General features: G+C 40.0%; 2 protein-coding genes and 1 pseudogene across 2 annotated transcripts; 1 reads left to right on the top strand and 2 right to left on the bottom strand.

Moving 5' to 3' along the window:
- Positions 1–41,963: 41,963 nt before the first annotated feature.
- On the bottom strand, positions 41,964–104,768 carry ctnna1 (catenin (cadherin-associated protein), alpha 1). The gene is made up of 18 exons (XM_088343485.1): positions 104,620–104,768; positions 99,869–99,983; positions 97,533–97,728; positions 89,473–89,639; positions 87,254–87,373; positions 85,975–86,244; positions 83,983–84,186; positions 76,104–76,184; positions 75,809–75,961; positions 73,558–73,650; positions 73,262–73,418; positions 72,974–73,174; positions 71,382–71,533; positions 70,100–70,210; positions 69,709–69,890; positions 64,336–64,441; positions 47,176–47,310; positions 41,964–43,955 (listed from the first exon to the last, which is right to left on the bottom strand). Exons 2-18 carry the CDS (start codon positions 99,971–99,973, stop codon positions 43,665–43,667), a joined length of 2,724 nt encoding a protein of 907 aa, XP_088199611.1. The 5' UTR covers positions 99,974–99,983; positions 104,620–104,768; the 3' UTR covers positions 41,964–43,664.
- Positions 78,091–83,030, top strand: lrrtm2 (leucine rich repeat transmembrane neuronal 2). The gene is made up of 2 exons (XM_088343484.1): positions 78,091–78,696; positions 79,359–83,030. The coding sequence occupies exons 1-2, from the start codon at positions 78,474–78,476 to the stop codon at positions 80,990–80,992; spliced, it is 1,857 nt and encodes a 618-aa protein (XP_088199610.1). The 5' UTR covers positions 78,091–78,473; the 3' UTR covers positions 80,993–83,030.
- Positions 85,334–85,493, bottom strand: LOC148360025 (U2 spliceosomal RNA; annotated as a pseudogene).
- Positions 104,769–144,179: the final 39,411 nt, after the last annotated feature.

Genomic DNA, 144,179 nt, shown 5'->3' with positions numbered 1-144,179 from the left:
AGATGAAGTGGTGAAGGAGGCAAGAGAGGTAGTAATGAAGTTGAGCCAATGTGTCTAGGCTAAAATGGGAATGCCTCAGGGTCTGAGCAGAAGAATAGGGTGAATTAGCTGGGGACAGGGACATCTGGGTTTTCCTGCTGAGGCTGCTTACCAGGTCCCATTTAGGGTATAAAACAAGTATTTGGTTAATAATAAATTGGATTTTTACCATCCTTAACTCCCTCTGAAGGGTTGAAATCTGGTCAATAACAGGATTTTGAAATGCTAATGCTAATCCTTTGTGTCCTGGACAATGTGTTTGCTGAAAGACCCAGCCACGTTTTATCCTCAATGCCCTTATTGATGGAAGTACGTTTTCATTCAAAATCTCACAATACATGGCCTCATTCATCCTTTCCTTCACATGGATAAAACATCGCTGTTCCTTTAAAGAAAAAAAAGCTCCAGAACTGTATAGTAGGTTAGGTGTTCTTCAGCATTTCTACTGCGATCACAAGTTGTGTTTCGACTAAAATTCTGTATTTTGGTTATATGTAACCATAGCAGTGACTTGTAGTGAGAGGACGCAAAGCATCGCCTGTCATCATGAAAATAATGAAAAAAATGTAATTCTGTTAAATGGTTATAGAGTAATGCCTCAGTTATGGGGACCACATCTCCTCGTGATAGATTTACATATAAAACAGGAGAAAAAAAGTAAAAATGTAATAAATAATTTTTTAAAAGGAATTTAGAGAGGGGCTGGCAAGCTAAACGCTAGCATTGGGTAACCTCAGGTAGAGCCAGGTCTCTGTATAATTGAAATAGAACTGTCCGGAATCTTGCAGTTTTCCACGAGTTGGAGCTCCAGGTCATCTGTTTCAAGGGTAATGGATCAGACATGGGTGAGACACAGGCTCAGCAGGGGTAGCTATTGAGAGGTGTAATGTAGCCTAGCCGTAGCAGTAGGCCAGATCTGCAGCATTGGTACTAAGCTATTCTCTCACAACGCCACGTACCTGATAATAATCCACGGAGCACCCGCTCGTGCTTACCATTTCCTTGTGCTCTTTTAACCTTTTTAGCTATTTGACTGACAGCATACACCAAAATATCACACTCGTGCACACAGGCAGTCACACCCATCCAACACACACACTTACATCCTACTGCTCTCTGCTGCAGAACACCAAGCAAGATATGTTGATATCAACGACAATAAATAGAATTTAATTCAAATCAAATTCCGCGAAGGGGTGAACCAGCGAAAACCGAAGCGTGGAGTAGCGAGTTATTACTCTATTTATTCATTGTTAACGATCTTGTTGAACTCACGATTTTCTTTTTTCAAATGACTTGATTTTCACACATAATATTACGAATATTACTAATGCAAGAAGCACAAGCAGCATGAGGCACGCAGTTCTCTTACCTCTTGCAGGGAGCGTTAGTGAGACCAAGGATTTTGATTTGGCAAACACTTCGGCCCCAGATATTAGAATGAGTCATAGTTTTAGTAAGCTAAAAGCAAGTCGAGCCATTCCTCATTGGATGGACTTTTTCATAATGGAGGAGCTATGATGCTTTTATCTAAAAGGAGCAGCGTATAAACTTTATCTATAGGGTTAAGAAGAAACCTTGTTTAGTGCAGTACATCTCTGAATAAAACACACAATAAGAGAAACAAGCGACACTAATATTTTCTCATGAGGAGATGCTTCACAGTCAGAGCATGCTATACATCTGACCAGAACTGCAAACAATTGAGTCACAGGGTCACTGGGGGAGGAGAGTTTAACATAGCCAAAGGTAATGAAGCTTTCAAAGAGAAACAATGAGAAACAACAAAAAGGCCAAAGAAAAATAAACATGACAATGCAGCAGCTTCTCTTCTTAAGCGAATGGTTGAGTGGTTCACAAGGTGATTAAACTCTTAGAAGCAAGAAAACATTAGTAGTAGGAACCCTAGATAATTGAGATAATTTTAATTCAATTTCTGGTTCTAACATATTAGTAAATAAATAATAAATTTATTTAGGGTTATCCCATTAGACCCTTTAATTGCATGTGTCGTAGGGGTACCACTTCCTGTGAACGTACACCCTCAACACTCCCCAGGCCATTTTTTGGGGTAGGAGTTTGCTCCCCAATATAAGTTAGCATATATATATATATATATATATATATATATATATATATATATATATATATATATATATATATATATATATATATATATATATATATATATATATATATATATATATATATATATATATATATATATATATATATATATATATATATATATATATATATATATATATATATATATATATATATATATATTTATATATATATATGTAACGGGTGTAGTAATAACTTTTGTTTTATTGAAATTCCTGCTGAAATATGTGTATAGTTTTTGGTAAATCTCCTGCAATGATGAGTCCAACAGTGCCATCTGCTGGTATGGGGTGGGGTTTGGTTTTGGCTTCTGACATGTGACCAGGAGGCGGGGTTTGTTGGCAGTCTTACCAGAGAGAACTGCAATGGTAAGACACATCTTTTGGCGCTCCACAAAAGAAGTTAATTTTAAACATTATAACCCCAGCTGACAAATCTCTCAGCATGCACAGTAATGTGATTGATATTGTCAAGCTGTTTAGATTTATTTTCGTTTTGATTCTGTTTTACTAAATTATGAATTCCTCTTGTAGAGATCAAAGAGATCAAAGCCAGCAGAAAAGCTAATGTTGTGACTCATCCATTTGCAGGTAACTTGTACCCGTTTTTATACTTATTATTGTTTTTATTTCTATTTTCTCATATACATTAAAAAATGATGATGTTGGTTAAAATTCAGACGAAAGAAAAATATGTTGAATCCATTGTAAACGTAAAAAAAAATCCACTATACGATCTCTATCTTGTTAAAATGTAAAGATGTAAAAATGTATTGTGATATTCTAAAATGTATTTTATGTAAAGTGAAAAGAAAGCTCTTTGATATGCTTTGTTGGCAGTCTTACCAGAGAGAACTGCAATGAGATCAAAGAGATCAAAGCCAGCAGAAAAGCTAATGTTGTGACCCATCCATTTGCAGAAACTGTAATAATAAAAACCTCATCATCCAGTCCAGCGTGAATGTGGATCTTTGGTGGGACACGTACACCGCGGTTACATATATATATGAAAAAGCTTGACTTGGTTGCATGTGGCCCACGTGCCGTGGTTTGCCCACCCCTGCTTTACAGCATCAACAAAAATGGTTTAAGGGCTACAGTTTATATGTTGCTCTGTTGCTCTGCCAATTAAATCATTAATAAAATGTAGGTTGATTTATTTGTAAATCCGACTGTGCCTCAGCAGACACTGCACCGCACATCACTACTCTTCTGAATCATCCCTGCGCTCTCTAGCAAACTTCTCAGTACTGATGGAATATGACACAAATACCTGTAGACATTTTCTCCGTCACGCTACCGACACATTTCTCATTTTGCTTTTTTTAAACCCATAGAGCTGCAAATCTCCTATTCGGTTTTCCAGACTAAGCTATTGAATATTTTTTCGCCTCTGTGGGAAAAAATACTTTTGCAATTATATAGGAACATTCTGTCACTGACTACGAAGTATCACGCCTGGCGCTGTAAACAGCATGTTCCTTTTTCTTCGACACCGACTCTACTCTCTTGCCTCTCGACAGTCGTGCTGCAACGTACCGCTCCCCCCGCCCTCCCCAGATTCCCACACACAGATATTTGACAGTTTGAGCCTTGACATACGCAGTTCTATAAAGAGGAGATACTAGGCTTTCACAACTCCTCTCAAAGATGGACTTGCAATGATACCATAAGGAATATTCAATTCCACCCTTCATTTTTTTTTCTTTTATTTCAAGCACATGTGTCAAACTCGAGGCCCGCTGGCCAAGTGTGGACCGCCGCAATGTCAGGGTGTCTGAAAATAAGCGGGTTAAAAGAGTGCTTTGAAAAAAAAAATACATTTCCCACAATGCCCGGTGACTTCATGCCACTATAACCATATCAGTGGAATTCAGACATGAATGTTTCTAAAAATGTCCAAAAATATTTTGTTGTTTTAATACACAGAAATACTTCTACTTATGAGAATAAATTGTTTCCAGATCGTGCTTGTATATATATATATATATATATATATATATATATATATATATATATATATATATATATATATATATATATATATAGAGAGAGAGAGAGAGAGAGAGAGAGAGAGAGAGAGAGAGAGAGAGAGAGAGAGAGAGAGAGATGTACATATATAGATATACACAGAAAGAGAGCGAGAGAGAGTTGTACATATATAGATATACACAGAGAGAGAGAGAGAGATGTTCATATGTAGATATACGGAGAGACAGAGAGAGAGAGAGAGAGAGAGAGAGAGAGAGAGAGAGAGAGAGAGAGATGTACATATATAGATATACAGAGAGAGAGAGAGTGAGAGAGAGAGAGAGAGAGAGAGAGAGAGAGAGATGTACATATATAGATATACAGAGAGAGAGAGAGAGAGAGAGAGAGAGAGATGTTCATATGTAGATATACAGAGAGAGAGAGAGGGAGAGAGAGAGAGATGTACATATATAGATATACACAGAAAGAGAGAGAGAGAGTTGTACATATATAGATGTACACACAGAGAGAGAGAGAGAGAGAGAGAGAGAGAGAGAGAGAGAGATGTTCATATGTAGATATACACAGAGAGAGAGATAGAGAGAGAGAGAGAGAGAGAGAGAGAGAGAGAGAGAGAGAGAGAGAGAGATGTACATATTTAGACATACAGAGAGAGAGAGGGAGAGAGAGAGATGTACATATATAGCTATACAGAGAGAGAGAGAGAGAGAGAGAGAGAGAGAGAGAGAGAGAGAGAGAGAGAGAGAGAGAAGAGAGAGAGAGAGAGAGAGAGAGAGAGAGAGAGAGAGAGAGAGAGATGTACATATATAGATATACAGAGAGAGAGAGGGAGAGAGAGAGAGAGAGACGTACATATATAGATATACAGAGAGAGAGAGAGAGAGATGTACATATATAGATATACACAGAGAGAGCGAGAGAGGGAGAGAGAGAGAGAGAGAAAGAAGAAAGAGAGGGATTAAACAAAAACGAGATTATACAAAATATTAAAGATTAGGTACATGTAATATACAATCTTCAAATTCAAATGAAATTGTGTTTATCTTAGTGTGACTTGACTTGAGCTGGTACACTGTTGTTAACGGATGGATGCAAATGGATTTCTTAATCAATGAAAGCTTCATTTCCATGGTTATCATGTTTTTGCTTTGCCCTTTAATGTAAGTCTTAAAACCCATAGCTAAGAAATACAGTACAACAATATTGTATTGCACTAACTCACGACATCTTTGCAAAAAAAAAAGATTCTATATAGAAAAGAGAAAAAAGGCATCATGGGAAGTAGATTAGCCAATAGCATATCTGAATCTTCATGATGCCATGTGGCAAACCAAAAGCAGACCAACATTTTAAATAACGTCGCCCAATACCAAACAGGAATCTTTAAAAAAAAAGTAACTTCTCCAGTCATACACAGGAATACCGTAAAGTTTGAATTTTAAGTTCAGCCAATAGCATATCGCCAATCTTCCTCATGCTGTGATGCAAACCAATAGTAGAGCATCTTATAAGACCTCAACCAATAGCAGCCAGGAATCTCAGAGACGTAGCTTGTCATTCGCACTGAAACTGCAGATTTTTTCGTTTTTGGGTATGTGAAGAAAATTCTTGTTTGTCCTGTATAGTGGGGGAAATAGTGTAACGAGGGGCCAAAATGAACATCTTATTTCCCTCCGTAACACAGAAATATCGTAAAGTACAGATGCTGTAACCCGGGGGTCTAGTGTTTGCTAGCCGCCGTGTATTTCATCCTTCCCAGCTGTATCCTTATAAGCAATTTCATTGTTTAGACTATTTTCACGAACAGAATCCATCTCCTGAGAATATCTGAATGACAAATTAGTTCAGTCTTTAGCTAAATATGTTTTTTTTCACAACGGGCTTTCTTCTTGCCACTCTTTCGCAAGAGAACGACTAATAGTTTTCTTATGCACAGATTGTCCCACCTCAGCTGTGTATGCCTGCAGGTCATACAATGTTATAATAGGCCTCTTGGTCGCTTCTGTGATTAGTTTCCTCCTTGTTTAGGACCAAAGTTTAGAGCAGGGGTGTCAAACTCATTTTAACTCGGGGGCCACACGATAGAACAAACATTCTGCCGGGGGCCGGACGAGTAGATTAAAGAGAAAGAAAAAGAGAGATAAAGAAATAAGAGAAAGAGGGAGGGAAAAGGAGAGAGGGCGGGACAAAGAAAGAAAAAGAGAGAGGGAGAGAGCGTCATGAGAGGGGGGGGAAAGAAAGGAAGGGGAAGAAAGAAATCCAAAGAGAAATAGAAAGACAGAAGGAGAGAAAAGAGAAAAGAAAGCGCAGAGGGTATGAAGAGAGAAAGAGAAAAGAGAGAAAAGGAAAAAAGGAAGTTAGAGCAAAAGAGGTCAAAAAGACAGAGAGAGACAAAGAAACAAAGAGCAACAAAGGAAGAGAAAAAGAGAGACAGAGAGTGGGAGAAAAGGGGTGGAAAAGAGAGAGAGAGTGAGAGAGAGAGAAAAATAAATACAAGTACAGTGTCTTTGTGAGAGGAACCTTTCTTTGGCAACATCAAGTTGACATATTTCAACCTGCAGCTTGTTTTTCTCTTGCACTTCTCTGAGTGTTGTCTCGCGGGCCGGATTCAATCCCTTAGCGGGCCTGATCTGGCCCGCGGGCAGCCTGTGGTTTAGAGGGTCAGCCACATCTTGGTAGGTTTTCTTAAATGTGCTCCCTCCATTTTGATATTATTGCTCATACGGTGCTCTACGACAGTTTTAAATGTTGCAAAATCTTCTTGTATCCCAATCCTGCTTTGAACATTTCCACAACTTTATTACGAACCGGCCTGGTGTGTTTTTGGTCTTCAAAAGACTTTCTGTTCTACAGTGTCACCTTTTAGAGCCAGTGTATTTCAACTGACACACAGTTGGACTCTGGTTGTCATTGTTAATCATTTAGGTCAACATTGGATCATTCAGGGAACTTCTAGAGTTAATTGGCTGATTGGCCAATATTTTTGCTTCACCTACTTTTCCATTTTTTGTTGTAAATGTGATATAAACTGTTGAAATAATTTGGTTTTACCTCATGATTGTGTCTCAAATGTGTCATGTCCTGCACGGTTGTCATGGCGCCCAGCTGGCCCCGCCCCTTGACACTGGCTGACCTGCATTTTCCTGATTACTCCTATGGGTACTTAAAGGCGCTTGTTGGACTTTGTTGGACTTTGTTGATATTCTGAGAGATTCCTGCAAGTTCTGTTTTATCCCGTTAAATGCCTAGTCTGTAGTTTTGCCTGCATTTGAGCCTGCTTTGTTTTGTTTTTGGTCCGTTTGTGTGTTGGACAACTTTTCTTTCTCAATTAAAGTGACAGATCGTCTACGCCAGGGGTGTCAAACAGGCGGCCCGCGGGTCGGATCAGGCCCGCTAAGGGATTGAATCCGGCCCGCGAGACAACGCTGAGAGAAGCGCAAGGGAAAAATGAGTTGCAGGTGGAAATATGTCCTGTTTATGTTGCCAAAGCCAGGTGGCTCTTACAAAGACGCTGTCCTTTTATTTCTATCTCTCTCTCTCTTTCTCTTCCTCCCTTTTTCACTCACTCTGTCTCTCTCTCTTTCACTCCCTCTGTCTCTGTTTTTCTCTTTGTCTTTTTACATTATTTTGCTCTCTCTTCCTTTTTTCCTCTTTTCTCTTTTTTCACTTTCTCTCTCTCCTTTGCTTTCCCTTTCTCGTTCTCTTTTTTCTCCTCTCTATTCCTCTTTGGATTTTTTTTGTTTCTCCCTCTTTCCCCCCTCCCTCACTATTTCTCTTTTTATCTCTTTTTTCACACATTCTTTCTCTCTCTGTTTTTCTCCCCTTCTCTCTTTCCTTGCCCCACCTCTCCTTCTTTTATTTATTTTTCTTTTTTTCTTTCTCTCTAATCTACTAGTCCGGCCCCCGGGAGAATGTTTTGTCTATCGTGTGCCCCCCGAAGTAAAATGGGTTTGACACCCCTGGTCTACGCCAATGAGTTCCAACTTCCTGCTTCCCGGTCCGTTTCGTGACAAAATGTTGTTGATTCTTAAAATTATCCGTTTTTTAGGTTTAGGGTCGAAGGCTGAAATGTAGAAATATGCCAAAAGGTTTTTGGGAGGGGGGCAATCCTTTCGCTAGGCACTGTAATGAGGCTGAATCACGTCATAACGAGCAATTTCAGGGTTAAGCCTATTTTTTTCTGACAGAATCCATCCGGTTGTCCATTATCTGCACGAAAACAGGATAGAATGACACGCCTGCGTCATATCCGAATGACATATTCGTTCAGCCTTTAGCTAAATTTAATAGGGAATCTCGGCTCACGCTGAAGCGGCGGCCATTTCTTCGAGGAACATTGAGCAATCAAGACAAAAAACAGCAGACACCCTTGGGACTCAAATCTCATTTTTGGCCTGTCCTGCGCCCTTATTTCATAAAGCCATTCAATCCTCTAAAAGACGGGTTACTTTTGAACTCGCTGAGGAATATTGGGAGGAATTCGATCAAATATTAACGTGTCCTCTCAGCCACGTACCTGTCGGCGTCACATGAGAGTTGAAAAGTGCCGCCAGGAAGGTTTCACGCTGAGCGTTTGAAGAAAGTTATTCATCAAACTTGTCCGAATGTGAAAAGTTTGCTGCATTCAGAAAAATCACGTTTCATTTTTCTTTTTCAGTGCCGTGCTGAACGTAAAAAATGTGTTAGCATGCAATTTTTCAAAAAATAAGTAGCATTTTTCATTTTATTTAACAGATAGACGACCCTTTAAATTTTCATATATGGGTCACGAAGTGAAAGGGGTGACCGGACCAGAACGGAGGCAGGAGGCAGGAAGGGAGAACTCAATTGCGTACGATCAAAGCTTTTATTTACCAAAATAAAAGTTGTCCAAAAACTCCGGGACAAAACAGAACAAAAACATTCTTACACTCAGAATGGTCAGGTACAGGTTTCCTCCGACTTCAACTAAACAGGACAAGGCATAACAGAACAGAAAAGGTGTAATGAGCCAACCCCCGCAATACCCATCACCCAACCTTAAATAGCAGCCACGCAATTAGCTGATCTGCTTCAGCTGGTGCCCAGGGGGCGGGGCAGACCGGTCGCCACGGCGACCATCACAATATGATACAATAGAAGGGTCAGATGTTTCTCTGGGGATAATCTTAGCCTGTCGCGGTTGCCATGGCGCCCAATTGGCCCCGCCCGTCTTTTTGAGCTCAGTGTTCTCACTCTCCATTTGTCAGTCCGTCAACGAACCTCTTCCCCGCAAGACGTGGGTTCTGACTCTGTCCGGTTTTCCTGTTGGTATTTCCTGTATGGTATTGTTCCCGTTTATTTTGTCCCGTTTAATATCGGTTTCCAGTTTATTTCCAATCTATTTTTGTCCTGTTTAATTTCGATATCCTGTTTTGTAATCAAATTTTGTCTGTCTTGTCCTGTCCGGTATCAACCCCATCTGTCCGATATCTGCTCGGGCAATTGGCTTCCCTTCACTCCACGCCAGACTGCTGCCTAACGTGCATGACTCTCCATTTCCCGTTAAATAAAAGGCTTGTGTGAGAAACGTCACACATTTGGGTCCTGATCCTGTTCCGGGTCATGACAGTCCCAATGAGTTTTGACTTCTAATGTGGCTTTTGCAGACCAGGGTATTGTCTAATACCGATCATATGCTATGCAGTATCTGTAGGCTTTAAATATGCTTGTGTTCAATGTGTTTTTTTAAAGTAAAAAAAATATTTAATTTAGACACATTTCTGAGGCAGGTGTGCTCGAAAAAAAACCTAGGTAAAAAGTAACAAACGGTCTGAACGAAACAACTAGCAAATGAGAGTTGAAAAGTGCCGCCAGGAAGGTTTCACGCTGAGAGTTTGAAGAAAGTTATTCATCAAACTTGCCCAAATGTGAAAAGTTTGCTGTGTAGCATCATTCAGAAAAATCACGTTTAATTTTTCTTTTTCAAGGTCGTGCTGAACGTAAAAATGTGTTAGCATGGAATTTTTCAAAAAATAGGTATAATATTTCTTTTTATTTAACAGATAGACTACCCTTTAAATGTTCATATATGATACAGTAGAAGGGGCAGATGTTTCTCCGGGGATAATCTTAGCCTGTCACGGTTGCCATGGCGCCCAATTGGCCCCGCCCGTCTTTTTAAGCTCAGGGTTCTCACTCTCCGTTTGTCAGTCCGTCAACGAACCTCTGCCCCGCAAGACGTGGGTTCTGAATCGGTCCTGTTTCCTGTTGGTATTTCCTGTATGGTATTGTTCCCGTTTATTTTGTCCTGTTTAATATCGGTTTCCAGTTTCGTTCCCGTCTATTTTTGCCCTGTTTATTATTTTCTCCAGTTTTCGTTCTCGTCAATTAGGTCGTGTTTAATTTCGATATCCTCTTTCATTTTCATTCCTGTCTGTCCCATCCATTCCGGTAACGACCCCATCTGTCCGATATCTGCTCAGGCATTGGAATCAATCTCGTCGGTCTCTGGCTTCCTGTCTTTCCAGCTGCCTAACGTGCATGACTCCCCATTTCCCGTAAAATAAAAGCTTGTGTAAGAAACGTCACGCATTTGGGTCCTGATCCTGTTCCGGTTCATGACATAGCCTAGTTGTAGTGAATCAACTCAGTAACCAAACCACGGGCGTAACAAGCCTGTTTGAACTCAAGCACCCCCAAAATTACAGCATTTTTAAAACTCTCTTTTCTGTACTTAAGGACAGATTACGCTTAAATATGGTGAAAATGTGTTTATGTATGTACCGGAAGTCTGTACTCCTCACAGGAGGTGGCTGAAATCAAGAACACACTCACACTGGAAGACAGATCACCACTTGTGTGGCCTCTTCTCAAGGGTTCTTATTTTCCTCATGTTAAGGTTTTGGAATTTTTCCTTTCCCGCATGTTGGTTTAAGATCGGGGGGTGGTGTAATCGTAACCTGTGCAATCCTTTAAGACATTCTGTGATTAGGGGTTATACTAATAACTGTGACTTCACCTGACTCACCTTGACTCCTTCTGGAAGATTGATTCAGAGGAGAGGATTCCCAACCCCTTCACTCAACTCAACCGGTGATGAAAAACGCTAGATAAAAGATTTCAGAAAAGTAAAGCAAAAAAAAAAAAAAACAACGATTCTTCCACCAGATACCCTGATTTTGTTATCATCAACAGATATGTGTCAAGGTTGCCATGGCGCCCAATTGGGCCCTGCCGTGTGGCGCCAGGTGCTGTCATGGTTGCCACGGCGCCCAATTGGCCCCGCCCATGGACACCAGCTAAAACACATTGACGGATTGCTGCCTGACTACTTAAATGCTATCTTGTGAGTGTCGGAGCGTCTGCGAAACTCCTGCTAAACTCTGTTGTGATATGCCAAGCCTGTGAATCCCCATTATTGCCAGTGTTTTTTGCTCTTGTTTGCCAAGCCCTGTGAAACTCTGTTTTTTGCCTGCGTTTTGCTCCCGTTTTGTTCTCGCCCTGACCTGTTTGATTTTGACCACTTCCTCGTTCCGATCAATCCACTTCCGCGACCAACGATCCCCGGATCGAGTGTGCGCTCATTCCTCTTCTCCCCAATAAACTGTGAGTGACGTTACGCGATTGGGTTCTGCTTCCTGTTTCCCTGTTTTGCTTCGTGACAATATGAGTCTTCATTTTAGCTGCATTGAATCAAATGCAGGCTGCATTCAACACTGGATGCCTAGCACCCCTAAAACTCTGAACCTAAAATCAACTTAACAGAATTTTTCTTGCTAGCGATTTGAAGCTAAATTCAAGCAGAGTAAGGATTAGGAGGTTAGGGTAGGTTTAAGTCAATCATTTAGAGTCATGTTTATTTATTTCTTATTTATTTTTAGGGTTAGGGCTGGGCTTAGGGTAAGAGGGTTGGGGTTAGGATTAGGGATAGGAGTTTAGGATTAGGGGGTTGGGGTTAGGGTTAGTGGTTTAGGGGTAGGGTTTTGAATAGGTTAAGATGGTTAATATAAGGGATAGGGGTTTGGGGTTAGGTTTAGGATAAGGCGTTTAGGGTTAGGAGTAGGGGTAAGGGATTGGGGTTAGGGGTTTGGTGTTTGGGGTAAAATGTTAGGGGTTTAGAGTTATGGTTATACTCCATGTGCCTATCAAATTTTTGGGGGTTATACAGTTTACCTGAACATATCTCCATCACTCCTTTCTCAGGTTTTCAACCACCATTTTTCTTCCCGAGTATCGATCCGATCCACGTAATCGCTCCGTATCGACAATATGGATATTTGGATCGATCTGCCCACCACGACTCACCTGCTCCCACGCGATACCCGGGAAACAATGTCAATGGCGGACAATCAAGCGCATGTCACGACTTTCGGTATAAAAGCAATTTCAAAAGTGACAGACGAAGAAAAAAAAAAACAAAAGAGGAAAGAAACGAGCGCGATCCCCACAATGCGAGAATGTCAGAATGACACGAGAGGAAGCAAAAAAAAAAGGGCTGCTGCCTTGCAATTTAAGTGCGCCCTTTACAAAGTTGACTCACGCTTAAAATGTCTCCAAATGGCATTCCGAAGACACCAAGGGGAAGATATTTGCAGGTTATATTCGGAAGTCACCGTTTTAAAAGGCAAAGGCTGTATGCTCATTTAGGACCCAAAATTACATTCACATTTTTATTAATGTATTCTAAAGGATTCGCAAGTACAGCCGCTGCCCTACTTACGAACAAGATAGGTTCCGGACGATCGTTCGTAAGTTACATTTATTCAAAAGTTGCTTAAGTGCTAAATTTTGTATGTCTAAGGTTTATACAAGTATGTTTAAGGCTTGTATACGTAACCTGTATTGTTTTATACTAAAAAAAAACATTTCATGAAATAATATCCACTATAAAGATATATGAAGTTAAGTTCGACTTACTTTTGGAAGATAGGCTTCAAGAGTTAGTCTACTTTCTCCTCCGTTGTAAAAAGTGGCCAAAAATAAGCAATCCGACAATTTTCTCAGCCGCATCAAGCTTTCTTTGTCATGAACAGGACGGACTCTCGGACCCAATTGCGTTTATGTCAAAGGAATCTTTATTAGAAAGAGTTGTCGGAACTGGCTTTGGACGCCGGCGTCTGTCGGTCATCAGCCGCTTCGGACGGAATGGCAGGTGGAATCTGTACAGCTTAGCGGGCAGGTCGATGGCCAGGGCGGGAGAGCAGGTCAAAAACGCGGAACGGAAACAGGTCAAAATCAGAAGGCAGGTAGGAATCAAGCAAGAGTAGTCTTTGGTACTTGGTAATCTGGCAAAACACACAGGAATACAGAAGTACGCTCTGACGTCCTCCTCTGGACGCCTACCGCTTAAGAGGAGAACGTCAGCCAATCAGAGAGCGCGTCAAACGATTGCCCCCAGGTGACTTCACTTTGGCAATCATGACATTCCTATTCCGCTTTTATTCGAAAGAAACGACTTGCCTCTTCTTTACACTTTACACCAACTATATTGAATGGATGCGCGAGGTATTAAACAATAAAAATGTCAAAGTTGTTAGCGCGCTGGAGATACATAATAGAATGTTTACACACAAACTGGGAATAGAATTTCTTCTTTGGGGTGGATGCTGGGTGAACCATCACAGCGCCACACCCCGGTAGCGGCAGAAAGAAGCACTACAGTACTGTCTTGAACACACAATACAAAATCTAACTTACAGCAATATCCCGATATTTTTCAACAACCCGAAACCCCGAACCCATCGCTTGCCACTTAACATCCACTTCCGCGTTCAGAGCGACCTGTTTCCTGCGTCCAGCAATCACCGGATCGTGGGCGCAACTCTTTCTCTTTCTTCCAATAAAACTTGTGAGAAACGCAACGCAAGTGGGTCCTGTCTCCGTTCTGGTTCTGACAGGGCTTCTTTGTTTTCCTGTTCCCCGCTGCCAATTAGCTTTAATAGCTAATAGCATTGAAGTTTACAATATTAGGAGTCCTGGACTCTTAAATGTCAGTTCCAATTTTCGGTTGCCTCGAATTGTATGTCATACAAAACTATACTGAATACTTTAACTAGGTCTAGAAATGTATTTAACACCACCCAATGTCCTAAAGAGAAAGAAAAGCAGCAAAAAACTGCTGTTGCTAACAGCTGCGCAGCCCGATTCATTGAACATATGCTTTCCCCCGCACCCATTCCTGTGTAATTATATTTTAATCACGTTCCCAGGAGTTATTACGAAATCCTGGAGCGCATATGGCTCGTTTCTTACAGGGAACTTGAACGCCGGAAACCTCGTCGGAAAAGCGAGCCGCTAGCAAGCTACCGAGAATGTCGGCCATTGAGTAAGAAAAACGCGATAAACAGTGTTCCTCTCCTGAAGAGCAAGACAAAGCCCTTATGTCCTTGTCCACCTATTTTGCGTCGTTTATGAAGGATGCTCATTTTTGCCGTTCCATGTATTCCGTTCCTCCCCGAGCCTGCACAAAATTTAGTCATTTTATTCATTTTTAGTTTCTTTTGTCTTTTATTAGCATATTTGGTATTGGAGTAATCCAAAAGTAATTGAAAGTAATCAAGTTAAAGTAACCCTACCCAACCCTGAGCACCGCCATCCGAGGCAGCTAGCAAAAGTGAAGCCCTTTCTCACATTTCTAGATGGTGAGATGGTGATTCATGCTTTCATCTCATCTCAGCTGGACCACTGCGATGCATTGTCTTAGAAAATCAGACAGGCTTCCATTTTATGCCTACAGCTGGTCCAAAATACTGCTACTTGACTTTAAACTGGCAAACGTAAGTAACTGTTACTTAAAAGAGAAAAAAAAAGCACCCAGTTTGATATGCATTTCTAAAATAACATTTTATGCGGTTATAACCATGTCGATACTAAATTATTACCAGGTTATTATTGAAAGTAGGTTTAAATAGACTCAGGCACCCGCTATATTAATTTCCACCTATGTTCCTGTCTGGAGCTTTCGCTCTGAAAATGCTGGTCTGCTTGGGATCCCAAGAGCCAAGAAGAAATCCATAGGTTCGAGAAAGTTCTCTATTCGGGCCCCGGTATTGTGGAATGCTCTGCCCCCTGAATTGTGGCAACTTCAGTGGAACTGTTTAAATCTAGGCTTAAAACACACTTCTATTCCATAGCCTTTGAATGACCTATATTTTTTGTTGAAAATATCGGTGTATTATTTGTTATTGCAACATCCGCTGCCGTCTAGTCATCATGGGAAGGGGGATTTCCTCATGTGCAGTTTTTGAATTTTTCCTTGCCCTCATGTAGGTGTTAGATCAGGGGATGGTGTCATAATAGTCCGTGGTTTGCAATAATCTGTGGTCTGTGCAGCCCTTTGAGACTTCTTGTGATTAAGGGCTTCACAAATAAACTATAAAAGCAATCTTACTAGAAAATCACGATGATGCCACACTATTGAGTTATTTTCAGGACAGCTCCACGAGCACCTCAACTGTCCTTAGGGGGCGCCCTGGTGCCCACGGGCACTATGTTGGAGAGCCCTGGGATAGAGCCTTTTCTGTTGTTGCTTACAATTTGCCCTAGCACACCAAACAAGCTTATTTTCATTCCTTAGCTTTTGATACAGCTTGCGACTTTGTTCCTTTTTTGCTAATTTATTATTTTTACACTTTGAAAAACTTTTTCTATCTGTTTTTTTTGCATGATCTATTTGAGTTTTACGCTTTATTTGTGTTCAGTGATTTGTCTTCAGCTGTGGCTGTTTTAAAAGGCTTTATAAATAAAGTTGAATTGAGTTGAAAAATATGTTTTTTTTTTCATGGATCTTGAGGTAAATAAACACCAAAAAAAAAAAAAAAAGACCCCAAAAACAAATAATTACTATGGCAAATCAAACCGCAGAAATTAACAAAAAAAAAAAAAAAAGAAACTGCAAACCGAAACCCAAAGACCATTACAAAATGTATATAAGACTAAACCACGAGCGGCTGCCTTTTCCAGCAGCTGCCCTATTGTTTTATTGTCTGCTCCTATCTTCGGTGTTTTTTCTTCCCGTTTTGACAACTACACTATGGATTACTTCTATCCTATGGGACATGGGTTTTAGCGCACAAAAAATGCGTGTATTCAAGGAATTTCAACTCCTTGCCCTGAAGAATTATAAGTCTTCGGTACCATCCGTAATCATGGTAAATGCGAACTCACGACCAAATAAGATCATGGAGTGCTGGTGGAAAACATCGAAGCGCACAGGGAGCGCAGTTGCTGTGTTTTGCGGAAACGTGGCTCACGTTTAGCATTCCGGACGCTAACGTGTAGCCACCCGAAGCTACCCGGTGCTATCCGGCTTCAACGCCGCTAAACAGAGACACGAAAGCCGGGGGGAATCGGAGAGGAGGCGGACTTGCTAACACGAGGTGGTGTATCCCTGGATTTTCACAAAGAAAAGTTTTCCATCTGCCGCAGGGATGTCGAACTTTTGGACTGGCGTGACGTTATCCACTTCACTACAAGCACCCCTAGGGCATCATGTTAATCTGTAAATAAACAACGGGGTAGACTGCTGGAAGTGTGAATTTCCCTACGGGGATGAATAAAGTATCTCTCTATCTATCTATCATCATAACGAAACCAAAACAAATCACCAAATAAAACAAAAAAATATGTCAATGGGATGCAAATAATGCTCATATTATGATAATAAATCATTAAACTCTCACGAGTCTAAACACAAGGTCAGCATAGTTTCCATAGTATAAAAAGCAATTATTTTAACGTCGGTTTCTATATAGAGCAAGGCCATTCAGCATCGCAGCGAGGCTAATTAGCCGGCACGCTTTTTAACAAGGGTTAAATGCAACGCTGATAGGTTATCATTAGTATTGTTGATAACAATATACACACAATGCAGTTCAACAATCAGTTAATTCCCCCCCGCCCTTACATCATGTTTTGCGTATTTTCACACTTGAAAAATCACACTTAGATGCACATTTATTGCAGCGGTTATCAAATGGGAAAATCCTTGGGCGTACGCGGAGGGACCTCGTTTGGTCGTTTGTGGCTTTTTAGTCAGGCACGGCACAAAACACGACATCGACCACTCATTAACAAAAGTAAACAATTAAGTATTCGTGCAAAATGAAAGAAAAAACAGTGGTACGAAACAATAACTGTCACGAGAGCGGACCAGAACGGAGGCAGGAGGCAGGGAGGGAGAACTCATTTGCGTTAACGATTCGTACTTTTATTTAGCTAAATAAAAGTCGTCCAACACTCATGAGACAAAACGAAACAAGGCTTACAGACAATCAGAAACTTAGACTAGGAATACTAACAAAACAGGCTTTTACTCAAAACGTGCAAACACAGGTTTCCTCCGACTCAAACAAAACAGGACAGAGCAAAACAGAACAGAAAATGCAATGAGCCAGCACCCGCAAAACCCAAAACCCCCCTTAAGAAGCAAACGCGCAAATTAGGCAATCTGCTTCAGCTGGTGCCCAGGGGGCGGGGCCAGCCGGTCGCCACGGCGACCATGCTGGACACGACAATAACATGATATATCAACACGTGCCTAAAGAGAGTATGCTGAAGCCGAAGCTCTGGCGCTAAGAAATTTCAAAATAAAGGGAGTACACCCAAGACATTTCTGTAGGGATTGTGATATTTAATAGAACACTCAAGAAACATCACTTGGACACAGTGAAAAGAAGTCTGTGCAGTGCTTATATATCAGCGTTAATTTAATTCACCCTTAAAAAAAAAAATTTCATTATAGAAATTGTTAGGAAATAAAATATTAAAATGTAGCGTTTACCAAATTGTTCGAATTAGTTATCTGACTCCATTAACCAAACACAACCTACGTTCTCCTAATAATGCGTGCTCGTTTCTTGATGGAAAAATGAACAAGAGACAGGCATTTCAACACAGGGGCAGATTTCATTTCTTAAATAATTTAGCTAAGTGAACTCCATCGAATATATGGCCGAATTAGCCGAATTAGTGTCGCTCGAGGGTCTATCAAGGCTCCTCTCTCTATCTTCTGTTTACTCTTCAGCTCACGTTTTCTCCGCAAGCTGGTGTGCCGGCTCCTCCCATGGGCGTGCCAATGAAAGCCCCCATGTGGAGTCCATCCCCTCGCCTCGATGTCTGGAGAAACTCAAACCAGGAGAGTGTTTCTACCTCATCAGGGTCTTGTTCTCCAAACATCGCCTGCCGTCCCCCCGTCAGAGTCCTGTATTTAAAATTCCCCAGCCAAAACATTCCGAATTTGGAACAGCGTGACCTGCCTGAAGCCCACTCAGGGAAAATCTTCATTGCACTCAATAAATGTAACTTGTATTTAATCGTATAAAATCCTTCAATATCAATACCTGGACATCCAGCAACAAAAGTGAGCACATCCCTAAAGGTCCGAACAAAGTACTGTCTGTCATTTTCCCTCAAGAATACCATGTGACTTATTACTCTTACTAGGACTCAGGTGTAAATAGGGAGCAGGTGTGTTCGATTTGGAGTACAGCTCATACACTCGGTCATACCGGTCACTGAAACTCCCAAGATGACACACCATGGCAAGAAACTCTCTGAAGACCTTAAAAGAAGTGGTGGCACTAGATATCCTGGGCAAGGCTACAAAAAGATTGCCAACACACTGAAGTTGAGCTGCAGTACAGTGGCCATGATCCTCCAGCATCTTAAAAAAAATCAAGATGCACTCACAACAGACTCGTGTCCAAAGAAGCTGAGTGAATGTGCAGAGGGTCACATCTGAATGCTATTTAGGAAAGATAGGAGCAGGAGTGCTGTCCCAATTGCTGCAGCGATTGATGAGGTGGGAGGCGTCAGACCAGGGATGTCAAACTCAATTGCACAAGGGGCCAAAATTCAAAACACACTTAAGGTCGCGGGCCAACCAGGATAAACATTTATTGAACACACTTAAACTGAATGTTTTTGGAACACAAATGTGAATAAAAACAGACAAGAAAATTAAATTTAAACCTTAAATCACTTATACAGTATTTATTATTTTGCTGTAAATAAAAATATCTTGTTAAATTATACAACTTAGAACTTAAACAACTTAACATTAATATAACATTCAAACTCCTTTGCTCCTATGTCAATGTATATATTTAAAAAAACTTAAATATCCCAAAAGATTTTGCTCTTCATAATATATCTCCTGTCAAAAGTAGAAATATGAAAATGCTACACAAATTATTTTGTAAAAACGTCACAACATTCTGAGAACAGGGAGCCTGATGTGCTTACCTTTGGCGCAGACGGAGTAGGGCGAGGGATGGGAGGGAGTGCTTGCACTTTTTGCATAACTCCACCCGTGCCTCCCACTCACCCAATCAAATAACTTTAAATTCTCTTCCGGTGTTTTGGCGTATTTACAATTTGTTCCATGGATTCATCAAAAAGTATCTGAACACTGAACACAGATTATATAGTGAGCTTTTATATAAAGGATTCTTTAGCGTTGCACAGCCAAAACGAGTTTTTTTGTGTGACACCTTGACTGTGAATTGTAGTGAAAGGTATTGTTTTGTGATTCAGCTTTAGTTTGGCTTTGCGTGTATCTGAACAGGATCAATTGCTCAAGTTTTGAACAAGATGGAGAAAATTTGCATGCAATTCAATTAGTCTCTGAGCCATAGGTACTCATAGAAAGAGCCATATATGGCTCGCCAGCCATAGGTTCCTGACCCCAGGTATATAGTATAGTATACGTCATATATGAAGGAATAGGTCCAGTGACTAAAACGTCAGAATATGATGTCCAGGGATGAGACGGCGTTGTTCATATTGACGGGCCATTAATAACAATAATGTCAAATGGTCTTGCGGGCCGGATATGATAACACGGCGGGCCGGACGTGGCCCGCGGGCCGGGAGTTTGACACATGTGGCTTAGACCATACGCTGCAACCTTCATCAAACTGGCTGTCCACAAGAAAGCCTGCCAAATGTTTGCTGAGGATATGTCAACATTAGGCTACATTGAACTCGTTAGGTAAGTAGGCGAGTGCCTCCCCTTGTTTTCATCTTCTCCTCAGTTAGTAAGGGGTACTTACTGAGAGTGCTTCCCTAGCCCCGCCCCTTTAAAAAGAGTCACTGTAAGGTGAATTTCCCCCCCAAAATTGGTATCTATAAAACAGATGGTATCATGTCTCATCTCATCTCATTAGCCGTACCGCTTATCCTCATTAGGGTCGCGGGGGGGCTGGAGCCCGTCCCAGCCATCTCGGGGCAGTGGGCAGGGGACACCCTGAACTGGTTGCCAGCTAATCGCAGGGCACACAGGTACAGACCACTCATTTGCTCATTCACACCTAGGGACAATTTGGACCGGCCAATTCACCTGAAATGCATGTTTTTGGAACGTGGGAGGAAACCGGAGTGCCCGGAGGAAACCCACGCAAGCACGGGGAGAACATACAAACTCCGCACAGGAAGCCTGGAGCTGGATTTGAACCCACGACAGGTTCCTGTGCCGCACAAGCGCTAACCACTGCGCTGCCGTGCTGCCCATGGTATCATGTGTCTGTTTTAAATATTGGTACCGCCTAAAGGGGCGTTTCTTGCCTTCTCTGTCTTTGTTCTATCTAAATAAATGCAGTTTGGGTGGGAGGGGCCCCTCAGGGGTGGGAGGGGCCCCTCAGAGTTAAGGAGCACAGCCGAAGAGGAGGTCAGGCCCTTCTCTCTCCAACTGCAGTTGTAAAATAAGACAAAATGGTGGGTGTATTTTTTTAGTGATCAGCCAACTTTAAAATAGCTTTCCCACTACATGAGATCGACATAGATAGGTAGCAAACTGGCGTGTGGGTGTGTAGCCGCCATAGACCCCAAAATTGAAAAGACAAAAATAACTGTATTCATGTGATTTGATTTGATTTGGTTTAAGTTGGCTGGATTGGGTTTTGGGATTGTTCATTGTTCTTGTATCAGGAACCAGGAACGGAGACGGGAACCCAATTGCGTTAGTTTCTTAGTTTTATTTGAAAAGAGACGTAAGCTGGCACCCACGATCCAGTGATCGTTGATTGTAGGGAGCAGGTCGCTAGTGACGCGGACGTGGCACTTCTCTGGCGAGCGATAGCGGTGTCGAAGAGGGAAAAGCAGGTCGGGTTACCGGGGCGCAGGGGCAGAGACGTGATCAAACGGAAACAGGTCGAAGCCGGGAAACGTACGGGAGTCAAAAACAGGGAGTCAGGTCCGGAAGGCTTGCCTTAGCCGGAGCTGAAGCTTGGCAACGATCGGACGCCGGTAACAGGGAGCCGGGGGGTTTTAAAAAGTGGCAAGGAGCCAATCAGCGACCAGGGCTGTTGGCGAATCAGCAATCATGGCATCTTGTTTTTTCTTGTTTTGGTTTTAAGGGGTTTGTTTTTAGTTGTTTTTGTGGCGTTTGGTTTTGGTTTTATATTTTGATTTTTTTTTTCTTTGTTTTGTTTTATTTGGTGATTCGTTTTGGTTTCGTTATGATGTTTGGGTTTAGTCTTGAATAAATTTTGTAATGGTCTTTGGGTTTGCTGGTAATTATTTGTTTTTGTCATGATTACCTAAGTGGAGCCACCTGGGGTAATCATCTGACGCGCTGGAATGCGCTTCCTGATTGGTTTATGTTCCGTTTTTAAGCACGCTACGCCGAGACCTCTTCGTCTGAGGATTACTTCTGTACCCCGTATGACTCTCATGATTACCTGTGCCTTCTTGTTTACCTGATTCTGCCTGCCTGCCTCCGATCCGACCTGCTTCCGTCCCACGCTACGATCTTCTCTCCAGTCCCGGTAAACTCGACCTGCTTCCGTCCCACGCTACGATTGGCTACGTGTTCCGAAGTTGTCTTCACGGCTTTGCTGCTGACGTCCGACGGTCATCGCGTCTCCCGCAACCCTGTACGCTTCCTCAAATAAAAGAATTGTACGAACGCTCTGGGGTCTCCTGCTCTGTTCTGGTAATCCACCTGACAGTTTTTAGGTTTTTTTTTTTTTTTTTGCTGTTTATTTACCTCAAGATCCATGAAAAAAACCTTTTTGTGGTTAGGTGTGCCTGTTAAAAATATTTCAAAGGACGTACATGATTGAAAAAGGTTGCAAATAGCGGTTTTAAGCTATGTACAATTCAAAGAACTACAGTTATATATAAAGCTCTTAGTTATTGTTTCTCATTTGACCAGTGGCCTCGAAAAAAATCCCCAAGTGACAGTAGGCTACTTTTACAATGAAAACAAGCTGTATTGTGCAAGATGCTCTAAAATCCCTCTCTTGTCTTGTTTAATACTCATCAAACGTTATCATTCCTCCACCTTTCCTGGCTCAGTGACCAAAAAGGCTTTTGTGGGCCCCTCGTGTATCACGGGGCCTTCTTTTTACAACGCAGCTGCCACTCAGTAAACAGGCGTTTTCTTTTCTTTTTTTTTCTTTAGGTTTTTTGTGGGCCAACAAACGCTGGCCCTAATCGGCGATCGATCATGAGTGCGGTTGAAAATCCTTGCTTACCTCACCTAAGCACATTTTTGACTTATATATTAGAAAAACCAGCATGAAAGGGTACATTAGGTGATTGGAGTGGATTTTTGGAGGCTGTTTCAAAGAAAGGGAAAGTTAAACCTGTCACAGGACCGGACCAGATCGGAGGCAGGAAGGGTGAACTCATTCGCGTTAACGATCAGTTACTTTTATCAAGGAAATAAAAGTCGTCCAACACTCGGGGACAAAAACATAAACAGGCTTACAGGCAAACAGGAACTCAGACTAGGAATACTCACAAAACAGGCTTTTACTCAGAACGGGCAAGTACAGGTTTCCTCAAGTCAAACAGAACAGAATAATGCAAAGTAATGCAATGAACCCGCAACTGGCAATCCCCAACCCGCCCTTAAGAAGCACACACGCAAATTAGAAAATCTGCTAAAGCCGGTGCCAAAGGGGCGGGGCCAGCCGTTCGCCACGGCGACCATGCTGGACCTGACAAAACCAAACAATAGACTGCAACCACTGAGTATACGGTCTTCATTTTTTGGTTTCTTTAGTTCTGCCATATTTAACATATTGTGCAGAAGTCTGGGGCAATAATTACAAAAGTTCACTACAGCCCCTTTTTATCCTCAAACGTGCAATTAGAACCATACACAGGGTAGGATATCGGGATCATACTCATATTTTATTCATGCAGCCCAAATTATTAATATTGGATGATTTAATAAAATGTTTCACTTCACAACGGTTATTTAAGGTCAACAAAAACACAGTGCCAGTAAACATCCAAAAATGATTCACTCGGAAAGAGGGAAGTTATAACTTAAGGGGCTGTAGTAAATTCAAAATCCCAAAGGTGAGAACCACCAGGAAAAGTATGTGTGTGTCTGTGTGTGGAGTCAAACTTTGGAATAATTTACAAGATGAGATCAAACAATGTCCAACTATACATGTGTTCAAATTTGAATACAAAATACCATTACGGGCAAAATACAGGGATGAAGAAAATGGGATATGAGTGAGATTGGAAATACTGCGTTTAAAACTATGGTTAACTTGTTGTTATTGTTAACTGTTATTATAAATATAATGTTTATTTTTATTGTTGTTTTTATCAATGGTGCCGCAGTGACATTTGGTAACTAGGCGCATTATGATGTTGAGGGATGGGTATTACGAAGATTAGTGTATAAATATGTGATTATTGTAATTATTATAAGTATTGATTTTGGAAGAAGTAGTAAGTAACTATTTCTATTTACTATGTCAGAGTATAGTGACCAACACTGGTGATGGGTCATAGTGATTTTCGAGGAAATTTGTTTTCTAACTGGCATAAGAAAACTTTAACGTGATTACTGTTGTCTTTACTTATTCTAACCCTACCTCTATATGATAATTGAAACATGGTAATAACATTATAATAACACAATTGTAACTACATATTAATATTACATTTTGCTTTTCTAGAAATGCATTTCACACTAGTAGCTCTTTAGTTCGAATCAGTAACAAAAAAATGAACTCTCAGGTTTTAAAACGTTGGCGACATAAGTATAGACCACTAAAAATGAAAAAAAATCAAATCAAAAGTTTGTTTTGTCTATGAGAGAATGTGGTTTTCGTGCATTTAGCTTACAAGGTTGTTCAAACAAACTGTACTAACAAATGTGTTTAATCGGTGTTACCTCCAATGTTCCCTTCAAGCTGCGCCCCCACATTCTCAGCGCACAAGAAAATCTATCCAACGCAATGTTCCCTCTAATTGCGCACTACTCAGAGCTTTTCCGCACACAAGAAAATCTAGCCAGCTCACAAAAATCAGGGCTCGAAATTGCTAATTCAGAAGCGAATTAAGTCAAAGTTACAGTGCATGAAGGTAAAAATACACGGGTTTCCCTCACGCTGTGTTCTAAATGCGGTATTTTGAAGTCACAAAGTTGAGTAAAGTCAGTAGAGTTTTTCGAGAACCGGCTTCTTCGGCTCGGCTCATTAAAAAGAACCGGCTCTTTCGGGTCCCAAACGGCTCATCGGGTTGTTTTTGCTTCTTTAATCCCTACACAACCAAATATGTAAAATTGTGCGCAAAATGACTTAAAGGAAGGGGGGGAAATAGAACAAAAAAGAAAAAAAAATACCAAAATGAAAAAGTAGTGAAAAGCTGAGAAAAAAAGAAACAAAGGAAGAGAAAAAAATGGGAAAATTTCAGAAAAAAGCCAGAAAAAAAGAAAAGAAAGAAACAAAGGAAAAAAGTAAATAGAGATCAAAAAGAAAAAAGTAACAGCTAGGAAAAAATAAACACAATGAGATTTTTTAAAAAGAATTAAAAAAAAATAATAGAACAGGGAAAAAGAAGAAAAAGTTTGTGTTGCATTCAAATAATTTCCAATTATACCAAGTCAATGTTGTTGCCAACATTGTAGTTACACTAAAAATGTGATTAAGTACAGTTGCGTATTGTGCAACCGACCAAATAAGCCCCCCAAAATGTTGGTATTATGCGACAAAAATACCATGAAGAAAAATAAATGGAAAACTTGTGAAATAATTGTTGTAAAAACAAATGATGTTTGTAGGCCGTACAACCTTTGCAATAATACATGAGTCAATTCATTCAAAAGAGAAAAAAAGAATTTTGCATTGCCGCAAAATGTAACGTGATGTCAAGTTTTGGACATGTTTGATAATGATTTACTTGCCACACTTGGGATTGCTGTTGCTCACTGTTGTTTCAAGCGTTGCTCACCGACTTTGTGTGAACGCTCAGGCCCGTAAGGAAAATTACAGGGAACATTGATTACCTCAACTTCCCAATTTAAGAAAAATTTGCAAGGAACAGAAATTTGGGTGGAACCAAAAAACACCTAAAATGAAATCTATATAAAAGCCCCCCGCCCAAAGGTGAAATACTAATAAATGTCTTCACGTGAAAGGGTTTTACCCATAATGCATTTGTAGAGCGATGTCAGGACACATTCTCAAGATACTTAATCACACGACACAAAGCAAAGCGAAATGTCAAGGCGTGATAGATACGAGCAATATTTGATCTTGCTACTGCGTAGGTCAAGCCGGCCGCGTATCAAAACAACCTTCGCCTGAGTTCCTTTCTCCAACGCTCCGTCCTAACAGTCGGTTACTGCTGAGGAAGGCGTGGAATACCCACGATCCCTCGCTACGTTGCGCCGTTCGATTAATGCCGTGACTGGGAGCGAGCTCTAATTGCGAAAACGGGATGAACGCCGTTCGAATCCTGGCGTTCCCCCCGAGCGTTGTTGAAGGAAATTACTTTGCGGATGAGACACAGACTCGTGTATCGATAGAAAGGGACTATCGGCAGTTTATGGAGAAATAAAGGTATCGTGTGTAGAGCATTCAACGTTTGGTCGGGATTCCGTTTTGCAATGTCAGAAAATCGGGTCGCGGGGGGGCTGGAGCCCATCCCAGCAATCATCAGGCAGTGGGCAGGGGACACCCTGAACTGGTTGCCAGCCAATCGCAGGGCACACAGGGACAGACAACTCGCTCGCTCATTCACACCTAGGGACAATTTGGACCGGCCAATCCACCTGAAATACTTGTCTTTGGAATGTGGGAGGAAACCGGAGTGCCCGGAGGAAACCCATGCAAGCACGGGGAGAACATACAAACTCCGCACAGGAAGTCCGGTAGCTGGATTTGAACCCACACAGGAGGTTCCCGAGACCTTAGAACCGTGCCGCACACGTACTAACCACTGCGCCGCCGACTGATACTGGTGGAATGTGAGGTTAGGGAGGGGGGGCGTAAGCTTGCATTTGTGCATCAAAGGTTGCAGTGACAACGCCACCACAGGGGGTCCGCCCCTCCCAGGAGACCAGAACAGAGAGTTAGTACATGTCTCACCTTGCAAGGGCAGTCTGAATTTGGCCAGCAAGACGGCATATTCTAACAAGAAGAACTGGACCAAAAACCTGGCCAGTCCTGACCACGTCTCAGCTCAACAAGCAGCCAGAGGACCTTACCAAGTCAGCATCCAAGCTTGAGCAAGCTAGTGGCCAAACTGGTGGGACAAAGCCAGAGACCTCAGAGAAGCCTCAAGTCACCAGCAGTCAAAACCCCGTGATCCTAGTCCCTAGCAGGGTCTCAAGCCGACCAGGATTCCTCATGGCTCTAAAGCAGGGGACATAAAGACTGGGCCGTCATCACCATTAAAGCATAACATCTCGTTGCTGCTAGGTTTTGGTATTGGTAAAACGTAAAACAGGGAACTCTATCAAAATACAATAACGTAATAATGAAGCCAACGTCTATACAAATGGTGCAAGTTTAAGTTCTCAACTTCTAGTTTTGTTTTATTTACTTATTATTGTTTCGTGTTCTATTCAAGCTTCTGGAATGAAAAGTCCATAAATCCAAGAGTGTGTGTGTCTTGATTAAAGTATATTGAACTATCAAAAACGGAAAAAGAATTCACCAAAAGTGTGTGTAGCAGCCCTTCAGAATAACTAAACAAGGTTTTTCATCCGTTTTCCTGACATAATCATCTAAGAACATACGTAGTACTCCAAAAAGGCGAGACGAGTTATGCAAAGAATAAACTCGGCTCTTTGATTCAATTGGTTAAGAACTTTAACTGGATTACTTTCAATTACTTTTGGATTACTCCAACTCCAAATATGCTAATAAAAGACAAAAGAAACTCAACATGAATAAAATGACTAAATTTGGTGCAGGCTTGGGGAGTAACGGAATACATGGAACGGCAAAAATGATGTTAGCAAGCTTTCATTTTGTTTCTGTCGCATTTTATGTTAGTTTTGCCGGAGATCAAAGAGATCAAAGCCAGGAGAGAAAGCTTACCACGTGTTGTGAGTCATCATTTTATTCACATTTAGTTTCTTTTGTCTTTTATTAGCATATATGGTATTGGAGTAATCCAAAAGTAATTGAAAGTAATCAAGTTAAAGTAACCCTACTCAACCCTGTTCGCTACACATAAATACCTACCAATATATCCCATACAAAAAAATTAACATATAAATATATATATATGACATATATGGCCTTGAAATTTTCCAACCCATACATTTTTCAAAAAAATCCGCCAATGATGGAAAATTCTTCGTTGATGAAACCTCTGCAGACACAGAAATATAAAAGATGTAAATGTTTATAATTTCTTGTTAAACTACGTTTTCGTTAATTTGCTGTCATTAATAACCTCTCCTCCAAAGTCCTTATGGATAAAACATAATATTTTGGATTTGCTTCGATTCCGGTCTCGCAAATCTACCGTAAATTACGGACTATAGAGCGCACCTGATTATAAGCCGCACCCACCACATTTTAAAAGGAAAATCCTTTTTTTACATACACAAGCCGCACCTGTATATAAGCCGCATGCGCCCACAATTAAACATGTAACACAAACACAAAATTAACTCGAACCCGACTTCAAGTCCCGCGATTGAAACTAAATGTCCTTCATCAAAGTCCACAGTCCAAAAATCATAGCCGGCGAAATGAACTCAAAATGATACCGGTACTTAAGGTTTAATGCAGACCCGCAGAGTCCGGGTCCCGTTGAAAGTAATCCAAGGAAAAAAGTGTATATTTCCAAAGGTAAGGGTGGGAAAAATATATCAGATGAACACATTTACTCACGCAACTCCTTTTTCTTTAACCAACTTTTTACCCCCTCTTCTTTGTCCCTCACCTTTAGCGGACCCCATTCAAACTCGGCACCCCGCGTTTGTTCCGCCCCTTATTTTTCGTTCACCCGCAAAACATATCAGAATAAGTTTCTAAAATAAATACAAATAAATACATTACAAAAATATACAGTTGCAAATACATATTATACATGGGTTACACATATTTACAAAGAAAGATGGTACACTGAGAGAGTTTTTAAAGCTTTAATAATAATAATAATATAGCTTTGACAGGGCAGTTAATGGTAGCAGCACTCGAGCGCCGCTGGCGGCCGTTATAAAAATACATAAATTGGCCGCATCACTGAATAAGCCGCAGGGTTGAAAGTTAGGGAAAAAAGTAGCGGCTTATAGTCCGGAATTTACGGTAGTTAGTTGGACCGGCTCGGGCTCGGTCGGGCATTCACACTCGCGGGCCCGGGTTGGGTCGGGCTGGATTTTTTTAGGCCTGTTCTTAACTATATACTGAATTACCTATTGGTCAAGGCGTTATTAATGGTCTTTATGAATACTACCCAGATTTAAACGTAAAGTTTACAAACGAGAGACGGTCATTTGTTTTCCTAACGATGGCGTAATTACGTAATAATAGGATTTTTGTGTACCACGCGACGTCCACCACACCGCACAAACGAACCGAGGCGGCTACATTGATCTACGTAAAGTAAATCGAAGTCGCAGTCGATGCTACGGTAATTACCGCTCTCAGGGGCAAAGACCGCTAAACCCGAGTCTGGAATGATTCAAGACGACAGAACGTCAGACGAGAAATATTGATTCGGGAACATCTCGTGAGACTCAGGTGTGTCTCGCTCCGTCTCGGATGTTCCGCCGATATTAGCTCCGTTCGTTCACTGCTGTGAACAAGCACACGTTTTAGTTTTTTGTTTTTTTTAATTAGCATATATCTCAAGCATGCACTTGGCGCTGAAGTGCAAATAAAACATCAGTCGGGCATGTTTGTGGGCACGCGCCAACCTCTAATAAATGGACGCCTCCCAAAGTGTCTGGACTCATGCATCTTTCCCGACGCTAATGATGTCCTCCCGTGACTGCTGCTTCCTTTGCCATCGGACGTGTCGGCTCACATTCGCGTTGGACTAAAAACAACGCTAGGTCGGAGTCAATGTTCCCTGTAATTTTCCACGGGTCTGAGCGTTTACACAAAGTCGGGGAGCAGCGCTTGAAACAACAGTGAGCAACCATAATCCCAAGTGTGGCAACTGAGTCATTATCAAATGTGTCCAAAACTTGACATCAAGTTACATTTTGCCGAGTTTCCGGCAATGCAAAATGATTATTCTCTTTTGAATGAATTGACTCATGTACTATTGCAAAGGTTGTACGGCCTACAAACGTCGTTTGTTCTTACAATTCTTTCACAAGATATCCATTTCTGTTTATTTCCTGATATCTTTTGTCGCATAATATTAACATTTTGGGGGGCTTATTTAGTCGGTTGTAAGATACAGAACTGTACTTAATCACATTTTTTAGTGGAAGTACAATGTTGGCAACAAGATTCACTTGATATAATTGGAAATTATTTGAATGCAACACAAACTTTTTCTTCTTTTTTCCGTGTTTTTTTCTACTTTTTTTTAAATTCCTTTAGAAAAATCTCATTGTGTTTATTTTTTCCGAGCTGTTACTTTTTTCTTTTTGTTCTCTGTTTACTTTTTTCCTACATTTCTTTCTTTTCTTCTTTTCTGGCTTTTTCAAAAATTTTCCTTCCTTTTTCTCTTCCTCAGCTTTTCACTACTTTTTCATTTTGGTATTTTTTTCTTTTTTGTTCTATTCCCCCCTTCCTTTAAGTCATTTTGTGCATAATTTTACATAATATTTGGTCATGTTGGGATTAAAGAAGCAAAAACAACCCGAAGAGCCGTTTAGGACCCGAAAGAGCCGTTTCCTTTTAGTGAGCCGTGCCGAAGAAGCCGGTTCCCCGACAAACTCTACTAACTTTACTCAACTTCGTTCTCCTTCGACTTGACTTCAAAATAAGACACAACATCAGGGGAACCCATGTATTTTTACCTTCATGCACTGTAACTTTGACTTGAGTCCCTTCTTAATGAGTAATTTTGAGCCCTCATTTTTGTGCGCTGGCTAGATTTTCTTGTGCGCTGAGAATGTGCGAGCAGTGCGCGATTGCGCACGCGCACAGCTTAGAGGGAACACTGGTCGGACTCCAGCTCGGGAAAAACAAAACGTGCAATTAACTTGGCTTGACACTTTCAAGACACGCCCACATACCGCTCTAAGCCCCTTTGATTATTAAAAAACAAAAAAAACAAAGAAAACAATTCATTTGTAGGAGTAGGGGTAACTAACAAGACTCAAATAGACAAACTATTACAAAAACAAGATTAAATGTGCTAGAGGTTTCCCCAAGTGTCACGGTTGAAACTTGAGATTGTATTGGGATGAAGAAAGGAACATGTTCTGAGTCTGAGATTTAGGTTTTTGATAGCCCTTCCACCGGCTCAGGAAGGAACCACACTCCGCCTATGTCTAGAGACCAGTGTTCCCTCTAAGCTGCAATTGCGCACTGCTCGCACGATCTCAGCGCACAAGAAAATCTAGCCAGCGCACAAAAATGAGGGCTCAAAATTACTAATTAAGAAGCGACTTAAGTCAAAGTTACAGTGCATGAAGGTAAAAATACACGGGTTCCCCTGACGTTGTGTCCTAAATGCCGTATTTGGAAGTCGAGTCGAAGGAGAACGAAGTTGAGTAAAGTTAGTAGAGTTTGTCGAGAACCGGCTTCTTCGGCTCGGCTCACTAAAAGGAACTCTTTCGGGTCCTAAATGGCTCTTCAGGTTGTTTTTGCTTCTTTAATCACAACATGACCAAATATTATTTAAAATAATACACAAAATGACTCAAAGGAAGGGGGGAATAGAACAAAAAAGAAAAAAATACCAAAATGAAAAAGTAGTGAAAAGGAAGAGAAAAAAAGAAGGAAAAATTTAGAAAAAAGCCAGAAAAAAAGAAAAGAAAGAAACGTATGAAAAAAGTAAATAGAGAACAAAAAGAAAAAAGTAACAGCTCGGAACAAAATAAACACAATGAGACTTTTTAAAAAATAATTTTTAAAAAAAGTAGAAAAAAGAACACGGAAAAAAGAAGAAAAAGTTTGTGTTGCATTCAAATAATTTCCAATTATATCAAGTGAATCTTGTTGCCAACATTGTACTTCCACTAAAAATTGTGATTAAGTACAGTTCTGTATTTTACAACCGACTAAATAAGCCCCCCAAAATTTTAATATTTTGCGCCAAAATATATCAGGGAATAAAAAGAAATGGATATCTTGTGAAAGAATTGTAAGAACAAACGACGTTTGTCAATTCATTCAAAAGAGAAAAATAATTTTGCATCGCCGGAAACTCAGCAAATTGTAACGTCAAGTTTTGGACATGTTTGATAATGAATTATCTTGCCACACTTGGGATTATGGTTGCTCACTGTTGTTTCAAGTGTTGCTCACCTTCTTTGTGTGAACGCTCAGACCCGTAAGGAAAATTAGAGGGAACATTGCTAGAGACTCATTTATTGGAAAAAACAAGAATGAAACAACACTGATTGGTTTAAACGAGATTGCATGAACCCAGGAAACTAATCTGATTGGCTTAGACAGGAACCACATGTTTAAATGCAGTGTATAATGTTGATCGCTATATGGCGTGCGAGTATGATAAATGAGCGATAAAGATAGTGAAACCTTGTAACACAATACGTCTCTGTAAGAAGAAAGGAATGCAGATATCTCAGATATCTGAGACCACGCCCAGAGGCATGATCTGGTCAAGCATCCCATGTCCATAAAAAGAGGCAGTGGCTCAGGAGGTAGAGCGCTCGTCTTGGGATCAAGAGATCGCAGTTCGAATTCCGGCTCCTCCGTGTTACATGTCGAAGTGTCCTTGGGTAAGACACTGAACCTCTAATGCCCCCAATAAGCAGGTTACATGGCTGCACGGCTATTGGGAAATGTGAAGCACACTGTAAAGCGCTTTGGGAAGTCTTGACTTTAAAAGTGCTATATAAATGCAGATCAATTCATAAAAAGAGGAGCTGATCGTTAGCTCGTCCTCATCGAGGCCTTGAGTTCAGCACATGGGCCATACGTTGCGACCATCCGCAGCACGAGACCTCCGCCGATTTCAGATTTGACACCCACCATGTTTCTTCTTCTTTCTGGTTCTTGGGAATGAGCTTTTTTTTCTGTACAAGGGAATCGCACCAAATCGACTAGCATTAAAGCTGGAAATGTTCTTTTTGTGCTAGTAACTACCAAACAGATTGAAAACGCCCATATTCTCCGGCGCCTTCCCCTCCCTTTTTCCCCCCCTATCATTAATTATCTGTGTTCATAAATTGTGTGTACTATTTCTATCTGCCTGGTTCATTGAATCCATTTTCTTGGGATTAGCAGTTCATATAAGAACTCAAAGAACTTAAAGTAATAACGTATTTTTTTTTTATCAGTGTAGGAAATTCTAGCAACCTTCAGAGAAAAAAAGATTTATGATGGAGCACCAGCAATACCTAGAGGCAAATTCATTTACTGATGGCAGTAAAGAATAATTCGTTTCAATTCTAACGATTTTCAAAATTAAAGCTAGAAAAATCCCTACACGATTTTCTGTTGATAGCTAAGTAGAGTTCAGAAATATTTTTGAAAAGATAAGAAAGTTCAGAATCCTTTTACAATAAAAAGTGTATTTGGCATCTGGTGTAGGTTTGTCTAAGTGTTATTTTAAAATGGTTTCATGTTACTTTTAAAGGGGTATCAGTAAATCAGCAACTAAATTACCTTATTGTGGCAACTCTTCTATATGCTAATACCATACAGCAACATAAAGCATAATACAGCAATTAAAAAAATATATATTTTATACTAGGATTGTAGTCGGCAAGCTTCAAAAAAGGCATTAGGAGGACCCGGTGGATTAAAACCTCCCTCGCACGAAATGTCGTTTTACACGACAATGGCAATTCAAACAAGTGCATTGTGTACTTTTTTTCAAAACGCTATTCATAAAATGTGAATACAAAAATAAGCTCTTATGTTAGCGGTGTGTGGCGAGCAAGGTGAAGTGAAGAGTGAACACGCTCCAGACACAAAAGTGAGCCATCTTTACAAGCGACGAGCCTTTCTGGACAAAAAGGCGTTATCACGTCGCTGAGTATGATTGCTGGTGCGAAAACATATCCCTTGACGTACCTTGGATGCTAAAAAGGAAAAAAAAGAAAGAAGAAAGCTGTGTAGTGAGCCGATACTGCCATCTCTAATCTGGTCAAAACAGTGAAAACTGCTTTAAAATAGCTACACATATCGTCACTAACTTCCCTGGCATCCATTGTTATCGGCAAAGAAAAGGCAATGGAACATAATAGATCAAAATGAAATGAGATGTGATCCCTCTTAAACACAAGGTGGAAACATTTGTTGGCCGGGAATGGGTACCACCAGCCTGTACTTGCCCAAGACACACCACAGGAAATGGTGCCCCTATGACCCTAGTGGTTGAGGGATCCAGTCAGACAGACAGACAGATAATGCGTAAAACCATTTGACGATGAATCAATATTTAACTTAAATAGTTACGTAAACGTAAATACTTTGTTTTCTAGTTAGCCAATCACATTTTGAGAAACCGGACTACACACTCAAAGTTGTTAAGTTGCAAGATACATACCCGCAGATAAGCCTACTTTGCATATATGCCAACGCCAGGGTTGGGTAGGGTTACTTTGACTGGATTACTTTCAATTACTTTTGGATTACTCCAATACCAAATATGCTAATAAAAGACAAAATAAACTAAATATGAATAAAATGATGACTCACAACACGTGGTAAGCTTTCTCTCCTGGCTTTGATCTCCGGCAAAACGAACATAAAATGCGACAGAAAGAAAATGAAAATAAATCCAAACAGTCATTTTATACATATTTAGTTTCTTTTGTCTTTTATTAGCATATTTGGTATTGGAGTAATCCAAAAGTAATTGAAAGTAATCAAGTTAAAGTAACCCTACTCAACCCTGGCCAACCCCCTAAAACTGCTTTAAAACAGCCAAATACAAAAACCTAAACAATAATAATTATTGAAATGTGTAAAGGATAAATGTCAATATACCAGTAAAGATCAAAAGAAAAAAAATTAAACAATTTACTGTACCTTTAAGCAGTGCTTCGATGGCAGACACTTGTACACCGTTTTCGTATTTCGCGAGAATTTCCTTTTTTGACTCGATCTTTCACTGTTTTCCACTTTCCCTTATCAGTACCTTTCTTGGGACTCATTTTTGACAGAAAAAGGCAATAGAACACATTAAATTATGATGAAAGGAGATGTTGTCCCTCTCAAACACCATCAGGGTGAACAGGAAGATTAGATTGGCATAGCAGGGACATGAGGACATGTCTGTTTTACACCCTCCTTGTGTTCATTTTGTTTCATGGGCATATAAGCTAATTCTTCGTCCTTGATCTGGAAATAAATTGCGCAGTTATGGCCACGATCCATTATCCCCAATCAAATACTGCTGGGAGCAGACGCCAAAAGAGAGCATCAAGCTTTTTTTTTTTAAGTGGTCACATAATATTGGTGGGGACAAAACAAAGATAGCTTGATATTGATGGTAACAAGTCCATGCCAAATCTAAGCGGCATTAGCTCAGGAGGTAGAGCGCTCGGCTTGGGATCAAGAGATTGCAGGTTCGATTCCCGGCTCCTCCATGTTATATGTCGAAGTGACCTTGGGCAAGACACTGAATCCCTAATGCCCCCAATAAGCAGGTCGGCGCCTTGCATGGCCGCTATTGGTGTGTGAGTGCGTGTGTGAATGGGTAAGTGTGAAGCACATTGTAAAGCGCTTTGGGAGGTCATTGACTTGAAAAGCGCTATATAAATGCAGGCACATTTTTGCCGAATAACAACGTAAGTGTCTCATCATCGCGATTGGGTTGTGATGTGTTTAAGTGACAGCTTAATCATTTGGCTACATGCTGTCCGCTGCCAACATTTTTACCATAGCAAGCACACCCGTCCTTGCTCTTCTCCCTCCAAGGTCACAGTGAAGTGTTACGGAAGGAGACTTTTGTTTTTCTCCTTACCCCGTCTCACTTCTTCTGTCTCCGCATCCCTGTTAAATATTTTTTTCATGGGGTCTCTTGAGGGCCTAATATACTTCGAGTCTACACTTTATACTTAATGAATAGCATGGATGCTAAATGTAAATCATAAGACTGCCACTGAGCATGCTCTTTCCCCCTACTGTAGCCCACGCCAATAGTCTAGAGCAGCTTGTGAAACTTTAAATTGCGCGGACGTAAGATAGGTTTGTCAAGTGATTTTACGTACGTTTGGACTGCAATGTTGTTGACGTACAGGCAGACATAGGCAGAAAAGGGTTGGGATGACTGTTTATCCAATCAGAATACATGACAGAATAATCGATGAAACCCACAAATTAGCAGTAAGAGTACAGGAAATTGATTCAGGACTTTGTCCAATGGAGCGACGCTAACCACCTGCACTGAACACCACCAAGACCGGGGAGATGGTGGTGGACTTCAGGAGAACTAGAACTCACCCGGTTCCTGTAACAATCAAAGGAGAATGTGTAGAATGTGTCGGACCTACAAATACCTGGGTGTGCAGCTGGACAATAAACTGGACTGGACTGCCAACACAGAAGCTCTATGCAGGAAAGGTCAAAGTCCACTGTACTTCCTCAGAAGGCTGGCGTCCTTCAACATCTGCAAAAAGCTCCTACAAATGTTCTATGAGACTGTTGTTGCAGGTGCCCTCTTCTATGCGGCAGCATGTTGGGGAGGCAGCGCCAAGAAGAAGGATGCCTCTCGTCTTAATAAACTAGGAAGAAAGCAGGCTCTGATGTGGGCACAAAGCTGGACAGCCTGACCACTGTAGCTGAGAGACGGGCACTGAAAAAGCTGCGGTCAATCATGGACAATACATCACATCCACTACACAGCATTATATCCAGACAGAAGAGCAGCTTCAGCGACAGACTGTCTTGTTCCACGGACAGACTGAGGAGATAATTTCTTCCTTATGCCATGAGGCTCTTTAACTCCACCCGGGGGAGTAAAAGCCCACATTAAACCGCAACCCCACATTGCATATTACCCCATTTCTATTACAGTGTGTATTTTATGTAGCACGATTTAAATACTCTATATCAACACGTTACATTGGGTGTTTATGTATTACAATGGAACCTCGGTTCTCGACCATAATCCGTTCCAGAACCCTGTTCGAAAACCGATTTGTTCGATCACCGAAATCATTTTCCCCATTAAAAATAATGTAAATCGTTTTAATCCGTTCCAACACCCTGAATGTTTAATGTAAACATGAAGCTAACCCAGGCTAATCGTACGTTCACGTTATTGTAATCTTCCATACGAAAGATTACGCTAACATGAACGTGTAAAAATAAAAAAAGCAGGTCGTTTACAAGTCATTTAGCACCCGGGTCTCCACAACAAGTGGTGAGCGGTTCATTGGAAAGGGGGCTGCGTTCCAACACCCTGAATGTTGGGCTCCATTCCAACACCCTGAATGTTTACCTTGAATGTTTAACGTAAACATGAAGCTAACCCAGGCTAATCGTACGTTCGCGTTATTGTAATCTTCCGTACGAAAGATTACACTAACATGAGCGTGTAAAAATTAAAAAAAAGGATAAAGAAAAGAATTATGAATAGGATTTCTTACCTGATCGTACATTTAGCCATGCTGTATTCCCTAGCAAGATCAGACACTCGCTAACCTCCTTCATATTTTGCTATTATTTCTTTCTTAAATGCAATAGTTGTACGCACTACTTTTCTTTTTTCACCTGTAGCAACTTTGCTGCTTGCACTGACTTTTTTCGGAGGCATAATAAGGGGCTAAAACACCCGTACGCCGCTCAGCATCGCACCCTAGCGTACGCACTCACGCATTACCGGCGTTCGAACTCCGATTTTTTGACCGAACAGCGAAGCAAGAATTTCTCCAAATGTTTGATCGGACTGCGATTTGTTCGAACTGAGAGGCGTTCGAAAACCGAGGTTCCACTGTATATTCCTTTTACTTTATTATTGTTTTATTTTCAACACAAGGATACTGCTGGAAGTGTGAATTTCCCTACGGGGATGACTAAAGTATCTATCTACCTAGCAAAACCTGGAAAAGTAAACTGCGATACAGAGAGATCACTACCTTATACGGGAAAAAGGTACTCAAACACCGACAAATTTTGGATGAATACAGAGGGATCACTAAATTACACATTTCTAAATCAACCAATGTAGATTTCCACATAAATGCCGGCTACGATAGGAAAGCGCTCTTAAACACGCCCTCGGCATGCTAATTAGCTCTACCCCGCCGAATTAAGTCAGCCTTACGCCAACACGTAGCAAATCTCTTCATGTTCGAGAGTCTTAAAGGTGTCAGGATCCGGATTAGTTTGGAAAAATCATTTGGCATGAATAGCATCACTCCTACAAAATTGTTGGATTGGAGGAACCGCTTTCAATCAGTCCAACTCAGCAGCGCAATCAAGCGGCTCTCGCTTGATTATGGCCTGGGTTGTTGATATTCCAGGAAACTTTGCTCAGGTGAATTCTCAAAGAAGTTGGGGATGTCGAGAAAAAAGGGGCAGTTTGCGACACATCTGATTTAAGAAGTAGGACTGCACTAGGGATGAAAAATGGTCGGACCAAACTACATCGACAACGTGGTAATAAGCTAACAATGACTAGGTAACAACGTAACACAATAACTTGTGAATTGAAGGTGTGGAATAATGTGCTCTGGTCATATGAAACCAAGTTCAAACTTTTTGGGCTAAATGCAAATAGTTCAAAGTGGCGGTGTTCAAAAAATAGTGGCTACTCAAAACTATTTTATATTTTCAAAAAAGGCTGGATTTAGTCCAGTTTATTTGTATAGCCCTTAATCACCAAGAGTCTCAAAGGGCTGCACAGATCAAAGACTATTGCAAGCTGCAGACTATTATGACACCATCCCCTCATCTAAAACCTACATGAGGGGAAATAATACAATATAGGTTATTCATATGCTATAGAGTAGAAGTGTGTTTTAAGGTTCGATGTAAACATTTCCACTGAGGTTGCAGATTGAATCTCAGGGGAAGAGAATTAGAATAAAATAGAATATGCCTTTATTGTCATTGTTACAACATGGGATATGCTGTGACAACAAAATTGGACGACTCCAGTTCCACATTTACAGTGAGGATAAGGAAACAAAGAGATAAAGGTACAAAGAACTGTCTTTGTTATAAGTAGGCTGTTTTCCTTCGGAGGGGAGGGGTGATGAGGGGAGGTGAGGGACAAACAGAGTTGGTGGATACAACCGGAATGTTTGATGTTTGATCTTACATTACACATAGTCCAGTGTTTCCCGAATTGCTTAGTCCACATATTGAATGGATTTGGGAGTACAGTCCATAAACATGCCTGATTAAAGTCGCCGTCGACGATTAAAGTTTCGTTGGGGTGTGCAAGCTGCTGTTTATTGATAGCAGCGGGCAGGAGATTTAGCGCTATGCTAACGTTAGCATCCGGTGAACAGTGAATTCCACAGCACCAGGGCCCGAATGGAGAACGCTCTCGAACCTGCAGATTTCTTCTTGGCTCTTGGGATCACTAGTAGACCAGCGTTTTCAGAGCAAAGGCTCCAGACCGGAACATAGGGGGAGATTAAATCTGAAAGATATGAGGGAGCAAGTCCATGCATGATTTTGTATACTACCAATAGAACCTTAAAATCACATCTTAAGCTAACGGGGAGCCAATACAGGTTAGCTAAAATTGGGGTAATGTGATCAAACTTTCTTGTCCAAAGAAAAATGGAGTAACATTTTGTGGACTGAACAAGCAAAGTAAAATTGACCTTTTTGGGTCCAGGGGTCACGGACTGCGTGAGACGACCCCTCCCAAACACTGAATTCAAACCTCAGTACACAGTACAAGACAGTGAAGCATGGTGGTGCAAGTATCATGGTCTGGGCATGCTTCTCATACTCTGGTGTTGGGTCCATTTATCGCATACCAGGGATAATGGATCAGTTTGTGTGTGTCAAGATACTTGAAGAGGTTATGTTGCCTTATGCTGAAGAGAACATGCCCTTGAAATGGATGTTTGAACAAGACAATGACCCCAAACACACCAGTAGACGACCAAACCAATAAAATTCATGTTACGGAGTGGTCAGCCCAATCCCCAGATTTTAATCGAATCCTTAACTTGTGGGGTAAAATAGAAAATGATGTTTGTGAAGCAAACCAATAAATGCAAATGAATTGTGGAATGTTGTTGAGCAATCACCTGGCTTGCTAGCAACGGGACAAGTCTGGGGGATGAAAGTTGACTTGGGGAAGCAACTAAAGTTCCAGAATCCCTTGCCACCACAACACAGCAGGCCAACATCCTGCTTATCTCTCAGGTCTCCAAGCAAATCGTACTCCCGGAACTCACGGTACGATTGTAGGACAGTATTGAGGAGGCCAATGAGAGAACAGGGGAAAAAACGAGTGGAAAGCACGATGTGATGCTATCGAGGTGGGATGCATAAGGTTCACAGCCAGTCCCTCTGCAGGGCTTACAACATCTTGGGTATCACAGGGGCCAACAAGCGAAGGGTCATTAAGGACGTCACAGAGGGAGCAGAAGTTGCCTCAATGTGGCTCTGGTTGAGAAGTACACCGTGGGTTAGGTACCTGGAGACAAGTTGGGGTCTGATCAACCCCAGCTGGATCGCCTGGATGAGGGTGTCTGATGTTTGAAAGACCCGAAACACCCTGTGACCAATGTTCCCTGTAATTTTCCACTGGTCTGAGTGTTCACACAAAGTCGGTGTGCAGCGCTTGAAACAACAGTGAGCAACCATAATCCCAAGTGTGGCAAGATAATTCATTATCAAACATGTCCAAATCTTGACATCAAGTTACATTTTGCTGAGTTTCCGGCAATGCAAAAAACGTCGTTTGTTCTTACAATTCTTTCACAAGATATCCATTTTTTTTTATTTCCTGATATATTTTGCCGCATATTAACTTCTGGGGGGGCTTATTTAGTCTGTTGTAAGATACAGAACTGTACTTAATCACATTTTTTAGTGGAAGTACAATGTTGGCAACAAGATTCACTTCATATAATTGGAAATTATTTGAATGCAACAAACTTTTTTTCGTTTTTTCTGTTTTTTTTCTACTTTTTTTTTTAAATTCCTTTAAAAAAATCTCATTGTTTATTTTTTCCGATCTGTTACTTTTTTTCTACATTTTTCTTTTTTTCTGTCTTTTTTTTTCTCTTCCTTTTGTTTCTTTTTTTCTCACCTTTTCACTACTTTTTCATTTTGGTATTTTTTTCTTTTTTATTCTATTCCCCCCTTCCTTTAAGTCATTTTGTGCATAATTTGACATCATATTTGGTCATGTTGGGATTAAAGAAGCAAAGAACAACCCGGAGAGCCGTTTAGGACCCGAAAGAGCCGGTTCCTTTTAGTGAGCCGAGCCGAAGAAGCCGGTTCTCGACCAACTCTACTAACTTTACTCAACTTCGTTCTCCTTCGACTCAACTTCAAAATACCGCATTTAGGACACAACGTCAGGGGAACCCGTGTATTTTTACCTTCATGCACTGTAACTTTGACTTAGGTCGCTTCTTAATTAGTCATTTTAAGCCCTCATTTTTGTGCGCTGGCTAGATTTTCTTATGCGCTGAGAATGTGCGAGCAGTGCGCAATTGCGCACGCGCGCAGCTTAGAGGGAACACTGCCTGTGACCCCAGGTAACATTACTGATGACGTGTCCAGGTTGCATCAGTCAATGTATGTTCAAAGCACCTGCTGGTAACTTGTTTAGCAGATAAAAATGTACTAAAACCTAAGATATTCTGGTTAGTCATTTTGCACTACTATTATTATGAACAGTACTGTAAGTTTGAAGCCTGACATATGGCAGTGTTTGAAATAACGTCTGGTGACAACTTTTTGCTTTATTCCGATTTCGAAATCTTCGTTCGGTTTGGAAATTTCGGAATATCAGTTCGTTTGGCAATTTGCATACTCGGCAGCCAATCAGAAGCCTGCATCGAATAACTTCGTGCTTCCAGACTTTCCTGAGCGTTATAAGGTCGTGCATTTGCATCATTTTCCAAAGTCGACGCACAGAGAACACAAGAAAAATAGATAAGTGGGCCATTGGGTGCGATGCCATATACATGCAATGAATGTCATAAGTAGATTTAAAATAAACCTAATATTAAAGTTTTCTGTTATATATTCTGATCATCAATCCTTAATACTTTGCAACAATGTTTTTTTTTTGCGATGAGTCGTCTTATTGTGTTTAAAGTTGTGAAAAATGGGGCAGGGAACTTTTCAGAGTTTTCTGCCTTGGTGTCCGATAACTTTTTGTCGTGAATTTCAGACACTGCATATGACAATATATCAAAAACATCTTGGTTAGGGGAAATACTTTTGCCAGGTACTGTATTTCTAATTTTTTCTTTCATCTGTCATTTTTGGCAGAAAATTCGGTGCTGAAAATCCAGTGCACCTGATATTTTTTTTAAACACGCCTTCTTTTCTTCAAAATTGTCAACCTTTTAAAAAAAACTATCAGGAAATAAAGGCTTAGTAAACATTTTAGATAGAATGGTTTTATTCACTGGTTTATCAAAAAAGAGCAGGCACGGGAATTCAATATAGTGTGTGGTTACCGACAAATCAGCTATAAAGAATAACATCAAAATAAAGTAAGACACGGCAAAGTTAACTTGTATCTTTTTCCAAAAAATCAAATACAACAAACCGCAAACCCAAGGGAAAATCAAAACATTTGAGATTGCTTGTGCATGGGAGAGAAAAATAGCTCCGAGTGTGCGCATGCCCATTTGGGATTAGCTCACTGATGCTAAACGGGGAAAAATAGAATCGGAATTAGAAACAGAACCGGAACTCGAGACTTCAAGACGCTAGTTTGCAGTTTCGAATCTGGACCGAAACTCAAGAGAAAAACAAAAAACGAAAAAAAAACGCAGATTTCTTTCCTAACCCGAGTGGAACTAAGTATTAATACCTCAATTTCGATCCGTTCTACCAATTCTAGGGCTCACTGAAAGAAAACGAAGCCGGGCAGATTGCTTGGCTTTTACCAGCCCGTCAATAAGTTCGCGGCATGTCTCGGTTACCCAATAAAAAATCTTGATTGATGACAAATACTATCAAAAAAACAGGTACAAATATATAAATCTAACTTTGGCTTGGTCTCGTTTATGTATTTCATGATCGCCTCACATGCTCTGCAAAAATATATATATTTGCCATCGCCGGCGCGGTAAATACACAACCTGATCACGCCTTTTGTGGAGCTGAAAGTAGAAAATCCCTCCGATTGATCCCTTTACTAGTCGGTATACAGCAGTCTTCTGGAATTGAGATGAGGCAGACGCACATATATGGAAAGATTATATTAAAACAAGTCGAAAAATTAAAATCTCTGTAAAATAAAATGCCAAGCTGGATCTCTATTGTCGGACAAATCCTGCCATATGTAGAAATAGATGTATAGAGAAAGGGTGATGAGTATTTGCCGTATGAGAAATAAATTAAGCAATACCTAAATATACGTCACAAATCCAATTTAATGATAAATTTATTCATTTTGTTATCTATTTTAGTGTGTATTTTGTCATGTATTTTTTCTCAAAAAAGTTTTGAGATGAGGGGGCGGGTCAAATGGGCGGAGCTTTTCACCTATTGGTTGATCAGCGATTAACAAATCAGCTACTATTAAAAAGCTAAGCAAGTTTGACCCGCCCCTAACATTAGAACACTTGATCGTGACAAAAGACACGAAAAATACAAAACAAAATAAATACCGGAATGATGAACATTTTTGACATGAACAAACATTTCGGTATTTATTTCGTCGTTGCCGATTTGGCCGTAGTTTCTTTTGCCGTTGTTTATTTTGTCACAAAAAATGTTATTCAAATGAGGGGGCAGGTCAAACTGGCTTTTAACCTATAGCCGATTGGCTCACTGCTGGTCGACCAATAGGTGAAAAGTTCAACCAGTTTGACCAGTCATCTCATTTGAGTAACAATTTTTTGTGACAAAATACGAAACCGAATACAAGAAAAAATAATAACAAATACTTCGTTCATGAAAAATATAAATGACAAAACGCATAAACAAATCATTAAAATGCATTCATATCAATCATAAGTATTAAGCGATAATTTACGTGTTCATTTTTTTTTACTTGTATTTGTAAATATGTATTCACTTTTTTCTACATATGGCAGAAAAGGTCCTCCCTACTCTATACACGAATCTAAATACTATCCATGGCTTTGAACTCGCTGAGGGCCTGCACGGGGTTGATGTGTTTTTTGTGCGAAGATCTCTTCACTCGGTTGGTTTGGCCGTCGTCCTGCTTCTCGCGCTTCACCAGAGGCTTCTTCTCGGGCGCTTTCATCCTCCAGGAGATTGCCGGCATGTTGAGGGCCTCCATACCTTTGTTCTTCTGGTACTTGGTGGAGGCCACGTATGAAGCCTTCACCGTGGACACCACCGTGTTCATCAGATTCTTTGCTGCCTGAATCAGGGACATGGCGCTATCCAACTGTTTGGGAACAAAAATCGGGGTTCATACACCTTTTTCATGGCCAAATTCAAGCACTTTTCAAGGACGTTTAAAGCTAATGCTCCAGCAATTTCTCGAGTAGCATTTCAAGAAGAAATATTGTTTTGAACCATGTATTTTGCAGAGCCACAAATAAATCGGCAATTTACATATGCAACTTATTAATCTTGCGTATGCATTTATTAAAACCTGCGATTTTTAGATCATGAGTATATTGCGAACATATGTTTATTGAGACAAATATCTCCTAATGTTGGTGTTAGGTAAAAATGAATATTTAATAGTAATATGTAGCTTACATTTTTAGTTGCAGGAAGTTTTCCCATTAGAATTTACCACTGGCAAATGCTACCTTCATTTTTTTACACGATTCATAATAAATGTCCATAATTGATACTGTATGTAATTATTGCATTAATACACAAGTCATCCATCCATCCATTATCTGCACCGCTTATCCTCAGTAGGGTCGCGGGGGTGCTGGAGCCCATCCCAGCCATCCTCGAGCAGTGGGCATGGGACACCCTGAACTAGTTGCCAGCCAGTCGCAGGGCACACAGAGACAGACAACTCACTTGCTCATTCACACCTAGGGACAATTCGGACCGGCCAATTAACCTGACATGATTTTTTTGGGGGGGAATGTGGGAGGAGTGCCCGGAAGAAACCCACACAAGCACGGAGAGAGCATGCAAACTCCACACAGGAGCTTCGATCTCATGATCTCAGAACTGTATGCTAATCACTGCGCCGCCATGCTGCCTACACAAGTCATAGTGCCTTTTATCTATTTTTTTTACTTGTTGTGAAACATGGCATCAATTGTAAACATGAATAAGCACTTCACCCAATATGTAGACATTTTTCAATCCCTGAAAACAAGAGATTCAAATTCAAGCATTTCTAAGTATTTCAAGCACCAGTGCGAACCCTGAAAAATCAAACCTTATCCTCTGAAATGTTTCAAAACAAAAGTCTGTTGTTTCGGAGGCGAGAATCAACAACCCCGCCACGTTTTGACATACAAACATATGCGAAAGGGTTGGAGAATGGAAAAAAAGGTCAGACCAATTTAATCTCCACAATTTAAAAGCCTTTGAGACGTCGGTGACACTTATGCTAAGTGTTGGAAACGCCGTGGCCTGTCAGCCTCGCCGAAGGGCCAAACGGGATTCGTTATTTTGCGCGCTGGGGCTCGCTATTAAATTCAGGTTGAATGGCAAGTGGCTAATTAATGCTTTAACAAGCCTGTAAACATTGCTCGTTTTGACAACACTGCACGAGAGTTTTTCATCAAACATGGCCTTACCTTTTTTTTTTTTTAACGAGTCATTGTGAGCTAGTTCGAATTCAACAAAAACATGCAAATGAGTTCAAAAGCATCGTCAGGGAGGGATACGGCACAAAAGGTCAGAAAATATGCCAGTAGTGTTTAATAATAGTAGTCCAAAGCGCTGAATCCCCTTTTAGGAGCTTTTAACCATTCAAAAATGACAATTTCCAGTTCACTAGGTATTTTGCTCCAATAACAAGTCTTGATACTTCCAACACAGGGGTCAACAAACTTTGAAGTTGTGAGGTACTTTTATTTACCTATTAGCTCCACAGGCTACCAGTTTGATAGGTGTTTTTAAAGTAACAACATATCAAGTGAGTTACTATGTTAGTACCAGGTTGTAATTATTAGAAGTAGTGTCAAAATTGCCTCAGTAAACCAGGAAAGTGTCTGCCTTGTATAACAGCACGTAGTGATTTCATATTCTCTGATCCTTTGGTCGTCGGGCTACCACTTCCTGTGGTGTGTCTTGGGCAAGGATGGACAACCGGCGCCCATCCCTCTACTGACTGTTTTAATGGGGTAAGGTTTGCCCCCTCCATATGGAACAGATGGTAATAGTTTCCAAAGTAACCAGTACCAGGAGAGACCTCCTGATCTGTCTTTGATACAGCGCAAACAATCCTCTCGCTCTTCAGAAATAAACCCCAACGCCTTCTTTCTTGAGTATGATGATGCTGATAAACAGAAAATAAATCACTGGAGAAAACGATTGTGATTGAGTTTGATTTGCTTTCTAAAATGTTGGTCTTCGTGGATTAGTTACATGTAAAGCTCTTCTTAAACGAAATCTAAGTTAAAGAAGACTGTATAAACATTTACATCGTTTACATATTATGTTTTAAGCAGAGGTTACATTAACTGACAATTTTCCGTATTTGACGGAGTTCTTTAAGAGTTGACGGAAAACTTTTAAGGCCCGCTGTCATTTTGACGGGTTGAGGGTTAGGCTAGCAGCAGTACGTCTTTAAGGAGGTACAGTCCTTTAAGGGAAAAACGTGGAGAGACAAAATCAATGACGGGTGGCTTTAAAAAAATAAAATAATAATAAGTCAGCGAGAGAAAAGCCTGGCCCAAACGAAATGACTGACATTTTAGGCCCAGGCTTAAGATCTTACCTCTACCAGGAAGCCCACTAAGAGTAGTCTGTGGATTGGTTTGGAAAATAGTTAACCAATAATGGTAATCCTTATTTGTTTGTTTTCTGACATGCAAAATCGACATTCCAAAATTCTTTTTAAAAATTAGCCTATAATTTTTATAAGTAAAACCTTTACAAAATGTTGATGTTGGAGTAGTTGACTGGACCAATTTCAACCCACCTTTTAAGAAAACCATGATAATAACATAATAGTAACAAAGTAACAACGCATAACATAATGGTCCTTACATACTCGTGATAATCAGTAACAAAAAGTAGCTTTATGCTTCCATAGGTTTGGTGGCCGCTGGTGAGAATGGTAAAATTTAGCAGCATGAATAAAAAGAGTGTTACTTTTTTCAAAGACATCTAAAGCTTTGCAATCGCAAAAGCAAGCGATTTCCATGCGACAGGAGCCGAAGCGGCCGAGTGTTGCTCTCTCAAGCTGTTGTTTTGTTTGAGTTCGAGAGACGAGTGGCGCTCGAAAACCTCTTTCAAAGAATTGATTTCCACCTTCATCCTCCTTCCCAGAATTCAGCCACCTTTGAGACTCCCTCACTGGCGGGCCTTGTCACAACATGTCACCAACAGTTGGGCTTATTTCCTATGTCATGTAACATCGCTTTTAAACCGCTCAAGTGACTTTGGTGGATGAGCGCGTTGAATACGCTGAATTATAAATGGTTCCCCGGTGTTCGAGATTAAGAGGACAGCGAGCTCACCCCGGAGACGACCAGTTCTCCTCCAAGATTCTGAACCTCGGCCTTGACTTTGCTGCAGATGTTGAGCTGGTGGCAGTACAGGGCGATTCTCTGCAGGTAGGCCAGCAAGTCTTGCTTACAGGTTGAGTCCGGGCACTGAGAAACACAAACACATGGTGTTACCAAGTCTGCTGCGTTCGTTGCTATTGAACAGATGTCAAAATCGAATTTGTCATTTCAAGACTGGTACAATGCTACCTCTTTAAACGAGCACCTCAAAACACCAGGATTTCGGTATACTCTTGCTCGCTCTACAAGGGAAAATTCAAGTTCACAAGCCGTCACAGAGGCTACCACTAGAGACCCCTCACCGCCCGTGACTGCTTACAGCCCGAATCAACTTGTCCAGTTTGCCCGTGCAAACTGAAGCAGGCAAAAAAAGTGCTGTAAATATTTTTATGTGTACGTTAGAAGTAACCTCAGGCATAAAACCAGTCCAGCCCTACCCCAAGGGGATTAAAGCCTGACAAAGCCCGAGCTCGACCAATCAACTTGATCTGAGGGAAACACATTTTCACGTTTTAGTTTGTGAGTGATCGGGAGAAAGAGGGTTGGTTTTGGTAAGAAGTTGGGCATTGTTAACACTTAAAGAGAAAATCTACTTTCAGCTTTAAGGACATCTCAAACACAGACTCCGCCTTTAAATTTACAGTCCCTTTAATTTTAGGTGTAAGTATTCTCAACAGTCTCCCGAACTCATACCTGTCAACATCTGCCAATTGCTCCCCTTAATAATGATTGCAAATCCTCCCTTTTAAGCGATAAAAAACCTTACAAACACAAAAGGCAATCTACGAAGAATACCGCGACAATATTGGTGCGTTATGATGACGACGTCATCCGCTACCAAGAAGAGACTATTTGGATTATAGAGCCAAATCGGGAAGGACGATATCGGTCCTTTGTCCAGCCATTTCTTCCAGGAGAAAAATCATGATGTGGCTTACACAATGTGAATTGATCAAAATATGGGAAAAACTTACAAGTTGGGGTCTCTGTGACTCCTCCTTGCAACTGCCCCTCCCTTTGTTGATTGCATTTTATTTCCTTATCATCATCATCCTATTTTTCTTATTCTTGCATCTTTTTGTCCTTAATTACTATTTGAATGTGTTTTAATGATAAGGAAGATGTGTTTTAGAGCTGTTCACTTGGATGCTTTTGGGAGGAGGGTAGCAGACCAATTGGTTTTTGATTTTGCGCCGGGAAAACTCATTTATTACACCGGCAATTTGAGCTACGAGCATGATCCTAGGACAAATTGAGCCCGTATAGGTCTCCCTCTGTTTGTTATTTGACACAGCATCGTCATGATGCTGCACTTTGGTGGCGTTATGACAAGAAAGGAAGACACCCCCGTGGGATAACAAGCCAAAATGACAAGCTCAAAACACCCACAGGTATAAATCGCTTAGTTAAAGGTGGCTGCCTTAGCAAAATGTAAATGTTATTAGAAATGATTTGGATGTTAAAAAAACCTGGTGTTAAACGGATTTGCATTTGAAACTACGATTACAATTTCAAATGTGGGCATGTTGATTGGCATTCGTGCCAACTATCATTTTTTGATGAATTAAACCTCTTCTGCCTTTTAGCAATTGGGAACACGTAATCTAATTGTCCATAGAGACTTGTTCACCAAGACTGAATTTTACTTCTGACCATAAATGTGTTATAGAGTACCCAGAGATTAATTCACTCCACAAAGTAACACTAGGCCCAAAAAATGTTTACACGAGATTATAAATTTCAGTAATGCAGCTTCTGTAACGATACAGCTAAATTATTAAAAAAAGATGCTTCTTTTCAGGGTAGAAGTGTATATTGATACTTCCCAGAGAGAAGAAAATGGCGCCTTTTTCATTGTGTTTAAAGAACAATTATCCCAACACATGTAGGCATGAGTCACTAAGATTATATCCAATTTTTTTTTATGTAAACCTTTCCAAAAAAAGTGATCTATGTCAAGAAAATTGCATGTGTTCCATGACAATTTGTTCATTTTCCTGTCACTGAGCAGAATATTTATGCCAAAATTCTTTCAAGCAATACAGACAATTTAATTCAAAACACAAACATGAACTCACTTAGTGTCAACAAATATAAATTAGTAAGAATCAAGCCTCTGGAAATGATTTCAGTATGATTAATCACCATTATATGACAGGAGTGGCTTTGATCAGATAGTTGTCCATACATTGAGGGAGCCCCCACTTCCTAGTATTGCTTCTTGAGTCCAACAATGTAATGTGTAGGCAGACCCGTATGGTGAGTATAGACGTAGAGAAGCAGAGTAGCAAAGATACCGATGAGTACAGTTAGCGCTTCCAAACCATTTTCTTTCTAAAAAGTCCCTTCGTCATTGTCAGGGCAGGAGGATGACATTTTGCCATGCTGACCAAAATTGTGTAATCACATCACTGGAAATGTCAGGCACTGAAAAGTTTTAGCAAAGTTCTTGCATCGTTCATGCATAAGTTCAGTGTTCTGGCAAAAAAAAAAAATATATATTTTGCAAGGAAAGTGCCCTTGCTTTAATGGAAAGCTTTGTTTAGATATTGGAGGCAAAACAAATGCAAAAAAATGTACTGAAGTTAAAGTACTCCCTTGAAAATGCTTGAAATGCTGATAGAAAGCTGATTTTCTCAAAGGTTTTCTTGCAAATGAGTATTTTCATGAAACTATTTTGATAAGTATTGTGTCTCCATACAGGGCAGCACGGCGGCACAGCGGTTAGCGCATGTGCGGCACAGTTCTGAGGTCATGAGATCGAACCTCCTGTGTGGAATTTACATGCTCTCCCCGTGCTAGCGTGGGTTTCCTCTGGGCACTCTGGTTTCCTCCCACATTCCAAAAACATGTATGTCAGGTTAATCGCCCGGTCCAAATTGTCCCTAGGTGTGAATGAGCAAGTGAGTCATCTGTCTCTGTGTGCCATGCGACTGGCTGGCAACCAGTTGAGGGTGTCCTCTGCCCACTGCCCGAAGATAGCTGGGATGGGCTCCAGCACCCCCGCGACCCTACTGAGGATAAGGAGTGCAGATAATGGATGGATGTGTCTGTATAGCCACAAAACTAAATTTTTGTAGGTCTTCAAAAATGAATCAAAATGGCACCGGATCTTCCTCTTTGAGAGAAATGTCTGGCATTGAACGAGTTATAAAAAACGATAGTTTGGTTCAGCTGGCACAACTCAGGGCAAAGGAGTAGACATGTATCACTACGATTAAATATATTTCTCTTATGTAAAAGTTACTCCTGAGTACAAGCGTAATATTGAAAAAAGTGATTTGTGGTAAAGAAAATTTGGTAATATTGTTACATAATATGCGTTTTTTATAGAAAGTATCCTGCAAGTGATTAGTTTTTTATTGTATTTGTATGACTAATAATTTCGGCAAATTGATACAATGTCAAGTCGTAAAACCTTCAACTTTTCACTCTGTCCGCTGTTATTGACTGAAACACAGATAGTTTTTCGGCTTTTAAATGCTACCGCTGGAAGGTACTAGAGCAGACATTTTGTGTATTGTGGGGAGGAGTTTTTGTTACTTATAGTGATTAAACAGGCTTAACCTACTATAAAGTGCTCAGGGGGGAAAAAAACTGAATCTGATGCCAGAGCCATGGTAGAGAGCATAGTGGCATACGACATCACAATGTCATATGCTTGGTGCACAGCAGCAGACAAAAAAACTTCACAGGGACTCAACACAGGCCAGAAAATCATCGACTGATCTCTCCCAAGTCAGGAGGACATCCCGGGCTTTCCAAGCAGAGTCAACAACATTATAGTGGACCCTATACTTCTCCCAACAGGGTTCGTACATCTTTTTAATGGCCAAATTCAAGCATTTTTTAAGAACTTTTAAATGCAATTTTACAATTTTTCTAGTATTACAAGAAACAAATCTGGTGTGAATCAAGTATTTTGCAGAGCTACAAATATATCTGATTTAAATATGCAATTTTTAATCGCGCATATGCATTTATCAAGAGTAAATCAAGAATATATTTGCTTTTGAGACAAATAGCTCCCTTTATACAGTAGGTGTTGGGTACAAATGACGATGAATATATATCATAGATTTTCGGTTGCAGGAACAATTTACAAATTTTTGCATGGTCCTTAATAAATGTTCATAATTGATACGTAATCCTTGCGCCACAATGGCAAAGCGAAGCCACCAGAAAGCAGTGTCTGCTTCATTTTAACGCAGACGTGTTGAGCAACAATTTTAAAGATTTAAAAATAATTCACCAAGATTCAAGCAATTTTCAACCCTTGAAAACACAACATTAAAATACAAGGGTTTTCAAGGACTGTACAAACCCTGCCAAGAACACCACCTCATTGACCGGCCGCTACAAGTCCATTAAAACAACGCTCAACCAGCTCAGAAAGTATATGTGTTGGTGCCATTCATCTCCTTAAAACAAGCACACAAAACTGAGCAAAGAAAATCTGTCCCGTGTTTTAAAAAATGTTTACTCTGATTTTGTTTCTTCATTACTGTATTTGCACTATGTTGCTTCTTATGTCATTGTGCTAGTTTCGTCTCAGTAGCCTAGATGGTAAGGCGCCCGCTTTGAGACTGGGAGGTCGGTGGTTCGCGCCCCGGCCGAGTCATTCCTAAGACTTAAAAAGTGGTCGGCGGCGCCCTCTGTTGGCTGCGGCTGCATCGGCTCGCTACAACGGGTCAGGTGCAATCGACATTTCGTTCTGTGTACATTGTTACACAGAATGACAATACAAGGAAATTATTATTATATTATTGCACTACAACCTAGCCCAGTCAACAAAAGCTCTACCGCACAAAAATACAATATTTGATTTTAAGTCTTATTATACGTTTAGTCTCACCTTTACACCTTGTTGTACTCAATTATAAATTTTTGTCTTTTTTGTATTCTATCAAATAAAATAAAAAAAAATCTGTATTAAAATTGTATTTTATACTATTTCCATTACCTGTTCATGTATACTTCTAGAGGTCTTATAAAACTGCTTGGAAATTTCAAGATGTAACCGCAGAGTAAAAAAAGAATGACACATGCAATCCGTACAACAAGTTTCAGCAAAATCTCAAAGCCGCTAACGACCCGGCGCTCCAACCTGCAGACCCCAGAGGCAACCTACTTCATCCTGCCGGGGTTATTAGCATAATCTCGAAAATTAAGTCTTTGCACATCAATGTACATGCGACTGGCTCATTAAATCAATGGTTCCTTTGATCGCTCCGCGGTTACACGGCTAGCTGTGGCAATTCTACTGCCATGACACAAGACTTCATTATTAAAAAATAGCCTTTCTTGCTTTTTAAAATGAATTAGGCTATAGTGCGAAGTGCTTTCATTGTTCTCCAGATTTTTAAACTAAAATGCCGTGTGTGCAGACAAGGGCTGGAAATTGTCGACAATCTAATTTTCAAGTTTTTCCAACAGAGTAAGGCAGCTCACATGATTATAATCTCTGTTGAGTCGCTTATGAGCAAACGGGTCTCTGTCGCGAGCAGTAGCATGCAAAAATGATGGCGCCAGCATCAAATACCTGTAGCAAAAGTTTTAAAGGAAGGGAGCATTTTAGCCTTAAGATAGGACATTTTTTAAAGAAACTACTTGCAAAGTTTGCCAAGCAGAACTAGTGTTTTATTACAGTACCTCTGGAAAGAACAGCCTTCAAAATAAACAGTCGAGCAGTTGAACGAACCCTACTCTGGCTTGCCTCTGTAAGATTTAAGGCAATATCCTTCTGATGAAATGCTCTGTACATTTTATACACGTGTTTGTTGCTATAAAAGAGCTTGAGCGCAATGCCATACTGTTCCCAAAAAATATATTAGGAATTAAAGGCATGCAGTCCAAAGAACAAACGTTAGTTGTTAAAAGGTTTCAACTACAAAATATTGAGAAGCGTTAAGTTGCAGTTGACCACTGAATGTACTTTACAAAATGCACATAATATTCATTTTATTTTCTGTTCTACTGCTGTTAATGGGCCTGGGCTTAGTTTACATGGATTAAAGTGAAAACTTGATTTATTATTTTATTTGCCTTGCCCTAAAAAATGGACGGAGGTTTATTTATCTATTTATGTTAACTGACCGAGCTGTGACTAAATGGCATTTTGTACCAAATTTACCTGTGTTTATTATCATTTGCCACATGATTTAATTAATTACACACTAATTTTAAGAAAAATGTAATCCTTAATCGGATTTTCCAAATAATTGTTTCCATAGTTTGAGACTAGTTGACTATTAAACGAGTCATTCGTTGCAGTCCTAGTGCAGACTGCAAAATAAATGTGGCAGATGGCTAAAAACATTGCTAAAGCATTATTTTATTCTTTAGTGTGCTAATAAAATGGAGCACCACAGCCTTTGATGGATCAGAGATCATTTGTTCCACGATGGCATAACCTGATATATTGTATTTCATGTTTTTGTTTGACAAAGCAGGTAGCGTCACTCGAAAATACCAAAGCCAATGTTCTCATCATAGAGACTCATGTCGAGAGCTTATATAAACCCCGACTGTTAATAGATTCCTTTTTGGCCTTTAGCGTGCACCTTCTAAATACCTTGTAACAATACCATTTGGAATTGACTGCTTCGCTTTCATCTCCTGATTAGAAATTTAGGCCAAATGGAGAGAAGAGACACAGAGGAGATGGAGTTCTGTTAAAGGAAAAATGGGCGGGAGAGGGATGATCATTTCAAAGAAGAACACTAATAGAGATGGTGGGGGGATGAAACACGAAGATGAAGGTTAAAAAGCGGAGGCAGAAACAAAAACATGTAACCCAAAACAAGCACTTGGAGAAAGCAGGAGGATGAAGAGTGAGCCAGAGGCAAAAAGCGTATGGAGAAGTAAATAAGAGCGATCCCCAACTGGGGTGAGGAGGATTCAAATGCGGCTTGCACGAACATTTGTGCGAGTGTGTGCGTACTTGCACGGAAAGACCTGCAATGAGGCTGAATGCAGCAGCCATGCTAATAAGGGCTTGGGGAAGAATTCCGACGGCTGAGCGCAGAGTGCTGTGAAAGCATCGCTTGTGCTCGTGCTCGGCTCAGCTGCTGGCTTCACTCTGCGAGGCTTCCCGCACTCTGACAAGTGCATACCGAAGTTGCGCGCTAGCGACAAGATCCTCCAAGATTGAGTGGATCGTGATCATTCAAAACCGGTGTGTTTTACCTGTGAGGCTGCGTTTCCTGTTTGGATGGCAGCCTGTTGATTTGTCTGGTTGTGGGTCTTTTTAATAAAACATTAGATTTTTATATTAGATTTTAATAACCTTGTTTTTATGGGGTTCGAGTTCCAAAGTTGAATTCAATACTTAAAGACTTTTGATATCAAATTTAAGACCATGTTGACAAAAAGACAGAATTTAAAAAAAATAATATATATATATTATTATATATATATATATAAAATATACACATATACATACACATTCAGACACTGCGCGACCTATGAACGAGTTAGGTTCCGGACAATCGTTCTTAAGTTGAATTTGTTTGTAACTTGCCTCAGTGTTATATTTTGTATGTTTATGGTTTATATAAGTATGTTTAAGGCTTGCATAAGCAAACCCTATCGTTTTGTACGAATAAAAAACATGTATCAAAATAAAATGCTCTATAAAGATAAATAAAATTAAGTTTAACTTACTTTTGGAAGATGAGCTTCAAAAGTTATGCGACTTCCTCCTTTGTGGTAGAGTGTGGCCGAAAAAAAGTGATCCAACCACTTTCTCAACCACATCAAGCTTTCTTATTCCACTTTTGTTTCAAAAGTAACAGCTCCCCTCCTCTTGACACTTTACACCAACCATATTCCATAGATGCACGGGATATTAAACAATAAAAATGTCAAAGTTCTTAGAGCGCTGGAGATACAATATACAGTATGTTTACACATGAACTAGGAAGAGGAATTTGATTTCTTCTTCGGGTGTATGCTGGGTGATATCTCACAGCGCCAAATGTCGGTTGCGGCGGAAAGAAGCACTACATTAAAATCTAACTTACAGCAATGTCCGGATATTTTTCGACAACCTGAAAAAAATGTTCTTATCTACCGTCAAATGGTCGTAATTACGCTCCGTCTGTATACTTTTAGAAAAATATATATATTTAACCAAGGTTCCTACAGCTTTATATTTCTTGCACACAACTCAAGGTCTCTGTCTGATGTTTCTATGTGTACTGTGGGTAAACCTCGGACATGCGTCTGCTCTGAAAGGCCCCACCGAAACTACCATTTTGATAGTTGTTTTTGTGGCCAAGTGATGTTGCCACTAAAGTGAATAGGTGAATTATTTACAAAAAAAAAAACAATTGATAAATGTTAAATTTATTTGAATTAAAAAAAAGTCTTATTAATGTGTTCACATTTTAAGACTTTCTAAAATTGGAGCCAAGACATGTTCATACCTTATTTTTAGAATAATAAATTCAATGCCTTTTAAGACTTTAAGGATCCGTAAGAATCCTGTTCCTGTATTTGGAAAAAGACAGCATTCATTTATCACCAAAAAGAATGCTTCTACTTCCTTTCTTTCATTTCTAACAGCTCAACTGCTGTTGGAAAATTCCTCAAAGCTTATTCCAATTTACACATCAATATGGTCAGAATGATTAAACCAAGCAAGCCTTAAGATACAGCACACGGCTCCATACAGTGAAACTGCAAATGGCTTATTAAATCAATGGTTCTTTTGATTGCTGCGATTATGGATTTGATAACTGTGCAAATGAAAAAGAAACTACTGCTGACTTAATAAAAACAGTCTAGAAAGAGAAAAACGAAGATAAGTTATGAATGATAATTTAAATGGGGTAGCAGAGGATTTCATTAAACCAAAATAGTAGTCATTTAATAATCACATGGACTCAATAGTCCGATTGACATCAGAAATCATGACATCATGTAAATCCATGTAAACACCTAAGTCCAACTGTGTTTTCCTATTCCAATGGTTGGGTTAGTGATTTGGTTTTCCGATTACTCTTGCAAGTACAGTGAAACTTCCAAAAAGAACCTCTGGTAGATGAAATTCATTAAGCAGATACCTTTATTTGTTTTTTTTTACAATAATTATTCCATTTAATAGTTTTGGCGGTGCAAAAACATTGTCAGCACACAACACATTATACCAATCGGTAAGGAAGAGACACTTTGAAAAGTTACCACGTTATAGCAAGTCTTCAGTGTATTTTTCCATTTTTTTCATTCCAGATACTCATTTTGCCTCTGAGACTTGTAGTAAAGCAACAAATGATACAGGCAAACTTAGTCGCAATAAAAACCTCATGTGTATTGATTTCTCGAAAAAAAATTCCATTTTATTTTCTTGCTCACGGCGAAAATGACAGAATCTATATATAGTGGATGCCACAGATATACACATCCATATATAGTGTAAGTCTGCTTTTGGGCGGGCACGTATGAGCTCACCTTTTTAAAAGCAGGATGGAGTAATGCAGTTCGCTATTTGAGGGCAGGGGAAACAAACATAGTGCTTTGAATTTGGTAAGTAAGTTGTACTGTTGCAAGGTGAAGTTTGGTTCGCATACAGTACCTGTGAACTTGTTTTCCCCATATTTCATATGTTTTTGATCATTTTAAATTGTGCCGTATAACTATTTTTATAAAGGAAAATGTTCTTTCTTTTGCCTATTTTGGCTCTAATCCAGATCGTCTTGATCAATGGTGGCAGACAACGTCATGATTGTTTGCTAAAGATTGTCGTGGTATTCTACTCAGTATGTCTTCCTGATTAGTAGGTGCCACGTTATGCTTATAAGGGTTATTATCGCTTAATAAGGATTTGCAATTATTAATAAGGGGACCAATTGGCAGAGGTTGACAGGTATGAGATCAAGAGATTGTTGATGGGATGTAAGAACAGTGTAGACTTAAAGTTTATATAAACCTTAAATGAACGTGAAAGGGGTTTATAGTACAATTTTTTTATTTGCCTGTAGTAGTTTGTATGTGCTGATGTTGACAGTGAGCATTCACAAGTGGTGAGGGGTCTCTAGTGGTAACCTTTGGGACTGCTCATGAATTGGATTTTTCTTGTTGCAAATAAAACTTGTAGACTATAATTCTCGTGTTTATGGTTCCTCGTATAAAGAGGAACCACTGTAAAAAAATGCTGTACATACAGGTTTGGCTCAAGAAATGCAAACGATTCATTCGGATTGCTAAAGAAATCGAATTCTGGTTCCAGTCGGACTATTCCTTGCAAGTAAACGTTGGCGGAGTAAATTGTTTAGGAACCAATTACTCAACAGTAAAACAACAAATGACATTATGCAATAAAAAAATTGTTCGAGCAACATGTTGAACAAAAGGAGTCTCTGTACCACACGCTAGCTAATGTCCATGATAGAAACGATGATCAGGAAGGTCAGCTCCAATCACTGGTAATGCCACGCCGTTTGCGGAATTCTATTATGCAGCGCAGAGAGAGGCAGAGCTGCTGACCTTTAAGATGCTTCACCCAGAGGAAATGCCAATTTACAATATTTACTGACACAGCAGCATTCTAATGAGCCACTGCCAACAACCTGTTGTTGAGAGCCACACATGAGTAAACCGGGGGTGGCATCTTATAAAATAGCCGGGTTCCTTCAAAAACTATCCGAGCATATCAGAGTAAAGCAAATTGAGCTAACAACATTACAGTCTGGTCTATGTTAAAGCATTGTTTCCAAAAACAAGTCAAAGCTTTCTACCACAGGTCTTTCATAGATGTTTAAGTCTAACAATGGAATGTGACAGGACAAAAACAAAGAACGAACTCAACCATTGAAGTACATAAAACAGGAGGATTGACGTCTATTTGTGTCAAGCACTGAAAGGTGTTACAGCGTTTGCACACCCTCCCATGGCCAAATTCAAGGAACTTTTAAAATACTTTCAAAGCCTATTTTCCAACTTCTGAAATAACATTAAAATAAAAATTCTGGTGTGAATTTGCAGAAGCACAAATGTATGCAAATTACGTATGCTATTTTCAGTCTTGAGCATGCATTTATCAAGACATGTGATTTTTAGATGCTGAGGAGCTCGTGAATACATTTTTTCCTCGGACAAATGTCTCTCCATATTGGTGTTGGGTAGCTTACATTTTCAGTAGCAGGGAGTTCTTCCCATTACATTTATGACCTATAGTAAATGTCCATGATTGATATGTAATTCTTGCACTGATACAAATTGCACAGTGCCCTGTTTAGGAGTGATGCACCTGTCTTGTAGGGGTGATGACACTTCATAGGTCAATGTCATACAAACTAACGCCAGCTGCCGTTAATCATGAGGGAAGAAGTATTGCAATGGCCAGGTGATGCCACCGGACAGCAGTTTCGGAGTTGTATAGACACATGGCAAGTTTGAAGCATTTACAAGCGCTTCACCCAAACTTTTTGGACTTTACAATAATTGAAGGACTTCAAGCATCCGTACGAACTCTAGTGTTAAGTTACTTGTTAACAGGTCTGGGTAATAGATAAAATAGCTAAAAGGACATTCATGTTATAATAATCCGGAAATGTTATATGATTTATTGTGTTATGCTTCTTTCAAAATATTTTTTTTTGAAAACAAGGACTCATAGGATTTTCTTTCTTCTTACTATCATCAGTTTGCTTTGTTTGCCATGTGCTAACAATAAAAATTAAATTCATGTTTGACGTGCAACTATTTATTTAGAAGCAAAACTATTCTATACCTTAAAGGCTGCTTCTGGACCATCATTTGTCTGAGTGATAACACATTTACAGGCTCATATTTTTCTACAGGGCCTTTTTTACTGTTGTATTTTTGAAGATGAAGAGGTTTCTCGCGAGGCTCATTTGAATTTACAAGCACATTACCACTTTAATTTAAACACTAAAATTTGTTGAAATATGTTTGTTCCCCAAACTAATTAACATTTGTTTTGAGATTAGATTTTCTCATATCATATTATGAACTGATTTACAATCTATAATTTCATTTCCTAGAATCAACTGTAGATATACCAGAAATATGTTGATTGGATTTGATGATCTTTTGTGACCCATTAAAGTAATTTGGGGGAGGAGTAAAGTATGCAGAGTTTACGGCGGCCAACAGGAGAACTTTAAAGAGGTTCATCCACAACCTAGAAAATCAGCAGCTTCCCTCTGCCCAGTATGAAGGACATTGCGTCCTTAGCAGAACCAACATTGTTAAGGACTCTCCTTTTCCTGGGACCCATCTTTGTGGCAGACACTACAAGTCTCTAAAAATAAACACTAACAGGCTCAGAGATGGGTTCTTTCCCAAAGCCATCACTGCCCTAAACAGCAACAAAAGACTGAAAAGAAAATCTTCCCTGTGTATACAAAAATTTAGACCCCCTCTTATTCTTTTGTTCTTATTTTTCAACAATGATGCTTCTAAATGTCATTGCACTATTTAATGATGCACTCACAATCTAGGCCAGTCTGCAAGGAATACCTTGTAGATTACCTCTCTGTCCAAATATTCAAATTTTATCGTATTATTTTCTCTTTTAGGTCTTTTATTACAGGTTTATCCTGAGGTGCAACGTATAATGAGACCATGTTGTAAACCACGGCAATAATTACAATTGTAATCACAAAAAAAGATTCTATTTTCATGCGTGAACACCTACCAAAACAATCAATCAATCGACAAACAAATCTGGTAAGCTCTGAGTTGTAACTAATTGGCTGGAAGATGACCCTCGAACTGCATATCGGAGAATTTATGGGACTCACTAGCTAAATTTGCTTGCGGTGGGTAATTTACAACCCTGCCTGCTGCTGAGCATCTGAAGCCACAGCCAAGATTAGACCGCGTCCAGCAACATAAATTGGCACAGATGTTTTCTAAAAATGTTTGATCTTACACAAATTGGAAAACCACATAATGAAATGTTAGCATTCATTTGGAATATATTATCGTGTCGCCCGCACATTCTTGTTCAAGTGTCAAACGGGCTGAAAACGGCCATGATAGGTACATTGTAACAAACATATTGGGTGACTTTCAACACCACTACTTTTTGTTTACCAGCAGAATTTGATAAAAGTCCAAGTCTCCCTGCATAGGAGGGTCAAATATTTTAATAAACTGCAGTCCGGCCCCCTTACACACGCCACTGACCAAAATCTCAACACCTATTGTATCTCTGCACATCTGACTTATGTTCATGTTGATCTGGTTCCATTACACATCGGGTTACTCCAAATCAGTGGTTCTCAACCTTTTACCCCTGCTTAGATAGGTTTTCATGTAACCAGCTATTCGTTGAAGGTATTTGACATTTCACTTCACTGGCAATAGTACTTAAATTAGGTATCACATTTTTCGAAGTACAAGTCATAGATTTCATAGTTTGGCCGGGGATGCGACTTATACTCTTATACACATTATTAAATCATTGAGGTTTAAATTTGTATTACTGGTATATAATTTCACGTTTTATTTTCACACTAAAAGGCAAGAGGGTGCTCTAGGCCTGTGCTGATAATTTCACCCTTGCCATGTTGTGTCGAAAAATATGGAATTTGTGTGATTTTAGTCATAGTCGCAAAGGGGCAATAGAAAAGATGAGTGGTAATCTTCGGCGTGTTACTTTAGTGGGATACGGGTATACAACAACGTTTGCAGACAGTTTTGGTCATGTCTAGCTCTGTCCTTCTAGCAATTGTATAAAAACCCAAATGGCTCCTTACTTTGGATTTTAAATTTATAGGCAACAGCCTTAGTTCTCGTTACTCGCTTTCTTTCTCCAAGTTCCACTTCCATTTACTTTCTTGCATTTTTACGTACCGGATAGGACGTCACAAGAATCGATTCCGGGGAGAAACTTAAATACTTCAAAATAAAATCACAATATCTACATTAATAATTTTTGGGGGGCCCGCCCCTAAATATAACATGAATATAACAATGTTTGTCACTTACAATACGTAGTTGGAGCTGAGCAAAACAAACCAGATTCAGATTCAGATCTACTTTATTGTCATTCTAGTACACGTGTATACAGAACGAAATGTCGATGCATCTGACCCCCACAGTTTCCTTGAATGTACAGATATAAATAAAGTTGTATTGTATTTTGGCATAGTATTTTACCATAGTGCCGATAGTGCAAGAAGAGTAGCTAACCAGATGTGCAAAATGGGCAGTCAGGTTAACAAGTCAGGTACACAGTAACATTAACACTGTAACAATAACGCTGTAATTACAATAGTGCAGAGAGCAATGTGCAAGGAGTGGCAAGCTATAAAAAAAAACTGCCAGTAGTGCAAAAAGTCAGATTAGCAGCCGTTTCGATTTAAGTTAACTATATGTTAGATTGACCATTTAACAGTCTAATGGCCAGGGGGACTAGACTATTGATTTTTAATCTAAAATTAGGGGCGGGCGTTGTTCACGAGTGCGCAATATACACAAATAAATAGAGAGTATAGTAAAATTTCAAGTACACCTGGAAATTCTCTTCAAGTACCTCATTACCCGATTTGAGAACCAATCCCGCTTTCTACCAAAATATGACCAAGGCCAAGCCCTCCTAACCCCCTCCGGCCTGATCAATGCAACCACATGAGTACATACAGCGCAACAAAGTCTTGTGAAGGAGAATGAGAGGAGAGATGCTGTGCCATCAAAGCGGGACCATCTGCTGATGTTTTATAAGAGGAGGAAAATCTCATTGGCCTCCTCCGCCAGAAGCACACAGTGCATGTGATTAATATGCCTAGGTTAATGAGAAGGCCCGGCATCGCCTTTGCTCTGCTGTCAGTATGTATGCATCTTGGTGGTTATTCACTTAACTATTGCTGCTGGAGTCTGCAGACATCATACACGGCCGAGCCTTTAGCTATTAGCAGGCCCTCAGCAGCACTGTGCTTAGCTGTCCTAAATATACATACACTGTGTGAGTAAATGCATGCAGTTTAGAAAAGCGCCACCTGGCAATTATACTGCTAATTAAAAGGCCAAAGCACACTTAATGGATTCATCTCTCAAGAGGGACGTTCCTCTCTCCACAGAAACGCACCGTCCACTCTCTGCACCTTCCCAATGCAATCGCCTTTTCATGCATTTTATTCTGCAAAACGACTGGCTGTGTTATGAGAGAGTGTCTCACAGCTAGACGGGCAAGCCTGGGGGCTCTGCACCAAGTGGTTACATTTGTTCAAACTGCACACAGAGAACCAATTGCGTCCCCGTAAATGTGCTGCAAAAATAGATTGTTGGAAGAATAAGACAGCCAATCAAATCCAACACGTGGGATGTACAGATAAGCTCACACTAACACAGTCACCCATCTGTTTTCTTTGGGGGATAGCGTTTTTTTTTTTCATTAAGGTGAATAGGCATCTCAAACAGTCAGTGATGCATATGAGAATACAAAGGATATGTAGAACTTTCACATTTAAACGAAGTCCAAAACTGGCCATTAATATGATCGAGATGAACATGTAACTGGGAATGCCATACACAGACAGGCAAAGGCAATAGTTACGTATTTATTCATTTACACTTTTAAAAGACACACCCCATCTTTAAAATAAAAAGTAAAATAATATTATCATACAGAAGACCGTGCCCATCGTACCAAAAGTGGAAAAAAGTCAAACCTCAGTTTGCCTTTTAGTAGGTTGGCAATGAACGTGTTCAAAGACCCAACCACATGAGAGCCACTAATAATGTAGAAAAGTCCTGATAAAGAATTTAAACTACAAGATGCATCTTTTCAGCCATTATGGTTTCAGTAGTGCAGAGGTCAACGTGTTCCATATTGTCAAACCAGAAATGCAGCGGCAACCTTTTTGCACCACTCTATTTCCCTAAGTGGTACCATGTTCTTGTAAAGAGACACTGGGAACCCAGCGGGTGCATCTTAACCACTCAAACAGTCTCAGAAGATCTTCATCAGATAAGTAGGACATGTGCCAAACAGCAAAACTGTGATTTTACAATTAATGCATGTATGTGTATAGGAGAAAGAGAGAACATGAATTATTCAGTGATGTAAATCATGTACAGTGAAGTATTTCATGTTCCCTATGTCAAGGGCCACCATTTCACAGAGAAGGAACAAGTTGACAAACGAGGGAATTGGGCGGTGAGTGGAATACAGGATTTGTCCACCTTTTTCATTGCCAAATTCAAGCACGTATTTATGACTTTCAAAGCCAATTATCTAATTTTTCCCAGTATGACTAAAAGAAGAAATCTGGTGTCAATTGTGTATTTCGCAGAGCCATTAATGTATCTGATTTACATATGTGATTTTTAATCTTGCGTGCACATTTAGATCTTGACGAAATTGTGATCATATATATATATATATATATATATATATACACGATATATATAAAATCTTTGTAGATCGGAACAATCGGTGTGTAAATATTTTGGGGTAAAATGACAGTAATATGTGGTTAAATTTTCAGTTGCAGGAAGTTTTTCCGATTACCATTTACCACCGGGAATCCCGACCGTAGTATTTTGCAGGTTCCAAAATAAATCTTCGTAATGAAAACAATACTTGAATTAAATATAAATTTTATAGTGCAGTTTGGGTGTTGCATGCACCTCATCTTGGGCGCGACCCATAGGGGGCAAAGGCGCTTCTCATAGCCAAATGCCATACAAACGAATGAAAGCTGCTGTTAATCACGAGGGAAGAAATGCAATGGCAATGTGAATCCAAAGAGAGCAACATTTTTAAGCAGATTTTAAACATTTACAAGCACGTAACCCAAAATTCCTTTTCAACCTTGAAAACACAACCTTTAAGCATTTTCAAGGATTTCAAGCACCCGTAAAAACCCTGTGAGTAGGAAGGCAAGAGGAAAATGGAACAGAACCCCCTGGAAAAATTGCTTAATGGAGGGTGACTTCATGAAACACAAATGAGAGTAACTGTTAAAATCAGCAGGACTCCCCATCGTGATCCCTGCTGAGATCAAGAGGGACGGCCAAACCGGGCAAAATTAATCAGTGAACATTCTGCTTCTGCATAAGCCCATGTTAAACATGTCACTAGCCAGAAAGCTGCAAATGACATGAAAGCAGCGATATAGAGCAAAAGTGACTTACATTGTCAGCAATGGTGCGACCCAACTTGTCCATTCTTGATCCCGCCTCTGCAATTTTCTTGGCGGCGCTGATGACATCAGATGTATTCTTTAATGGTCCTTTCCCCCTATAGGGGAACATTTGAAAGATCAGTCAGTTCGGTGGTTTTTTTTTGTACATGTGGTGTGTTATTGTTGGTTTGGAACATGGGTGTCAAATCATTTTAGCTCGGGGCCACATGGTAGAAACCAGACGAGTAAATTAAGGGTATAAGAAGTGTGATCTAGGGTTGGGGAGCTTTTAAAGGCTCACAATCAAAATATGATCAAGGGGTGTAATGTTGGAATCTAAAATTATTATTGAGGGTTTTTTTTCCTTCACTAATATTTTATCTTTGTGTTTATCAAATGTGCATTTGCAAATTAAAATGCAAAACAACAACTGAATTCATTTCCACTACACTTTATTTAACTCAGGGAACGTCACGCATACGAAAAAGAACAAAATCATTAAATCCAATATTTCAATTTGTGTTTGTGTGCTACTTTTTGTCAGTCTTTCTGCTTAGGAATTTCACAGTTAAATTGCATACCTTTTATAGAAATTAGTTAAAGATGCTTTAAACTTCTGCAAGACACCGGGATGCTATTTCTTTAAATTTTGCATTTTTTGCATTGCCTTTAACAGCGCCTGCGTGATTTTAATTATAGGTAAAATAACATTGAGATAGGTTTCCTCAATGTGCTCTGGTTGATTAATGGTAGTCAGCAAATAAGGCTACTGTAGGTGCTTTGCGAGTGGCGTATGGCTTTGGCGACATATTAAATCTGCTGATCTTTGGCTCAATTTTTTGTGCTTCTCTCAGCATCGTCTCGGAGGCCACATCAAATTACGTGGGAGGCCATGAGTTTGACAAATATTTTCACTCAAACAGATTTAACACCATTACAAATTTCAGCATCAAAACAAAAACATCCTTGTTGTACTGTAAACGACCAAACGTGCGAAAGCTAATGCTATGCGTGTCTTTATGCAATACTTCATCCATTAATTATAAGGTTTAATCTGCAGGAGACCATGAAATCAGCTGACTAACAAGAGCATGTCACTTCAAAGAACAACAAGCATAGCGAGTTTCAATCACAGCCCATGGAGTTCTTCAATGCAACATTGTTCTGACCCTACCCAGGTCAACAAAGTCTTGTGAACAAATTTGACATACCGTTTAGCCATTTCATTTCCCCAAGCCCTTCCTTCATCACAAGGGACTACAGAACACATTTGGCATAAGACAGGAATTTATGTCAACACAACCCTCGCTTTTAAGGGAGGGGAAAAAGAAAAGAAAAAAAAAAACTCAAACCAGGACAGATGGATAGGGAAGTTTGCAACATGTTCATGTCCCTTACCCTCTGCTGCCCTTCTGTAAAATAAATCGTGTCCCAGTGTGGCTATCGAGCTAAGTGGACTGTTGAACGCAATGGTTTGTAATTTCTCCTGTAAATACGGCTCCAAAATTATTCCAAAAACAGACACAGAATACTGACTGTTGCAGTAATGACTGGCGTAGATTATATCAGACAGCAAATCAAGTCATATTTATCTGTTTAGGCCTTAATCACAAAAAGTCTCTTAGGGACGCAAAGACCACTATTACCAGATCCTGTGATCTGAAATCTACAGGAGAGCAAGGAACAAAATTGAAAATCTCTGCATGAGAAACAATAAGCATGGAGAAGTGCCGCACATGAAGTAATCTCCCTTCCTGGATCATAATCTTAAATAGTCATCAACATAGCCTAGAAAATAATTTGCAGTTCTATACGCAGTCTGGAGGACATTGCCGGCTTGCGTACTGTGGCAAAAATCATCATTTTTAAGGAACGCCATCATCCTGGCCATCACATCTTTGACCTGCTGCGCTATGGCAAACACTACAGGTTGGTAAAAAGGACTAACAGGCTCAGAGAAAGTTTTTACCCCAGAGCCATCACTGCCCTAAACAAGCGTAAAAGACAAAAAATAAAACCTCTTGCCTACGTATAGAGAAATCTATATTCATTTATTTTATGTTTATTTAACATTTCTGCTAATGGTATTGCTATTTTTCTTAGATGCTTTTTACTTGTGCATCTCGGCCAGTCTTCAAGCACCACTTTTTGAATATTATCTTGTGTCTTTTATTACAGGTTTATCCTGGGGTGCCACGTAAAATTTAGTTCAGAATAAAGAAAATTCTATTTATATTATTAGCAGTATTGGTGTAGGGCGGGGCTGTCAAACACAAGACTTTTTGTTCTCAGGTTGGCAGGATCAGTAGACAAATGGCAACTCCAAATTTTTAGCTTTGTTTTCCAGTATTATGCGTCGTCATTCAGCCTACCTAATAACCTACCCTACAAATAATCATCACAGATGACAAGGGATCTTTTCTAAACACGACAGTCAATAGGGAAAACTATTTTAATTTTTGGCATTGAAAGTGTTAACTGGTTTGTATTTAAAGTGGTGTGTACAGAGTTTTACAGCTAAACCAAGTCACCACGGTAAACGAACGCAACACTTCCTTCTAGCGGCCCTAGGGAGCATTTAATTTGCATTTGCTTAAAAAATATCACTTGATAAAAATGACCAACTCGCTTCTTTTTTGGGTAAATACTCAAATATATGCTGTGCCTGATTAAATCATCCAATGTATGTATGTATGTTGGACATATGTGATATGATATGTGGTAATATAAAAGGCATCAACAAATTTTATACTGCATCCTTATTTTAGATTTTCTTTTTAGCTTGCCTGCGGGACCCCTTTTGATCTGTTGCTAAATATTAATTAACTTAAATTCAGTGGTTCCCCACTCTTGCCCAATCAAAACTTGAGGCCTTGGGGACAGCAGGACTTCTTAGAACGGGAGGGGACCATGCCGCATTACACTGCACAGCAAGGAGCTCCACCAGCTGGGACTTCTTGTCCCTGATCAATTGTGAAGTAACGCTCAGACAAGTGTGGCCAAGGGAGGGGATCAGGAGCAGTACGCTGCATTCCAAGTGTTGCTCATCAACGTATCCTGCACTTTGTGTTTGTTCTCCTAGCTACCGTCAATCGTACTCAAAGCACGAGCCGAGTGATCTAAGGCTAAGGATGATCACGACTTAGTCGGGTTGGGAAAGGGACCTTCTGATCTCAATAGTCAGGCAAGATGGTGTATTTCTTTCTTTAAATTTGAATGTGGGGTGCGTAGTTTGAAGTGTCGTTAAAAAGTTTAAAGTGGAATATTTTCTCTGTTAGTGTGTGTTAATGCCCAATTGTGTTCAAAGAGCCTTTATAAATGTTTTCCCATTGCGGCTATCTGCTTTTACCAACGCTGTACTGGGACTCGCAACATATTAGGTAAGAGGGGATGTTGGAGATTGACATTATGCTCGGCATTTTAGGCTAAGGTTAAGAGTGTAGCGAGAAAATGGTAAAAGTAAGAAAAGTCCCGTTTCAAATACGATGTAAACGCCATAACAAACCCCAAAGAAGATTAAAAAATAATTTACTCAAGCGCGTATAAGGCTAGGTTCACACTGTAGACCTTAGTGCTCAATTCCCATTTTCGGGTGAAATTGTTCACATTTCCAGCTAAATCCGACTTTACCTCCAGTGTGAACGCCGCAAGTATCCTGCATGCGCAGAAGACGACGCGAGATGTCACACAAAATGTGCTCAGTATTTGCGCTAGTAAGTACTCATGGATGTTAACAGTGGCGCGGATCTAGCAATTTTAAAGTTGTCGTGCTACCGGAGGCTGATCAGAGATGTCAACCCAAATATTAATTAAATCCAAAAGCTTGTTAGATAAAACACGGGAAGCATTCAATGGATTCTGCTTCCTCAAGCATTGTTGAACCCACAATAGTGACGTCTGTCACCTATCGATGACGTGCAGCTCACATGAATGTGTCTCGACCGTTCACACAGCAGTCGCATTCCAACAGATCAGATAAGTTTGAGATTTAAAAGCACATATAAGAGTGGCCTGGGTCTGGTGTGAAAATAAAAATTTAAAAATTGCGTACGTGCCGTATAAACTGACTTTACCCGATCAGGACAATTCGGGTCCGTGAAAAAAATAATTGCTTTTCCTGCAGTGTGAACCTAGCCCAAGATATGCATGTAATCATGGATTATCTGACTGAGGCTAAGATCACGACATTAGGCCAAGAGATGGCTGCACAGAGCAAAAGTATTTTAAATTCCGTACAGCATATTGTTGAGGGTTGGGGAAAAAAAACTTTCATAGCAAGAAGACTAACCTGTCTTTCTAAATGATTAATACTAGAAGCTATTCATTTTATTACATTTCTTAAAAACTGGCCGAGGTCCGACATACTTTGAATGCCAATTAACTGTCTGCAGTTTATCTGCTTTCTTTTACAGGAATTTGGAGAAATCCACTGGCACTTAAAAAGCATATCAACATCAAGTGATAATTCGCTGTAGCGTTGAAAGCTCTTTTAGCCCGACTCAAAACGGATCATGCTTTTTTTTTTTTTTTTTTTTTTTTAAATTGTTCATTGGCTGTAATGTACTTTATAAACAGCATGCATTTTGCACGACATTCCATTCATATTAAAGACGATAGCTTGTTTCAATCAGCATTAAAAGCGACGCTCAGTCCATAAAAATTCCAGGGGTAGTTGTAAACAAAAAAACTAGTGACAAATTCCACAGTGCAGGGTTTTTCATCTCAAGTGCTAGTAGGGCCATTCGAAAACAGACAAGACAGACAAGAAAACAGTGGAGAGAGTTCTGTAGAGGGCAGAAAAAGCTGAGAACTTAAGTTGTAGGCACAGCTTCAGGCACTAGGCTGTTTGTCAATCTCATAGGAACAAACTATGCCCGGCTACCCAAAACTCTACATCAGGTGGCCCCCAAATATATTGGATGTCTCCAAGCCACAAATGCTTTATTCATAAGGGCCAGCATACAGCTATAAGCAATGCAGGAAGTCAACAAGGATCACTCTCACTCTGCAGATTTGTCATGGGAGGTCGTGATCAATTACCTCACAGAGCATTAACCTTGGCAAGGCATTGTGCAAGCTCAAGGTTGAAGGGGCAATCATTTGGGCGACGGTGGATTTAGCCAGCTACTGACCTTCTGTGTGCTACTATACAATGGCAGTGTGACAGAACATTTTGAACATATATATAAAACACCAATCCTTCATCAACTCCTGCATGCCATGAGGTTTCACTCTTTATATTATTATCAGACATGAATCCCTAAGGATTTGTAGTTTAGTGTTGATGGCTTAATACACAACTTAAGTTTGATCTCCCTAGTCAAACTCTGACTTTTCTACTTGTTTTGCACATTAAACAGTGGTTCAAATGCATCAAACTAACCTGGTGAAGTCAGTCATCTCCATCATGATCATACACATCTGTTTGGCCAAAACAATGATGTCATTGCCACTGTCATCCCACTTGGATACCTCAGCATCCAGCTTGCTTTTCTCCTCCTGGAAGCTAGCGACTTGTTCTGCTATCTTTGCCTTCTGTTCCTGTGGCAACTGAGCCATAATAGCCTAAAATGGTGAACAGTTGAAGAATAACAGGTTAGAAAAGTACACTGCTGGCCATTTTGTGCAAAGGTTTTAAAATACATTATCAAAGTGCTATGGGAGTCCACAGTTTGGATGCAGCAAGTCAAGATGATTTACAACAATGAAGAGTTATTTTATTTTGCTAAACTTTTAACCGGAGAATAAAAACTGCAAAGACACTTCAGACTCACTCTTGCACTTTGACCAGCAATGAGCTGGTCATCCTCTGTCTGAACGCTGGTCCTACTGCGGACATCAAAGTCTTCAGTTTCAAAGTCAGAGTCGTCCAACTCTTCTGGAGTCTGTAAGGACACCCAAAAGGTAGATTTATTTTTTAGAAACAAAAAAAATATACATAAACATAAAACAACCGCAGTATTTGGCAGATGATGACAAGACAAAAAATGCAGTCCATTGTACAAAAAAAGTCCTTACACTTAGGTAAGAACAAGGCAAATTTTTACTGAATCCCATCTGGTATCACTAAAAAAAGAGGAAGATTTAGGAGCTTGTGTAGTTTTTTTTTTCATTTAATCTTCAGCTATCTCAATATAAAACAGACCATATGCTTCTGCTTTTACCCAGAAAAAAAACAGTGCACACCAATGACTCCTGTACTTTTGGGAATATAAGGTACGATGCAGAAAATAAATTGGAGGGGGGAAAAAAAGCGGATGGGGGGTGGGTGGAAACTACATTGTTTTTAGTAAGTTGTGCATTTTAATGATAAAATAATACCTCCTAGGATTTTTTTTAATTCTTCAAATCGTTCCAGGTAAAAAATAGGGTCTATTTTTTATTGCAGAGATGTCGTTGCTGTTCACTGAATCAGGGCATATCCCCAAGTGTAAATCAGTTATTACTCGTGGGCATCTCTGTCAGACAATGGTGTTCGGCGGGGTGCAGAGATCACCAGCCGTGTTCTTAGAAACAGATGAACGTGGGAAGCCCACAAATTGGAGCTTAAGTTCGCGAGTGACAGGTGCCTTTTCTGTAATCTCTGAACACTTCCGTGCATTATGAGCATCGTTTTATCGTTGTACCATATAAAGCAACTGCTAAAACTAAGCATTTAAAAACCTTGGATGAGCTCATGTTCAACAGTACATGAAAGACTAAAAAGACCCCCCATGCACTTTTATGACGGTCTTCTTGAAAAGTACATTTTTCACTCTGATGCTCTTTCCAACATAATGAACTAGACAACAGGGGGGAGCAAATGCTGAGTGGTGGTCAGAGGGGCCCTGAACTCACATTTTGCCTTGAACTGCCATTTGCTGTCAACGTAAATGACATCACAGTGCCTGTGGGCTCAGGTCGTGAACAACATGGGAGATTTTCAGACATCCTTAGGCAGAGTGATGACATTTTGGGTTGCGAGCAAATTAGAAGTATAAGGTTTCAAATGGATGTTTTCATATTTTGGCAATTAACAAAACTGTAGAAAAGAGACAAGCAATGTATGCAGCTTACCCTAATCATGAGGACAGCCTTGCGAATGTCTCGAATGCCGTCATACACAAGGCGCGAAGCATCAATGAACTCATTCTCATCAACCGGCTGTGAGGGGTTGGCGCTCAAGGCCTCCACTGCAGACTCAATTTGCTCCGTGAACCGTGGCATCACTGAAGCAAGGCGAGATGAAAGGTAGGGAAAGAAAACAATATTGAGGAATATTTCTTTCAAGAACAACAATGAGTACAGGCCAATGTAACTGCAGTGTAACCACAGACAAATAAAATTTGCCTGTTAGAGCAATGTGACAGTCCAGACAGCTAATAAATGGATTGTAATGAGAGAAACAGTTTGTTATTAAGTTTATCAAATGAGATTATTAAATTAAATAAAATAGTGAAGTCAATCATTGACGAAAACAAATTTATTCTAACCCCTTAACGTTTCTGTAAATTTTCCTCAAATCCCAATGCAAAACAAACCCCAAATAAATTGAAAGCTGTTGTTGAACTGTTCGGAGAATATGGACAGTTTTGGTTTCTTTTGAAAGGTAAAGGTTTGAAGGTGTGTCCCATACTGGAATAATCACGGCTATTAACATTTAGTATTCTGGGTTATAAACAGAAATAGAAGGTATTTACTCTCGACCGATTTCTTGTTTGCAATAAAACCCCTGACCACTCACTATTGGCTAATAATTTTTAAGTCGAAGTAAGTCCTGCCTTTTTTTTCCCCCAAGATAGGCCCTCATAGGTTGTCAAAGGCTAAGGTCCGCGAAAAAAGCTTGCAATTGGCCAAAAGTAGTGTGAATCAAAAAGTCAGAGGCTAATGGCTATATGGGAAATCATCAGGCGGGTCTGTTTATTTTTAAATGGGGAGTCAAGAAGCAAAACAGACTGATTACAACACAGATCTTCATATGATGCATGTATGTTTTTAGGCAGCTTTTTTTTATCTGTCGGCAGTATCATGTGTTTTGGAGTAAATATTTTACACAGTTGGATCAACTGGACTCCCGCGAATGTAACCACACCATATTTGTGGGGAATCGTGTCATCAGAATAGTTTCACAGCACTTTTGGGTGAGTCATACTTATAGTTTTCTGGTATTAAGTTTCAGACGAATTCCGATGTTTATGTGACGAGTGCATTTTGAAAATTGTAAAGACCCGACTTTATCAAAAGTCGGAACGTTAAGGGGTTAAGTAATTAACCTTTTAAAGTAAGTGTTTTCAGAAGTTTATTCTACCAAATGCATAAAGTATCCAAGTTGTTTTTATAGTCCATCACCGCCAACAAAGGAAGCCACATCATGTTTTTTCTACAAGCATTTGTTTTGAATGTTTGCACAGCAAAGTAAATGTTTCGGCCGATTTGATTACATGTTCCAATTATGTAATTACTATGGCTTTTATGGAATTATGCTTGAAATTATGAGCCCACTCTATAAGAAAATACTGTGAGCACATAGAATAAAAATGCTGACAATTGTACTGATAATTATATTTTTCAATGAGTAAAGAAGAATGCTTAGTGTTTTTGTCATGTTTTTGTCTCTATTAATTAAAACATAATCATCATTCAATTGTAATGTTGTATTTGAGTTGCACCTGTGTCAGTCAGGAGCTTTGTGGCTTCCAACACCTTCTCTGTGTAGATTCCAGGTTCATAATTGTCCATCTCAGAAGTGACCACATGAACTACTCGTGCAGCACGGCCTCGAATAGCACCAGCAGTGCGATCCAAACCGTCCACATCTTTCTCTTGCAGAGCGATAACACACTTATTCACGTCCTCCAGGATGTGATTCTCTAGAGAGCGAAATACTTGTCCTTAGCGGGATTCCATGGTTTGCCTCATGATATTTTTGTATTTGGGTCATTGTAAGTACCACTTACCTGAGACGCAAAGGAAGTCATCGATAGATGTTATGTCATCAACAGCATCAGTTAGGACTCTGACCTGTTTTTCCCATTGCTCCTTGAACAAATCCATGTTGTCTTGTGCCACTTTACTGTTGGGCTTTGCAGCAAGGGCCAAAGCCGCATTAATCACCTGTGAATGCCAAATTAAAAAAAATCAGATATCGACTTATCATAAAAGCATTTAAATGCATACAGTTACATCGAAAGGAATAACAGCCATCATATTTAAAAATGACATCAATTAAAAGGCCTGGTGGAAGTGTTTGTACCTGAGGGCAAAGAGTTTCCAATTGAGATGCTGCCATTCTGACCAGCTTCACTCCCTCCTCATTGTTAGAGATGGAGCAGGCCAAATTGGCCACCTGAAAGATGAATGTGATAAAGAATAAAAAATACAATAGAAGTAATTTGAATGCATATTGAAGAATAAACTAATGAAATAACCAGACAACTTGAAAACATGTGCTTCTGCCTTCCGGACAAATACTTTGCTTCTCCAGAAAAATGTAGGTCATGGAATGTATGACGGCAACAATGCAGAGAAAGACTGCCGGGGAAGAGAGGAATTGCACCAAAGCGGGATTATCCCGACAATGGGAGCGTAATCTATTGCATGGCTAAACTATGGAAGGGGGAAAAGTGTCAGGAATGTGGTCATTTACGTTTTGAAACATTCACTAGTTCCATTAACTTAGCCTTACTAAAATCCACATATTGGTCAAACGTAATGGATCTGTTTAGATGGCATCCAAAGATAAATGTGGGTCAGACTCGATGTCGTCAAGGTTTCGGACAAATGTGTATGAACTAATGGATCATTTGCCTTTAGGCTACAAACTGGTTGTGCTCATATCATGTCAACAGAATAGACCAACACTGATACTAATTTGGAGAAGGCCAGAATTTAAAAACACAGATTTGAGGGTTTGGATGTAACAGAGTCATTATATTTCCTACACTTGAACCATATCATTTGTAACTCTTATAAAAGAAAAGCCTACAATTGTCACTGAAAATAGCCCCCGATGTTCTGTTACTTTCAGAACTGCCGTTTACCAAAATCATCATGATTATGCACCTTCATAACATAAAAATCTGACAGCCAGTGAGAAAAACAAAAGGAGGCAGGCTCAGTAGAAAACAAAAACTCCAAATCAATAACTTGTTGAAATTATTTCTTGATGATTGTTTTCAATTGTGGAACCAACAGGCGAATCTTGGCCGCCCTATCACAATTGGGAACCAAATAAAAAAAGGTTTAATTGATAATTCCATGTTGCAATGAAGAAAGCATGAGCCTATCTCAAAACACCATTTGACATCTGAAAAAAGATCAAACACTGTACAATCCTGCCTAATGCGAACATGGCGAGAAAATTACACAAAATTGCATAACTCAACTAGCGTGCCAGATGTAGTGCACTTTGCTAAAGTAACAACTTGAAAGATAATGGTCAACTAAGAAAGCGCATCGCAAACGTTTTATGAGTCCATTTCCTTTAAACAAAACAACCTACTTCTAGTGTTACAGAAAAAAAACAAATATTTATTTAGCAACCCTTCCATTATCCAGGCCTATTAGAATCAGTAATTAAGCATTTTTTCAGTTCTGAATTGTCATATTACATAAACTCTAAAACTACAAACTAAGATTGAGGATATCACTTCATACTTCAAATATCTCCCCCTCCATTTCAAAGGCTACCATTATCCGAATGCCAGACAAATATTTTGTTTTTCCAAAGTACAGGAAAACAAAATTTTGATGCAGGATTTTTTTAAAACTGATGAATATTCGCCCGGAAACGAGGTTACATTATTGGGGTACATTCAGATTTTCAAAGTATTTTAGATTTCATGTTACACGCTACAATACACAGCATTTAAACTAGAGTAAGTCTGACAATGTCCTGAGGTTTGACAGTGAAGTTTTCCTTCGAAATTTAAAGGTCTCCTCCCCAAAAGACTGGCCAATTCTGCCCAATTCGCTTGTAGTGTTTGGCAAAAGCTTATGCTGCTCTATTCTCACTGTACCAGCCAATACAGTGGATTTGTAGTCAGGCGCCTATAGGGAGATGTCCCATTTCAAATGTCAGCATTTGACGCTGAGACACGGGCATTCAAGGAATTGAGTGAAAGTACACTAATGAGGTCAGCTTCTCTGGCCTCTGGCTTGTTGCTTTTCTAAAGTTATCACGTCGTGTACTTATCTCCTGTCTTGTCCTTAAGAAAATGTACATATTAGAGTAAGAGGTATGGAGGAAAGGTATGGAACTGCAGCAGGCAAACTAACGAGTTTGTGCAACTGGCTAAAATTCATCATGAACAGACTGAAGCTGGTTAGGTCAGTACATTATATAAATACTATCAGCAACAGAATTAAAAAAAAAAATCGCATTGGAGTTTACAGTTCATGTCAAAGTCAACAGACGGAAACATTTGAAAAGTAAATACATTGAAAAAGTATTCGATTAATATCAAGGTTGCATTTTGACAATTAAAATGAATGTTGTACATTACCTCGATAAGCTTGTTGGCGTGCTCACGGAAAACCTGTGCATATTCTTTGACTTCTTTCTCATTTCCGTTCTTAGCAGCTTCAATCAAAACCAGGAGGGGAACATTGGTTTCCAAAAATGAGTCAGACACATGGTCCATTACAGCTTTACGCAGCTGTAAAGGCAAGAAATGGAACACAGTGGCAATGTTTTACTTTTTCCAGTTAAGTATATTCTTGTATTACATTACTGGCTGTACTGAAAGGAGGTGGGGAAAAAAAAAAGATCTCAAAAGGGAACTAGAAATAATACTTTACCTGTCTGCGGAGGTCTCTAGTTTTTTTTGTCATTCTATCAATGGCTGTGTTCAGAGCATCACTCCTGTCTTTTCTGCCAGCCTGTAGAGAAAATGTGGGATCATTGAGTACACGCAATGAATGGTGAACTATATGACAACCAACTATAAACACCCCCTACATTAAAGACATCAAGATTGGAAATTATTTTTTCATACGCTAAGTGACAAAACCCAACGCACAGAAAACAGGAGTGATGTACTTGGCTTGTGCATGAGTCCTAATTACTTTTCCATTAAAAACCTTTAGAAAGCATGTTGCTTTGGTGGTAAGGGAAAATACTTTGACTGTGAAGGAAATTCAGAAAATGTTCAAGTGAAACATTCATGTTAGTGTTAAGGACGCCCATCTATACATAAAGACAGAGGAAAAAAAACAATTGTATGGACATTGGTAATATACGTACGTTTTAATATATTTGCATGAATCGTGTATAAGAAACATTCAAACTCTTTTTGAAAGAAGTTAACACTAAGTGCGACAGCTCCTATCTACACAGGCAGTTGTATTTCAGTCAGGCTTATGATTTAATTCTACAGCAGAGGATTCCAAGGCACTACTTCGAGGGGTTAATTATGCAAACAGTTTCTCTATGGCAGCTTTAATGGTTTTAACATAAGTCTATCATCACTCTTCTACTTTAATTGTCCACAGGGATCAAAACAGGTGGCTATCACAGTCATTCTCTGCATTCTGCTAGAGAACAAAAAATGACAAGTAGATTAATGTGGGACGGATTAATAACTTATTGAAATGTAAATAAAGAAGAGGATTGAAGAGAAGAAATAGTGCATCCTTGATTGACACATAGCAAAAGTTATTTTAGTCTTGTTGTGCTGAACCCATCCAGGCCATACTGCCCAGAGGAAAACAAATCTCAGAGGACTTGAGGTAGAGTGTTACAAGACACCGGTGTTTAGGGGAAATTTTAAAAACCCTTTAAAAAGTATCTTTCCAACGAGAGAGATCACATCCAAATGGAGGACAGTGAACATTCATGTGTAAAAAGGACCAATATTACTTCCAAATAAAAAGAAAATTAGAAAATAAACACGGTTTGATGCAGGTATAATGAAATATATGTAAATGAACAAGATTACTGATAATGCAAAGTGTAACCCAGATACATAAGTCAAGCTTTTAATAAATTTGGTTTTAGAACATGTAACATGGCCTTACCAAAACCTAAATATTACCAATATAAAAATATGTATATTGCAAACATTTGTGGTCACCCTAAATGCGGGTTTCGTAATTGTATTTTTTTTTTGTTTATTGTTTCTTTTCAATCATGTTGCAACAAATATCACATCACCCCCCCAAAAAAAATCACCTGAAATAGAAAAAGGGATGACAGGTAGAAGCCAGAGGCTTACAAGTGATCCGTCCCTAAAATAACTTGAAGTTTTTGCTATTAATCATTTTAAAAAGTCATTATATATCTTAAATTATTATAACAAACATTTGTTAGTCAATTTAGAAATTATAGCATTCTTTGAATCACAACAGATTTTACAGTTTGTGTTTTTTTCTTTTCCCATCCTTCTCAAAAAGGGAAAGTGTGAGAAGCGTCCTTTCTCATTAAGTTCACTTTCTTTTTATAGTTTAGTATAGACACGCAAATGCACAACTATTTTTTTCTATAAACAATGTAAATTAAAGAGATAAATAAGTAGCGACAAAGCAAGACTTCAATTTACAGATGTATTTAATTTCAAAAGCAGACTCCCCCAGCCCGTTCAAAATATCAATATTCCGATCGTGACAAGGCAGTTGCAAGAAGTGGGGGTGGAAGACTGGAGGTGCAGGAGCAGTGGTATGAAGCAGAGAGCAAGTGAGAGAATGAGCGAGAGGCTTGCTGAGTGAGTGGGAGAGAAAAAGAGAGAGAGAAAGCGCAGAGATGGTCGACGCCAGGCTGCCACCACTCTGTAGCAGTGAGTGGCTGCAAGAAAAAGCACAGAATAACATCCCTGGCTCCCTGCTCGGATTTTTTTTCTCTCTCCTTGCGTCTCAGCAAGCAGATGAGGGCTCCGCTCACGGCTCTGCGGAGGAAATGGTGAGACTCAGCCGCCGTTGGAAACAGATTCTCTGGATGCCATCAACAAGTTAGAGGTGGAGGACAGGAGCCATGAAAGGCGATAAGCTTGTTTTTAAAAATATTGCCTGATCAGACATCATTGCAGAGGAGAGGAGGAAAAAAGAAAAAAGGGAGGAGAACAAGCTCAACCAGAATTGCAGGGACTGCAACTGCTCAACTTAGAAATAGTAATATCAGCAAGACCTCTATCATTTGTTGGATAAAAGACAAAACAAAAAAAACAGTTGGATTTTATGGGACAGCAAAGAAAAACTGGAATTAACAACCCGGGACATGGAAATTTGTATTTTTTCTCCTTTGCGTGGGCTCTGTATTGCTTCATTTCTAAAGAAACAGTTTTATTTTGTGCTCATCCCAAAAGGTTATTTTCCTTTGGATTTTTCTTCCATGTGGTTGCCGAAAAAGTCTGCAGAGAAGGACAGTTGAATGCAGCTTCCAATGTGCACAAAAGAATGGGTAAGTTCGCGTCTTTTTTTTATCAACGATCTGAATATGAATAGGGTAGAGACAGAACCAAGTGAATCTTCTATAGTAACGTTTGTCTACCTGTTCCTTCACCAGTTGACCAAGACCCAGACTAATTTGTCAATGTATTGCATGAACAACTGTATAATACAACTGCACCACATCATGTGCATCCTCCATGAAGCAAGGTTAACAGTTAATCTTGACAGAGGCTATTAAAATTGTATATTCGGTTATTGGAACCGAAGTCATTGATTTGATGAGTGGTCCATAGGTTGCATTTAACAGCACTCCTAATTGATTGTGATTGATGTTTCTGTATTAATTAAAGCAGGGTTGAAAACCAGCATTGAGTGGCAACCTCTCAAACGAAAAATGGTCTGCATTAAAACAGCTTTAATAAAGGGGCTTGCGTATTAGTTAATATGACGTAGTTTATATATTTCATCTTACTCTTGGTAATTAATTCTATGTGAAAGCACATTGGTCAAAATCACCATGGTAGATCATATCTGTAATGATGCAATAACAAAGTTCAAATTTATGTTAAAAATAAGTACATTTTGAATACTCCTCAACTCTTATTCACTTGGATGAGCTTTCTTTTCACCTATAGCCCTCACGCTTATTTCCTTATCTTCAAATCCGTTCAGGTTTTCATTCAAGGTGGCCATTGGTGGGACCTGCACCAGCGGCTCTTTGTCTGTATATGATCAGCATGCTCCTTGTGTGCCTGCTGCCTTCTGCATCATGCACAACCTGCCCTCAAAAATGCCGCTGCGAAGACCTGCAGTTCTACTGCGACACCCAGGGACTTCAGGCACCCCCAGATGGTGTGGACAAAGGGGCCCTGGGGCTTTCGCTACGGCACAACAGCATCACTGAACTCAGCCCTGATCAATTCTATGGCTTCAGTCATCTCACCTGGTTACACCTTGACCACAACCAGATTACTACAGTTCAAGAAGATGCCTTCCAAGGGCTTTACAAGCTGAAGGACCTCAACCTGAGCTCCAATCGTATCACCAAGTTGCCCAATACAACCTTCATCCACCTCATTAATCTGCAAATTTTAGACCTGTCCTTCAATCAGATGACCGCGCTTGAACCAGAACTATTTCATGGATTAAGAAAGCTCCAAATTCTCCACCTGCGTTCCAATTTACTACGTACGACACCTGTCAGGGCATTTTGGGACTGCCGTAGCCTGGAGTACCTTGGCCTAAGCAGCAACCGTCTGCGGAGTCTAGCTCGAAATGGTTTTGCTGGGCTGATTAAACTCAAAGAACTCCACTTGGAGCATAATCAGTTGACAAAGATTAATTTAGCTCATTTTCCACGCCTCGTGGGTCTCCAGTTTCTGTATCTGCAGTGGAATAAGATCAACAACATAACATGTGGCATGGAGTGGACCTGGACCACGTTGGAGAAGTTGGACCTTACCGGAAATGAGATCCGTGTCTTGACGGCAGATGTCTTTCAAACATTGCCAAATCTCAAGATTTTACTGTTGGATAATAACAAATTAAGCAGCCTGGATAGCCAAGTAATGGATATGTGGCAGTCCCTGAGTACCGTTGGATTGTCTAGCAATCTCTGGGAATGTACCAAAAGGATTTGTTCGCTAGCCACTTGGCTAAGCACCTTCAAGGGAAGGTGGGAGCACTCGATTCTCTGCCATAACCCCGAATATGCCCAAGGTGAGGAAATACTTGATGCCGTGTATGGATTCCAACTTTGCCAGAATTTTTCAGCACCCGTTATTCAACCCACAAGTACAACCACAGACGCTACCACAGCTGCAGAGATGACAAGCTCTTATTTTGGAATTATGCAGCCCACCCCCACGCAGGACTACGCAGAGGATAATTGGTGCTGCTCCACATTCACAACCACAACACAAACACCTATCATTTCTCAAGCGACCACAACTGCATTCGAAGAGGCAGCTGTAACAGAAGACTTCTCTATCATGGACAACACCATTATGACTCATAGGGTTATCATGGGTACTATGGCTCTTCTGTTTTCATTTTTTTTCATTATTTTTGTTGTATATATCTCACGGAAGTGCTGCCCCCCAACCCTGCGCCGGATACGCCACTGCACTGCTATTCAGAACCGTCGACAGATGAGGACCCAGCAGCGGCAGCCTATGGCAGATCTAGCTACGCAGGTGCCCTATAATGAGTATGAGCCCAGCCACGAAGAAGGCGCACTTGTGATCATTAACGGCTATGGGCAGTGCAAGTGTCAGCAACTGCCTTACAAAGAGTGTGAAGTATGAACTCTTATTTATTTGTAAGACATGTGGTTTGCCATTTGATGATACAGGGTTTGCTTTTTGGATTGCTTTTCCAAATTCATGTAAAAAGAATTTCTACTTTCTGGAATTTGAGAAAAGATGGCAAATGCTCATTGATCCAATGAAAGACATGGCAGTGTTAGGGAGATGTAGAAATAGGCATACATTTATTTTTCTATGACTGGTGGTTGTACGTAAAAGGCAGGGGCAATCAGCAAACGTGTCAACTGTGAGACTTGTCTCTAATGTCAATATTCCGCCACACAGATAAAATAGTCAAATAACCCACTGTAAACTACATCAAATGAAAACAATGCAACCTGCTATTTAGAATATTCGAAATTACTTCTTATCCACGCCACAGGCAGGTTCGTAACCAAACCAACTAGCACAAACTACAAACTCTAAATTGGATGAATCAAGATAAGTTTTCTGAGAAGTGAAACATACGGGTTACCCGTCCTGTGGGGAATCTATTTGCCAGCTGAATGAGCCTGCTTTTCAATGTTTCATGTTTGTAGTGCTGATGATGTGCACCTCCAACTCAAACGGCAACGTTTGTTCCTATAACACAATGAGTTGATTTAATTTGAGAAGACAAATCATGTTTCAAAATGCCCCAGACACTTTTCTACATTGTTATTACACTACCAGGGTGGTTGGGAAGGAAATGTTAAAAACGAGCGTACATGGGAAGCAGAAGATATTTAATTGTGAAAAAAAAAAAATCAAACCTTTTCGTACCCCAGGCTCTTTACTGCTAACACACTAATAAGGACTGACAACCACAAGATTAAACCAATTACGGCAGGCAAAAGAATCAAATGTGCCGTCACCCACACCAATGATCCGGCAACATTTGACTTGTTCAGAAGCAAATATAGTTCTTTCTGCACTCAATCTTTATGTAAAAGAAGAGTATACAGTTATTTTTAATTAAATAGTTTTTATTCACAGATGATTTGTGGATTTCTATATGACAGTTATATGACAGACTGTATCAAACTCCACTAGGGAACATTACCGTTTAAACTAATGGAGATCAAGTGATGTGTGACCAGCTAGCCTGGGTCAGGAGAGATTTGTATGCAGGAAGGATAGGATGTGCATTAGCATCAGACGAAAGCTGCTGCCGCAGCTCCGCACTTCTTTGTACTCAGTTTGGTGGTGGGGGGCAGGGTGAAGGAGAGACCCATAGAGGGTACAATGCTGAGCGCGAAGGGAGAAACTTGGTTTAAAGTTTGTCTATTTAAAGTAGCGGGCATATTTCTGACATTTTGAAATATGTGGATTTTTAAATCATGGGTGAGGTGTTTGCATTGAAAATTCTACTATTTGCTGCAATGTTTTTTACCAAATATGGCCAACCTCTGAAAATGTAAACTGATGTTACAAAACACAAAGGCATAATTTACACTGAAGACAACCAGCAGGTGTCTCATCTGTTTGGTTTAAAAGTTTTCTTTTAGGTGTGTTTACATACATCAAAATGTGTTCTCCTGAAACTGATTTTTTTTTTTAAATCAAGCAGGTCTGCAGTGTTTTCCAGATTTGATTTTCTTCAGCTTCGCACTGCAACAATTAAACCTGTTCTGCATGTGTTCAAGTGCCATCAGGTAGATAGAGACATTGAGTGGTGGTACCGCGAAAGTGAGAATTTACATAGCATTCCAATCTACTATTTGACATGTCACTGTTAAAACTATGGTTGTGCCATGTAATGGAAAAGCCACAGCATTTGTAGAAATATACATCCCTCTGCACTTTGGCTATTTGTAAAATGTTTTGTTTCCTCATGTCATCCTCAAGTTCCCTACCCAGATGAAAAAGAATAAAACAAAAAACCAAGAAAACAGATCCCTCCCTCTGTTATACAGCATTTTCATGCAAAATGAATGCTTTGCATATTTTGTATTGTAAATGTACTATTTCATATCTGTATAATGCATAAGATGTGCCATCATGATAAAAAAGTATCCACCAAACATAGCAGTATATTTTTTAAATAAAATGTTCAAATGACGGTGTACATTTTGATGCTAAAATGTAATTTATTAAAATGATAGGAACTCATTTTTTTACTTCTTGCTAGGCCTCAAAAACGCAAGTCATGAAGAGAAAATTGTGATACTGTGGAACAGGAAAACAATACTGAGGGTCAAGGAGGCACTCAAATCCAGACATACATGTTTGTTTCACAACAATATGGATGGCAAAGGCTTAAAGTATGTGCCTCGTTTTGTGTACAGCAATATTTACATCAGCTCTATATCCACTTGCCTAGTTTAGATTTTGGGAAGAAACACACTTAATAATTCCCCTAGAGTCAACCCACTTATTCACCCTGTTGAGTGGAAAAAGCTCAGGAAAAAGGGAATTACTATCACCCAAAATCCTTTTTCGTTATGCGTTTTAAGGAAGTTTGGACCAATAAAATCATCTTTCGTTTTCACCAAGCGTAGCAGAAATAGTTAATAGCTCATTGATTTTGTCCGTACTCAAGAAGACAAAAAACATGTATGAAATGTTCAATAGCTCCACTGTTTAAAACTGAAAGGCTGCCAATAAATAGAAGCCAATTTCACATCTAAAGAAGACAACAATACAACAGAGGTAAATAGATTACAGTGCCAAAAGACAATCAAGAAATTTAGAATCACAGCCAAACTAATTGTTGTTGGAAGCCATGTTTGTTGCTTACATTTCATTTATGCAGCGCTAAGGTGTGTTGTGTGAGAAAGGTGCTGCAAGCTAATTCATTCTCTGGAGTTAATATACACTGTTTCAGATGATGTCAAAAGGTTCAGAAGCCCACCAAAATTCTATTCAGTTGTTCCTTTTTGTGATGAAATAGGAAATGTATAGAATTTTAAATGTCATTTTAAACAATTCTGAAAACGTATCTATTGCTGATAAGTGTACTAATGTGACTAGTACTTAAACAATAAGAAAAATAGGCAACATTGACTTACATTGCCCATGTACTCGGACAGCAGGTCCTGAAGAGCTTGACGTACTGAATTGCATTCAGCCACAATTCGCTCCCTGCGATCATCTCGAGTGCATGAGGAGTCAGCCATGAGGGCAGCACCACTGATGATGCTCTCGAGACGTTCCTCCAGGGATGGACGAAAGCGCTCCTCACTAAATGCGAGGGGGTCCACAATGATTTGTTTCTGAGGGTAAAGAGGATTCAAAAGTGACATTATTTATTTTTTAGGTGACAGGGATTAAGTTTATTAGACACCTTCAATTTGAATGGTACTTAGCCACCCGAATTCAATTGAATATGACATTCCCTAGCTAAGTGTGACATCGCCATGACAACAATTGCATAACAGGCTAAACTGATTTATTCATTTGAATTGGGGTGCAATGGTATGGCAGACTGGTGTAATAAACACGGCTTTGCATATTTTATCACCCTCTTCAACAGAAATCGTAATTCTTATACCATTTTCAAATCAGACAGGAAGTTCAGTGTTAATAGCTCAAGTTATAATATAACTTCAATACATTTTCACTGCAGTGCATCACTCAATCAGCAACTAAGCAATGTGTTATATAGCCATGGGTATGCAATTTACAGCCAGACAGTGGGCAGCAATCAAATAGGTAAACAATATCCCATTGAGAGCAACACAGGAAACCGTGCACACTGCACGGCAACATTGAGAAACTTGGCTTATTGACACAATAACAGGTTCTTGTAATGAAAATGTATTTTAAGAATACAGTGTGGATCAGCTCATTATCCGAATAGGATAAATATGAAAAACTATTTTGTAATCAAAATCAGGTCTCCTGATGGTTTAATTAGCTGCATTTATCACCCCATAGAGCATTATGATGATTGGCTTATTCTAATATCCCGCAGGTTTTTGTTCTTAGTTTTAATATATTTACTTCTGAATATGATGCCAGGTATGAATTGTATTAAACGGTTTCCCCTCACTAAAACGCACACTAGATTACAAATTGCACCCCCAAAAGTTATTATTTTGTCTTATATTTTGCATATATAAGGGGCATGAAATTCAAACTACAGTAAGAACTTCCGTGTGTACAGGTACATATTAAAGCATTGCAATAGTATTTGCCACTGACTAAAACCGCTAAACTTTGTATGCAATGGGAATTGAACCCTAGTGGCGGCGGGGGGTTTTGGGGTTTTTAAGGGTTATTGTTCTATCTTCGTTATTCATTATCCATTATCCGTTATCGGTCAGTTCATAATACGCTACAAAGCCTAGGAGCCGGGACACTTACTCTCAGCCAAAAGGCCAAGCTAAGGTCCTAGCCCTAAAGCCTTGCTGCGATCATTGCGAATGCACCGTTCCCGGAGGTACTGCAATACCGGGCCGATGCGTGGAGTGGACAGAGCAAGCTCATATTCCATCTCCGAAATGCAAAAATCAAAGAGGCCAAGCTAAGGACCTAGCATCAAAAGGCCAAGCAAGGCCAAGAAGGCCAAGCTAAGGACCTAGCATCAAGGCCAAGCTAAGGACTTGAATAAAAATGGATTGAGACGAGAGCGGCGACATTTCACCACTAGACCAAAAGTGATAAAGGTGACATAATAAATGGCATTAGAAGTTATCCAAATATAACACCGTTTTTATTCACAGTGCCTCAACCCTGATTTGCATAATGCAGTCAGATTTTTTTGATTATTCACCAGTCATTGTTCTTTTTTATTTTCATCTTTTTTTTAAAGAGGATCCTGGCAGTTAAATAGTGTGATAATGAGACAAAATCTAATAAACTTTCACATGTTACCCATGGTGCCCCTTATAGTCAGGAAAATACAGTACTTCTGCTTATTATGCCCGGTATGGATCGTATCAAATTACCTTGGAAAATTTATCTTCCGATATTATTCTCTACACTAAAAAGTAATTTATGGTCTGTTTTTCCACATTGCACTGCCCCACGATTACACATGTATTACAGTAAATACTTACGTCAAAATTGTTGAGGGCGTATGCCAGCTCCCCGCCACCGGCTGGTTGATTGAGTGCAGAGTCTTCAGTGGCAGTGGCCTGAGCGGCGTTGGAGATGCCAGAAACTGCGTGCTGCAGTTGTTTATAGATTAGGTCCCGGTTAGCCTTGTAGGCTGCAACATCAGGGTGCTGCAGGCAGGCGCGGGATGCAGTGTACAGCATCGGGATGTTCCTCTGGAGCACACCACGGGCAGCAGCCATTTGGTCCTTGTGTTGAGCATCTTTTAACTCCTAAATGAGTCATTCAAAGATTTACATACAGAAGGGTTGGAGTGTTATATACGGTTAAGGCACTTATAATATTAGCACATAAAGAAACATGCCATGCCCTTGGATCAAGCGTGATGTAGTTTGTCCTTTGTGACCTACATTTATTTTTGTCCTTGGCTGTAACAACACACAATCCAAATGTCTTTGTAATGTAATGCGTTTCAGTTCTATTGCATTTACACAAAAGATTGCGGTGCTAAGAAATCACTGACATTGCTTCATTGATATTCAGGCACATGGAGAGAATGTACATCCATTACAGTAACACATTTGTCAAATCCTGGATCAGCAATCCTCTAACTTTTTCCTGTTAGGGCCACATCACTTTCCTTCTTTTGAGAGGGCGGGGTCAGTTTGTAACAGAAAAACCGTGACAATTACAGGATTGCCTGAATATTAAAAAAAATATTGTTTTCAGAAATCCACCAATAACCTACTTTGGATTATTCACAGAAGTCAGAAAATAAATCATAACAATGAAATGAATAATAACCGAAACACGTTCTGTGGATTCTTCACAGAACTTAAGTCAGAAAATAAATAATACGATGAAAAAAAACGACCAAAAACACTCCTTGTTGTGCAGTCCCCACGAGTGGTATAGATGACTTGCGAAAAGGCAGTAGATCCCATCATCACACTATTTTCAGTCGCAGTACCAAAGAGTAAAATTAATTTAGTTGTGCGTATCACTTGATACAATGACAATCTATTATCATTCTATTCTTCTGATAAGAGCATCGTAAATGACAAATTGATTGTCATTGTAAGATGTGAAATGCACAACGAAAATAAAATTCGTCACGTGAGAAAAAAATAGTGTTATAATGGTACAAATCCCATTGTCTTTTCATTTGTGTTCTGTGTCACTGGTCATCCAGTGGTAAGCATTTGGCGTATATTGAACATTGGCTAATCAAAAAACAAAGACTGCTATTGTGTATATATATATATTGTTATCATACTGCACCTGTTGTCTCTTGGCTGCCATAATATTCAGCTTGTCAACCTCAGGCTTCAAGGCCTTATATTGGATCCCCAGATCCTGTTCTGTCCCGGCATTACGAACTTTGACAAGGCTGTCCTCCACCTAGATTTTGCACAAACATAAAACCATAATTAGTCTCTTCTAACAAGTAAAATGGGTTTAGAAAACATTCTGACCAATCTTAAATTGTTAGATTTATCATCATCATTTATTCATCAAAATCTAAACAACGTAGATTCTGTACCCGATCTTGACAGGAATGTCAAAATAATGTAAACATTTCATTACTTTCAAAAAGAAATCATAAGTGTGATATACAAAATGCATTTCACACAGTGCCAATTTCCTCCGATACTCTTAAATATGGTTACAGTCTTTCTTCAGAGTCTAGCTAATTTCAATTAAACAGATCTGTACATGAACTTGTAGTGCACACTATCCACAAATCTAGTTTGAAAAGCGTGTTGCATCATTTCCAAGTAGACTCACGGCTTTCCTAGTTTCAAAGGGTGCTTCTGCTCAAGACCGAGCAAAGAGTCTGACTACTTATGACTTGGGGGATTTCAGTCAGTTTTTTTTACTCTCTCCAAAAAAGAAATAAACCCGATCCCATTTCTACATTTCTGTTTGTCCTTTCAGAATGGTTGGGTGAATGCACATTAGTTTAAAATGAGACTGACTTCCATGACACTAAGTAGGAAATCAAAGAGTCTGAAAGCTTGATGTACACAGTCACAGGAAAAGTAAACCTTTCCAGCATGAAAACAACTTGATTGTAATTTTCATGCAAAGTACTTCCTTTATTCAGACACCAATAATGCAATATAAATGTATCGCATTTTAGGGACTTTAAGGCGCACTTAAAAACACCAATTTTGCCAGAATTTTGAAAGTGTGCCATAAAATCCAGTGCTTTATATCCAGTACACTGCAGAATACAGTGGATAAGATCGGAAATGCATGAAGTATTTATAGGTGAGAGTTATTACAGTATGCTTCCATAATCGACCAATAATTGATCGATCAATAATGATCGCTGGCCCAAATCATAATACATTGTTTGCAACACGATTCAAACCCAGGCGGTGAAATCGTCCACACTTTACCTCTAGACCACCAGTGATATGGGTAACATGTGAAAGGGTATTGGATTTTATCTCATTAGCACACTATTTAACTCACAGTGCCAGGATCCTCTTAAAAAAACAAACAAAATGAAACAAAAAGAACAATGACTGGTGAATAAAAAAAAAAAAAAAAAAAAAAAAAGTCGTTGAGAGAGAAGGCCGATCTAGTCGAAACCCAAACATAATGATTGATGCTTTCGAACTGACCCAAATTTGAGTGGGGGTTGGGATTAAGATTTTACCTCTAACCATTAGTGGTCTAGTGCTCAGGTTTCAGCACCCCCAATTGTCTCAACCTGGGTTCGAAAATGAGCAGGCCAACCGTTATTCATAAATAAACACGCTAGCTCTTACTGAAGTTTCAACCTTATGTGCTTTAAAGCGACTTTAAAGCTAAGGAAACAACTCTATGGTATCTGATGATAAATTAAACTTTATGTTGGTGTTTGTTTCACAGTTGTCAATAAATTATTTGAATCACGGCTGCATGTATTCAACGTTTGCCACTTTCGATGCTTAGTTTGAGCTGAGAAAAATTTCATACTGATTTTAAATCAAACATTAAATTGTGTTATACACAAATAAACACAGTATTTCCTCCACACCCTTTTCACCGTTTTGAGCACTGACCCATTTTCATGCCTTTTTAAAGCTAATACAACTCAAGAGTTAAAATGGCTTTAAAGAAAGCAGCTTCAGTCGGTGCATGGCAGCGGACGTGCTAAGTGTTAATCTGAATCTGAATCTGAATTTATATTCCGGTGTGTATCTGAAAAATGTATGAGAAAGTCATTTTTTTGGAATGCGCCTAATAGTGCTGGAAGTATGGTAAAGAACAGTTCAAAAATAAACTGCAAAAAATCATCTAAGTACACAATCCAACTTTTCCCAAAATATTTTTTTTTTGCACAATGTGAAAAAAATGATATATTTGATGACTTGGCTTTTCATCAAATAAACCTAATCTGCTCACACTCCAAATTATAATCCTATTATGTATTTATCTGCTTCTATACATAAACTAAACCCATAATGTGTGAAAATGGAAAATGTATGTCATGGAATCCACCTCACCAGTTTAAGTTGGAGCAGAAGTTTGTAGACGTCTGACATGTCTGCCAGGACCAACAGATGTGTGACAGCTGACAGGAGGGCTCTGGCAGCACGAACCATATTGCCCCTCTTCACAGAAGAGCAGGGGTCTTCTGCAAATTCTCCAGAAGCCTGCCTCATTGAATCACCTGGGAAGGAAAAATATCAGTGAGCATGTCGACTCTGGTAACGTTTTAATTATAACCTCCTTGGCAATCTTGTAGAAGTAATCCCTCACTATTTGGCGCTTTGGTTATTGCTGGTTCACTGCTTCGTGGATTTTAAATTAAATCGTCTCTAAATGTATCGCGCATAGTGTTCTGCAGCAGACAGCAAATCCTATCACAGGGGCAAGTTGGACTTGTGTGTGTTGGGTGGGCGTGTCTGCACGTGTGCCCGACAGTAAGCAGGGCGGGCGCACAAGTCAATCAGTCCACCCTAAAAAAACTGACAGATAGCTTTTAGCGGCTCGTTTTATTGAAAAGAAATTCATCAATTCAACTAAAGTTGAAGAAGCACATATAAATGGTGATCAACAGCGGGTGCTCTGTGGATTATTATCGGGTTTGGGAAGCAACTGAGGTGGCGTTGGGAGAGAAGGTAATAGCGGTGCTGCAGGTCTGGTCTACTGCTAAGGCTCGGCTACGTAACAACTCTCACAAGCTGCCCCTACCAAGCCTGTATCTCACCAAGGCCAGATCCATTACCCATGAAACAGATGACCTGGAGCTACACCATGTGGGAAACCGTTACATTTGGGACGGTTGTAATTTAATCATCGGGGAGATCTGTCTCAATTCGAGGATACCCAATACTACCGTGCAGCCACCCAGGCGCTCTCTAAATCTCTTGCTTACAGTAAAAGGAGAAGCCCTATAAATTTGTTGTATTTTGTAATATGACAATCAAGACTAATAATTCAACTGGAGTGTTGTGTTTAGTGTTTTTATTTGTAAATGAATTGTTGTTATTTTGTCACAATTGTTTACTATCAGTCAGTAAGGACTTCATCTCAAGGTAAGTTTGACTTTTGTGGGCTATTAATGATACTTTGCGGATTTTCCCTTTTTTGCAAAGGGTTCTGGTCCATATTAACTATGCTAACTGAGGGATTACTGCATACCATCTTGGAATGCATTGAATTCATTCCAGATAAACAAGCAAAGCCAGACTTCATAAATACCATATCTCCCAGACTGAGATGGACACAAAACACCCAAGTTGGCCTCAAATTGGAATGTGTGCCTAATAACCAGGCGAGCCTTAAATGTGGACGAAATCGAAAATACGTCACGATTTGTGCAATTTTTGATCAGACGATAACATTAATCGCTGAACACAATTACATATCAATGGTGGCAATGTGATTCACACCAATAGAACTGAATCCTAACTACTAGGGACATGGGTGGTTGTTCACAATTGCATAACTCAGGATGCAACGGAAATCGAACCCAGATTGAATAACACAGACAACACATAAAAACACATTAATTCTTATCTCATTATAACACTATTTTTGGTCACGGTACCAGATATGTCGGAGAAGAAGTGATTTAAAATCCGTATAAAATTGTGTTTCACATTTTCTCAGCTCAAACTAAGCATTGTAAGAGAAATGATTTGAATACATTTGGGCATGTGGTTTTTTTTTTTATAACTATCAGGGCGACAAAATTCTTCCCACAATAACTCTCTTAAGTTCAGAATTATATGCGCTCCGTGAAGACTTTGAGACTCGGAGATAAAATCCTGGATTTCAGTGGTCCCCAACCTTTTTTGTACCAAAGACTGGTTTCATGTCTGACAATATTGTCGCAGCCCAACCCTATAATAACATCAGAAACGTGGTACCGTGACTATAAATGGTCTGATGACATAAAACCGCTTTTTTATGTGTTGTCTATATTCCTACTTGAGCCAGGGCATGTTTTCTACATTGGAAATTTTTTTGGTGGAACACCACTAACAGAAAATGCTATGAAATGACATTGATCAGCATGTTTAATTACAATATAATGTATAATACCCCCAGTTTTTACAGCACAGACACTTGACAATGACATATTTGCAGAAAATGATTCATAAATGTATTATAAAATTTTCCACTTTAAAGTGACATTGGATAATTTCTCACGGCACACCTGATGATCTCTCACGGCACACTAGTGTGTCGCGGCACAGTGGTTGAAAATCCCTGGTCTACTGGATAGGATCCAGCAATTAACGTAATGCAATCAAGGTTCGATACCAGTCCTTTCTAAATTTTGCAATTGTGATCAGTGTAATATTGATCAATCAATGCACAAATATTATACTTATTTTTAGTTCAACCTTACACCTTACTGTACTTTTAATTCTATGCTGCTTATAGCCTTGTATATAAGAGAAATATCATAAAAGACTTATTTTTAGCGGTGTGCCCTATAATATGGTTACAGTGCGAAAAATACGGTCATTTTGAATTGATGAATTTGTATGCCGGATTTAGTTAGTATTTTGTATGCTTCTTATATTTAAGTGGTACCTTTGAGAAATCATGTTATTATGCAAACAAAATTAACAACGGAGAACAACTCCATTCTCCACACAATCCATCTTGGACCTAACCTTTCCATTTTTCTATGGCAATTTTCATACATGTCAAAGTCCCAACAAAAAAGCCGCTATCTCATTTGTCCAGCACTATGATTTGTCCTACATTGGCCTATTCAGTTGACTGAGCGCATATTGACTTTGTCGGCTCACATTATGAACATCAGCACATTTGTCAATAGTTAATGGGGAAAACATGCAAATTCAAAGGATACAAAAGTATGCGCCGCAAGTACCTTGAAGTTAGAATACATTTAACTATATTGATGCTTTTTGAAAGACTGCTTTTGCAAAGATTTACAGATTATACACTCGTTTTGAGACGTTTAAGCAGAGATGAAACAAAAACTAAGATAAATGTTAACAAGATTGTAAAAATTGTGACATGTTTAGAGATCAGTTCTCTCGCTACAACCCTAACCCAAAACTATTCAGAATAACTTATCTTTCTGTCATTTCAAAAAAGTGTTTCAGTCAAATTTGAAGTAAGCACCAGTCAAAAACGACAGAGTAAGTATCCCTTTAATAAATCTAAAACCATATATCCTCTTTTGAGTTTATGGGATTTTAAAGAATGACAAGATTCTGAAAATAGTGCGTGCTTTTAACCGGAGACCCTTTCTCTTTCACAGATTTCAACGATTTTATGTACATAATAAAAAGTTATATTGATGGCTGTGAACTTCAGGCATCAACCCGTATAAACAAAATCAATGAGGGTATTTTCAGAGAAGATGGATATCAAGTGTTCTTTCATGAACTTTTGGCTCCTGTAGCACTCACCTGCAGCCTGTGGAAATGTACGCATATATCACTCAGTAAGACACAAGAAGGAAGCATGGAGAGTAAAGGGCTAGATAAATTGAGTAAAGATCAACAGGCGAGCAGTTTTGGGTGCTTCTAAAAAAGTAAAAAATGTAATTCATGTACATCAACTTTTAAGGTAATTCCAAATTCGTAAACATGAAAAATGTAAGGAAATGGTACATGGTTTTTGCATGAAATCTAGATATATTTAATAGGTATATTCCAATTATTTTCCGAGATAATGCATTTTGAAGATAGTGATTCATGTCATCCTAAGCCGAGACGTCATTGGAGGGATTCCAGGGTTGTGATGCAGGTAGATCCAGTAATGATACAACAAAGGATGAGCAGCCAAAAAGGGTCTCACTGGCAGAAAACAAACCCCACTGAAACCCACCAAAGGGGGCTAACTGGCACTGATCAATTAACGCAGCCAAGCATCGGGGCGGAATAACGCCGGGCTGACCGCCATAAAAAAAGACAAAAAAAAAACAGGCAGTGAGCAGCAAGGCCAACCAGGAAACACCAACTAAACATGACGGTGACGAAAGCGAAGCCGGCTGGGAATTAAACCAAGAAACACGACAAAACTGACGCTAAGACCAGGCTAGCTGATCAAAAAACACACCGTAGGCAGCCAAACTAACCGGGAACGAAAAGCCGCAAAAGCGATTAACACAAAGCCAGCCAGGAATAAACCAAGGGACATGGCATAACTGGTGCAAACGCCAGTCTAGTCAGCAAAACAACACTCAATAGGCAGCCAACGAGCACCAACCAGGGGCAAACTAAACAGGGAAGCCTTCGTCAGCCCTGTCTTTAACAGGGAGCCGGCCAGACAAAATCATCCCAACCGCGAAACATGCCGCGAAAAAACAAAATTGAAAAGCCTCAATCGCCTACCTAAAAGGAGACAAAAACAATGTAAGCAAAGTTTCACTTTCTCCAAGCAGAAATGAACAGTAACCAATCGCTCATCTTAGATCGTTGTGTTTCGGAGCTGTCCTCACATGTTGTGTTAATGGAATTTGCCATTTTTAAAGTGATAAGTTCCTTCAACGACATCGCAACTCCAAACCGGGTTACTAATGGTCTTTCATGTCCAAATTCAAGAAAATTTTAAGGACAGATTTTCCTATTACTATTTACCACAGGAAAACGCTACCTTAATGTTTTGCATGGCCCATAATAAATGTCCATAATTGGTATGTTAACCTTGCACTAAAACACATTCTGTTCTGCCCTGTTTGGATGTAGCATGCACCTATACTCTTGGGTGTGACCCGCAGGGGTCAATGAGACTTCATAAGACAATGCCATACAGACTAATGTGAACTGCAGTTAATAACTAGGGGAAGAATGCAATTCGAAATCGGAACCACCAGAGAGCAGTCAGTGTCATTTCTAAGCAGACTCGGTGTAAAACATGGCCACCATTTCAAGCATTTACAAGCACTTCTCCCAGAATTCAAGCACTTTTCAATCTTTGCAAACATATTTAATAAAATCCAACCTTTTTTAAGAAATTCAAGCCCCCGTAAGCCCCCTATCTACAGCAAATAAGCCAGATGGGTCAACTTTGAGACTTACATTCTCGAGCACCCTTAAACATAGAATATTTTGCCTAATTTGCCTTATTGTGGGGAGGAACACTAACCATTCTGGGCCAAGTTGGGGGAAAAAAAACAGTTTGGGAATACCTTTAAATCTGTGGGGGGGAAAAAAGCCCCTGGAACATGCAAATTTTACAGATGCACAGCCATCCTTGATAATGTCATCGAAGTTTTCTTACATTTTAACAGCTGACAGGTCACAGTTGGGTGGAAAAGGTTACATGAATCTAGGGGATGAAGACGACGTGAGCCTTCTCAATGGTCACATTATCAGTCCAGTCACGCTCCACTGAGCAGCATAGCCTAGCTGACAGCTAGCACGAGGCACCAGCCCAGCGCTTGCATTCCGCCCTTGTGACAGCTTACTGCAACTACAGTAGAGACACTGGGGAAGTGTGTGTCACAAAGGCTAACTGGCCGCATGTCAGCAACCTCCAAAGTATTGTGGGGAGAGCTACATCAGGGCCACACAAAAATTGCAGAGTGATGTGATGGTAAAAAGACACCAGTGCAGCTGTCATCTCCAATGGAGGTAACCCTTTTTAAGTGGTCTGGGAAAGGGAGCATGTATATCCAATTGAATAGAAACATGGAGGCTTCAACTAAATTTTCGTATGAAGCCCATCAGACGTGTATTTTTTTGATAAAATAAAAAGATTCCAGCCCTCCATTCTGTATATACCTGTATTTACTCATTTTCATTCATGCAATGTTTGCGTTGCGTCGTCTGCTGCAAGCCACGTCACCTCTTCTTTCCACAATGCTTTTAATGTACTTTTACTTTTAGTAGCGTCATCAATTTTGTTAGCTTCTTTTGAATATTTCTTCTGGGGCTAAGGTTTTAGCTTGATCCCTAACCACTTGTAAATTATTCTTGTGTTCTCTGTGCGCCTACTTTGGAAAAGTATATGCAAATGCGCCCTTATAAGGCTCTGGAAAGTCCGGAAGTACAGAGTTATTCGATGCAAGCTTCCGATTGGCTCCCGGGTTTGCAAATTGCCAAACGAACTGAAATTCCAAAATTTCCAAACCAAACGAATATTTCGAAATCGGAATAAACCAAACGTTTGTTTTGATGAAACAAAATGTTTTGAAAAAGTTGTCGTTTTGTAAGTTGTACGCCCGACGGAAAAGATGCACGCCGTTATTTTAGACACTGCTTCAAGTAATAATGTTACTTTTATTGCTCGATAGTAATAAATGATAAATTCAAATGCTTCAGTTTAACTTTCAAGATAAAAAAATCCATACAGTATTCATGTTGGCCTGAGGAGGGATGGGAACCACCAGACTTTAATTCCCCAAGTCACACCACACAAAATAGTGCCTCTACGAACCTAGCAGTAAGGGATCCAACCAACCAACCATCCAAGGTATCTGCTCAACATGTGTTAAACTCGATCAGTCTTTTTCTGTGGTGTGGCACAACTTGCATTTTCAGGGCATATTGGGATCCGCAACCCACTTTTGGGTCAACATCCACCAGTTGAGGAGCACAGATATAAAGAAACCCTTAAGTGAAAATTGAAAAATGTATAAATCATTTTTCATATACCAGTTTTTGAAGAACAGCAATAGTACACCCTATGTTAATGTCATTGATTTCATAAGCCGATTACCACTCACAATAGAATTTAAAACTAAACAATGAAAGCAAAGTAACAAAGGCAGATATCCTGATGCCAACATAATGCAAAACGCAACGCCAAACACACGCCGTTTTCTTTCAGCATATTGGTCCACAACTACATTGTGAATTTTAGCCATGTTAAATTTGGATCAAATGTGCTGACATTTTATTGATAATGGCAAACCTATAGTTCACAAAAAAACCTGCTTATCGTGTTTATGTGCTAAATAATCCGCATGCAATTATTTGGAGAATTATCAAGACATGGCAGATTTTATCAGGTCATCAAAACATGACTATCACACAGTCCGATAAATTATTTCTTACACAGTCTTCCACTTGCTGGCGCCATCTCCTAATCACAGAGTAATTCAAAATTATTTGAGAAGTAGATATTCTACTTTGCGCATATTTCTTTTTATGGGGTTTATGCTTCACGAAAACTGAAGATGTATATGTGTTGTATTTTCCTTCTGAAAGTCAAAATCCAATGACTCACTCGCTGTGTGCAGTGCGAGAATTTTGCCAAAGGCAGAAATTCAGGTGCCAAATGAAAACATCCTTTTTACACGGTTTTGAGAAAGCAAGCCCAGTTAGAACGCCAGCGAAGCCTTGTCGATAAATAAGAAATAACATTTTATCTGTGTTTTTTATTTCAATGATGAAAGAATTCCAGTCTTGGGTGATATTTATCAATGTATTTTCTGTATGCAAGTCATCGGTTAAATAAAGGATGCATTTTAATTAAAAACCTTACTTTCTCTACTTTTGACTTTTTCGTTTCACGTGGCAAGAAAAAAGAAACTAAAAATGAGTCTTAAAGCATTGGGTTGAAAGTGAAGGAAATGGAAAAATGTTCTCACACAAATCTATTATTTTTCAATCTTGGATTTTGCTCTGTTTGAATTAAGGTGAATGATCTTATATCTCAAAGCCTTTGCTGTTCCTAGTATATTAAACCCAAAGCTAAAAGCAAGTAGGGAACAAATACCAGTGATCAGTTTTATTTTCAGACTCGAGATTATCAATAACATCTTGAATTTAAAGCGATTGTGATCTCTAAAATCCCAAGTTTTTTTGCTCTTTGGATAGCAACATATGACCAAAAGCCATGTGCACAAAAAATGGCTGCTGAACTAGATGTTTAAGAAGAAGTGACCCGAATACTGCACATGAGGTTCATCCCCTCTTTACACAACACTAAGGTCATCTGAAAAAATGAAGACCGTGCCAAGTATCAACAAAGGTGTTAACACTACAGTCGCCTTTTTTATGTCACTTGTACTTTTGAAGTATTGCACTGCGGAGTAATTCACTTCCAGGTTAACTAAATAAACACAAAGCAGAAGCATGGAAATATCAGAGAGCAGAGTGGTTTGAGTATTTATGTACTGCACCTTGCTTGCGGACATCTTCTACTGCAGCAGTCAGCTCATCCTTAAGAAACTGGCTCTCCTTTGCAATCTTCTCTCCCTTTTCCAGGAAGTTCTGGGTGGCTGTCTCCACAGAAGCTGCCAGAACATGCGCCTTCTTAGAACGTCCCTTCTTCTTGTTAGAGGGGCCTTTGTTACTTGAGTTTACCAGAGTGGTGACCTATCAATGGGTATACAAAAAGGGTATGAAAAAAAAATTATATTGTTCAGGAGCTGTACACCTTTTTCATGGCCAAATTTCGGGCACTTTCTTAGGGCTTTCACAGCCAATTTTCAAATTTCTTCCAATACCATTAAATGAAGAAATCCGGTGTAAATATTGTGTAAATATGTTATCTGTGATTTACATAATTGATTTGTAATCTTGCCTGTGCATTATCAAGACATGATTCTTAGATCTTGAGTAATTCACGAATATATTTGTGGATTTGAACAATGCGTGTGGGAATATTTTTGAGACAAATCTCTTCCAATTTAAGTGTTGGGTAAAAATGATATGTAGCTTACATTTACATTTGCACAAAATTCTTCCCATGACAATTTACCACAGGGAAATGCTACCTTTTTTTGCATGGCCCGTATGAATGCTCATAATACTTAAACTTGGCACCAATACATATTTCATAGGGCCCGTTTAGGTCTAGCATGCATCAGTTCTATTGGGCGCGGCCCGTGGGGGGCGATGACGCTTTATTGGACAGTGCCATACTAACTAATACCAGTTGCCGTTAATCTAAAGGGAAGAAGAAATGCAGTGTTGGTGTGATTTTCAAAAATACTTGCTGAGAAACATGGCAACACTAGAGCATTTACAAACACTTCACCCAATATTCAAGCACTTTTCAATCCCTGACAACACCGCATTAAAATTCAAGAATTATAAGAACTCATATGAACACATAATCGTTTCTCCAAAGCAAACGTACAACAACTAAAATTTCGAATCAATCCAGATGTTCAAAAGCTTAAAAATATTTGACAGTTTTCGGTTGGCAATGCATCACACAGAGGTAACTGCTGCCTCAGCAATTCCTGACGCTTTGAATGTCTTTAGGCTGAGCAACATGCGCTTGTTTTCCACACTAGCTCTGCTCCCACAAAGCATACAGCCAGTTGGCACAAGCACACATTGTCGAGCAAGCCGGAAGGACACAGCCAAAAGATTCAGCCTGCTGGTTGTTAATCTACTGTGTGTTCGGATAGCCATCGGTCCAGCAGTTTAGGGGAGACATTTGTAAGGGGGTGGGGCATACAACTGGTGCAATCAATTTTCAAGTTTAGATCCTAGTGATGGAAATTTCATCCAATTTCTTCCATCTTCAACAATAAATCTTTTTGTGTACTTTGCAAGCTCAAGGACAAGATTTATTCGGCGCTGTGGAGGGTCACTGATAGACTAAATATGGCTATCAAAAATGCCAAAACCAACTTCACATTAATAAAAATAAGCCAGATTAGAAAGGTGGAGTCTGAATTTATTCATACCACGGATTTCTGTACCCAAAAAAAAGAACGCAAAATCTAAGTGCGCATTATACATGCGGTTTTACGGTAGGACATTACCATATTTGTGTTTAAACCCAGATCGCGGCAATGAAAGCGCCTAATTTTACCCATTAAACCACTAGGAATATAGATAAAATAGGAAAAGGCTTTAGAATGTATCTCATCACATCATTTAACCTCACGTGCCACATTGTACAATGCTGTAGTGGAGCATTATGGGGAAAAAGTTCAGCCAAAACTAAGTCGTACAACGTGGTACCGTGAGTAAAATTGATGTTACAATGAAATAAAATCTAAAGCCTTTTTTGTGTCATCTATGGTCTATTTGTTAAGAACCAGTGCTTACACTGCCATAATCTGGGTTCGAATCCCGTTGCATCCAATGTTGTGCAAATGTTGACGACGATATTATTCGACTGATAAAATATGCTAATGTATTATCCGAATTCCCAACACATTTGTGACGTGCGATCCGTAATATGAGCTAAGAAAAAAATGAAACAAAATGTTAACATCTCATCTCATTATCCGTACCGCTTATCCTCATTAGGGTCGCGGGGGGGCTGGAGCCCATCCCAGCCATCTCCGGGCAGTGGGCAGGGGACACCCTGAACTGGTTGCCAGCCAATCGCAGGGCAAAATGTTAAATGTTAACATTATTATTTTTAATCAAAAATTATAGATGTGCATTACACACAAATTAATTGAGTAAACAAACATGACATAGAAAAGAGTCAGATAATCTTTTACACAGAAATGATTAACAACAAAATGAGCACAGACGCTTTTATTACCTGTGTGACCAGAGGCTCTAGCAGCCTTTCCACTGCCAGAGTCCTGATCTCCAGACTCTTCGGGTCCCATTTGAAATTGATGTTTGCTGTGTTGATGCTTGTCATGTCTGGATGTCTAAGACAGGAGACAAATGTCACAATCAAAGATCATCAATGGAATATAATCTTGACCCCTCTGTGAACTATCTTTTAAGTTTGTGTGCGCAGCAAAACCTTTGGCAGAATGTTGACAAAAAAAAAATAAACTCAAGTTTAAAAACAAAACTATCCTTATTACTTTCAATAAAAGCCGCTGCCTTCATTAGTTTTCTTAAACTGACAGCGGGAACAATCAGTGACGTCCTGTCGCAAATTAGAGGAGAGATAAAAAGGTTTTCATTTATAGTTTGAAAACAATCTCACTGATATGAGCCTCAAAGGAAAACTTTGAATCACTATCTGCAGTTAGGTTTCATTGTTAATTATTGGAAGCTCATGATGTTGTTGAAATAATGTCAATATAAAATCGTAAACTTTCAAAAAGAGCACATATCGCACAGCTGCAGTTTAATGTTGAGGTCAACCAGTCCTAAATAGATGAGTGTTTCACAAAATCATATTTCCCCTCTATTTGTCTGTGCTTTGAGTCTGAAAATCACATATTACGCATTAATAGGATCTCAACAGGATTGGAAGTTACACCCGTTTCCTGAATGATTACAATTATTGTGTTTCGTTGTTTCGTGTTAAACTAAGGGGATGCTATTAAAAACTAAATCAGTTTTTTTATGTAATTAGAGAGTTTTTTTTAGAAATTTTGTGTAATTTGATGAGTAGGCAATTAAAACATGTCCCTTTCACTTGATATGGAATTACGATTTGACTTGAGTATATTCACCTAAATAGAATGGAATTGTCCTAGTTGCTGTAGTGTTCATTGTTTACAACGAGATAAGACGTGCACTCCTAGATAAACATGTACGAAGGGACTTGAAGATTTTTTCTTTTAAAGAATATTAGAATAGGCCATTCTTACAAGGTAGTGCGTGTAGAATTGAATTCTAGGAGCGTCAGAAAATACAACAACGAGAAATAGTCCAATGACATTGGCAGCATCATTGTGCAAAAATAAGAAAATATGGATGTACGTATTTCCATACATAGGCACAATTTTTACCTTTCTCAGTTGTGTGTGCTTATTTAGGGTGACGATGGCTCTTGTAAAGATAAAATTATTCAACTTTATAATTGTACACACATTAGATCTATTTTCAAGCCAATACTCACAAACTGGCGATCAAGTAAATCAATTTATTTCACCACAATTGGCAATAGTAATAAAAGTAGAGAACTTATACATAGCAAATTTCATGCCTAATATTTAGAAATGTATAATTGTTTTTATTTCCCTACTTGTATAATTGCACTAGTATTTAGATTGGCGGTCTCCAACGTGGTACCCGTGGGCGCCAGGTAGTTCCCAAAAGAAAAAAAAATAGTAGCATGCAGACCGGTTCTGAAAAACCCCACCAGTGCTAGTACATTGTTTTTTAGTGGTTGACTCAGTCTATTTAACCCAGCTTCCAGCAATTCACCTGGTGATAACATCGTAACAACATATAACATGATATTTATTTTAGAAATGCATATCAAACTGGTAGCTCTTTGCATTAATTAGTAAAATAGGAAAATACAAATATTTCTCATTCTGTTAAGCCACATCAATCTGCATAGCCCTTAATCACAAAAAGTCTCAAGAGGACTGCACAGACCACAATTATAATGAACCCTATCTGGAACCTACATTCGGGCAAGGAAAAACTCAAAAACATCCGCATGAGGAAAATAAGAAGGGCCACATAAGAAGGTATAGAGGTAAGATCGGGCCCAAAAAAAGCACCCGAGCCCGACGCAGGCCCGAGGGGTATTAAACCCGACCCGGACCGAGCCCGACTAATTAACTGGATTTGCTGGCCCGGCCCGAGGGGGCCCGAAATTACATATTTTATTTATAAGGAGGGGTGATTTATGATAACAAATTAAACTCTGCCTTTTGTTACAACATCTAGGCCTAAGTTAAATAAAACTGTATAAACATTTACATCTTTTATATTTCTGTGTCTGCACTGCAGATGTTACATTAAGCGACAATCTGTCATTGACGGGTTTTTTTTTTGAGGTAGCGAAAACATTTAAGGGCGTCCGTCATTTTGACGACTTGATCATTGGGCCATAATCCACAGCAGCAGTAGTAGTACGTCCTTAAGATTTTAGCGCAGGGGGTGTTGACGTGTTGTGCCCTTTTCCGACTCCTATGCAAATTCCCCCCTCCCCCGATCGTATTCTATATAAAACGCTTATTAAAACAATAAAGCGAGCTAATTATAATAATTGGGAGATCCTAGTCTATATAACGCGTTTATTTAAACAATAAAGCGTGATTTTATTCTGCAAATTGCGTTTTTTAACGCGGATGAAAATGTCACCAACGTCAATGTACGCTTCCGACAAAAGCGATCGTATTCTATATAAAACGCTTATTAAAACAATAAAGCGAGCTAATTATAACAATTGGGAGATCCTAGTCTATATAACGCGTTTATTTAAACAATAAAGCGCGATCGTATTCTACAAATTGCGTTTTTTAACGCGGATGAAAATGTCACCAACGTCAATGTACGCTTCCGACAAAAGCGATCGTATTCTATATAATACGCTTTAAAACAAAATAAAGCGAGCTAATTAAAAATAATTGGGAGATTCTAGTCTATGTAACGCGTTTATTTAAACAATAAAGCGCGATCGTATTTTACAAAATGCGTTTGTTAATGCGGATGGAAAAGTCACCAACGTCACTGTACGCTATGATTTCCGCAATCACAACTAATTGTACACAAATAATATTTATTTGATTTACTATATTCCTTGGTCTAGTATCCATACATAGTTTAAGTATATATTTTTAATGAACATATATTTATAATTATTAATTAATTTAAAAAAAAAAAAAAAAAAAAAAAAAAAAGCAGGACCGAACCCGACCCGACCGTATGACTGACATTTCCGGCCCGACCCGGCCCGAAATTGCCTCGGGTTCGGGCCATAAATCTTAGGTCTAAGAAGGTAATCCTCCTTCCAGGTTGACAAGGCTGCAATAGACTGAATTGAATTATCTCTATACAAAATCATTCATGGACTTTCTCGCTCATGTCTTTCAGATTTAATTTCCTCCTATGTTCCGGTCTGGAACCTTAGTTCTGAAAATACTGGTCTACTAGTGATCCAAAGAGCCAAGAAGAGATCCGCAGGTTCGAGAGTGTTTTCCATTCAGCCCCCGTGCTGTGGAATGCTAGAATCGATCTGCAACCTCAGTGGAAAATCTAAATCTAAGCTTAAAACACACTTCTATTCTATGGCATATGAATAATCTATATTTTACGTTGACAATATCGGTGTATTATTTGTTATTGCAACATCCATTCCAGCCTCGTCATCTTGGAAGGAGGATTACCTCATGTGCAGTCCCTTTCTCAAGGTTTCTTAATTTTCCTCATGTTAAGGTTTTCGAGTTTTTCCTTGCCCTCGTGTAGATTTTAGATCAGGGAATGGTGTAATAACAGTCTGTGGTTTTCAATCATCTGTCGTCTGTGCAGCCCTTTGAGACTCTACAGCTATACAAATAAACATGACTTGAATTGATAACAACATTGTATACAACAGGATTAGACATGGCACTCCAGGGTAAACATGTAATAAGACTTTGAAGATGGGAAAAAGGATAAAAGGCAAAACACATTTGCAACTAATGCTTACAGACTGCCCAAGGTTATAATAATAGTGCAATCTTTGTGAATGTAAAAAAGTGTGCATCCTGATAACAGTGCAATGAATATACGTAAAATAACGCCAACAGCAACAGAATCCCTCAGATAAATCACATAGTATATATTTTCAATTTCCTGCCATAACATATAGCAGCACCATAAAAGAAAAAATAACAAATAAGTCGACAGATATGTCTTGAGTTTTGTGCGCTCATTTAGGGTGGTGATGACCCTGGGGAAAGATGATGCTTATTGAATCGCACTTGCGACTTGGGCCTGTCTGCAAGCATTGGGTTTTACAATAATAACTTGACTAATAATATTTTTCATTCATTTACAATAGTTTTAATGAATGTTTCTTCTTGTAAACAATGTTCACTACCTTGTTATCAATGAGAAGAAAGACAATTCTAAATAATCGTCGATGAGCTAACAATTAGCTTAACGCACACCTGTTTGTTAAAAAGAGAAGTAAACAGAACTTATTTCGAATCATTAAAATGTATTAAGATCGGGGAACTCAATAACGAGATACGGATCATAGTTCGAAAAATGACAGGTAAATGTCATCGTAGCTCATGTTGCTTACCTGCTAGCGTCCTTTAACCAGAGCCGACACCTTGCTAAAGCTAATGCTAGTTGACAAACAAACGCGAAACACAAAAGTTGGCCGCGCTTCGATTTCTCAACTCAAATTACTTTCAAAGTAACTCGATTGATCCGTTTTCGATTCTTTTAACTCGAACAAGTGACTTGAAAGAACCACTTTGAACTCTTTGATCACAATTCGTTGGGAAAGTTTCAAGATGGAGGAATGACAACGCTTCCAACTTTTCCTTCCTATTCCCTTCCTCTACGGTTCTTCTCTTCAGACTTCAGACGCAATTTTTGCAACAAAGACTGTCAACCGAAGCAAAAAATTCCGAGGGATTTGAAGTCAAACGTTACCTTGGAAGTTTCGACGAAGCTTGTTTCGCTGGCGGACGTTTTTACCCGACAATAGCCGAAACCGAGATGTGGGGGCGGGCGTTGGTGCGAGGGAGGCGGGGGGGACTTAGGGCGGTGACCGAGTTCCTGAACTAACTTCCTGGCAGACGGACCAGAGAGGCCCACGATGACGTCACGTTCAGGGCGTGGCGCTTGTGAGAGCCTGTCCATATATGGATCCATGATTGCTTCCAGTTTCTAAGCGGGTTTGCGCAATCTGCTAGTTTGGATTTGTTTACGTTTAAAAGTGGTCATATTTGATGAGCAGTGTTGGGTAGGGTTACTTTAACTTGATTACTTTCAATTACTTTTGGATTACTCCAATACCAAATATGCTAATAAAAGACAAAAGAAACTAAATATGAATACAATTATGACTCACAACACGTGGTAAGCTATCTCTCCTAGCTTTGATCTCTTTGATCTCCGGCAAAACTAACATAAAATGCGACAGAAACAAAATGAAAATAAACCCAAACAGCTTGCCAACATCATTTTTGCCGTTCCATGTATTCCGTTACTCCCCAAGCCTGCATAAAATTTAGTCATTTTATTCATATTTAGTTTCTTTTGTCTTTTATTAGCATATTTGGCATTGGAGTAATCCAAAAGTAATTGAAAGTAATCAAGTTAAAGTAACCCTACCCAACCCTGTATTTGATAAGCTACGGAGGAATCTCAAAATATGTTAATGAGACCTTAACGTGAGATTTAGAAATTAAAATACACTCCCGTTCAAACGTTTGGGGTCACTTAGAAAATACCTTATTTTTGAAGGACAAGCACTGCCTTTTTCAATGACGATAGACGGTGGGGTGCGTAATTTGAAGCGGTCTTAAAAAGTTTCAAAAGCATACCTGTCAAGCTCCAGGGCTCCATGCCCTTAGAAACTGCCGTATTTTCCCCTTAAAAAATACAACATAATCTTGCACCATATTTTTTTTCAAACGTGTTCATTTATGTAGTTTAACATGTTATATTGTACATGTGTTTCGTTATATCATATATGGTTAATGAACATTTTGTTGTGAGGTACTGAGTTGCTCGGCATGAATTAGGTTTGTTATAAAAAAAGTTCAAAAATTAAGTAACATGGACGTTCACAGTAGACGGAAAAAATACATGCAAATATAATTAAGTAAAATGTTCTTATTCAAATTATTAATTCATTTTCTGCATTAAATTATTGTTGGTAATAAACTGATTAAAGGGATAACCACAAACCTGTCTTTTTTCATTTTCTCCTTTTAAACGTAATTTTTTTTCTTAACTTCTTTATACAACATCATAATTGGTAATATAATGCATCAAAGCAAGTGAGCCATTTGAGAGCCGGCTCTCTTTAATGAGTTGAGCCGAAAAAGCCGGTTCGCTAAAAGGAGCTCATACATACACAACTACCACTGAATGATGCATGATGGGAAATCCCCAGGCGGCAGACGCATGCGCACAGTAGCATCAAACCGCTCGCTTCGTTTGCAACAAAAAAACGATACCGAAATAGAGGCTACCGCGGCGAACTTGTTTGACTTGATGTCGTGCACGTCTTAAAATGCATAATAAACGTACTTTGTACGGCAAAAACGTACAGGTTGACAGGTATGAAATAGATTAAGTATGTTTAAACAATGCTGGGCATGTTTGTTTTTTTTTAAATAGAAAGTGGTTGTAGTTACTACTTCTTGCAAAAAGCTACCAGGGAAATTAACTATTTTCGTTACTTAAGAAATAATTGGAAATTTTCTGAGCAAATACAAAACTCTGTGATGACAGGAGATTGATACTAATAAGAACAATTATATTAATGATAACAATAATAACATTAATGATAATAATAATAAGCCCAAGAGCCAAGAAGAGATTTGCATGTTCGAGAGCGTTCTCCATTCGGGACCCGGTGCTGTGGAATGCTCTGCCTACCGAGATTCGATCTGCAACCTCAGTGGAACTGTTTACATCTAGGCTTAAAACACAATGGGCTGTACAAATAAACATGACTTGACTTGACTACATTCCATTTCAAAGCACCTTTTAGGACACCCAAGGTCGCTGTGCATTGAGTACCAAACAACAATAAAGCAATAATAAAACAAGCAAGTAATAAATAGCGAATAAAAACACAATAGTTTTAAAAGGGGGCAGCCCGGCGGCGCAGTGGTTCGCGCGTGAGGTCATGAGATCGAACCAGTTCAGTGTGTCCCCTGCCCACTGCCCGAAGATTGCTGGGATGGGCTCCAGCATCCCCGCAACCCGACTGAGGATAAGCGGTGCAGATAATGGATGGATGGATTCTTGTTTGTTCATGCTAAATCCATTACAACCTAGTCATCCTTTTGATTTGATTTTATAATATACTTTAATCATTTATATTTTATTTTGGCGGCAGTGACTCAGGAGGTAGAGCGCTCGTCTTGGGATCAAGAGATCGCAGTTCGAATCCCGGCTCCCCCGTGTTACATGTCGAAGTGTCCTTGGGTAAGACACTGAACCCTTAATGCCCCCAATAAGCAGGTTGGCGCCTTGCATGGCTGCACGGCCGGTATTGGTGTGTGAGTGTGTGTGTAAAGCACATTGTAAAGCGCTTTGGGAAGTCTTCATTGACTTGAAAAGCGCTATATAAATGCAGATCGTTTCATTTCATTTTTCATTTTATTATTTGTTAATGCAACATTTGTTTTGGCTTGGTCACTCTTGATGAGGGATTACCTCATGTGCGGTCCCTTCTAGAGGTTTCTTCATTTTCATGATGAGGTTTTTGAGTTTTCCCATGCCCTCATGTAGGTTTAGATCAGGGGATGGTGTAGCTCAGGAGGTAGAGCGCTCGTCTTGGGATCAAGGGATCCCGGTTCGAATCCCGGCTCATCCGTGTTACATGTCGAAGTGTCCTTGGGTAAGACACTGAACCCCTAATACCCCCAATAAGCAGGTTAGCGCCTTACATGGCTGCAAGGCCGCTATTGGGAAATGTGGAGCACATTGTAAAGCGCTTTGGGAAGTCATTGACTTGAAAAGCGCTATAGAAATGCAGATCATTTCATTTCATTTCATTTCATAATAGTATGTAGTTTGCAATAGTCTGTGGTCTGTGAAGCCCTTTGAGAGTCTCTGTGATTATGGGCTATACAAATAAACATGATTTGACTTGAAAAGAAATAAACATCCTTAACAAGATGAGTAGTTTAAAGTATTAGTAAAATATGTGAATTCATACTAAAAATGGCCACAAAAAGACCGCTGGATTGACGCAAGACAACAACGTTTCTATGAATCATTTTTGTAGCACCAGTTTGTCGTACAAGGATGTTACGCATGCATGGTTAATCTTCTGTTTCTCTCTCTCTATGAGTCATTTTCTCATCTGCAGAGGTTAGAAAAAGTCAAAAGTAAAAAAAAAAGAAGAAAATTCTGGTCTACTGATAATCTAAGAATGACTTCTACTTGAGTAATCTTTCTGCACATTTGGATATCCGCAGATGACCTCCAAATCTCTGCCTATAAGTCGTAAAAGTCTATAAAACAACCAGTGTTTTCCTTTTAACAATCTGACCCTTCTTGTCCTCAAAAATGGAAGCTGAAAAGCAGCAGACGTTTTCCCGGAGGTGGCCATCTTGATATCTGGTCCTGTCAGCTTCTTTTTTATTCATCAATTTAACCGAAACACTTACCATTCTGTTGTTGTAATGCACAACTAAATAGACGCCAAAAGGCTTAATGTTATTTATGACATAAAAGTAGCTGCTCATATCATTTTTTATTTGACTTTCATTTGATTTGGTAATTTTACTGTCGCCACAGATTCCTTTGCCCATAATTTCTTTTCTTTTTTTGGGGGCGACTGTGACCGATAGCGCGAGGACATGAGATAAACGTGTTCTAAAATGCTTTTGAAGGGATGGATGAAGTGTGAAAGCTTAATATAGGCTATCTCGAGAGGCTGAGTGCATGTGCATTTTTATCGTTCTCTCTCACAAACACGTACGTCAAAGTCAAGGCTCGGGGGCCGGTTGTGGCCCGGAAGAAGGTTTTTACGGGCCCTCAGATGATCTTGATACAATATTGTATCATACACCAGGAATTGTTGTGTATTTTTAATGCTCTCCGGTGTGCCGGATTAGTAAAAAAATGTCAACGCCAAACAGTGTTGGAACATAGAGGGAAACTAAATCTGAAAGATATGAGGGAGCAAGTCCATGCATGATTTTGTATACTACCAGAAGAAATCATTGCTTCAATTATCTGTTTATATTGCAATATATAAGTTTTCTGCTTCACTAGACTGTGACATTTGAGAAATTGTATTGTATCGAATTAAATTCTAGTCAAATCTTTGTTTTGGTCCACCATTCATTTAACTTTGACACCCCTGACATGCAGGAAGTCATTTTAAGAGCGAGAGAAACAGAGAGAGAGAGAGAAATTGCTTAACAAGGAGAAGGGCCCAGCAATCAGCAATCACAGCAAAAGGCCAAAATGCAAATATGTGTTTGTTGTGCGACCCACACAACTCACCCACATTTTGTTGGCTGCCGTCATTGTTAATCCAAAAGTGCCAGCAGTGCGGCAAGAATTAGTGTATTGGGAAGAAAATGCATGCATTACTGCGTGCCAGGGGCGATCAGTGCATTTCACACCTAGGCCTTCAGTAATGGCCTTTAGTGATGCGACGTTTGAGCGTGAACAGGCTTTTGGAAGTCTTCTAAACTCTTTTGTTCCCCTTTGTGATTGGTCAATATGTATGTTTTGTTTTCGGGGATTCTGTCACCTCCCCACTGCCCACTGATGAAGCGACTTTAGTCAAAGTTACAGTGCGTGAAGGTAAAAATACACGGGTTCCCCTGATGTTGTGTCCTAAATGCGGTATTTTGAAGTCGAGTCGAAGTGGAACGAAGTTCAGTAAAGTTAGTAGAGAACCGGCTTCTTCGGCTCGGCTCACTAAAAGGAACGGCTCATTCGGGTCCTAAACGGCTCTTCGGGTTGTTTTGCTTCTTTAATCCCAACATGACCAAATATTATGTAAAATTATGCAAAACATGACTTAAAGGAAGGGGGGATAGAACAAAAAAGAAAAAAAAAAACCAAAATGAAAAAGTAGTGAAAAGCTGAGAAAATAGAAACAAAAGGAAGAGAAAAAAAGAAGGAAACTTTAGAAAAAAAGCCCGAAAAAAAGAAAAGAAATGTAGGAAAAAAGTAAACAGAGAACAAAAAGAAAAAGTAACAAAGAAGTAGAAAAAAACACGGAAAAAAGAAGAAAAAGTTTGTGTTGCATTCAAATCATTTCCAATTATATCAAGTGAATCTTGTTGCCAACATTGTACTTCCACTAAAAAATGTGATTAAGTACAGTTCTGTATTTTACAACAGACTAAATAAGCCCCCCCAGAAGTTAATATGCGACAAAATATATCAGGAAATAAAAAGAAATGGATATCTTGTGAAAGAATTGTGAGAACAAACGACGTTTGTAGGCCGTACAACCTTTGCAATAGTACATGAGTCAATTCAATCAAAAGAGAAAAATAATTTTGCATTGCCGGAAACTCAGCAAAATGCAACGTGATGTCAAGTTTTGGACATGTTTGATAATGAATTATCTTGCCACACTTGGGATTATGGTTGCTCACTGTTGTTTCAAGCGTTGCTCACCTTCTTTGTGTGAACGCTCAGACCCGTGGAAAATTACAGGGAACATTGCCTGCGACCCTATTGAGGATAAGCAGTGCAGATAATGGATGGATGGTTATTGTTGAGTTTTTTTTTTTTGCATGACATTAAAGTTGATTCGGGTAAAAAGTTTAAGGTTTAAATGAGTTAAAAGTTCACTGTGGAGTAAAACAATAAAAAATGTAGTAGAACAATAGATTTTAGACGTTTTATTATTTCTATAAACATCAGAATGATTTTGACATTTGGATACGAAGATAAGAAGACTCTGATGCATGTCTGATTACTTTCTGGTTTTCGCAGACACGTGTACCTAGGGCGCGCACATGCTCATATCAAATAAGGCACGTTCAATGAAACATCACTTTCCATGACAGACTTTCGAGCATTACTGTCCCCTAGCTGACATTTGCTGAGGCCTTCTATAAGGCCCTGGCTTCTCCAAGTCTAAATCTGATTGGCTAAACCCACAGCTTTATTGAGGACCAATGTTATATGTCTCACGACCCTACTGAGGATAAGCGTTGCGGATGATGGATGGATAATTAATTTCAACTTCTTTTATCAGCAATCTGGGGTAACTGAATTACATTTTAAACCAAGTAATGAGTAACTAATTACTTTTTTCAGTAATGTGCCCAACACTGGCTCTGAGTGTATTTTGAAAATGGGGGAGTGCTACTTCCCATTAATCGCAACAAAAGCACAACAGTTCCTCTACTTACAAATTTAATTCTAGTAGTAGCTTTGTAACCTGAAATATTCGCAAGTAGAGACGCCTTTTGAATGTAGATGTGCTAATCGATTCCAAGCCCCGAAAAAGTGTGATTTTTAAAAAACATGAAACAAGAGGCACATAATGTAAACTAACAAAGAATAAAAAAAATAATAAAAATATTGATTTTCCTTTTAACTGGCCACTTTGTTTACTGGTCCTCAGTGTTTCTTGAAAAACTGATCTAATGACGTCTGCTTTTGCACAAGCCGTCGGAAATGCGCCTGGCAAATGTCATCATAATTAGTGATAGCCCGACCTGTGAACTTTTTTATCTGGGTGTTTCCTTTCCACAAATTATTCCAATATTTCGTTAATTTGTGTTGATTGACCATGGCCGCATCCTCCTCCTTGTCGTCTCTGAAATCTTCCTGCACAGTGGGGTGTATTTTAATACCTTTGAATTATGTCTTAAAATGTTTGAAGGCCAGCAGAAGTCACTTCCTTTTCTTTTGTCCTTGTCCATGCTTTTGCATGTCTTTCATGGGGTTCATTGTGAACGATAGCTTTCTGTAGCAGTACCATACAGTAGACTGTTTACAGAGGGGGAAGGGGACACGAAGAGCATGCCGGGATTCACGAGCATGCACTGGTTTGCTAGGTAGAACTCTAGGTGTGACGAATGGTATTTTTGACTTTGTATCCTGAAACCTTTGTAACTAGAAGCAATATTTGTCATGATTACTGATGTGACTCAGCTGTGCCCGCTCATTTGGCGCCACCCACTGCGGGTTCTGATTGGCTCCCTGTCACTATTTAAACCCACTACAGTCAATCCCCTGATGTCAGTCCATCTGTGAACCTCTGTTTTTCAAGGGAAGCCTTTTTCGACTCCTGACTCCCGCCTGTCCCGTTTTTGCTCCCGTTTTGATCCCGACCACGTCTGCTTTCCCGTCTCGACTTACGACCCGTTTTTTGACCCCGACCACGTTTTTGCTGTGCTGTCCCGGCAATCGGCCGCTTTTCTGTCCCTCACTCCGTCATCGCTCGCTACGGAAGATCCACTTCCGTGTTCGGATTCGAGTACAAGAGCGATTTTCTTCCCGCCTCGAGCAAGCACCAGATCGCAGGCGCAGCCCTTCCTCTGCGTGGTAAACATCACGCAAGTGGGTCCTGTTTACGTTCAGGTCTTGACAATATTTTCCCTTTCAAGTACTCTGTAACCTGAATTTTTTTATGTAGATATATATGTAGAGCACAGGTGTCAAATGGCGGCCCGCGGGCCACCTCAGGCCCGCTAAGGGATTGAATCCGGCCCGCGAGACAACACTCAGAGAAGCGCAAGAGAAAAACAAGCTGTAGGTTGAAATATGTCAACATGATGTTGCCAAAGCCAAGTGCCTCTCACAAAGACACTGTACTTGTATTTATCCCTCTCTCTCTCTTTCTTTTCCACCCCTTTTCTCCCACTCTGTCTCTATCTTTTTCACTCTCTGTGTCTCTCTTTTCTCTTCCTTTGTTACTCTTTGTCTCTTTGTCTCTCTGTGTCTTTTAACCTCTTTTGCTCTAACTTCCTTTTTTCCTTTTCTCTCTTTTCTCTTTCTCTCTTCATACCCTTTGTTGCTCTTTGTCTCTTCCTCTCTCTGTGTCTTTTAATCTCTTTTGCTCTAACTTCCTTTTTTCCTTTTCTCTCTTTTCTCTTTCTCTCTTCATACCCTTCGCGCTTTATTTTCTCTTTTCTCTCCTTCTGTCTTTCTATTTCTCTTTGGATTTCTTTCTTCCTCTCCCTTTCTTTCCCCCCCTCTCTCACGCCTTTTTATCTTTTGTTTCTCACGCTCTCTCCCTCTCTCTCTTTTTCTTTCTTTTTCCCGCCCTCTCTCCTTTCCCCCCTCTTTCTTTTATTTCTTTATTTCTTTTTCTTTCTCTTTAATCTACTAGTCCGGCCCCCGATAGAATCCGAGTTAAAAGGAGGTTGACACCCCTGCAGGCACCACTGTATTTGGTAGGTTGCTATATTGAAATGCATTACATGTATACCTGAATTAATTATGTAGAGTTACAGTACATACAGTAGAGATATGTTCCAATATTCTTCCCTCAGTTTGCATAATGCATCCATTTAAAACATTTGCGGATCTGCAAAGCTAAACACGGCAGGGAGAATCTTAAACGGACTTGTGCCTGTCACCGTGATGCAAAGATTGCTCGCCGGACGCGTTTGGGGATTAGTGGAGGTGCGATTGTATGCTTAAATGATGAATGTTTGCCCAAGTTTGGGCGAGACGCCAGACAAGTCGAGGTGTCCTTGAACTCGGCTTTTTTCTACCTGCAGGATTCAACAAATGTCGGGGAGCGCGGCGTGATATAAATAATTCCTTGTAATTATGAGGAAGCGCACATGTTTGTCACACACTGCATGTATAATTAAACGTATGCAAATGAGTGAGTAGTGATGGGGGGAGGATCAAAACAATTAAAAAAATGATGAATATCTGCTGTGTATTTCGTTTTTTACAGCAATTATAATAGGGGCTTGATTGACAAAATCACAAGGCTTTTTTTTACCGTATTTACGGGACTAGAAGGTGCACCTAAAAAATAAAATGGTTAGAAATTTGAAAGTGCGCCTTGTATACCGGAAAATATGGTGGATACAATTGAAAATGCATAGTTAGAAACAGGGTTGGGTACTACTTACTTTAACTGGATTACTTTCAATTACTTTTGGATTACTCCAATACCAAATATGATAATACAAGACAAAAGAAACTAAATATGAATAAAATTACTAAATTTTGTGCAGGCTTGGGGAGTAACGGAATACATGGAACAGCAAAAATGATGTTGGCAAGCTGTTTGGATTTATTTTCATTTATTTCTGTCGCATTTTATGTTAGTTTTGCCGGAGATCAGAGAGATCAAAGCCAGGAGGGAAAGCTTACCACGTGTTGTGAGTCATCATTTTATTCATATTTAGTTTCTTTTGTTTTTTATTAGCATATTTGGTATTGGAGTAATCCAAAAGTAATTGAAAGTAATCCAGTTAAAGTAACCGTACCCAACCCTGACTAGAATAGGGGCTTGATCGCCAAAATCACGAGGCTTTATTTACCGTATTTACTCGACTATAAGGTTCACCTAAAAAATAAAATGACTAGGAATTTGAAAGTGCGCCTTCTATACCGGAAAATATGGTGGATAAGATTGAAAATGCATAGTTAGAAACAGGGTTGGGTAGGGTTACTTGAACTGGATTACTTTCAATTACTTTTGGATTACTCCAATACCAAATATGCTAATTAAAGACAAAAGAAACTAAATATGAATAAAATGACTACATTTTGTGCAGGCTTGGGGAGTAACGGAATACATGGAACGGCAAAAATGATGTTGGCAAGCTGTTTGGATTGATTTTCATTTATTTCTGTCGCATTTTATGTTAGTTTTGCCGGAGATCAGAGAGATCAAAGCCAGGAGGGAAAGCTTACCACTGTTGTGAGTCATAATTTTATTCATATTTAGTTTATTTTGTCTTTTATTAGCATATTTGGGATTGGAGTAATCCAAAAGTGATTGAAAGTAATCAAGTTAAATTAACCCTACCCAACCCTGGTTAGAAATAAACAATATTGCTTACAAGAAGTGTTCTGCCGTAGAGATACATATAGAGCAGGGGTGTCAAACAGGCGGCCCGCGGGCCGGATCGGGCCGCTAAGGGATTGAATCCAGCCCGCGAGACTCAAACATACATTCAATTCAAAATATAGCACTTAAGCAACTTATGAACAAGTTCGTAAGTAGGACAGTGTCTGTATCACAAAAAACATGTACGGTAAACAGTGTTCATTTTACCTGTGAAAAGTGATGGGTCCCGGGGACTCGCATGCTCAAAAATCTATGGGTCCCAACAGAGATCTATGGGTCCCCAAAATTTAGTGTTATCGAGGTTGACATTGTAAATCGGCGACAAACATATAATATATATCTATATATTCATTCAGTTTTAATCATCACAGTTAATTGGTAATACAAAGCAAGTTATCACTTCAGATTTTCCAATTCATATATTCTTTGTGGTTTGCTGTCCCGCCACAATTCTCAAGGTCCAATCCATTATCATCCTCCCAATAGCGTAAGCAGGAATATAAGTCCATTTTGGCAGAAAAAGTCCTTGCTAGGAGTATTCTTTTGTTTGTTTTCTTTCGTCGAATCGTTGGCTTCAACACACATGTTTTCCTTGCCTTCGCGATCTTCCGAAGAATTTCTCCGCCGTTTTTTCGTGCCGGAATTATTGCCGTTGTTATCACTTTCTGCATTAAGTTTCAACTTATTACTGACATTGAAGAAATTACCAATTTTGTGTTGATTTTCACCTAGTACTAACTTTTTTCGGAGGCATACTTAGCCTTCACCTTCCCTCGACGACTACCACCACAACAATGACGTAATCTCGAAACATCGAGATCTTGTTTGCCGAGATCGGCGTGCAGACGAAAACTCGAACCGTGAGACCAAAACAACAATGAAAGTATTTTATCAAAAAGTTTGACATGAGAAAAAAATATGGATTGTTCAGTGTTCATTTTACCTCTGAAAAGTAATGGGTCCCTGGTAACTTTACGGGCAGCACGGCGGCGCAGTGGTTAGCACTTGTGCGGCACAGTTCATGTCATGGGAACCTGTCACGGGTTCAAATCCAGCTCCAGACTTCCTGTGCGGAGTTTGTATGTTCTCCCCGTGCTTGCGTAGGTTTCCTCCGGATCTGCCTGACGAAAATTTTGGAGTGCGGTAAATCTTTGTTTAAAAAAAAATGTAATTGGGTAAAAATTACAATTTTGTGTCAAAAAAGACTCGTCCCGGGGACGCAAGTTGACTTGACACTATGCGTCCCCAGCAAAAATGATGCGTCTAGGACGCAGGGACGCAAGCAAACGAGAACACTGGGTAAATATAATACACTAATAGTTTTAGTATTGACAGTCTCACATAAACACAGCAACAAATAACAAGCATTGTTTTCTCTCCGCTTCGCATCACATCATTACGCAGTATTTTGTACTGAAAGTTGAGCTACAGTATCGCAGTCGATTCCCGAATCAAAGGCAACCACATCTAAAGCCTACGGCTGCAAAAGGAAGCCGAGCTGCACATCCTCCCACTTTACCTCATAACAAAAGACAACAAGTGATCGGTATAATAATATGGCAGATTGCAAGAGAGAGAGGAAAATAAACGGGGGAGAAACAAAGCTAAACTAGTATGAACTCTTGGCACTGGAACAGCAGCCTTTTTAAAAGGAGCATCGTTAAATATTCAACGCTTTAGCGCTGTGATATCTCGGGACTTTGCTGGAAAAATGTTGCGTTGGCTGCCACGCCGATCGCGCTACTGTATTTGCTTCGCAGCATGTGGCTTTTTGCCAAAGCCATGAGAGAGTTTTATTGAAGAGAAGCCCGAGGGCAGGAAAAAAAAGGGGGTGGCCACAGCGAAGGGGAGACTATGGAGGACGCTGTGATACTGTGTACAACTTGGAAGCAAAGGGGGGAGCTAACATGAGCTTTTTTACATGAACTGAAAAAAAACCTAGAAAAGAGGGAAAGTTGAATAGAATAAGAAAGAACAATCAGTTTTCTCGTTTGCCCGCGTCCCCGCGTCCTAGACGCATCATTTTTGCTGGGGACGCATTGGGTCAAATCAACGTGCGTCCCGGGGACGCAAGGTTTTTGACACGAAATTGTCATTACTACCAGATTACTTTTTTTTTAACAAAAATTTACCGCACTCCAAACTTTTCTTCAGGCAGATCCGCCATCCGCCATTGTTGTTTTGGTCTCGCGCCGATCTTGGCAAATGAGATCTCGTTGCTTCGAGATGACGTCATTGTTAATAATAATAATAATTTCCTTTTGTATTGTCATTCTTTGTAACAATGTACACAGAACGAAATGTCGATACACCTGACCCGTTGTAGCAAGCCGATGCAGCCGCAGCCAACAGAGGGCGCCGCCATTTTTACCAATGTTATAAGTCTTAGGTATGACTCGGCCGAGGCGCGAACCAGCGACCTCCCAGTCTCAAAGCGGGCGCCCTACCATCTAGGCTACTGAGCTGTTGTGGCAGTTGTTGAGTGAAAGAGAAGTATGCCTCCGAAAAATCAGTTGGTACTAGGTGCAAATCAACAAAAAATTGGTAATTTCTTCAGTGTCGGTGATAAGTGGAAACATAATGCAGAAAGTGATAACAACGGCAAAAATTCTGGCACGAAAAAACGGCGGAGAAATTCTTCAGAAGACCGCGAAGGCAAGGAAAACACGTGTTTTGAAGGGAACGATTCGACGAAAGAAAATAAACAAAAGAATACTAGCAAAAAAAGGACTTTTCTGCCCAAATGGACTAAATTATATTCCTGGTTACGCTATGAAGAGGAGGATAATGGATTGGACCTTGAGAAGGCATTACAACTATGGCGGGACAGCAAACCACATCGAAGAATATATGAACTGAAAAATTTGAAGTGATAACTGCTTTGTATTACCAATTAACTGTGATGATTAAAACTGCATGAATTTATAAATATTTCAGCAATATTATTTTGTATAGTGTACAATATTGTGAACTGAAAAATCTGAAGTGATAACTGCTTCGTATTACCAATTAACTGTGATGATTAAACCTGAATGAATATATAGATTTATATTATATATTTGTTGCCGATTTACAATTTCAACCGCGATAACACTAAATTTTGGGACCCATAGATCTCTGTTGGGACCCATAGATTTTGGAGCATGCGAGTCCCTGGGACTCATCACTTTTCAGAGGTAAAATGAACACTGAACAATCCATATTTTTTTCTCATGTCACACTTTTTGATAAAATACTTTCATATGAAATTGTGTTTTCTTTAAGGAGGATAGAAATAAATATTATTTCACAAATTCTTTCGGGGGGAATATTCATTTTTTCATAAAAACAATTCATTTAGATTTTTTTAAAATTAATTACTAATAAAATAACACTTTAATAAACCTTAGTGGATGATTTATACAAATCTAAACGTAACCCTAGCCCCTAAACTCAAACCCCGAACCCTTACCTTACCTTAACCCTACAATACCCTACCTTAACCCTTAACATCTTTCTCCCTCCATCTCACTATACCCCGTGCCCACCTCAGCTCCATGGGAAGCAGAGCTTTCAGCCGCTCTGACCCCCAGCTCTGGAACTCATTGCCGCCTATCCTCCGTAATTCTGCGACCCTGTCCACCTCCAAATCCGGACTCATAACTCACCTCTTCAGACTTGCCTATTCTTGACCATATTCCTCACACACCTCCCCTTTTTAACTCTAATGTGTTTCATTGGCTATTTATTACTTTCTTGTTTTACTCTTCCATTATTGTTGTGTACAGCGACCTTGGGTGTCCTGAAAGGCGCTTCGAAATACAATGTATTATTATTATTATAAACACTAACCCCTAATTCATAACCCTTCTAACTCTAACCCTAACCCTACACTACCCCAGCCAACCCTAACAGCCTTATCTATTCTACCTAACCTTACCCTACCCTAACTTTTACCCCTTACCCCTGACCCTGACCTTTAAGCCTTAATTTGTTTCAACCAGAAACAATCCAGTAAAATAATAAATACATTTAGGATAAAAATCAGTAAGTTAAAATGAATAGAGTTTTTTTTATTTAGATTTTTATTTTTGTTATTTATAAACATATTTAGAAAAAAATAATTATTTTTCACTGCAGAGTTTAACTTGTGTCATTCATGTAAGTGTTCTTTTTAACAGTATGGTGGTTAGATTAGTGTTTCAATTTAGTTTTATTGTATTTTCGAATGTGATGTAGAGGTAGCAGGCGATAAACAGGAACTTGTCATGAACCAGAACAGCATCAGGACCCAAACACGTGACATTTCTCACACAAGGCTTTTATGTTACGGGAAATGGGGAGTCATGCATGTTAGGCAGCGGTCTGTCGTGGAAAGACGGGAAGCCAGAGACTGACGAGATCAACACCAATTGCCCGAGCAGATAACGGACAGATGGGGTAGATAACGGACAGGACGGCACGAACAGGATTGATATTGAAACAGGATATTGAAATTAAACAGGACAAACTAGACGGGAACAGAAACTGGAGATTAACCTGACATGCATGTGTTTGAAATGTGGGAGTACACCGGAGTGCCCGAAAGAAACCCACACAGGCAACATGCAAACTCCGCACAGGAAGGCTGGTAGCTGGATTCGAACCCATGACCTCAGATCTGTGGTGTGGACACGCTAACCACTCAGCTGCCTGTGTTGTTTATACTTTAATTAAATGACTTAAGGGATTAAAGAAAAAGGACAAAATAACAGTTTTGCTACAGTTACACTTTAAGTATGTTTGTAAAGGTAAAATGTACTTTTATTTATTTTCTGAGTGTCACAGTTGCCATGGCGCCCAATTGGCCCCGCCTGTGTGGCGTCAGCTGCGGCTCATTAACAGATTGGCTTTCCGTCTTTTTAAGCTCAGTGCTCTCTCTCTTGCTTTGTCAGTCCGTCAACGAACCTATGCCCCGCAAGACGTAGGTTCTGACTCGGTCCTGTTTTCTTGTTGGTATTTTCCAGTCCGGTATTGTTCCCTTTTATTTTTGTCCTGTTTAATATTGGTTTCGGGCAGCACGGCGGCGCAGTGGTTAGCGCGTGTGCGGCACAGTTCTGAGTTCGTAGGATCGAACTCCCTGTGCTGAGTTTGCATGTTATTCCCGTGGTTGCGTGGGTTTTCCTCCGGGCACTCCGGTTTCCTCCGACATTCCAAAAACATCATTCATGTCAGGTTAATTGGCCGGTCCAAATTGTCCCTAGGTGTGAATGAGCGGGCAAATTGTCTGTCCCTGTTTGCCCTGCGATTGGCTGGAAACCAGTTCAGGGTTTCCCCTGCCCACTGCCCGAGGATTGCTGGGATGGGCTCCAGCACCTCCGTGACCCTACTGAGAATAAGCGGTGCAGATAATGGATGGATAGATAATATCGGTTTCCAGTTTCGTTCCTGTCTATTTTTGTCCTGTCTATTATTCTACCCAGTTTTTATTCCCATCTTGTTTGTCCTGTTTATTTTTGATATCCTGGTTCATTATCTATCCTGTCTGTCTGTCCCGTCCTGTCCGGTATCGACCCCAACTGTCCGATATCAAATCGGGCAATTCGAATCGATCACGTCGGTCTCTGGCTTCCCGTCTTTCCACGCCAGACCGCTGTCTAACGTGCATGACTCCCAGGGTTGGGTAGGGTTACTTTAACTTGATTACTCTCAATTACTTTTGGATTACTCCAATACCAAATATGCTGATAAAAAACAAAAGAAACTAAATATGAATAAAATGACTAAATTTTGTGCAGGCTTGGGGAGTAACGGAACACATGGAACGGCAAAAATGATGTTGGCAAGCTGTTTGGATTTTTGTTTCTGTCGCATTTTATGTTAGTTTTGCCGGAGATCAAAGAGATCAAAGCCAGGAGAGAAAGCTTACCACGTGTTGTGAGTCATAATGTTATTCATGTTTAGTTTCCCTTGTCTTTTATTAGCATATTTGGTATTGGAGTAATCCAAAAGTAATTGAAAGTAATCAAGTTAAAGTAACCCTACCCAACCCTGATGACGCCCCATTTCCCGTAATAAAAAGGCTTGTTTGAGAACGTCACGCGTTTGGGTCCTGATCCTGTTCTGGTTCCTGACACTGAGGGACAGTAACGATGACAATTTATTCGACCGATAATCAACCAACAGTAGTTTACAAGGTCTAACCAACGAGGCATGGAAAAACTAAATGAACATTCTGTTACCCGTTATATGGATTGTTATTTTCAATTGCGGCGTACGACCATCACCTTGTGTTATGCCGACGCGGCTGATATAGCACATTACAGCTGCCAGCGGAGTTGCATTAACCGGATTGGAAGAGATCCACTGCCTTGTTGGCAACTTCCAGTCCGCCCACGTTTTTTTACCTGACTCGCACCGACAGCCGTCCATTGCTGAGGCGTGATGTCATCCACTGTCTCTCCCGTTTCCAATGAGATCTTGGTCCTCTATGATGAACATGTACACCAGGGGGTGTGAAACAGGCGGCCCGCAGGCTGGAACAGACCCGCCAAGGGATCGAATTTGGCCTGCGAGACAACGCTCAGACAAGCGCAAGAGAAAAACGAGCTGCAGATTGAAATATGTCCACTTGATGTATTTCTCCGTCTCTTTTTTTCCTCCCATTCTCTCTGTCTCTTTCTCTTTCACTCTCAGTGTCTCTCTTTTTCTCTTCCTTTGTTCCTATTTGTCTCTTTCTCTCTCTCTGTCTTTTTACCTTCTTTTGCTCTCCCTTTTTTTTCTTTTCTCTCTTTCTTTCTCTCTCTTTCTCTCCTCTCTTTCTCTCTTTCCATTTTTCTTTGGATTTCTTTCTTTTCTCTCTATTTCTTTGTCCCACCCTCTCTCTTTCTTTTTCTCTCCCACTCTTTTTCTTTCTCTCTAATCTAGTAGTCCCCCGAGAGATTGTTTGTTCTATCGTGTGGCCCCGGAGAAAAATGAGTTTGACACCCCTGATGTATACGGTGGCCTGAGGCAAAAAGAGAAGTAGAGAGGGTGGTCCATGGACTCGGAACATCAATTTTCTCTTTTCGCAGTCACAGACAAGATCTGACACATGTCCTGTACGGTGTTATCTAACTGAAAGGCCTTTAAAGTATCACTGTCGTCAACAGTTCAGCATCGATGGACCAGATTCCACTGCACTTTTTATTACGGCACATGTCAAGTCAAGTTATGTTTATTGATATAGCTCTTAATCACAAGGAGTATCAAAGGGCTGCAAAGATCACAGACTATTATCAAACCATCCCCTGATCTAAAACCTACATGAGGGCAAGGAAAATCTCCAAAACCTCAGCATGAGGAAAAGAAACTTTGAGAAGGGACCGCACATGAGCTAAACCCCCTTCCAGGATGACCAGGCCAAAATGGATGTTGCAAGAGCATGAACAAACAATACACACAAACCTGATCTCCAGACAAAAGCTAGTTATTTGGTGCATATTGTGCGATGTTTGATCATTTCATCAAATATCTGCAATAATAATAATGCAGGAGCCTGTGTCCCACATCAGCAAATATCTCACTTAAAATGTGTCCCCACCCTGCAGTTAGGATTGTTGAGGCTCATTTTGACATGAACAAGGATTTCAAAGGGGCGGCAGTAGCTCAGGAGGAAGAGCGCCCGTCTTGGGATCAAGGGATCCCAGTTCGAATCCCGGCTCGTCCGTGTTACATGTCGAAGTGTCCTTGGGTAAGACACTGAACCCCTGATACCCCCAATAAGCAGGTTAGCGCCTTACATGGCTGCAAGGCCGCTATTGGGAAATGTGGAGCACATTGTAAAGCGCTTTGGGAAGTCATTGACTTGAAAAGCGCTATATAAAATGCAGATCATTTCATTTCATTTTCATTTCAAAGCCAAGTGTGAGCAGAGTTCATTCGTCAAAATGTCACAAAATACTGCAAACGAGAAGCTTCCTGATGTATTTACCTATGGGTCAAATGTGGCCTGCCACATCATTTCATGTGGCCCGTGAAACAAGGCTGAGAGAAGCACAGGAGAAAAATGAACCCCAATGACCTGCAGTTTTAAATACATCCACTAGATGTCCCTAAAGTTAAGCGATACAGTAATCCTTCGGTTATCGCTGTTAGGGGGGGGCAGAACCCAACCTTTATTTATGTATTTATTACTCAAGAACAAACCCAATTTACAAGCTCAATCATTGGTTTAAAGGGACAGTGTGTGCCACCTAGTAGTACAAAAAAACTTTTATTCAGTAAAAAAAATCAACGTTGATTTGAAAAGAAGACAATTTTCATACCAATGTTATTTTCTATTAAAAAAAAATCATAGGATGAGACATTTCTTTTACATAGTGGAAACCCTACGTAAGGTTGCTGTCATGTGGTCTGTGGCACTGCTTTTCATTTTCATTAGACAATACAGTGCCATCTAGTGGTTAGATATTAACTACTGGGGCTTTAACAAACAAGAGGACTATACTTTATAAACTCGCTTCTCAACTCGCTTGTTGGACACAAAAGTGGGTTAAGGACCTGTTTTCAGTTAGCAACATATTGCGAAGAATAAAAATGGAGGGTCGATAAAACTCCTCAACAGTTGATGGTGATAGAGCCCTACTGGATCTTTTTACCTGTTCAGTCAAGGTTTGCATTTGAAAGGGACCACATCTCATTTTGAGGTGATTTTGTCGGTTTCATTTATTTTTTCTGACCATAATAATAATAAAGTTAGTGATAAGGGGAAAGAAAAACAGAAACAAATGAAAACAACATTATAGCTGAAGAAGGAAACGATTGCGAAATCTGAAAATGGTGTTGGAGTGTCTGCCATTGAAGCTCTGCTGGAAGGTACAGTGAATAGTTTTAAAATGTTATATTTTTAGCTTTTTACCACTATGTCAATTTGTATGAACTCCATATTAAAACAATTATCGATATAAGGTACATGCTTTATTAATATATTGAATTTCTTTTAGGATGTGGCTATTCTAAAGCAGTTTAGGGGCCCGCTTCTATGCAAGATAGGCTTATATGCGAATATATACGGTACTTTTACTGTATTTTCTACTATCTCTGCTTTAAAATGCACAATCCTTTCATTGGATAAGTACGAGAAGTGAAATTTTCTTCTTGATTTGGGTTGCAGCGTAGGTGGAATGGTGGGTCCTGAAGTCAGACCAGTTGAGAGTCACTGCCTCAGTATACGCTGGACTATATTTCCGGGTAGGAAATCTCAATGATTACTCACTAAATTGCAATCACCAGCAAATCTTCTACTGACCTTGTTTCGTCGGGCAAATTCCCCCGGGAGCCGATGTCCTAATTTCTTGCTTTCCAAGTGGGATTCGGGCTAAAAAGAAGGTGAACTATGCGGAAGGAAGGGGGCCACAAATTAAACGTGAGTCTGTAAATGAGTCACGGCTTTAGTCAGTCTCTGATGCGCGCAAACCCAGAATGCCAAGTGTGTGTATGCCTGACTGCTTCCGAAATAGACCTGCCTTTCTTGTGCCTTCTTTCATTAAAAGGATTAATTTTGCTCGGCAGTTTGATTGGCGAGTCGATGTGGCTTTGAAATAAATAATACCTTCATACTTCGATTAAACCTTATTGATCTCTAAGACATTAATTTACTTTGAAAAAATATATGTGTTTTGCATAAAGCTATACTCTAAAAATGATATTACGGTAACTACCTGGTATTCAGTTTCTATCTGTATTTGTTTATCTAAGAGGGCGGCCATTTTGTCAGTTGCTGCCAATTTAAGAACATTGCAGAAAACTGGTGATTCAGGTTGGTGTTAACCTGACCCCGATCAACTAGTATCATATATATATATTGTTATATTTACAACCAGCTATTTTGCTATTTCTCCCACTTAAAAATCATGGAAGGGTCTGACATTTTCATCGTAGGTACATGTCCACTGTGAGAGAGATAAACTAAAAAGAAAAATCCAGAAATCACAATGCATGATTTTTTAACGATTTATTTGTGTGATACAGCTGCAAATAAGTATATATATACATATATATATAGGGAGCACAGCGGCGCAGTGGTTAGTGCTTGTGCGGCACAGTTCATGTCATGGGAACCTCCTGCGTGGGTTCAAATCCAGCTCCAGACTTCCTGTGCAGAGTTTGTATGTTCTCCCCGTGCTTGCGTGGGTTTCCTCCGGGCACTCCGGTTTCCTCCCGCGTTCCAAAAACATGCATTTCAGGTGAATTGGCGGGTCCAAATTGTCCCTAGGTGTGAATGAGCGAATGAGTTGTCTGTCCCTGTGTGCCCTGCGATTGGCTGGCAACCAGTTCAGGGTGTCCCCTGCCCACTGCCCGAAGATGGGTTCCAGCCCCCCCGCGACCCTAATGAGGATAAGCGGTACGACTAATGAGATGAGATGAGATACATATATATATATATATATATATATATATATATATATATATATATATATATATATGTATATATATACAGTCCATTCATACGCATAAAACAAATATATATATTTTTTTTTTTCCTCAGTCATTTTTCAATAAATATTTGAAAAAATGTAGTCAGAAAAAGAAACAAACCTTACAAACTAGATTTTTCGTGGATAATGTCAATTTGAAGTCATATTTTCTCATTTTAGTACATTCAAAAGGCATTTTCCTATATTTGCCTCAATGTGATCAATTTATTAAAAAATGAAAGATTAACACAAAAATAAGAAAATTAAACTTTTCAAGGAGCATTGTTTATGAATCTATATTATATATGTCGCGACCCTACTGAGGATAAGCGGTGCAGATAATGGATGGATGGATGGATATATTAACAATTATTTTAATAAACGATTCATCTGATGATTATTTTTTCGATTAATCGATGCATCATATAAAAAAATAATTTCATCTTCTTTATTCAAATATTTAAATTTTGTGGACAAATAAGAAAATAGTGCACATAACAGAATATTCTACAATACTAAACATGTTAAAAAATACAGACAAAATACAAATATATATATATATATATATATATATATATATATATATATATATATATATATATATATATATTCTTAATGATTCATCCATAGGATAAGACTTTTTGCAGAGTCGTCAGTAATTCTCAGGAGAAAAATGACATTAGAGGACAGTAAACAGTAAAAATTACAGCTTGCATTAAGATTTTTGCTGAGTAAGTAATGTGACTTCCAAGTGGGGGGAAATGAGTTCCGTCCATTGGGAAAACTGCAGAAGCATTTGATGCAGCTTGTGATCCAAAGGCGATGAATAAGGAGGAAGTGTACGAGGAGGATGCCGTCTCACTTATCACCCCATTTACAACCTATTTACACTCATCAAAATTGCTCAAGCTCCCTCGTTCATTATTGACTCGAGTATCATGTCGTGGTAATTCAAAGTGAAGAATCTTTTCATCATACCGGAGCTATCTGTCACAGAGCAGGAACGGAGACGGGACCCAATTGCGTTTGTTTTACTCAGCTTTATTTAGAATGAGGAAGGGACTTTTATCCACGATCCGATGATTGTCAGTCACGGGTAGCAGGTAGCCGGGACGCGAAAGTGGCACTTCCCTGTCGAGCGAAGGTAGTTTTTGAAAACGAGAAGAACAGGTCGATGGCCGGGGCGGAGGAGCAAAAACATAAACATAAAAGAGGTCAGCAACGGGAATCAAACAGAACACAGGGCAGGATAGAGTCGGTCACAAAAGCTTGCCTAGCGGGTAGCATAGGTTCGCAGACGATCTGACAAGTGTTTTCAGGAATGCGGGAGTTTTAAAAGAGTCCATTAGCCAATCAGGGTCCGTGGCTGTTGGCGCCAACGGGGCAGACTCAGGAGGCCCGCATCAATAATCATGACACTAACAACAAGCAGCAAAGCGAATTGGACTGTACCCATTTTATCTTTGAGCGGATTTTAAAACCCAACATTCCGTATTATTCTTAAATATTAACTAATCTTGGCAGAATACGATACAGTTGCACAACTTTATTCTGTTTTTAATATTGGACACCGGCAAAAGAATGCCAGTTCGTTATTTTGAGTACTTCGGCGCACAGTTGTTAGTTGGCTTTACTATTACATCATTGGCGTTATTGGCCTATTACGTTGCGGTTCTTTGATATCCACACCCTTTAGTGCTTTTGTAACCCAGGAGATGTATTCAAAGAAAGGGCTGACAGGAGGGCCTTTAGGACAGGTTGGATTTTCTTATCTGAAAGCTTCTATCCCTGTTCAAAATGCATTGAGATCTCATCTCATCTCATCTCATCAGCCGTACCGCTTATCCTCATTAGGGTTGCGGGGGGGCTGGAGCCCATCCCAGCCATCTCCGGGCAGTGGGCAGGGGACACCCTGAACTGGTTGCCAGCCAATCGCAGGGCACACAGGGACAGACAACTCACTCACTCATTCACACCTAGGGACAATTTGGACCGGCCAATTCACCTGAAATGCATGTTTTTGTAACGTGGAAGGAAACCGGAATGCCCAGAGGAAACCCACGCAAGCACGGGGAGAACATACAAACTCCGCACAGGAAGTCTGGAGCTGGATTTGAACCCACAACAGGTTCCCATGACATAAATTGTGCCGCACAAGCGCTAACCACTGCGTCGCCGTGCTGCCTCCATTGAGATCTTCTCTCCTTGTTTTGACCGCCTATTAAACGTATAATTTTCATATAAATATAATAAATTCCTTTTTTCACTCCTAATTATTCCACTTCTTCATTGTTTCAGGTGTGTTTTATTTTGGAGACAGAAAGTGGCCTTGAACAACAATATCAGTACTTGTTACAACTACCCTCTCCTACTTAGAAATCATGGAGGGGTCTGAACCCATTTAAAAATCTTTGGAGGAAACTCAAACTCAGCCCTGAAACCTGATCTTGAGACTGATCTACAGAAGATCTGTGTGGAGGAGTGGGCCAAAATCTCTGCTGCAGTCTGTGCAAACTAGGTGAAAGACTACAGGAAACGTTTGACCTCTGTAATAGATAATAAAGGCTACTGTACCAAAAATTAACATTCATTTTTTGCAGCTATATCACTCAAATAAAAAAGATCATTCATTGCGATTTTTGGATTTTTCTTTTTAGTTTAACTCTCTCACAGTGGACATACACCTACCATGAAAATTTCAGTCCCCTCCAACTGTTGTATACATCCATTTGTAGTGTAAGTCTATGCTTCTGGAAAGCCATGTCTGTGCACACCTTGTCAACAGTCAGGATGCAGGAATGGAGCCTGCTTTTATAACAGGAACATACAAGCACAGTACTCTGTTGAGTTTGGTGTTTGACATTAAAAAAATATCCTTAAATTAAAGTTAAGTCAATTTTTGGAACTTCATCACCCGTGTTAGCATGTACAAAGGGTTATTCATTTGCAGGGTTGAGGAGGGTTACTTTAACTGGATTACTTTCAATTACTTTTGGATTACTCCAATACCAAATATGCTAATAAAAGACAAAAGAAACTAAATATGAATAAAATTATGACTCACAACATGTGGTAAGCTTTCTCTCTTGGCTTTGATCTCTTTGATCTCCGGCAAAACTAACATAAAATGCGACAGAAATAAATGAAAATAAATCCAAACAGCTTGCCAACATCATTTTTGCCGTTCCATGTATTCCGTTACTCCCAAGCCTGCACAAAATTTAGTAATTTTATTCATATTTAGTTTTTTTTGTCTTTTATTAGCATATTTGGTATTGGAGTACTCCAAAAGTAATTGGATGTAATCAAGTTAAAGTAACCCTACCCAACCCTGTTAATTTGTCACTAGTCATGTAAACATTTTGGAATTGCTCCAATCAGTGCTCAGGAACCGGATGGCACTTCTCTGATTTGGCGCTCTTAAAGTGATGCCAAAATTCGGAAATGTACGCAAAAACACTCCGAACTGATTAATAGAAAAGATCTGATACACTGAGGAAAGTTGTAAACACAGAAACACTTGATGTTATATTATAATATGTCACTGCATACAGTACATACAGACGCCTCCCGACATTACGTAAATTCGACTTACGGATTCTAGCAGATACAATCATTTTTTTTCGGTATGTCGAAAAATATCCGGACATTGCTGTAAGTTAGATTTTTTTTATTGTGCACACTTTTTTCCGAGTATAGGACATTACTGTAGTGCTTCTTTTCCGCCACTACCGGCGTGTGATGGTGCTGTGAGAGGTCACCCAGCATCCACCCCGAAGAAACCGGCTTCTACTTCCTGGTTTGTGTGTATACATACTGCACTGTATCTCTAGCAGACTAAAAACTTAGACATTTTTATTGTTCAATATCACGTGCATCCATTCAATATGTTTGGTGTGAAGTATAAGGAAGAGGCGAGCTGTTTCTTTTTTTAAAAAAAGTGCAATAAGGAAGCTTGATGGGGTTGAGAAAATGGTCAGAACACTTTTTTTGGCCACATTTTACCATGAAGCGCAAGTCCCAAAAGTAAGTACAACTTCACTTTATTTATCTTTATAGAGCATGAATTGCTTATTTTTTAGTACAAAGAGAGGGAGAGAGCGTGAGAAACAAAAGATAAAAAGTCATGATAGAGGGGGAAAAGAAAGGGAGCGGAAGAAAGAAATCCAAAGAAAAATAAAAAGACAGAAGGAGAGAAAAGAGAAAAGTAGGGCGAAGGGTAGGAAGAGAGACAGAGAAAAGAGAGAAACGGAAAAAATGAAGTTAGAGCAAAATAAGTTAAAAATACACAGAGATAGAAAGAGACAAAGAGCAACAAAAGAGGAGAAAAAAAGAGTCAGAGAGTGAAAGAGACAGAGACAGAGAGTGGGAGAAAAGGTGTGGAAGAGAGAGAGAGACAGAGAGAGAGAGAAATAAATACAAGTAGTGTCTTTGTGAGAGGCACCTGGCTTTGGCAACATCAAGTTGACATATTTCAACCTGCAGCTTGTTTTTCTCTTGCGCTTCTCTGAGTGTTGTCTCGCGGGCCGGATTCAATCCCTTAGCGGGCATGATCTGGCCCGCGCGCCGCCTGTTTGACACCCGTGGTCTAGAACCTAACTGGTTCGTAGGTCCGGCAGCATCTGTACTCATGATTGAAATTTATCAGTGACTGCCAGAACCAGTGTCACGAGGGGGACCGGACCAGAACGGAGGCAGGAGGGGAGAACTCAATTGCGTTGACGGTCAAAACTTTTATTTACCAAAATAAAAGTCGTCCAAAAGTCAGGGACAAGACAGAACAAACAGGCTTTAACAAAAACGTGCAAACACAGGTTTCTTCCGACTCAAACAAAACAGAACAGAGCAAAACAGAACGGGAAATGCAGACAGAAAATGCAAAACAGAAACTGCAAGCAGAAAATGCAATGAGCCAGCACCCACAAAACCCACAACCCACCCTTAAGTAGCACACACGCAATTAGCTGATCTGCTTCAGCTGGTGCCCAGGGGGCGGGGCCAGCCGGTCACTATGGCGACCATGCTGGCCATGACAACTAGTTTAGACAATGTGGTGTTGTGGAGTAGATTTTCCACCACATTTCTACTTAAAGAATTTGTCATGACTCATTCCTAGTATAAAAGCGATTGTCAGCCATTTTGGTCTTTGCAGTTGTAAATCACACAGACTAATTTGTGCCCAGAATATGCTGTAATAAAAACCTCTATTGAACTACTCAGCTTCACCCATCTTACAACCAGAATGTCAATGACAATGTGGAGGAAGAAAAGCAGTTCTTCTTCACATTGTTTATTGGAACATCTGAAGTTGCTCTTTTTGGATCTGACGTTATTCCCAGAACAGAAAACACGTCGAAGTGATGTTTCCCATCCTGTATAATTTACCATTTTAAACAAAACTCAATTCATGCAATCCTTCTTTGCACCATGACCCTTCCACCGTTCCTGTCTGTCTCCTGGTGTTTTGTGTATTTTTATGTTTCTTCATAAAAAGCATCACACTTATTAGAATAGCTCAAGGGAAATTTCAAGCTCTATCACCGTAAATGTTGTGTTGCACAGCACACGGAGACCGGATCACGCACTTGCAGGCACGTCAGCTTGAGGCAGCATGCAAACAGTGCGAAGGGGCTGGAGCAAAAAGGGCCAGCGGGGGTTGGAAATGCCTTGCTCAAGGTCACCTCAACGGTATGACTCCAACAACTCTTTAAGTATTTTTGTTTTTTTTTACAACAAGACAGACACATTACAGAGCCCAGGGATCTCAGATGGTCCCCGAAGATAGCTAGGATGGGCTCCAGCACCCCCGCGGCCCTACTGAGGATAAGCGGTGCAGATAATGGTGTCATGATTACCGATGTGAATCACCTGTGCCCGCTCATTTGGCACCAACCGCTGCGGGCTCTGATTGGCTCCCTGTCCCTATTTGAACTCAGTCCTGTCACTCTCCTGTTGCCAGTCCGTCTGCGAACCTCTGTTTGTACAAGGCAAGTTTTTTTTTTTACCCTGACTCCCGCCTGTCCCGTTTCTGCTCCCGTTTGTCTCCGGCTACGACCTGTTTTGATCCCGACCACGTCTGCCCTCCCGTTCCGGCTTATGACCCATTTTTGATCCAGACGTCTACTCTCTCCAGTCCTGGCTCACAACTCGTTTCCGACCCCGACCCGTTTTTCCGTCCCTGACACCGCCAGCGCACGCGACGGAAAATCTACTTCCGTATTTGGATCTCAATCCGATTGCGAGGTTGACTTGCTTCCTGCGTCCAGCGAGGATTGCATCGCGGGCGCTGCCCTTCCTCTTTCTTTCAATAAAATTGTGAGAAAACATGACGCGATTGGGTCTATCCTGTGTGCTGGTCGTGACAAATGGTTGGATGGACGCTACAGCGTTATATTGCGGCTTGCTTAAAAAAAGTTATCCCCATTATCCCCAGTCGCAGTGGCCCTCCTTTTGTTTGGTCAATTCCACTAAACAATACAATGCCAGGGCAGCACGGCGGCGCAGTGGATAGCGCGTGTGCGGCACAGTTCGAAGGTCTTGGGAACCTCTTGTTTGGGTTCAAATCCTGTGCGGAGTTTGTATGTTTCCTCCGGGCACTCCAGTTTCCTCCCACATTCCAAAGACATGCATTGACATCAAGTTACATTTTGCTGAGTTTCCGGCAATACAAAATTCTTTTTCTCTTTTGAATGAATTGACTCATGTACTATTGCAAAGGTTGTACGGCCTACAAACGTCGTTTGTTCTTACAATTCTTTCACAAGATAGCCATTTCTTTTTATTTCCTGATATATTTTGTCGCATAATATTAACATTTTTGGGGGCTTATTTGGTCGGTTGTAAGATACAGAACTGTACTTAATCAGATTTTTTAGTGGAAGTACAATGTTGGCAACAAGATTCACTTGATATAATTGGATATTATTTGAATGCAACACAAACTTTTTCTTCTTTTTTCCGTGTTTTTTTTCTACTTTTTAAAAAATTCCTTTAAAAAACTCATTGTGTTTATTTTTTCCGAGCTGTTACTTTTTTTCTTTTTTTTCTCTATTTACTTTTTTCCTACATTTCTTTCTTTTCTTTTTTTCCGTCTTTTTTCTAAATTTTTCCTTATTTTTTTCTCTTCCTTTTGTTTCTTTTTTTCTCAGCTTTTCACTACTTTTTCATTTTGGTATTTTTATCTTTTTTGTTCTATTCCCCCCTTCCTTTAAGTCATTTTGTGCATAATTTTACTTAATATTTGCTCATGTTGGGATTAAAGAAGCAAAAACGACCTGAAGAGCCGTTTAGGACCCGAAAGAGCCGGTTCATTTTTAGTGAGCCGAGCCGAAAAAGCCGGTTCTCAACATACTCTACTAACTTTACTCAACTTCGTTCGACTTCAAAATACCGCGTTTAGGACACAACGTCAGGGGAACCCGTGTATTTTTACCTTCATGCACTGTAACTTTGACTTAAGTCACTTCTTAATAAGTAATTTTGAGCCCTCTTTTTTGTGCGCTGGCTAGATTTTCTTGTGCGCCGAGAATGTGCGAGCACGCGCGCAGCTTAGAGGGAACACTGCTCCCACCTGTCCTGTTTTCGCTCCCGTCTGTCTCCGGCAACGACCCGTTATGATCCTGACCAGGTCTGCTCTCCCGTCCCGGCTTACGACCTCTTTTATTGCCGACCACGTCTGCTCTCCCGTTTCCGACCCCGACCACGCCTTGCCCTCTCAGTCCCGGCTACCGACCCGTTTTTCCGTCCCTGACACCGCCATCGCTCGCTACGGAAGATCCACTTCCGTGTTCGGGTCACAATCCGAGTACGAGAGCGACTTGCTTCCCGTGCCCGGCGAACACCAAATCGTGGGCGCAGCCCTTCCTCTTTCCTTCAATAAAACTTGTGAGAAACGTAACGCAATTGGGTCCTGTTTCCGTTCTGGTCTTGATCATTTGATGGCATCTTAAAACCGGAGGCTTCAAACGTACGCAATGGATTCCACATTCGAGAGCCATTTCCCGCCAAAATTGTTGGGATGTATTTAAGGAACACAAGATCCGTTCATACGCAGAAAACAAATTCCAAATTCAACCGCAATCATCGACTGAGCATTGAATGGGTTATCATCTCCAAAATACTATCAGGTTGAGGAGCGCTCTTTATCTCTCCCGGAGTGCGCAGCTGAAGTCAAATCAATGAAAATGTTCAAGTGGAAACGGCGAGGCATGATTACCAAAACAATGACCGAGAACGCTTTCCCCCTTCTCCGTAAATTGAATAGACCTGACGGTGAAAACATCATTTTGAAAAACACAGATGTGTACCGAGCAAAGATTCAAGCTTACGTCTGACAGACGGTGAAAAAAAAAAAGCATCCGTTTTATCGCCGTAAACAATCGGCGGTTGTCATTCAAACGGACGTCTAATCAATCACGACGACGTGTCCGGGAGCGTTTATCGATTTTTGTTTTGACGTGTCAGTGTTGCCGATAACCAGAGGATTTCTCGGCCTCTGTGATGGAAATTTCCTAACGTTTCATTCGAAAAATGTATTCCGTTTTAGCGTTTAATCGACACATTTTAGCCTTGTGCGAGCTGGGAACGTTTTTGTGTTGACTATATAATGTTCTCGAATCGCTATGTAATAGTCAGGGTTGGGTAGGGTTACTTTAACTTGATTACTTTCAATTACCATATTTTCCGCACTATAAGGCGCACCTAAAATTCTTATTTTTTTTCAAAAGCTGACCATGCGCCTTATAATACAGTGCGCCTTATATATGGATCAACATTAAGTCGCAAAGTCTTCCAACTAACTTGCAGCCGCCGACTAGATTTTCCCCCGACGCCAAGTAGTCCGCGGTGTATGCTGGGATTTATTTACCGGCGTTTCATTGGCTAACCAATGTGTCAATCATCATTTGAATCGATCACTATTGGCTAAAGTTATTCGGAGGTCAAGGGGCGGATCCTTTTTATCATTTACAGGCTGGCATTGGCTTAAACGGCAAAACAAAGCCTGCAATTGGAAGAAAAAGATGAATGTGTATAGCACGTGGTTGACGGCATACGAAAGCATTTTTTACTATACCGTATTTGTAAATATTTTATTCTCCTGGATTTACTACACTCACGGATATAAGAGGACATTGGCTGCACATTATTATGAACACAACGCCTTCGGCTATATATTTTCCCAGTATCTTGTTTCAGACTGAACTCGATGTTTCTGTGATAAGCGGTGCAGATAATGGATGGAATGAACTGTCTATTTTTAAATTAAACTCAATTCCAAGTGTTTATTGTCATATGCACAGTAAAGTTGCGAGCGAAAAAGAAAATAGAAACTAAGGAATGGTTGGCATTTCTTGAATCCCAAGACTTTAACCTTCCGAATGCTGGAACGATGCATTTGAGTGACATCGTACGGACACCGCATCCGCACGTGTTCTCGACACGTCTTTGCAAGCTTTCGGAATGTTAAGGGGGTAATAAGTTGGACTGAACCATCTAACTGTTTTGTCGACGTTCCCATTGTAGCGCCTTATAATCCGGTGCGCCTTATGTATGTCAAAAATAGGACCAAAAACTATTTTTTCGGGGTGCGCCTTATAGTGCGGAAAATATGGTAATTTTTTTTAACGGCCGCCAGCGGCGCTCGAGTATGTAAGGTAAGATTTAGACCAGTGGAATATATGCGCCGAGGAAGGTCACAACTTCTGAGCGTAGACATACCCGCATCGTGCAAATTGCACAAAATAAGGCTCATGACGCAGCTTCCAGGTCAAAAGCAAACGGGCATATTGTTGGGGTTTATTAAAGTAAGGGAGCGTGGGACGACATCATCATAAGAAGGTTTCTTTCCGACATTGAGAAAGACAACTTAAATGTCATTAACAAGGAGGAAAAAACGGATGGTTTTCCCAGGATCCTAACGTATACGGCATTTATTTTTTAACAGACTAATATGCAGGTATGCGAGCGTGTTGTTAGTAGCGTGAGGCTACCTCCCAAAGGCACAGTTTAGGATAAAAGTTATATTATTATTATTAAAGCTTTGAAAACTCTCTCGATGTACCGTCTTTCTTTGTAAATATGTGTAATATGTATTTGCAACTGTATATTTTTGTAATGTATTTATTTGCATTTATTCGAGACACTTATTCTGCACGAGCAAATTAAAAAGAGGGGCGGAGCAAACGCCGGCTGATGGGAATGTAGGGACCGGTAAAGGTGAGTTTTTGTGGACACGGCGGACAATAATGGATATATATTTTTCCCACCCTTACGTTTGGAAAATAAACTGTTACTATAATTACTATCAACGGGCACCCAGAATCTGCAGGTTTGCAACAAATTTTGAGTACCTATACCATTTTACGTTCATTTTGGCGGCTGTGACTTTTGTACTGTGTGCTTCAATGAAGGACATTTAGTTTCAATCGTGGGACTTGAAGTTTGGCTTGGATTAATTTCGTGTTTATTTCATGTGGGTGCATGCGGCTTATGTACAGGTGCGGCTTGTGTATGGACAAAATCGGTTTTCCCCTTAAAATGTGATGGGTGCGGCTTATAATCAGGTGTGCTCTATAGTCCGGAATTTACGGTATATAATGTTCTCGAACCACTATGTAAGAGTCAGGGTTGGGTAGGGTTACTTTAACTGGATTACTTTCAATTACTTTTGGATTACTCCAATACCAAATATGCTAATGAAAGACAAAAGAAACTAAATATGAATAAAATGATGACTCACAACACGAGGTAAGCGCTCTCTCCTGGCTTTGATCTCTTTGATATCCGGCAAAACGAACATAAAATGCGACAGAAACAAAATGAAAATAAATCCAAACAGCTCGCCAACATCATTTTTGCCGTTCCATGTATTCCGTAAAAATTATATTAAAAATGTAAAGATATTTTAGAGGGGTGTTTTTGTTCAAAGTTGCTCATATGTATGTTCTAGTTTATTTCCATCCATCCATTATCTGCACCGCTTATCTCCATTAGGGTTGCGGGAGTGCTGGAGCACATCCCAGCTTTCTTTGGGCAGTGAGCAGGGGACAGCCTCGAATGGTTGCCAGCTAGTCGCAGGGCACTCACTCATTCACACCTAGTGTCATAAACCGGAACAGGAGGAGGACCCAGATGCGTGACGTTTCTCACACAAGCTTTATTTTACGGGAAATGGGGCAGTCACGCACGTTAACCCAAACGCCAGTGATTCGGCGATCGTTAGGCGGAAGACGAAAGGCAGCGGTCTGGCGTGGAATGACAGGAAGCCAGAGGCCGACGAGATCGATATCAATTGCACGAGAAGATATCGAACAGATGGGGTCGATACCGCACAGGACGGGACAGACAGGTTTGATATCAGGCACTGGAGAATGGAGTCCGATAACAAGCAGGACGAGATAGACAGAAACGATACAAGACGCTGGAGATCGAAATTAAACAGGACAAAATAGCCGGGAACGAAAGTGGAGATCGATATTAAACAGAACAAAATATACGGGAACAATACCGGACAGGAAAAACAAGCAGTAAACCGAACATAGTCAAAACCCACGTCTTGCGGGTGCAGAGGTTCGTTGACGGACTGACAAAAGGTGAGTCAGAGCACTGAGCTTAAATAGGAGGGAAGCCAATCAGTCAACGAGCCGCAGCTGGCACCAAACGGGCGGGACCAATTGGGCGCCATGAGCAATCGTGACACCTAGGGACAATTTGGACCGGGCAATTAACCTGACATGCATGTTTTTGGAATGTGGGAGGAAACCGGAGTGCCTGGAGGAAACCCACGCAGGCACGGGGAGAACATGCAAACTCCACACAGGGAGGTTGCGGTAGCTGGACCTAAAACCTGAACCTCTTTACCGTGCCGCCTCTATTTTTATTTGTTTTCTATATTCATTTGTAATGGATCTTGATAGGCGCCCCACATTGGGTGCCTGATGACACGGTGAGTGAGTGGTTAGCGCGTCTGTGGCACAGTTTTGAAGTCATGGGTTCGAATTCTCCTCTGTGGAGTTGGCCTCCAGGCACTCTGGTTTCCTCCCACATTCGTATTTATAACAGTTATTAGAATTTAAAAGATTGAATTTTGTATTTCTAATAGAAATAATTTATGAAAGATTTCTAGTAATTATCTTTCTGAATGATAGGTTCTTATTTGAATGGTAGATGATTTGTTTCTCATTTTTAAATAATATTTTTCTTTCTTTACAATTTGGTTTCTGAATTTTTTATGGGGAGGGGGCATGGATAAGAAATAACACGAAAAAAACCCACTACTTGGAGCAATGTGACCCATTTTTCTGGGTCATTTCACACAAAACGACCTCGTTTTCTGGGTTGTTACAAGTCTAGGGGTCCTAAATTCTAAGCCAATTGCAGCCCCCAGCATGAGAGTTTGAGGTCCCCACCTTAATATGGAACTTAAAGAGACAGTGTGTTTTATTTGACCACTAGATGTCACTGTACTGTGTAGTGCATCTGAAAATGAGTGCTAAAAAGCACAAGGAAGAATCGGTACTACAGAGCCTTGAAGTGATCATAAAGCACCAATACTATATTACTATGAGCAAGGACTGGTAGATGGTATTTGTTAGGCAGGGGCCAGAATGAAAATTGTGATCCATTATCCCTAATTGGCTTTTGCTGAGAGTAGAGGTTGGCAGAGCACTTTTTTTTTCAGTTTAGGTCCCTACAGATGAGCGCGTCTGCGGCACAATTCTGAGGTTATGGGTTCAAATTCAGCGACCAACCTTCCTGTGCAGAGTTTGCATGTTCTCCCCTTGCTTGGGTGGGTTCCCTCTGGGCACTCCGGTTTCCTCCCAAATTACAAAACCACCTTAATATGGAACTTAAAAAGACAGTATGTTTTATTTGGACACTAGATGTCACGGTATTGTGTAGTGCAACATTAAATGAGTGCTAAAAAGCACAAGGAAGAATCCACACTACAGAAACTTGAAGTGATCATAAAGCACTATTCCTATGTTACTATGAGCAGGGACTGGTAGAAGGCATTATTTAGGGAGGCAGGGGCCAGAATGAAAATGCTTGGTTGTGGCCGTGACCCATTATCCCTAATTGACTATTGCCCAGAGCAGAGGCTGGCGGAGCGCTTTTTTTTCCCAGCTTGGGACATTACAGCTGAGCGGTTAGCGCGTCCGCGGCACAGTTCTGAGGTTGTGGGTTCAAATTCAGCGACCAACCTTCCTGTGCAGAGTTTGCACGTTCTCCCCTTGCTTGGGTGGGATCCCTCTGGGCACTCTGGTTTCCTCCCACATTACAAAAACACCTTGATATGGAACTCAAAGAGACAGTATGTTTTATTTGACCACTAGATGTCACGGTATTGTGTAGTGCAACATTAAATGAGTGCTAAAAAGCACAAGGAAGAATACATACTACAGAGACTTAAAGTGATCATAAAGCACCATTTTTCTTCAGATTTTTTGCCATGCATTTTGCAAAATTGTTCGGCATCCACATCAGCAAGATGCCGGACAATCATGTCAGCTCCCTCTAGGTCACGGGTGTCAAACAGGCGGCCCGCGGGCCAGATCAGGCCCGCTGAGGGATTGAATCCGGCCCGCGAGACAACACTCAGAGAAGCGCAGGAGAAAAACAGGCTGCAAATATGAAATATGTCCACTTGATGTTGCCAAAAGCCAGGTGCCTCTCACAAAGAAGCTGGACTTGTATTTATTTCTCTCTCTCTCTTTCTTTTTCCACCCCTTTTCTCCCACTCTGTCTCTGTCTCTTTCACTCTCTGTGTCTCTCTTTTATCTTCCTTTGTTGCTCTTTGTCTCTTTCTCTCTCTGTGTCTTTTTAACTTATTTTGCTCTCACTTCCTTTTTTCCTGTTCTCTCTTTTCTCTGTCTCTCTTCCTACCCTTCGCCCTACTTTTCTCCTTTCTCTCCTTCTGTCTTTTTATTTTTCTTTGGATTTCTTTCCTCCGCTCCCTTTCTTTTCCCCCCTCTATCATGACTTTTTATCTTTTGTTTCTCACGCTCTCTCCCTCTCTCTCTTTTTCTTTCTTTGTCCCACCCTCTCTCCTTTACCCGCCCTCTTTCTCCTTTTTCTTTATCTCTCTTTTTATTTCTCTTTAATCTACTAGTCCGGCCCTTGACAGAAGGTTTGTTCTATCGTGTGGCCCCCGAGTTCAAATGAGTTTGACACCCCTGGGTTAGGGGCACCACTCCTAGCTTTTTGTACGACACGGTGGCAGAGTGTGCTTGTTTTGTGAGAACAATAGCACAGTGTGACTTTCTGGGACAGAGCAAGTATTTGCTCTCAAACATCCTGTGCACGTCCGTCGCAGCCAAAAGCAATCCCGGGGGGTTAAAAACCGCAGGTGGCCGCGGCATTCCGAGCCACGCCGAGATTGTAGCGACAATAAAGGAAGTCTGTCGCGCCGCGCTTTCCTCGGAAAGAGCCGGCGTCGCTCTGCCGAGCGCAAAAAGGTTACAAAAAAAATAACGGGAGTTTATCTCTGGGTGGAATGTTTTACAGAAAAGCGGAGGGAACGGAACGAGCCATCTGTGGTTTCATCTGGGAGGAAAAATGGATTTGAAAGGTCTGGCTGGAAATGCAGAAGAAATGGCGTTATTGAAAGCCGAGGAATATGCAGGACAATAAATGCCAGGGATTTTGTTGCCTTCATGCCCCTGACCTTTAGTTTGCCAGTTTCTTATGTCGCACTATTGAAATGTGTCACTGTATATCAGGGGTGTCGAACTCAATTTACCTGAACATTCTCTCGGGGGCCGGACTAGTGGATTCGAGAGAAAGAAAGAGAGAAAGAAAGAAGACAAAACGAAGGAGAGAAAAAAAGGGTGAGACAAAGAAAGAAAAGGAGAGAGAGAGAGAGAGAGAAAAAAGAGAGAGAAAGAACGTGTAACGTGAGAAACAAGAGATAAAGACAAATAATGAGAGAGGGGGAGAGAAAGAGAGAGAGAGAGAAACAGAGAAAAAAGAGAGAGAAAGAACGTGTAACGTGAGAAACAAGAGATAAAGACAAATAATGAGAGAGGGGGAGAGAAAGAGAGAGAGAGGGAGAGAAACAGAGAAAAAAGAGAGAGAAAGAACGTGTAACGTGAGAAACAAGAGATAAAGACAAATAATGAGAGAGGGGGAGAGAAAGAGAGAGAGAGAAAGATATCCAAAGAGAGATAGAAAGAGCGAAGGAGAGGAAAAAAGGAGAGAAAGAGATAATGGGAGAAGGAGAGAATGGGAAAGCAAGAGAGAGAGAGAAAGAGACAAGAGAGAGAGAAGGAAAAATGGAAAAGAGAGCAAAATAAGGTAAAAAGACATAGAGAGAGAGAGAAAGAAAGAGAGAAAGAAATAAGACAAAGCAAAGGAGACAAAAAAAGGGTGAGACAAAGAAAGAGAGAAGGAGAGAGAGAGAGAGAGAGAGAGAGAAACAGAGAAAAAAGAGAGAGAAAGAACGTGAAACGTGAGAAACGAGAGATAAAGACAAATAATGAGAGAGGGGGAGATAAAGAGAGAGAAAGATATCCAAAGAGAGATAGAAAGAGAGAAGGAGAGGAAAAAAGGAGAGAAAGAGATAATGGGAGAAGGAGAGAATGGGAAAGCAAGAGAGAGAGAAAGAGACAAGAGAGAGAGAAGGAAAAATGGAAGAGAGAGCAAAATAAGGTAAAAAGACAAAGAGAGAGAGAGAAAGAAAGAGAGAAAGAAATAAGACAAAGCAAAGGAGACAAAAAAAGGGTGAGACAAAGAAAGAGAGAAGGAGAGAGAGAGAGAGAGAGAGAGAGAGAGAAACAGAGAAAAAAGAGAGGGAAAGAACGTGAAACGTGAGAAACGAGAGATAAAGACAAATAATGAGAGAGGGGGAGATAAAGAGAGAGAGAGAAAGATATCCAAAGAGATATAGAAAGAGAGAAGGATAGGAAAAAAGGAGAGAAAGAGATAATGGGAGAAGGAGAGAATGGGAAAGCAAGAGAGAGAGAGAAAGAGACAAGAGAGAGAGAAGGAAAAATGGAAGAGAGAGCAAAATAAGGTAAAAAGACAAAGAGAGAGAGAGAAAGAAAGAGAGAAAGAAACAAGACAAAGCAAAGGAGAGAAAAAAAGGGTGAGACAAAGAAAGAGAGAAGGGGAGAGAGAGAGAGAGAGAGAGAGAGAGAGAGAGAGAGAGAAACAGAGAAAAAAGAGAGAGAAAGAACGTGTAACGTGAGAAACAAGAGATAAAGACAAATAATGAGAGAGGGGGAGAGAAAGAGAGAGAAAGAAAGTTATTCCAAGAGAGATAGAAAGAGAGAAGGAGATGAAAAAAGGAGAGAAAGAGATAATGGGAGAAGGAGAGAATGGGAAAGCAAGAGAGAGAGAGAAAGAGACAAGAGAGAGAGAAGGAAAAATGGAAGAGAGAGAGCAAAATAAGGTAAAAAGACAAGGAGAGAGAGAGAAAGGGAGAAGAGAAACAAAGAAAAAGAAAAAGAGAGACACAGAAAGTGAAAGAGAGAGACAGCGAGAGAGAGAAAAAGGGAGGGGAAAAAGAGCAAGAGAGAGAGAGAGAGAGAGAGAGAGAGAGAGAGAGAGAGAAAGAGTCCACCAGCTTTGTGAGAGGCACCTGGCTTTGGCAACATCAAGTGGACATATTTCAACCTGCAGCTCGTTTTTCTCTTGCGCTTCTCTGAGAAATGTCTCGTGGGCCGGATTCAATCCCTTAGCGCGCCTGATCTGGCCCCCGGGCCGCATGTTTGACACCCCTGCTGGTTATTGTCATAAATGGGGAGCTGGCTCCCCGCTAATGAGGAGCCGACTCTCTTTGAGACTCTCTCTCTCTCTGTGTCTCTGCCTGTCTGTCTATCTATCTGTCTGTCTCACACTTTCTCTCATACTTTTTCTCTCTTTCCTTGTAGCTCATCTTACTCTCCATTTTTCTCCCTCTATCTTTCTCTCACTCCTTCTATTTCTCTATCTCTTTTTTCTCTTCTTGCTCTATCTTTCTTAATTTGTCTTTCTATCTCTCTTTTTTCTCCATCGTTATTTCTATCGATTTCACTTTTTCTCTTGCTCTCACTCTCTTTCTCTTTCTCTCTCTTTCTCTGTATTTATATATTTCTCTCTCTCTCTCTCTCCCTCTACCTCTCTATCACTGTCTCTCTTTTCTCTATATTTCTTTTTCGATCTATCTGTCTTTCTATCCCTTCAAGCGCTCTCTATTTATTTCTCTTTCTCTCTCTTTCGCTCGCTCTTCTCTCTCTCTTTCAATCTCTTCTTGCTCTCTCTCATTATTTTCTCTCTTTCTTTATACCTCATCTTACTCTCTATTTTTCTCCTTCATTCTTTCACTCTTTCTATCTCTCTTTTTGTAATCTCTTCTTGCTTTATCTTTCGTTATTTTACTATCCGTCTTTCGATTGCTCTTTCTAGCTCTCTCTTTTTCTCTCCATCACTATTTCTATCACCTGCACTCTATCTCTTGCTCCCTCTCTCTCTTTTCTCTCTTTCTCACCAACTATTCTCTTTCACTCTCTCTTGCTCTATCTTTTTCTGCATTTATATATTTCTCTCTCTCTCTCTCTCCCTCTATCTCTCTATCGCTGTCTCTATTTTCTCCATATTTCTTTTTCAATCTATCTGTTTTTCTATCCCTCCTCACGCTCTCTATTTATCTTTTCTTTCTCCCTCTTTCTCTCCTCTTCTCTCCCTTCCTATCTCTTCTTGGTTTCTCTTATTATTTTCTTTCTTTATACCCCATCTTACGCTCATTTTTTTCTCCCTCAAACCTTCTCTCACTCTTTCTACTTCTTTTTTATCTCTTTCTATTTTTTGACCTCTCTCTTTCCATTCTCTTCTTGTTCTCTCTCTTTATTTCATCTCTCTTTCTCCCTCACCTTACGCTTTGTCTTTCTCCCTCTATCTTTCTCTCACTCTTTCTATCCATCTTCTTTTTATCTCTTCTTGCTGTTTCTCTCTTTATCTTTCTCCCTCTCTTTCTAGCTCTCTCTTTTCTCTCCATCTTTATCTCCCTATGTCTTTCTCAGCAAATATTTAGCCCAAACTATTCTTTTTTTATCTTTTTATTGTCATTGAAAAAAACTGCTCAACTCCAGCTCTTGTTTGTTCCATCGCGAGAAGTCTGTCCTTCACTTATGGACCGGACCACAGGTATGACCCTTTGACTCCGTTCATTTCACTGATTATGGTAAATATTTCATAGACTATTCGAAAGAGGTTGTTCCTGCGAAGACGGCGCCGTTATGAAAAATTTAACCGGACAGATGTCTGTGTCGGCCTCCCCTGCCACGTTAACGATCTTCTGGGCCAACTGGGCCAACTGGGACTTGATTATAAGGCTATCTACACCCACTTTGAAGATACTGCATACTGTATGATTTAACTCCGCCTTTAACATTGACTTCTGGGAAAATAATTGCCGGTAAAAAGAACTGTTTAATGCTATATCGAGCGCGTTGAACGCTAATCATGAAACAGATTTTAAAATTCCGGCAGACATCTTCCGAAAATTGGTCCAGTAACGTTGGGGCTTTGAGTCTGATTGGACCATGTGGTGAATGTGATCTGATCATCCATTATCTTTACTCTTATCGTCAGTAGGGTCGCGGGGGTGCTGGAGCCTATCCCAGCTATCCCAATTTCGTTGTCACAATATCTCATCTCATCTCATTAGCCGTACCGCTTATCCTCATTAAGGTCGCGGGGGGGGGCTGGAGCCCATCCCAGCCATCTCCGGGCAGTGGGCAGGGGACACCCTGAACGGGTTGCCAGCCAATCGCAGGGCACACAGGGACAGACAACTCATTCGCTCATTCACACCTGGGGACAATTTGGACCAGCCAATTCACCTGAAAATGTTTTTGGAACGTGGGAGGAAACCGGAGTGCCCGGAGGAAACCCACGCAAGCACAGGGAGAACATGCAAACTCCGCACAGGAAGTCTGGAGCTGGATTTGAACCCACGACAGGTTCCCATGACATGAACTGTGACGCACAAGCGCTAATCACTGCGCCGCCGTGCTGCCTGTTGTCACAATATGTTAACCCATTTTGTAACAATGACAATAAAGGTATACCGTAAAATATAGAGCGTACCTGATTATAAGCCGCAC

Source organism: Urocampus carinirostris, chromosome 9 (genome assembly GCF_059441175.1).
Source record: "Urocampus carinirostris isolate Australia breed hairy pipefish chromosome 9, RoL_Ucar_1.0, whole genome shotgun sequence".
Classification (NCBI taxonomy): Eukaryota; Metazoa; Chordata; class Actinopteri; order Syngnathiformes; family Syngnathidae; genus Urocampus; species Urocampus carinirostris.
This window is presented reverse-complemented; position numbering and strand designations above follow the sequence as displayed.

Coding starts and splice junctions, on each gene's coding strand:
- ctnna1 (XM_088343485.1), bottom strand. CDS start 99,973: ATGACAAGCATCAACACAGCAAACATCAATTTCAAATGGGACCCGAAG. Junction 73,651..75,808: donor ACGCCAACAAGCTTATCGAG/GTAATGTACAAC, acceptor TTCATCTTTCAG/GTGGCCAATTTGGCCTGCTC. Junction 64,442..69,708: donor GAGATGACTGACTTCACCAG/GTTAGTTTGATG, acceptor GTTCCCCTATAG/GGGGAAAGGACCATTAAAGA.
- lrrtm2 (XM_088343484.1), top strand. CDS start 78,474: ATGGGACAGCAAAGAAAAACTGGAATTAACAACCCGGGACATGGAAAT. Junction 78,697..79,358: donor CAATGTGCACAAAAGAATGG/GTAAGTTCGCGT, acceptor AAATCCGTTCAG/GTTTTCATTCAAGGTGGCCA.